Source organism: Schistocerca gregaria, chromosome 7, assembly GCF_023897955.1.
Source record: "Schistocerca gregaria isolate iqSchGreg1 chromosome 7, iqSchGreg1.2, whole genome shotgun sequence".
In the NCBI taxonomy this organism is placed as follows: domain Eukaryota; kingdom Metazoa; phylum Arthropoda; class Insecta; order Orthoptera; family Acrididae; genus Schistocerca; species Schistocerca gregaria.
The window spans coordinates 554474743-554618921 of record NC_064926.1 but is presented as its reverse complement, the minus strand read 5'-3'; the positions used below and the strand labels follow the sequence as shown (position 1 = coordinate 554618921).

The 144179-nt window shown below is 44.3% G+C and overlaps 1 protein-coding gene across 1 annotated transcript; it reads right to left on the bottom strand.

The window, feature by feature from the left end:
- Positions 1-33588: 33588 nt before the first annotated feature.
- On the bottom strand, positions 33589-139632 carry LOC126282101 (cytochrome P450 6a2-like). Its single transcript, XM_049981561.1, has 6 exons — positions 138886-139632; positions 97107-97434; positions 81341-81578; positions 65409-65639; positions 45999-46286; positions 33589-34603 (listed from the first exon to the last, which is right to left on the bottom strand). Exons 1-6 carry the CDS (start codon positions 139206-139208, stop codon positions 34437-34439), a joined length of 1575 nt encoding a protein of 524 aa, XP_049837518.1. The 5' UTR covers positions 139209-139632; the 3' UTR covers positions 33589-34436.
- Between the last annotated feature and the right edge of the window lie 4547 nt (positions 139633-144179).

Below are 144179 nucleotides of genomic sequence, written 5' to 3'. Positions count from 1 at the left end.
AATTTGTTATTAATGTACTACACAGTAATGGCCTACTACTTCAGCCTCTTAACAATCAACATGAGGCATTTCACAAGAGCTAAGACTTTCATTCATTGTAGAATTTATGGAAGATGAAATGTTTTCTATTGAATAAAGACATAAACAGATTTGTCGTTAAAGTATTGGAAGATATGTCACTGCTAATAGATTACTACTTATCTACGAGGGCTATTTGGAAAGTAAGGAACGATAGGTCGCGAAATGGAAGCCACAGTGAAAATCAAAACAATTTTTTGGAACGGTTAGCTACACCTTCCAGCTACTTCTCTACAAAGTCGCTGCTCAGACTTAGACATGTGTCGTAGCGTTGTACCAACATTTCAATTCCCTCGTTATAGAAGAAAGCGCGTATGCTTTTTGACAATTTTGTACTGTGGATTGCCGCTCGTTGTCTGTGTCAGAATATTGTTTACATAGCCAGCGGTTCATTTGAGCAGAGGTGAACCTCAGGGGTAGCCAATCACGGGCTGTATTGTGGGTGATCAAACTCTTCCCACCGAAAAGGCTGCAGGAGCTTCTTCATTGCCTCTGCAGAGTGCTGCCGAGAATTGTCGTGTGGAACGAAACGCATGACAGATATGTTATGAGGATTGCTTAGCTTCAGGCTAAATCTTTCGCCAGGCCCTCATACTTCGCGGGAGACGCTTATTTCTATCCATCTTTACGTTCCCACTGTGAGCTCAGAACTGAAAGGAGCGTCATGATGCGATCGACGGGCATGTTACACACAGTGCCCAACACATCTGTGCAAAGCTTCATCAGATTTTCACTGTATTTTCCATTTCGCGACCGATCGTTCCTTACTTTCCGAATAACCCTTGTTCACAATGCTCTCTGCATGGCCTACAAAAGGGTTAAGAATTAGAATCGTTCTGTTTGCGCTCTGTAACGTCAATAAATTGTTAGCAGGACATTAATCCCACTTCAGAAATTGCTGATGCTTCCGTCAATAGATTGAAGCTTCCTGACTTAATTTTTACAGTTGAGCCAAAATATTTGGTGTTGTGGGCATGGGACGCAGTAAGGAAAGCCTAGAGATGGGCCGTTATTTTGGAAATCCGCTGATATAAGTGGTGTTACGTCAGATGGCCACTTGTTACGACTTCAGTACCGGTTACGGCCGTTTGCTAGTTGTTAGCAGCAGACACAGTGGCTGCTGCAAAGACAGAGACGGCGTGGAATTTTACGATTATTTATTGAACTTCCTTTACAATTTCTCCCTCGCCGTCGCTGCCCAGCCCTTCGGATGCCTCCGCCTGGCTGCTGCTGTGTAGATTCTAGGACAAAGCGAGCCACGAGCGCAGCCCATCGCACTCGGAGCCTCAGGCCACCAGTGCTCCGCTGAAACCAGGATGCCCTGTGGTTGGGGTGAACTCGTCGCCGCTCGGCGCCCCAGTACGGGCACTCCCACGGAGCCGCGTCGCCGCGAGATCAGCTGCCGACGCCTGCTGCACCGGCGGCTGGGAAGCCGTCAGTCGCCATGTCCGCCAACTCCCGTCACGCACGGACCACGCGCCGTGGGCCGGGTTGCCGTGAAGTCCGGGCGTCAGTCTCCGGCGGCGCCTGTGACCGAGACCGTGCTGCGGCCGGTCCTGCTGGAAGTTCTCGTTGTAGTTAGTTAGTCATGGTGCTGACCTAGCTCGGCACACTTCCAGAGCTGAAGTTGACAACTGGCAGCGAAAGGATGACCCCTGTGAGCTGGAACAGACTTCCGGAATCTTCACCTACGAAGATTGAACATTCGGACACGGACCACGTCCGTTCTCAGATCCGAACTGCTTCCTAACGGCTTCTGTCTGCTGCTGCCTGCGCCCCACATCCGGCAGGAGGACGTTTGTTATCCTGAGTGGCAGCTTCTTCAGTGTATTGCAGCGTACCTTAGCGTGCTGTCCTCACTTCCCTCGCTCGGAGCTCAGTCTGTGTGCGTCCTTGCGTCAGCCGGTTGGTAGTCTGCAACTGTCAGCAAGGCTATCTGTGCTGTGCTTACTTCGCAATGTCGCGATCGCCAGCTGCCTCAGTTTTGCCATTCTCCACTGCGTGTAGCAACGCTTACTACATGTGGCGCAACAGCTGTTTTGACAAAGGGCGCATTGTTGTGGCGCTGCTGCTGGAAACGAGAATCTGTGAAACGGTGAAGCTGGTCGCGTGTTGGTGTACTACTGCCGTGAGAACCTATAAAAAGTGGTTAAAGGGTTGTGAAACAACGAGTAAACCGTATAGTATTGGACGGTCACGTCTCATCATCAAATGTAGAGATCGGAGGATCCCCTGCTGTGTGATCCACGATAGGCAGAGATCTGTGGTAGACCTGGCGGCGACGGATTACGAAGCTGCTGCAGGCACAACTGTTTAGGAACACACCATCCAAAAGCCACTGTTGAACACTGAGCTCCACGTCACAAGATGCCCACGTCTTCCTGTGTTGACCCAACGAAATCGTCAGTTATGGTTGTAGTGGGCACAGCGTCACTGAGTTTTCACCGGGGATCAATAGAAACGTGTCGACTGTTGACTGAATCGCATTTCTTATTGCACCATATCGATGGTAGCAATCCCGCACACCACACCTAGGTGAATGTTTGCACTAAACGTGGACTGCGCCACAGCTGCCGACTGATAAGGGTAGCAATGCGCTATGGGGTACATTGTGTTGGGCTTCCGTGAGACCTGTGGCGGTGAAGTACTTGAGCCTTATTGCGCAACACCTGCAACATTTCGTGCATGAAGTCTTCCCCTGCGGCGATGACGTCTTCCTATTGGATGACTGTCCGTGTAGCAGGGTTAGAATTGGTTGAAGGGGGATTATAGTGAACTCACATTTATGGATTGGCCGGCAAATGTGCTTGATCTGCAGCCATTGGAACACATATCAGGCGCCAACTTAGTGCTCGTAAACCACAGTCCCGTAATTTGCAGGAATTGGTTGACTTGTGCGTAGACGTTGTAACACGCCCGGGCGTGCAAATGGGTGGGGCCCTTTTTTAACTGGTTGTCACTTCTGATTTTCTTAACCGTGCGCCCTGTCCACACCACGTACCTGGTAACCTCGTGGCGGCCCTACTGTTCTGCTCCACACTGCTGCTGGCTTGCCTGAAATTATCTACCAAAATATGCAAGCGGGTGTAGGGAAGCCAATCAATGTTAAGCACAGCACTGTCCTACGTCTGGTATGAACGTCTATATTCTGAGACGATAAGGAATCCACAGGTTGCACTGTTTACACTCTAAATCGTAAATGTTTATCCCAATTAACAATCTTGATGATTAACAGTCCAAAATATCATTCCGACGGGCGTACACGTAACCGATACCACGCGGGTGATTGTTGCTGATGCGGAAGCCGAATGATCGCACGTAAGCTCTTACTCTCATCACGCATACAAAGATATTTGGTACCAGTTCTCCTTGACACTGGTAATGATATTTTAGCACTGCTCACAAGTTAAATTTACAGTCCACAGTTCTCTGTTGTACGAGCGTGCGCGTAACCGTCGCGGCGCGGCTGATTGTTGATAATGCGGAAACGCGGTGATAGAACGCACGTCCCCTCACGCTCGCTACAACACAATGGCACTTGATTGTGCACTTTTGTGGTAACTAATTTTTGCTGATTCACATCAGTTAATTCTGAGGGACCGAACACGGCGCGGATGATTGATACTGTACGGTACGACACGCAACGAGAAGATACACAAATACGTTATCAGCACACTGCTCATTTTTAAATTACTTCTTGACGCACTTTCGTCTGAATCACTTACATTATTTGTCACTTTTCTCTAATAACGCTTGTAGCAAAACTTAAACTTTCATGCTAACAATGCCTCTCACATGCAGACCTAAACACTACACAACATAACAGTTCCGTGCCCGCGCTCGACTCTCTAGACGCGGCTGACCGCAAAGATACTCCACTACTAAGCCAGCCATATGACAATACGCTTACAACATCAGGTGCTACACATTTCTGGAATCCTCTCAAGGGTTTGTAGAATCCATACCGAACAGAATCTCTGTTGTACTGTGTTTCAAAAGTGGAATAATACGCTATTAAATAGGAGGTCATAATGTTAAGGCTCATCGGTGTATGTAGTCCGTTGAAACTTAATACTTCTATGATTTTTAGGTGCTTTGGAATTGAGGCGCAGTTTAAATTTGAATGTAGTTTGTGCGTTTAACGTGTAGGAGAGGTCTAATATTACAATGTAGGCTGTCGCCTCTTCCATCTGCCACAGGCTGTCAGCCCACGGTCTGCACTGGTTAGGGCCAAAGTTCTTCGCTAATGGGCTGGCACTGGCGATCTCCCTAAGCAGATTAACATTAGCCGGTCGGATGGGTCAGACGCTCGGTCCACTGCCCGACGGTCCGCACCCAGGGACAGCAGAGCACCCAGTCGTCACCGTCCAGGGCTGGCAACAGTAAGGCTGCCACTCGCATTGTGCATCCTCTCCTCTCCGGTTATCACTACATGCCTAAAATTAAGCAAAATCAAGAAACGGAAGTGCTTTTCCAAAACAGTAAGCCAACACAAATAGAGGACGCGGCAAAACACAACTATAACTCTACAGACGCTAGAAGTGTCGTAAAAGCCCTATTAAATACGCTCATTTTTCCTCACCGAAAGCCAGTGTCGAATTAAGTTAACCACAAGTAGAGAATTATATAGTGACACTGCGTCTAATCATACCAAAACGTTTAACTCAACTGCTATTATTAAAACGAGGTTAAAGGAAACTTATTTGAATCAAATGGTATGTTCAAATCATAAAGCCAATACGTTTTCCTGCTATATTTATGGCTTTATAGTTTAACACCTATCGTTTCATTCACAAATGTTTCTTTGAATTTCGTTTCAATAATCACGTCTTAAACGATTTACTATGATTAGCCAAATTTTCACTGTAGAATTCTGTGGCACATCGGTGTTATGGAAGCCGTTTAGTGACAGTATTCACGTTTATCGAGAAACCTGAGCATAGACCAATATTCTTTTGCTGTAGATCATGATATGTTTTCAATATCTCCGTTAGTACACTACTGGCCATAAAATTGCTACACCATGAAGATGACGTGCTACAGTCGCGAAATTTAACCGACAGGAAGAAGATGCTCTGATATTCAAATGATTAGCTTTTCAGAGCATTCACACAAGGTTGGCGCCGGAGGCGACACCTACAACGTGCTTACATGAGGAAAGTTTCCAAACGATTTCTCATACACAAACAGCAATCGCCGGCGTTGCTTGTTGAAACGTTGTTGTGATGCCTCGTGTGAGGAGGAGAAATGTGTACCACCACGTTTTCGACTTTGATAAAGGTCGGATTGTAGCCTATCGCGATTGCGGTTTATCGTATCGCGACATTACTGCTCGCGTTGGTCGAGATTCAATGACTGTTAGCAAAGATTGTATCGGTGGGTTCAGGAGGGTAATACGGAAAGCCGTGCTGGATCCCAACGGCCTCGTATCACTAGCAGTCGAGATGACAGGCATCGTATCTGCATGACTGTAACGGATCGTGCACCCACATCTCGATCCCTGAGTCAACAGATAAGGATGTTTCTAAGACAACAACCATCTGCACGAACAGGTCGACGACGTTTGCAGCAGCATGGACTATCAACTCGGAGATCATGGCTGGGGTTACTCGCCGGCCAAGGGGGTCCGAGCGGTTGTAGGCGCTACAATCTGGAACCGCGCGACCGCTGCGATCGCAGGTTCGAATCCTGCCTTGGGCATGGATGCATATTTTGTCCTTAGGTTAATTAGGTTTAAGTAGTTCGAAGTTCTAGGGGACTGATGACCTCAGATTTTAAGTTCCATAATGCTCAGAGCCATTTGAACCATTTTTTTGGGGTTACCCTTTACGCTGCATCACAGACAGGAGCTTATGCGATGGTGTACTCAACGACGATCCTGGGTGCACAAATGGCTAAACGTAATTTTTTCGGATGAATCTAGGCTCTGTTTACAGCACCATGATGGTCGCATCCGTGTTTGGCGACATCGTCGTGAACGCACATTGGAAGCGTGTATTCGTCATCGGCATACTGGTGTATCACCCGGCGTGATGGTATAGGATGCCATTGGTTACACGTCTCGGTCACCTCTTGTTCACATTGACGGCACTTTGAACAGTGGACGGTACATTTAGATGTGTTACGACCCGTGGATCTACTCTTCATTCGATCCCTGCGAAACCCTATTTTGCAGGAGGATAATGCACGGCAATGTTGCAGGTCCGGTACGGGCCTTTCTGGATACAGAAAATGTTCGACTGCTGCACTGGACAGCACATTCTCCAGATCTCTCTCCAATTGGAAACGTCTGGTCAATGGTGGCCGAGTAACTGGCTCGTCACAATACGCCAGTCACTACTCTCGATGAACTATGGTATCGTGTTGAAGCTGCATCGGCAGCTGTACCTGTACACGCCATCCAATGTCTGTTTGACTCAATGGCCAGGCGTTTCAAGGCCATTATTACGGCCAGAGGTAGTTGCTCTCGGTACTGATTCCTCAGGATCTATGCACCCAAATTGCGTTAAAATATAATCACATGTGAGCTCTAGTGTAATATATTTGTCCAATGAATACCCGTTTATTATCTGCATTTCTTCCTGGTGCAGCAATTTTAATGGCCAGTAGTGTATGATCTTTCACACTTTCTTTGAAATGTATACCTCCGTAAGTCTAAAAGTATTTCTATAGAACAACTAAGAGTGGTTCAGTATACACTATCATATTTATGATTCACGCTGTTTTGAAAGTTAGGAGCAAGGTTGTACAGGACGCACAGCTTTATACTGTTTGAATGTAATGTATTTTTGCTTCTTCGATTTATAGCTTTCCAGACGATCGTTTTTACGCATATGTTTCCTTATCCCTAACAGCTTGCCTGTCTATAATGTATATATTTTCTGTTTATTTTATAGCGCTCCGTGACGGCACTTGCTAAAACTAAAACTGAACGAGAGTAAAAGTGTTTTCGTGGAGCTGCTGGCTCAAAACCCTTTCTCAAATACTTCTCAGCCGTAACTAGTTGCCCACGAAATTTTCTAACAAATGAAGAGGCTCAATAGATTATCCAGTGACAGTATTTCATTTTACCTATCATGACAGGTTTGCCAACATTCACAACTAGCAACTGGAATTTACAAATTTTCTAATAGTTGTAACAGATAGTTTACACAGAGTGAGACGTCTATCATTTTCGCCTCCATTGTGGAGTGTAAAAACTGTTAATAACTAATGTTCATAACTGTATATCGCCACAGGGCACTCGTAAAGAGTAGTATGTTTCCGTATCGTCCCTAATTACAGCGATGAAGGTACCACTTGACAGAAAGCTCTCAACACTGCACTACATTGTAGACTGTTAACAAACAACATTGCACACAGTCCAAACAGCACAAGCATATGTGAATGACTTGAAACCATTTTGAATAAAAAGGCTATGTTCGTTTTCCTGGACGACTATTTATGTTTTGTGAGACTAACCAAAGCTTGCTTTAACTGCGAGTAAATCTAAGTTAATGCGAATGAGTAGGAGAAACATATGTGTAAGATCCTTCTGAAATAGTAATGGAATGCTACTTCGCTCAGTAACGTTGATTAAATACGTTGGTTTGTCGTTAGAATACGAGATTAAATAGTACAAATACAAGAGGTTGTAGAGAGAGTTAATAGCTACCATCGGTTTAATGTGAGTCCTGGAGAGGGACAGAAAACCTTGAAAGTAGGCCGCACACAGAACACTTGGGCCATTTATTCCTGAGTACTGTTAGAGTGTTTTAGATCTGCACCTTGTCGGATGAAAGAAAGACATCGTCGGGACGAAATGCATTTGGGCTGCACATAGAACACAAACTATGTAGTGGCCGATTTTGCTCTGGATCCCCGTCGTATGCCAGTTCTGCAGTAATAAAACTCAGGCGCCCATTACTGAAGCAGTTTAATTAATGGCCATTGCATTTATTAACTATGAGACAGTAATACCTGAGTACAATTGCAGGAATATGAAAACAATTTGTCACAATCAACTTAATGAACTTATATTTATATGAAGATTTTTATGTGGACCATGTCTATTATATTTCAGCTACCTTTGATCATGGGAGCAAGAATTAAGAAAAATTAAGACACATTCATAGGATTTGTCGAATTGGAAGTAAGGTTTAACAACGTAAAATGGAATAAGATGTTCGAAATTCTGAGAAAAATTAGGGTAAGCTATAGGGAGAGATGGGTAATATCCAATATGTGCAATAACCAAGAGGGAATAATAAGAGTGGACGACCAAGAACGAAGTGCTCTGGTTAAGAAGGGTGTGAGACAGGGATGTAGTCTTTCGCCCCTTCTGTTCAACCTGCATATCGAAGAAGCAATAATGGAAATAAAATAAAGGTTAAGGAGTGGGATTAATTTTCAAGGTGAAAGGATATCAATGATACAATACGCTGATGACATTGTTATCCTGAGTGGAAATGAAGGAGAATTACATGAACTCCTGAATGGAATGGGCAGTGTAATAATCTCAGAATATGGACTGAGACTAAATCAAAGAAAGACGAAGGTAATGAAAAGTAGCAGAAATGAGAACGGCGAGAAACTCAACATCATGATTGACGGTCATGAAGTAGATGACGTTAAGGGATACCTAGACAGCAAAATAACCAATTATGCGACAAGGATGACGTTAGAAGCAGACTAGTTTTGGAAAAAAGGCAATTCCTGGCCAAGAGAAGTTTGCTAGTGTGAAACATACGCCTTAATTTGAGGAAAACGTTTCTGAGAATGTATGTTTGGAGCACAGCATTGTATTATGGACTGTGGGAAAACCGGGACAGACGAGCATCGAAGCATTTCAGATGTCCTGCTAGAGACGTATTAGGTGGACTGATAAGGTAAGGGATGAGGAGTCCTGGACGGAATCGGAGAGGAAAGGAATATGTGGAAAACAAGGATAAGTGACAGGATGCTAGAGCATCAGCTAAGACATCAGGGAATAACTTCCATGATGCTAGAGGGAGCTGTAGACGGCAAGTACTGTAGATGAAGGCAGAAACTGGAATACCTCTGCAGATAATCGAGGACGTAGAGATGAAGGCGTCCTCCTGGGTAAAATATTCCGGAGGTAAAATAGTCCCCCATTCGGATCTCCGGGCGGGGATTACTCAGAAGGACGTCGTTATCAGGAGAAAGATAAATGGCGTTCTACGGATCGGAGCGTGGAATGTCAGATCTCTTAATCAGGCAGGCAGGTTATAAAATTTAAAAAGGGAAAGTTAGATATAGTGGGAGTTAGTGAAGTACGGCGGCAGGAGGAACAAGATTTTTGGTCAGGCGAATACAGGGTTATAAATACAAAGTCAAATAGGGGTAATGCAGGAGTAGGTTTAATAATGAATAAAAAAAAGTAGGAATGCGAGTAAGCTACTACAAACAGCATAGTGAACGCATTATTGTGGCCAAGATAGACACGAAGCCCACGACTACTACAGTAGTACAAGTTTATATGCCAACTAGCTCTGCAGATGACGAAGAAATTGAAGAAATGTATGATGAGATAAAAGAAATTTTTCAGGTAGTGAAGGGAGACGAAAATTTAATAGTCATGGGTGACTGGAATACGGTAATAGGAAAAGGGAGAGAAGGAAACACAGTAGATGAATATGCATTGGGGGTAAGAAATAAAAGAAGAAGCCGTCTCGTAGAATTTTGCACAGAGCACAACTTAAACATAGCTAACACTTGGTTAAAGAATCATAAAAGAAAGTTGTATACATGGAAGAAGCCTGGAGATACTGACAGGTTTCAGATTATATAATGTAACGACAGTGATTTAGGAACCAGGTTTTAAATTGTAAGACATTTCCAGGAGGCAGATGTGGACTCTGACCACACTCTGTTGGTTATGAACTGTAGATTGTAACTGAAGAAACTGCAAAAAGGTGGGAATTTAAGGAGATGGGACCTGAATAAACTGAAAGAAGCAGAGGTTGTACAGAGTTTCATGGAGAGCATAAGGGAGCTATTGACAGGAATAGGGGAAAGAAGTACAGTAGCAGAAGAATGGGTAGATTTGAGGGATGAAGTAGTGAAGGCAGCACAGGGTCAAGTGGGTAAAAAGACGAGGGCAAGTAGAAATCCTTGGATAACAGAAGAAATATTGAATTCAATTGATGAAAGAAGAAAATATAAAAATGCAGTAAATGAAGCAGGCAAAAAGGAATACAAACTTCTCAAAAATGAGATCGACAGGAAGTGCAAAATGGCTAAGCAGGGATGGCTAGAGGACTAATGTAAGAATGTAGAGGCTTATCTCACTAGGTGTAAAATAGACATTGCCTACAGGAAAATTAAAGACACCTTTGGAGAAAAGAGAACCACTTTTATGAATATCAAGAGCTCAGATGGAAACCCATTTCTAAGCAAAGAAAGGAAAGCAGAAAGGTGGAAGGAGTATATAGAGGGTCTATACAAGTGTGATGTACTTGAAGACAACATTATGGAAATGGAAGAGGATGTAGATGAAGATGAAATGGCAGATACGATACTGCGTGAAGAGCTTGACAGAGCACTGAAAGACCTGAGTCGAAACAAGTCCCCGGGAGTAGATAATAAGTACTGACAGCCTTGGGAGAGCCAGTCCTGCCACAACTCTACCATCTGGTGAGCAAGATGTATGAGACAGGCGAAATACCCTCAGACTTCAAGAAGAATGTAATAATTCCTATCCCAAAGAAATCAGATGTTGGCAGATGTGAAAATTACTGAACTATCAGTTTAATAAGTAACAGCTTCAAAATACTAAAGCGAATTCTTTACAGACAAATCAAAAAACTAGTAGAACGCCACCTCGGGGAAGATCAGTTGGGATTCCGTAGAAATATTGGAACACGTGAGGCAGAACTGACCCTACGAGTTATCTTTGAAGCTGGATTAAGGAAAGGCAAACCTACGTTTCTAGCATTTGTAGACTTAGAGAAAGCTTTCGACAATGTTGACTGGAATACTCTCTTTCAGATTCTGAAGGTGGCAGGGGTAAAATACAGGGAGCGAAAGGCTATTTACAATTTGTACAGAAACCAGATGGATGTTATAAGAGTCGAGTGCCAGGAAAGGGAAGCAATGGTGGGGAAGGGAGTGAGACAGGGTTGTAGCCTCTCCCCTATGTTATTCAATCTGTATATTGAGCAAGCAGTGAAGGAAACAAAAGAAAAATTCGGAGTATGTATTAAAATCCATGGAGAAGAAATAAATACTTTGAGGTTTGCCGATGACATTGTAATTCTGTCAGAGACAGCACAGGACTTTGAGGAGCAGTTGAACGGAGTGGGTAGCGTCTTGAAAGGAGGATATAAGATGAACATCAACAAAAGCAAAACGAGGGTAATGGGATGTAATCGAATTTAGTCGGAAGATGCTGAGAGTATTAGATTAGGAAATGAGACACTTAAAATAGTAAAGGAATTTTGCTATTTGGGGAGCAAAATAACTGATGATGGTCGAAATAAAGAGGATATAAAATGTAGACTGGCAATGGCAATGAAAGCGTTTCTGAAGAAGAGAAATTTGTTACCATCGCGTATAGATTTAAGTGCCAGGAAGTCATGGAGTGTAGCCAAGTATGGAAGTGAAACATGGACGATAAATAGTTTGGACAAGAAGAGAATGGAAGCTTTCGAAATGTGGTGGTACAGAAGAATGTTGAAGGTTAGATGTGTAGATAACATAGCTAACGAGGAGGTATTGAATAAGATTGGGGAGAAGAGAAGTTTGTGGCACAACTTGACTAGAAGAAGGGATCAATTGGTAGGACATGTCCTAAGGCTTCAAGGGATCACCAATTTAGCATTGGAGGGCAGCGTGGAGGGTAAAAATCGTAGAGGGAGACCAAGAGATGAATACACGAAACAGATTCAGAGGAATGTAGGTTGCAGTAGGTACTGGGAGATGAAGAAAGTTGCACAGAATAGAGTAGAATGGAGAGCTGCATCAAACCAGTCTAAGGACTGAAGACCACAACAACAACAACACAGATTAAGAGGTTGGCTTGGGAGAGGAACTGAAACGTTCCCTTACAAAAATTATTGAATTATTGTGTTGATAAACCTCTTACATTATTTGATTTTCAAATAGCTGAGCAAAACCGAACGTACTCAGACATTACTCTCTTTACTTTTTCTGATCAACACTAAACTGACACACAATATTTTTAGCGCAACGCAATCTGACTTTCAAAAATCTCTACAAAAGAATGGCCCTGACTAACATTAACCTATACCTTTCACAAATCACTTACCTTACAAAAATCTTCTTTACTCGAACTACTGCAATACAGCGAGCGCCACTACTGCCAGCTAAATAAAAGATTCTATCTGCTGAACAGACTCACTACTGATACGCATATAGTTAGTAAATGAAAGATTTTAATAGAGAACTAACAATGTATTTAACTCAATACTGTTCAAAAGTGATAATATATATATATCAGTCCATGATATCCAATATTACAAATTTACTCTTTCTGACGGACACACTTCCTTACCATCCGGCCTCAAAACTCCGCCATCTCTCTCCCCACATCCATCGCTGCTGGCGGCTCACCTCGAACTGCGCAACGCTACGCGCTGGTAACAGCCAACTGCCCAACACTACAGTGGCGTGTATTGCAACAATGCCAACTAGCCACAGACTGCACACAGCACAGCCAGTGATTTTCATACAGAGCGCTACGTGACGTTACCAATGGAAAAACCTAAACAGCCTTACAGAATTCATGGCGGGCGGCATCAAACCAGCTCTACCGCCTGATGTATTTTTCGTTGAATCAGTAATTAATTATACAGACAATATGGAATGAAATTTCACCTTACAGCGGAGTGTGCGCTGATATGAAACTTCCTGGCAGGTTAAAATTATGTGGCGGACGAGACTCGAACTCGGGACCTTTGTCTTCACTCTAGAAACATCCCCCAGGATGTGGCTAAGCCATGTCTCAGTAATGTCCTTTCTTCCAGGAGTGCCAGCTCTGCAAGTTTCTCAGGAGAGCTTCTATGAAGTTTGGATGGTAGGAGACGAGGTACTGGCGCAATTAAAGGTGCGAGGACGGGGCGTAAGTCGTGCGTGGGTGGCTCAGTTGGTGAAGCACTTGCCCGCGAAAGGGAAAGGCCCCGAGTTCGAATCTCGGTCCGGCACAAAGTTTCAGTGTGCCAGGAAGTTTCATACACACAATATCTCCTCGTGAATCAGTTATTAGCGAAAACCGTATCAAATTTTCTGTGGTGGTTCCTGACATAAGCGATTAAATTAGAATATGTTTCTGTATTTTCGTCACTATAATTAAAATAAGGAATCGGTACACGCCGACTGTAACGATAAGAATTCTTGAGTTTGATGCCTGGGTTTGTGTTATTGTTTCTCTGAGAGAAACGGGACGCTGGCAGGTGTGCTGTGACCATGACTTCCTAGTGCATGACGGGCCATGATCGGACTGTCGGTTGTACTCGTGTTGTAATTGTTGTCGTTCAGGCTCCTGAGTGCTGATGCTTCAGGTAGGGTCAGAGCTATGACCAATGGATCTACAGTGATTTACGCACACCATAAAAATATTGCTCGCCCTTTATGTCAACAAACTGCCTCCCATACGGCGTTACAGTATTGTGTCTCTCATGAATTCTAACCTTAAATCCTCCACCTGGAAAATCTGTTCCTTAGCGTTCTGGAAAGTTTGCTATTGTCGTGAACTGGCCAAAGTGGGTTCTTCAATACGTCAATCTAATCATTTAAATGAAATATTAGTAGGTGCTGTATAACTCTCTGTATGCCTGTGCTAAAAGGCCCAAACACGCTCTTAGAAAGAACGTCCCTTCCCAAAAGCTGAGCTGCCTCGTATTTTTTTCCTGTTTCACTAAATATGACAACAAGCCACTTTGTTATGGATTTTTATTTAAGCTAATATGCGTTTCGGGCTTTCAACCATCTTCAATCAGCGTAATAAATATTTGCTTCAGTCAGTAGATCGTTACAGCATCGACGGCAATTTGGATGCTACAGCTGCCTTTCTACTGTGTTAGCTGTTATTTCGCTTTCCGCGTTTATGGATGTGGCACAAACGCTTTTTTTAGTTCTATTTTCCACAAAAAAGACCTGAGTCCGTCACGTTGCTGGTCGTTTCCCTTTACAATACTTGTGTGTTAAAATTGCACAGTTCGTCAGCTGTGTTGGAGAAGTGGCCTTTTTTTTCAAGAAATATTGCTTTTGGTGCAGCCAATAACGTTTGTTGAGTACACTTCTGGCGCGTCTGTGTTCAGACACACAACAGAGCGTGATGAAGAAGATGAGGGGAGGAGGGTGTAATGATGCTATGAAGCGACAATCGCACAGTCCAGAACCAGCGGACAGATGGTTATGCACCGTTCCTTGTCCAGAAGATTACAATATTGGAACAGTTCAAAGCATCTGCCGTCGAATTTGGTAACCATCAGTTTGAGCATTCGTCTTAGATTGTTTGCAGGTGATACTGTCGTTCTGTCATTTACCGTCTTGTGAAGTCATCAGACGGCCAAAACCAATTACAAAATTATTTAGATAAGATATCTGTGTGGTGCGAAAAGTGGCAATTGACCCTGAATAAAGAAAAGTGTGAAGTTATTCACATGAGTACTAAAAGAAATCCGCTAAATATCGATTACGCGATACGTCACACAAATCTGAAGGCTGCAAATTCAACTAAATACTTAGGGATTACAATTACAAATAATCTAAGTTGGAACGATCACATAGATAATGTGGGTAGAGCCAACCAAAGATAGCGATTCATTGGCAGAACACTTAAAAAGTGCAACAGGTCTACCAAAGAGACTGCTTACACCACGCTTGTCGGCCCTATTCTGGAGTATTGGTGTGCGGTGAGGGACTGGCATCATATTGAACTGACGGATGGCATCCGAAGAGTACAAAGGAGTGCCGCTCGTTTTGTACTATCGCGAAGTAGGGGAGATAGTGCCACAGACATTATACGTAAGTTGGAGTAGCTATCATTAAAACAAAGGCGTTTTTCGTTTCTACGGGATCTTCTCATGAAATTTCAATCACCAATTTTCTCCTCCGATTGCGAAAATATTCTGTTGGCAGCCACCTACATTGGGAGATATGATCATCACGATAAAATAAGAGAAATCAGGGCTCTCACAGAAAACTTTAAGTGCTCGTTTTTCTCTCGCACCTTAGAGGTGTTTCATTGAACTCTCGGCCAGGCACTTAATTGTGAATAGCGGAGTAATCACATACACATAGACGAAAGTGTATTGGAAGTGATGTACACTTTCCTCCCGTTAAACGCTGTTGAATCGGTTTACACATGCAGCAGTTAGTTTAGACATGTATCATGCCCGACAGATGGCATTTTAAACTGTTGCAAATAATGAACTGTAAAGAATCCTCCTGTGATGGATCAGAGAGCAGCCCAAAACAACAGTGGCTATAGTACTAGATGGTGTACATCGGTTAGTTGAGTTGTCTTCTTACGTTGTTTTGAGATGAAGTGAACTGCGAGTATTTATTTACGTGGCTATACTAGACATAATAAATTTTTCCTAAGACTTTGCGGATTTTGCTGCGGTTAAGTTGTGAACCGACGTGGCAGTGTGGCAGTAATGCAGTAGTAATACGTAGTTTGTGTCCACGGACTGCTTGGGTTAGGAGCTTCTTTCTTATTCGATCTTAGAACGTAGGTAAACATGGATACGGGAGGTTGTAGTGGAAACTGTCACATTGGCCTTGGTCGATCGGCTTGAGGTTGCTGTCCCGCTCTGAGTTAAGTTTGAAGGAACCACAACGAAAGATGTGTGGCCCTTGTTGTCACTAGCGTCGCTTGATATCCCCGGAGCCATGGTGCCTTCAGATACGACGGCTCAGATCGATTGACACTCGCACCAGGGCAAATGGCGGACAGCCAGCGCTGGACACCTCGTCCGTTACGGCTGCGGCCAATCTCCATAAAATATTGGGACAGAGTATAAAGGGAGAAGTGTAGGTGGGACACTGGGAAGCCATTGTCACGTCCACTCATAAAGTTCGCTGTGGAGTAGAAGGACGAATACTCGGAGGAGACGTGGGTGATTCATTGCTGGCGTCTGATTAACTAACTCAGAGCAGCAAGCTGCGAATCACGCCTCAGTTTGGCACGAACGACAGCTGCCAACTGGTCGCAGAGGCCATCCTCGGTTCCAACAGGTGGCTGGAGGGATTTGCAAGATGTAAAATGTTGAATGGCTGTAGCAAGGGCGTCACTTCTGAACGGGCGACATTTGTTAACAGCGGATATAAATTGAAATGTTAGGTAGTGTTTTCTGAAGCCATTTGTTTTTACTGCAGTCTTGCACGGAAGTGAAACATGGATGATAGGCACTTCAAACAGGAGGAGAATAGAAGTCTTTGTAAGGTGGTGCTGCAGAAAAATTCTGACGATTGCTTTGGTAGATAGCAGAACAGATGAAGAGGTACTGAGTAGGATTGAGGGGAAACGAAATTTGCAGTACAATTGACTAAAAGAGGCAATTGGTTGATAAGACAGCTTCTGAGACATGACACCAGTTATTTATTGAACTAAATATTGTAGATGGCTGCAACAACCTAAATAGGCAGCATATATCCGGGATAATATGGCGACAACGGGCCGTGGCCTGAGACGCAAGTCGACATCTCAAGTTGATCTAAGGCCTCACCAAAGTAGGAGAAACGCGACCATCGCAGCTGATTATTCCCTACCATTTCTCTCCATTTAAACACACAATACTTTCTACAGCATTGCCTTCTTCTTTGTTTTAATATTTAAAAAATTCCCCATATTACATTTTTTATTTATACGATCTACCCATCTAATCTTCAGCATTCTTCTGTAGCACCATATTTCGAAAGCTTCTATTCTCTTCTTGTCCAAACTATCTATCGTCCATATTTCACTTCCATACATGGCTACACTCCATACGAATACTTTCAGAAACGACTTCCTCACACTTAAATCTATACTCTATATTAACAAATTTATCTTCTTGAGAAACGCTTTCCTTGCCATTGCCAGTCTACATTTTATATCTTCTCTACTTCGACCATCATCAGTTATTTTGCTCCCCAAACAGCAAACCCCCTTTAGTACTGTAAGTGTCTCATTTCCTAATATAATTCCCTCAGCGTCACCCGACTTACTTCGACTACATTCCACTATCCTCGTATTGCTTTTGTTGATATTCATCTTATATCCTCCTTTCAAGACACTGTCCTTTGCGTTCAACTGCTCTTCCAAGTCCTTTGCTGTCTCTGAAAGAATTTCAATGTCATCGCTGAACCTTAAAGGTTTTACTTCTTCTCCATGGATTGTAGTACCTACTCCGAATTTTTCTTTTGTTTCCTTCACTGCTTGCTCAATATACAGATTGAATAACATCGGGGAGAGGCTACAACCCTGTCTTACTCCCTCCCCAACCATTGCTGCCCTTTCATGCCCTTCGACTCTTTTAAATGATATCTGGTTTCTGTACAACTTTTAAATAACCTTTCGCTCCCTTTATTTGGCTGCTGCCACCTTCAGAATTTGAGAGTATTCCAATCAACATTGTCAAAAGGTTTCTCTAAATCTACAAATGACAGAAGCGTAGTTTTGCGTTTCCTAAATCTATCTTCTAAGATTAGCCTTAGGATCAGTATTTTTTCACGTGTTCAATCATTTCTACGGAATCCAAACTGATCTCCCCCGAGGTCGCCTTCTACAAGTTTTTCCATTCGTCTGTTAAGAATTCGTGTTAGTATTTTGCAGCCATGGCTTATTAAACTGATAGTTCGGTAATTTTCACATCTGTCAACACTTGCTTTCTTTGGGATAGGATTTATTATATTCTTCTTGAAGTCTGAGGGTATTTCGCCTGTCTCATACATCTTGCTCACCAGATTGCAGAGTTATGTCAGGGCTGGTTCTCCCAAGGCTATCAGTAGTCCTAATGGAATGTTGTCTGCTCTGTGGGCCTTGTTTCGACTTACGACTTTCAGTACTCTGTGAAACTCTTCACGCAGTATCATATCTGGCATTTCATCTTCACTTACATTCTCTTCCATTTCTATAATATCCTCAAAAACATCGTCTTTGTATACACCCTCCATATACTTCTTCCACCTTCCTGCTTTTCCTTCTTTGCTTAGAACTGGGTTTCCATCTGACCTCTTGATAGTCATACAAGTGGTTCTCTTTTTTCCAAAGGTCTCTTTGATTTCCCTGTAGCCAGTATTTATCCCATACGCTCATATGCTTAACCATATCTCACTGTAACTTGGCACTGGCCTTTGAACAGAATTTGCGCGCTGTATACATGCACTGGTAACTTTTGAAATGAAAACTCATCTGTTTGACAGATAACAATAGCTGTGCATGGATTCTGCTGAAAATGCCCTAACTGTCAGTGATGACATATTGCGTGAATGGATACAGGTGGTCTGAAATTATTTTGACATCGTGGTGCGATCCATTAGAACGGTAAGTCCCATACAAGCTCAGGAGAATGTCACTCATAGGTCAATGCTGTTCCCTGTTGCAAGCATCTATGCAGTGATGCTTGGTTCCAGCAACTGTTTGCCTGGATGATGGAGTATCCGGACACAACGATCGATCTGACGTAACAAGAAATGTGAAGTATTTTACGGGCTACAAGTTTCCACTGACTGATATTCCAGTCTTTGTGATCTGGTGTACACTGCGGTGGTAACAAACAGTGTCGCCGGGTCAACATAGAAACACGCAAGGATGGTCTGCTGCACACCCCCTGTTCAACAATTTCTGCTCAGTAGTGTGCTTCAAAATACTTGCTCCTGTGCTAGCATAGTATGGTTCATCGTCCTCTGTCCAGCCTTACAACTCGTGTATGCCTGCGACATCCTCACTGTGTGGCGGGCGATCGACGTTCCATAGATCCTCACAACAGCAGCACGCGAATAGCTCACTAGCTTTCCGCGATTCTGCTGTGCTCCTTCCCACGCATTACGGCAGCTGACCTCCACACATTAGACTCCTAGACAGCTCACCTCGAACGGTTTAATGTCTTCGCCATTCCAGTGTTCTTTAGGCATTCTTTGTGTAAAACTTCCATGCATTTCTTCTTTCTGGGTGTTAATTCATGAGTTTTCACCATGACAATAAATGCCCACATGTACAATAGGAAGAAATTTTTGTAGAAATTCACTAACACTATCAGACCAGAGCTAGCTAAGACCGAACACAGAGCACTTTCTGCAACAATAATAAGCAGTCTGAGCTCACACTGATGCTGGGCATTGTCACAAGGCTGCCACCCCCTCCCCCCCAACCCCCGTCCAATATATATATATATATACTGTCCATTAAAAGCTCTACACCAAGAAGAAATGAAGATGATAAACGGGTATCCATTGGACAAATCTATTATACTAGAACTGACATGTGATTACATTTTCACCAATTTCGGTGCATTGATCCTGAGAAATCAGTACCCAGAACAACCACCTCTAGCCGTAATAACGGCCTTGATAGGCCTGGGCATTGAGTCAACAGAGCTTGGATGGCGTGTACAGGAACAGCTGCCCATGCAGCTTCACCACAGTACCACAGTTTGTAAGTAGGCTATTTAGGTTTTTTTAATTGGTAACGCCACATAGCGCTCTGTATGAAAATCACTGGCTGTGCCGTGTGCAGCCTGTGGCTGGTTGGCATTGTTGTAATACTCGCCTATTGTAGCGTTGGGCAGTTAGCTGTTAGCAGCGCGTAGTGTTGCGCAGTTGGAGGTGAGATGCCAGCAGTGGTGGACGTGGGGAGAGAGATGGCGGAGTTTTGAAATTTGTAAGACTGGATGTCATGAACTGATATATATATTATGACTCTTGAAATTTGTAAGACTGGATGTCATGAACTGATTTATATATTATGACTCTTAAGGTAAATACATTGTTTGTTCTGTATTAAAATCTTTCATTCCCTAACTATGCCTATCAGTTGTTAGTGCCTTCCGTAGTTTGAATCTTTTATTTAGCTGGCAGTAGTGGCGCTAGCTGTATTGCAGTATTTTGAGTAACGAAGATTTTTGTGAGGTAAGTGATTTGTGAAACGTATAGGTTAATTTAGTCAGGGCCATTCTCTTGTAGGGATTATTGAAGTCAGATTGCGTTGCGCCAAAAATATTGTGTGTCAGTTTAAGCACAGACTTGTATAATTGTTCAAAGGGGACGTTTTAAGTTCATCAAGGGTAGTGACTGGCGTATTGTGATGAGCCAGTGGCTTGGTCACCATTGCCCAGACGTTTTCAGTTGGTGAGAGATCTGGAGAATGTGCTGGCCAGGCGAGCGGTCGAACATTTCCTGTATCCAGAAAGGCCCGTACATGACCTGCAACATGAGGTCGTGCATTATCCTGTTGAAATGTAGGTTTTCGCAGACATCGAATGAAGTGTAGAGCCACGGGTATTAGCAAATCTTAAATGTAACGTCCACTTTTCAAAGTGCCGTCAATGCGAACAAGAGGTGACCGAGACCAGTAACCAGTGGCACCCCATATCATCACGACGGATGATACGCCAGTATGTCGATGACGAATACATGCTTCCAATGTGCGTTCACGGCGATGTCGCCAAACGCGGATGCGACCATCATGATGCTGTAAACAGAACCTGGATTCATCCGAAAAAATGACGTTTTGGCATTCGTGCACCCAGGTTCGTGGTTGAGTACACCATCGCTGGTGCTCCTATCTGTGATGCAGCGTCAAGCGTAACCGCAGCCGTGGTCTCCGAGCTGATAGTCCACACTGCTGCAAACGTCGTCGAACTGTTCATGCAGATAGTTGTTGTCTTGCAAACGTCCCCATCTGTTGACTCAGGAATCGACACGTGGGTGCACGATACGTTACAGCCATGCAGATAAGATACCTGTCATCTCGACTGCTAGTAATACGAGGGCGTTGGGATCCAGTATGGCGTTCCGTATTACCCTCCTGAACCCAACGATTCCATATTCTGCTAACAGTCATTGGATCTTGACCAACGCGAGCAGAAATGTCGCGAGACGATAAACTGCAATCACGATGGGCTACAATCCGACCTTTACTAAAGTCAGAAACGTGATGGTACGCATTTCTCCTCTTTACACGAGGCAACACAACTACTTTTAACTGCTGTTTGTGTATGAGAAATCGCCTGGAACTTTTCTAATGTCAGCACGTTGCAGGTGTCGCCACCGGCGCCAACTTTGTGTCAATGCTCTGAAAATCTAATCATTTGCATATCACAACATCTTCTTCCTGTCGGTTAGATTTCGCATCTGTAGCACGTCATCTTCATGGTGTAGCAATTTTAATGGCCATTAGTGTACATTTCTGTGCTTAGATGCGTAACGGACAAAAAAAGTTACTGCAGTCAATGACGTGCAGTACTTTAGAACAGAACTGTAGTCACCGAGAGAGGTGGCGCACTGATTACCGCACTGCACTCGCTTTCTGGAGGACAGCGGTTCAAACTCACGAGCAGTGGACGTTACATTTCAGATGTGTTAGAACCCTTGGCTCAGCCTTGATTCAGTCCGTGAGAAACCCTACATTTCAGCAGGATAACACACGACCGTAAGTTGCTGGTCCTGTACGGGCCTTTCTGGATACAGAAAATGTGCGACTGCTGCCCTGGCCAGATCTCTCACCAACTGAGATCGTGTGGTCAATGGTGGCCGAGCAACTGGTTCGTCAAACTCACGTCAGGCCAACCTGATTTAGGATTTCCTTGATTTCACTAAATCGCTTGAGGTAAATGTTGGGATGGTTTCTTTTAAATGGCACGGTCGTCTTTCTTCCCCGCCCTTCCCTAATCTTTGGGACCGATATCCTATGTGTTTGGTGCCATCCCCCGAATCAACCAACCAGCCAGCCTATAGTCGGGCGCAGTCTGCCTTCCTGGACTACTACCTTGTACCTACTGGAAAGAAACGGACGAAAACCTTAAAAATAACATTCGTAGTGACTTATTTGCTAATACATACTCGTTTCTTAAGTGGAAGAAAATTGTACGTGAGATGGCGTGGGCGATACGCACTCCTAGTTAGTCCGCCTGTCAGACTGTTGATCCTGAAGACGGGAATGACCTTTGCCAGCCCCGTGGGCGGACGTTAGCGCCTCACGCGAGGAACGGGGGCCTCCAGGGCGACTCGCCGGTAAATCAGGCTTAGGCCGCTAATCTGGCGCCGCTAACCCCCAACCCCTCTATAACGCCTCACCCCTCTGCTGACCCCTCACGGCGTCGCCCACACGTAAACAGCTCAGCGGCGTGCGCCGTGGTACTGCCCAACCTGTTTATTGTCGTCATATTTCGTACCTAGCGGCCACGCTACTTGCGTGGTGGCGGATAGGCAGCGGCGTCGCCCCAAAGTGGTCTTATCTATTCGGCGCTGCGGTTGCTATTGCGGGACAGCGAGGCGTGTCTGTCGAACCGAGTTCTTTCTTTCGGCAGCCGCGACATGCTCGACGGGATCGGTCAGCTGCGTCGTGCCTGCATCAGATTAGCGGTTAAACAATGTTTGTTGATGTGGCCTTTGAAGTACCGACGTCGAAATCATGGTTTCGTAACGAATCCAGAAGCACCGTCAATAACACTTCCCTCTCCCAGACTCCCAAATTTTCCGCTAATGATCAGTTCCTAACCAAGTTCATCTCCAGTACAATGAAAACAATAAACTCCGACCCTCTTTCCGCATATCACTTACTGACTCTACATGAGGCAAGAGCCTTATCGATCATCCGCTTGCTTTATTTTTTTACTTATTTACACAAGTTCCGTAGGACCAAACTGAGTAGCTAATCTCCAAGGTCATGGAACGTATCACTACATGAAATTACAACATGAAAGTAATAACAGACAAAAATAAAATGTTATGAACCCGAAAAAACTCAGTCCATGAGTTTAAGTAACCGTTATCAACGATTCCAAAAGGATTAGCTTGATTTTGCTAGGAACTGCTCGACAGAATAGAAGGAGTGACCCACGAGGAAACTCTTCCAGTTTCGATTTGAAAGCACGCGGATTAGTGCTAAGATTCTTGAATTCGAGCGGTAGATTATTGAAAATGGATGCAGCAGTATACTGCACACCTTTCTGCACAAGATTTAAGGAAGTCAGATCCAAATGCAAGTTCGATTTCTGCCCAGCATTAACTGAGTGAAAGCTGCTTATTCTTGGGAACAAGCTAATATTGTTAACAAGAAATGACAGAAAGGAATATATATATATATATACTGAAAGGCCAATGTAAAAGTACACAGAAACGTGAACAGGGGACGACAAGAGGTTCGTGAACTTACACCACTTATTGCCCGAACCGCCCGTTTCTGACCCAAAAATATCCTTTTAGAATGGGAAGAGTTACCCCAAAATACAGTAACATACGGCATAAACGAATGAAAATAAGCAAAGTGTCGAACCATCACTCACTTCAGATACCGTTCGAATAGTAAAAATGGCAGCAATAAATCTTTGAACAAGATCATAAATGTTGGCTTTCCCGACAGATTACTATCTATCTGAACACATAAATTTGAATTGTTCAGTTTCTCTAACCATATGTCCATTCTGTGAAATTAAAACGTCAGGTTTTGTTGAATTGTGTGTTAGAAACTGTAAAAACGCAGCCTTGCTATGATTTAGCGTTAGTTTATTTTCTACAAGCCATGAACTTAGGTCATGAACTACACTATTTGAAACCGTGCCAATGTTGTACACGTCCTGTACTACCAAGCTAGTGTCATCAGCAAACAGAAATATCTTAAAGTTATCCATTTCATTAGAGGGCATGGCATTTATATAAATAAGGAACAGGAGCGGCCCCAACACTGGTCCTTGGGGCACTTCCCATTTGACTGTACCCCACTCAGACCCCACATCACAAACATTTTCAACATTGTGAATAATGACTTTTTCCTGTCTGTTGCTAAAGTAAAAGGGGAACCAATTCTGAACTACTTCCCATATTCCCGTATTCCGTAAAATATATTTAGTGATCAACACAATCAAATGCCTTAGTTAAATCAAAAAAACATTCCTAGCGTTCGAAACTTTTTGTTTAACTCATCCAGTACCTCACAGAGAAAAGGGAATATAGCATTTTCAACTGTTAAACGACTTCTAACGCCGAACTGTACATTTGACTGCAAATCTTGTGATATAAAATGATCAATTATCCATACATACACAACCTTTTCAATAACTTTAGCAAACACTGAGGGAATAGAAATAGGTCTAAAATTGTCTACATTATACTTTTCTTCTGTTTATAAAGCGGCTTTACTACTGAGTACTTTAATCGTTCAGAAAACTGAACATTCTTAAAGGAAAATTTACAAATATAGCTAAGTACAGGGCTAACATATGTAGCACAGTACTTCAGTATACTAATAGGCACTCCATCATATCCCTGAGAGTCCTCTGTCTTCAGTGATTTAATTATTGACTCGATCTCCCCTTGACTGTAATCACAGTTGAGTATTTTGGACATCAATGTCGGAGAGACATCTGCCAAGAAAATATCTGATTCCCTGTACAAGTTAAATTTTTATATAATTTACTATCAACGCTCAAAAATTGATTGATAAATTATATGATTTGTAAGTAACAGAAAATTTTTACTACGAACGGACTTGGTATATCATCGAACTTGCGCTGCTGACTGGATACTTCCTTCACACTTGACCATATGGTTTTAATTTTATCCTGTGAATTAGGTATTCTATTTGCATACCACATACTGTTTGCTTTCCTAACAACGCTTTAAGCGCCTTACAATAGTGTTTGTAATGGGTTGCTGTAACTTGATTTTGACTACATCTAACATTTTGACATAATTCCCGTTTTGTTCTACTGGATATCCTTATCCCACTAGTCAGCCACTCGTGCTGCCTGTTACTGCTAGCACTCCGTTTAGAACGTTCTAATGGAAAGCAACTGTCAAAGAGCACGACAAATGTGTTAAGGAAAGCATTATATGTATCATCTATGTTGTGGGCACTATAAACATCCTGCCACTCTTGTAAGGTTTAAAAAACTCTCTATTGCTGTTGGATTAACTTTCCTACATATTTTGGAATTAAATATGACATTGGTTTGAGCACAAAACCCTTTTAGTGGGCTGAAAGGCCATTCACTCTTTTACTAACAGCATGCCCACCTAGTAATGAAGAATGAATAAAAATATTGTCTATGGCTGTGCTACTGTTCCCATGCACCGTAGGAAACAAACCACATTCTGCATCAGATCGTATTATTTCAGAAAATCTATCAACATCCTTTTTCTTGCACCATCATACACAAAATTTATATTAAGCTCACCACATATAACTAATTTCTGGTACTTCCTACTAACTGAATCAAGAACCCCCTCTAGCTTGAGCAGAAGTGCTGTGAAGTCAGAGTTAGGGGACCTATAAACAACAACAATTACAAATTTAGTTTCAATAAATTCAACTGTCCCTACACAACATTCAAATATCTGTTCAATGCAGTGCCCTGATACGTCTATGTACTCAAATTGAATACTGTTTTTTAAGTACATCACCCACTCCCGCAAGGAACTCCTTGAAAAACAGCCAACTAATCTGTATCCTGGTAAAGCAAGCCTCTGAATTATCAAACTATTTATATTTAAGTGGTGCTCCGATACACTAATAATTTCAGAGTCAACACCTATAAGCTGTTCATGATCTCCAATACATCTTATATTTGGATGAAATATGCTAATTCCTTCTCTACTTGGAAACATGACGTCCTCTGAAGGTGAGCCCTTAGTTAGAGGGACTTCCTTTAAGCAGGTATAACTATCAGCTGACTTCAATCTGAATATGGGGCAGCTCTAACACCAACAACTCTACGAGCGTCTTCCATTCCTTTGTGTCGAGTGCACTACTTGTGAATTAAGTGTTGATGTTCACTCCACCTGTGTCCCCTCGGACTTATCTCACCACCTAGTTCCGGTTTTTCCTTTTCCTCTCGTTCCATCTATAGTTTTGCATAGTGCTCTTCTAGGCAGTCTGTTCTCCATCACCTATATGGCCTACCTAGTTCAACCTTCTATTCTTAAGCATTTCGTTCATATTCTGGTGTTTGTACATTTCTCTTAATTGCATTCCATAGAATTTTCATTATGTACTAGTCAAAAACTTTTCCTTAATATTTTTCTGTCGAACATTAACACTTTTCTTCGTTTTTCTCTCCAAATATTAATGTTTCACATCCATGTAATGCTACTAGTATGATAGACAATTGATACAAACGGATTTAAAAGTTAGTACTAAGTGATTTCTTATTTAGAGTTTTTATGAAAGGAAAAACTGTTTGTTTGCTATTGCTAGACGAATATCTGTGGAGACTCTTTCAGTGCTTGAACCAGTCAATAGTCTTGAAAGCTAATCTATCTGTACCCAAAGGTGCATGACTTCTGATTTTCTTACTGATGACAAGACACCGTGCGTTTTATTCACTGGCACGTAATCATGTATTCTCAGTGATATTGCATCATCATGTTGCATCATTTTGCCTAATTCTGTTTTAGAACTACTTTTTAACGCTACACCATCTTCGTAGACAAGATTTATCATGATATTTGTTTTTTTTTCAGACAGAGACTGCAGAACAGCAACATAGCCAGCGCTAACCCATCATTTACTGCAGAGTCTAAGTACTAGATAAATAAGAACCACAGCAAAATTTTTATGGAGACGTTATGCTGTCACTATACTGTGGCAGTTGCAGCGTGAAAACGGAAGAGCCACAATTACATGATAGCTGTCGCCTTGAGTCTGTCGTACAGAATGTCATCAAGGAAAAAAGTGCGAGGAGAGGCTTCACTCCCTGTACTGAATTGGGAATAGACTTTAACTCGTGGAAAGATGGGTGCTGTATCCAATTAATCATGTATAATGTTTGGACAAACAGAGGCACAAACATTGGACTTGAATCACTAGGGAAAATGTTATGCAACGTCTTTTTTTCTTCTTGTTTACTCTAACTAGGCACTGTAGGAGAAATACTAAACATAAAAAACAGAAAAAAATCGATTAATCTCTCACATTTTCTCGGCGAAAATGATTAATAATGTCCTTCCGCGTGTTTCGCCGAGTTTATGTTTCTTCTCTACGTGTAAATTGGAAACAAGAATCAGCACAACACACGAATGGACACTATTAAAGATCGCTGAATTTCAAGTAGGAGTGGACTGTTCTTTTTCCTCACGAAATTGCGGAAAGAGGGTCACAGTAGGATAAATGAATTGGAAAGGGTAACATTAAATTAAAAGTGTTATTACTAGCATCAAAATGTTTCACAAAGATTTAAATAATCAAGTGTTTATTCCGAATCTGTTATATAATGAGTATTGTCCACCGCAATAAAAAAAAGGAAAGAGAAAGAGAGAGAGAGAGAGAGAGAGAGAGAAATGGAAGCGAACACGGAAATTTTTAAGAATGGACGGCACACGGTTTGATGTGATGTCCTGAATCCCCTGTCTAGAGCTTAAATGGTAGTCTCACACACACACACACACACACACACACACACACACACACACACATATATATATATATATATATATTGTGTGTACTTTATAACGGAGCCAAATCTGAGGTATTTCCAGAGTAGGTTATTCAGATTATAGAGAAGGATCGTCGGTCGGATGCAAGTAGTTGTAGAACAAACCCTTTGAAGAGTATCTATGTAGTTTTCTATACACAGCCTGTGGCTTACCATATCTCCGCAATATTCTAAGTGCCAATCCTGAAGTTTCGCAGGACAACTTCTGTGAAGTTTGAAGGGTAGGAGACGAGGTACAGGCGGAAGCAAAACTGTAATGACGAGTCGTGAGTCGTGCTTGGGTAGCTCATTCGGCAGAGCACTTGCCCACAAAAAGCAAATTTCCCGCGTTCGAGTCTCAATCCGGTACTCAGTTTTAATATACCAGGGAGTTTCAGCTTTGGATATATTTGGTGAGGGAGATGTGGGATGTTACCCTGATAGCTTTGTCGTTCGCCATCGGGCTGTCAGACCACTATCAGATGGAATCATCTTGTTACAACGGAACGGCCGCACCCAGACAGCCAATCGGACGAAGACAATGCTTCAGTGATTTCGTTGGGAAACACTGCTACATCCTCCGTACGCCCGGATCGTTAACCACGCGATTTTCATACCTTTGGTGAACTGAAGAAACACATGCGTGGATGTCTGTTCCAGTAGGACAAGGAAGTTCAAGAGTGGATGAGGCTGTGGCTCCATCAGTGGCCGACGGCATTCCGTGGATCACGAATTGTGAAATATTTCCTTCAAAACAGCAAGAATCTTTAGCAGTTTTCAGGTGAAAGCGATTTTTCGTCCGCCATCTGTTTTCGAAGTTGCTGGAATCGGTGAAGGGTAACTTGTTATTGCGGAAGGGGGCAATCTAAATATTCCCTGCCAGTGTGTATGGCCTGTACAGGACAAAAAACACGCACAGTGGAAGAACGTTGAACGGAACATAAGCTTTGCACTCGCCTTCCACAGTCCACTGAGTCTGCAACTCTATCTCCAACGGACATTGAGTGGAGTGTGACAAAATATTAGTTTTGGCCAGAGCGACACCTTGTTGGTACTTCATTATAAAGGAATTGCTTGAAATACGCTTCGCGGAGAATCCAATGAACTGCGACAGCGGCTACCAGTTGGATAATGAGGGGAATTCCGTCACCACCGGGATTTTCTCCAGACGAAGACGCCAGAATAATTCGATGACTGCAAGGAGCTGCAACGCCGACGACAGTTGATCCTTGCAGTTCCATCAGCGAGGACGCTGCCGCCGGAAAATGTCCTTCTGTCACCGTGACTCTGGCGCATGCGCGGCAAGACTATGTAAGATGGAGCGGAGAATGTCTTCGTCAGTACGCTAACCCTCCGTACAGACGAGCTCTGGTTTTGCTCGTCATGATCGTGACCAATGAACAGTGACCAGTGTTCGTCAGTCTTTGATGGCTGGCCTGAAGATGAATGGCAGGCGTCTAGTAGAAATATTATGGAGTGATGTTTGCGACGACTGGCTGCAATCCGGAAATCTCTTCGCACGAAGCAGGAGCTGATGGTGTCGTCTGGCAGTGAAATAAATATATGTGGTAACTACCAACGAACCGAGCAATTCCATGATCCCTTTGTAGCAGGTGTTTGGGTTTCATTTCACTCCCCCTCATAGCAAGTGGTAATCGTAGAATGAATGAACTAGTACAGCAAAAGGCAATATATTGCATAGAGCGACAGTATAATTGCTGCAAAGTACAGGTCTCGGTAATGCAGTTAGACAATAAATACACTACCAATGAAAACAAAATCATAAAATGTTTATGTACGACTGCACATAAATTGCTTGTTAAAACAAATGAACAGAATAATACGTGTAATAACAAATACAATAATAAAGACCACAAACAGCACGTGTTACGTAAATGCAATTGCATAATCATCATACAAACGAAATTTAGCCTCACGGTACGAATAATTTAATACGCTTAAACTAAAGATAAGAATTGCCGAGTTGGCTGTAATACTTTCAGAAATGATGAAAGTCGTATTCTGTACGAATCCTAGACCCAATGGATTAGCAAAGGCATGTGATACTTAACTCCAGGATTTCATAACGTGAATAAGTGAAAATTTAACCACCGAATGTATGCATCTCAAGCATGGTTAACGGAACAACTCTGCAGACAGGCAATGCCTACTGATGACCCCAAGAAGTTGAAGAATCTCAACAGACAACAGCTCAGTGAATAGCCACATTCGACTATAAACATCCTCGCCTCATTGCTGTCGACACCAGACCAGCTAACAGAGCAGCAACCAACAAAATTTGTTTGAACCCCTGCCCCTTGACCTGTACTACTGTAAGCACTGCAAAGCGTGCTTCCAAAATCCTCGCAGACTAAACCTATAACGACACCGTGTTTGTAGCCGATACTGGGTACTGAATCATCTTTGCACTAATGCTGCGACAACTATTTCGCGAAGTAAAAAAAAATAATGAAACTGAATATTGAAAGTGGCTATTTAACAGGCATCTTTCAAATTTGATAACCTTTTGTACACAGTCCGTCCACTGTCTATCCTACAACAGTTGGTGAAACTGTAGTACAGGTACAGGCTAGTCTATTGTTCTCGTCTCTGCACAAGAATGCGGGCGGCCATAAATAGTAAAAGTGCCCCCGCAATGTTCGTTGGTATCAAAGTTAGTTATTTTTATCACATGTTTCTATTGTTTCAATAACTTCTAGACCGTGTCATAACTATTTTTTCCCTTTCACAGAGCCAAGAATTGCGACTGATTAACTCTATGAACCTCCCTCCCTTTCGTTCAGCCGTCTTTCCTTAACGTTTACAAGTGTGTTAGTCCAAAAGGTCGCCCTATCGCTATCACGTACCCTGTACTCCTTTTGCAGCTAACTACCGTACGGTTACGAGTGAAACAATTTTCGCGTTTTTAGTATGAACATTATTTGGCCCCGGAGGCTTTTCGGTTTTCAGTTTCTATATTAGGGCTTCTTTTCCATCACGGGGACGGTGCTCCTATTGAAGTATTGACGCATTCACTAGAGCCAAACTGCCATTGTTGTTGGTATCAGCCCCTGTGTACACTGGAAGAGCCTCGCCCAAAGACTTCTGCGATCTCGGAACGGTTGTGGTTCTCATACTCAGAGGAATGGTTCGCCGCACATCAGTATTTGATTTATTTCCACTTTTCTTTTTCCGTCGAAGGTCAACGTGAGTTTACCTTATGTCTCCGCAGTTCTAACATTATTTCCTGACTTTCCATTTATTTTAAGGGGTCACCTAGGCGTTCAAACGAACCACAGTAAAAAAAGTATCGATACCTGTAACACGTAAGAATAGAATAAATGATCGAGCTTTCGACGATAGTATCCGCAGAAGTCGTCAGGATAAAAAGGCTATCGTCATGCCGCAAGACATGACGAGGTCTGTGAAGGTAGTGGCGGCCGATGGATCGGAAACAACTGGGCTGCTTTCTTTTATCTCTCCCACTGTCGAGAGCCCACTTCCATGAACTAAGAAGATTTTGGCTGATGTCTCGGGTAAAGGCAATACCGTACATTGTCCCTTATGAAACAGCACCGCAGATTGTTTGTTTTGGCAAGATGTTTGGTGAAAAATTTAATTTGATGGTTATTCGTGAGGTTGTGTTCAGGATATGCTGATGATTTAAGACACAACGTTTTACTGGGCCGTTGGTGTTCTGCACGTCGCTTGGAAATTGTGTGTACTGGTTCCCCGATATAGTAACTCCTGAGTGGCAACAGGTGTTGTACATTAGAGGTGCCCTAAAGCCGAAACTGTTCCCAAACAGACGTAACGACTCCCGTCTTTTTTGGTTAACCGAAAGATAGAGCTTACGTCTTGTGTACCTATGACCCTACCAACTTTCCTACGTGCATTCCCAATAGAAATGTAGGAACAAAATTGGCTGATAGTTTTACTTTTATAAAAATAGTATTTATTATTTTTATGTATTTTACAGATTCCATTACATTATGATGTAATTTGTAGTTAACACAGAGTGTCATTACAGAACAATTCATTTCATTTTGTTACGCGAAGAGTCTTACTGTACAAATACAACAACAGAGTTCGTTCAGAGTTAACAATTTACTGAGGAAAGGAGTCTTCTTCACGAATAAATAATTTCACCAACATGTTTATAATTTAAAAGTGCATTGAAATACTGTACATGCACTTTTCTGATAAGATGCAGCTCAGTAAATGCGTCAATGATTATAAAAATAAATGATTAGGAAACAGTTTCTCTTATCGAATCTATCCAGGACTTTTAAGCTATGGGAGAAGAGGTACTTAAAACCGGTGAACGGTAGCATGTGTCTGAGAATGGTAACGAAATCGTGAAATGATTGAGGCACATTTTGGCGTTTCTGTTTCCCTGAGACAGCTAAACTCATTATGCTGAGTCGCAGACTGTTATTTCAGAACTTCAGGACGCTTTATCTTAGAATCCAAGTGATCCTTGTGAGAAACAGTCAGTTATGTGCATCAACGTATTCAAGAGACCGTTCTCCTCTGACGGGGTGCTGTCAGTTCTGCCCTCCTAGATGCGTGCGTGTGTGTGCGTGCGTGCGTCCATGCGTGTGCGTGCGTGTGCGTGTGCGTGCGTGCGTGTGCGTACGTGTGCGTGGGTGTGTGTGAGTGCACTGACTTGCTGTAAGGACACTGACCGATATCATTTCGCGATTGTTTTTACTCTCATAGATTTGTTCCGGCAACTCGTTGCGAGGAATGGTTGCTTAATTGCCACATATCTCAGCAAACGTTTCCTGTGGACAGTACAGACCTGCTGACCAGCAGCTGAGAACGAGGAATGCAGGTGGTTTATCGTAGATCAAGCAGTCCATGAGAAAGCTCACCCACATTTGTAAGACTACGAACTAAAAATACAGCAGCCAGACCCCATGTTGCGGTGTCACTAGCGACCCAAGACTTTCTGGGCGTCAACGCTGTGACAGTCAGTGTTACAGACAACGGGTTTTGGATACTTCGCCCGTGCTCGGGTGATAATACTGGGCAGTCATGTTGAAAATTTAGACTCAAGGCAGGAACGTCGTGATAGAGTACATTGAAGCTAGAAACAGTTTTATTGACTTTGTGAAATCGTCACTGTGACGAGTATACGCTGCGGCACAAACTCCTAACCACGACCACCATTATGTTAATAGCGAGAAACTTTTCTTTAAGAGGTGGCCGCATATTTTATTTGTACAAGAGGAAACTAAACTGCGTAGCATGAAACTGTAATGAGTGAAAATCTGGGAATGCTGGCTTTGTGTCAGATGATTTGATAAGTTTGACTCCGTCATACACGAAACTTTATTAGGCAGTATGCGAAAGATTGCTTCAAGTAAATTTGATCTTACCAAATTGTTATTACGTTTGGTTAGAAACGTCGATGATTTAGTCTTGTTTCATGAAGCTGAGTTAATTTACATCCATTGCTCAGTAAATATAATGCCAGAATTAAATTTTCACTTTACAACGGAGTGTGCGCTGATACGAAATTTCCTGGTAGATTAAAACTGTGTGCTGGACCGAGACTCGAACTCGGGACCTTCGCCTTTCGCGGGCAAGTGCTCTACCATCTGAGCTACCGAAGCACGACTCACGCCCGCTACTCACAGCTTTACTTCTGCCAGTATCCGTCTCCTACCTTCCAAACTTTACAGAAGCTCTTCTGCGAACCTTGCAGTACTAGGACTCCTGGAAGAAAGGATATTGCGGAGACATGACTTAGCCACAGCCTGGGGGATGTTTCTAGAACGAAATTTTCACTCTACAGTGGAGTGTGCGCTGATATGAAACTTCCTGTTAGATTAAAACTGTGTGCTGCACCGAGACTCGAACTCGGGACCTTTGCCTACCGAGCAAGTGCTCTACCGGTAGAGCACTTGCTCGCGAATGCCAGGAATTTTCAAATAAAATGCCGCTAGGTGGCTTAGATTTTTATGCCACTTATGATAATGATTTAACCTCCTGCTCATTGGCGTGATCACCATATGTTGTTGAGGGAATTTATTTTGAGCTCATAAGAAACTCACACTTTTTAAGTTGGTGCCTGCAGGAAATACACGGACTTTTCTAAGGGAAGATGATCAGCTGCACGTACTGCAGTGCAGACTGTCTTCCTATTAGATTTCATCAATTGTAGCGCTCTTACTCTACCCCGAAGTATTCAAGTGGCACTGTTAAAATAATAGTAACTGTCAAAGGTCTGTCAGCAACTAATGTGAATGTGATTTAAAGGTGAGGTCCTCTCAAATCTATGTTCAGGATAACCTCGTTACAATTAGTGTGTCAGACACAAGCGGTAATATGTCCTCTACGCGCTACTGCGGGGATGATACTAAAGAATCGAAGAACACTGCATGTCATTGAGAAATGAGTGTTTTCGCCGTTAGGCCAAGGTAGATTTCTGGTGACAGCAATAGTTCTGCAGTGGTCAAATGACGTCATCATCGGTGTGGCTCCTCAAGTGTACTCAGGTGTACCAAGGTCGTCGCCACTAAAACTGGCTGGCCTGGACATAATCTTTTGAAGTACCAGGTGCAGTACACGACCAGCACCAGGAGGTCGCTGTCATCGTTCTCAGAGCTGGAAGCGGTCGATGTACCATTATCCCTGGCTTGAGTGGCACCCACAACTCGTGGCTTGGTCCCTTGAGGGCGTCAGGTATGGCTTCATCCATCGGTGTCCCATCTGGGCGTGACTCACACCCAGAGGTCTGGTCTGCACTCGCAGAGTTGGCAGACCTGCACGTCAGTCGTCACTGTACCAGATCCTCGGTGTGACGCGCACCCACAGGTCGCGGCCGGCGCCCTCAGGGTTGGCAGGCCTGCGGCCGGAGCGCAGACTCGGGTACAGCTCGAAGCGCGAGAGCAGGGCTGCCAACACCGCCTTCATCTCCACCAAAGCGAAGTGTTTCCCTGCAGCAAAGACATAAGGCGGAGCTGTAGCGATTGCTGTTGTGTCATGCCTGTGGGTCCATTTACTGCAGTGTGTTCAAAAAGTGATGCAACCTTATACAAAATAATTTAATTTTTACCACATGTACGATACTGTCGAAGAAATAAGTTACGCTTTTGGAGGAGAGTATTCATTGTCATCCAGGACGGTAGGTGTGCCACTTAGACGGAGAGCTCCTTCGCAGATAATTATGGTAAGAATGTCCCAGTCACGTTCACCGTCAATATATTCAAAAGACAAGATGTATGAGGGGCTCATACCAAAGTGGTAGTCAAAAGTGCAGATACTACATATAATCCCAAAACTCTGAGTGTGCGCTAATTCGAAACTTCCTGGCAGACAAACTGTGTGGCGGTATGGGCAAAGCCCCAGCACATAATTGTGATCTGTGAGAAAGTTTCAAACCAGCTAAGAAATGGTTCAAATCGCTCTGAGCACGGTGGGACTTAACATCTGAAGTCATCAGTCCCCTAGACTTAGAACTACTTAAACCTAACTAACCTAAGGACAGCACACACATCCATGTCCGAGGCAGGATTCGAACCTGCGACCGCAGCAGCAGCGCGGCTCCATACCGAAGAGCCTAGAACCGCTCGGTCACGGCGGCTGGCCCTAACCAGAAAAGCTGAGCAATTAAAGCACTGCGTATTCCTTGAGTTTTACGAAATGTGTGTCATGCATGAACTACTTCTGTCTGTACATAGATATGTGCATTGCACTAGCATCTAAAGACGTACCTGAGCAGAAATGGAAATATTGATGCCGGGCGGTGCGGCCGTGCGGTTCTAGGCGCGTCAGTCTGGAACCGCGAGACCGCTATGGTCGCAGGCTCGAATCCTGCCTCGGGCTTGGTTGTGTGTGATGTCCTTAGGTTAGTTAGGTTAAATTAGTTCTAAGTTCTATGCAACTGCTGACCTCAGAAGTTAAGTCGTATAGTGCTCAGAGCCATTTGATATCTTGATGTTCTCTTAACTATGACAAATGAAAAAGTGTAGCTTTCTGTCACTGGTACACATAGTCTATAACCTTACATTTGGAAGAACTTGCTACCACTTCGATGGATACTTATATGCACAGAATTTACAAATCTGGACTGCTGACAAGCCACACCAGTTTTACGAGTCCCCTCTGAGCAAAAGAGTATATGTTTGATGTTCAGTGACACACCGCCCAACATTCATGGAGCTGTCTCTTCGCACGGTGAACAATACGTACTACATACAGCTGATGCAATAATTTGTATGCATCATACATGAAGACTAAGTTACTGCGTGGTGGAATAGGTTTCATCAGGACATCGAGGCCCATGTATCCGAATACACCATAACAGTTTCCGCTGTTGATTTCGTGCAGGAGTGATCTAGAAATCATGCGTTAATGGTGCTTCTTTGAAAAAGCACGCTTATACTATTGTCAAATATCAGTGAGCAATTGCTACCACGTGTATGTAACAACGTACATTGTTATATTCAGTTACATGAATCGCTAACGCAACTCTCTCTTATCTACTTTTGGGCTTAGTCTTTGTTCATAAGGTAGTGTTCCTTTTTAAATACCCTGCACAACTATCTCAATAAGAATTTCTCATAATCTGTATCAAATACAATTGGCAGTGCACGCTAGTTACACACAAATTCAGATAATCATCTGCAACGATTCAAAGTGCAAATGTGGCTGAAAGAAGTTGTTTCAGGACGTCCCAAAACGTACTGCTACCATTTAAAATTCTCATCAACATGGATAAATAAAAATTAGAAGTAATTTCACATTTCATCCTTTCCCTCTCACAAACTAGAACACGAACCAATTCATTCAGTCGAGGAGCCTGTTATTTAGTCAACTGCTTTCATTTTTATCTCTTTAGTTTCCACAACACTGTATAGATTTATATTATACGGTATAAATATCTCACACGGTTAACAGAATTTCTCATTGGCTACTATTATTACATATAATTTTTTTACACAGTACCTTGCTCGAATAGGTTTCGTATTGACAATGATATTGGTTGGAATTTAATTACGGTAAGCACTGTAACAATTCCAATCGAAAGAGAGGAATATTAGTATCGTTTCAGTGCTTGCACCTTCCGCTCTGCGTGATGTTTTGGACTGACTTAATTTTGTTCGTTATTGGCAGTGTTGTCGCTGTGACTGTATTAAAAATGGTTCAAATGGCTCTAAGCACTAGGGGACATAACATGTGAGGTCATCAGCCTTCTTTACTTACATCTACTTAAACTAACTTAAGGCCATTACTCACATCCATGCCCGAGGCAGGATTCGAACCTGCGACCGCAGGAGGCGCGCGGTTCCGAACTGAAGCGCCTAGAACCGCTCGGTCACAGCGGCCGGCGACTGTATTAGTTTCGTAAAGTAGTGAGAAACAAACCACCTTCAGCCATTGATGGCACATACACTATACCATTACAGAATATTTCTTGTTTTGTACCTGTACCAGATGTAGTCATTGCAATTCGGATTTTCTATATACACTGATGGGAAAAAATCCGTCACCAAATTTCGGGAATACATTAGTCTAGGTAAGATACTTAAGTGATTAACATAGCAAGGTCACAGCTTAATATAAGTACAAGATAAGCCATTGCAAATGTGAAGTCCTGAAACATTGGTAACCGGTGTAACCTGCAGAATGTTGAGTGCAGTCATACAAACGTGCATGCATTGTATTATTCAGATGCCGGAGGTCAGTTTGTGGGATTGAGTACATGCCTGCTGCACTTCTTAGGTCAATACATTGACGGTTAATCGTATTTATGGATGACACTGGAGATGTCGTCCTATGGTGTCCCACATATTCTGGACTGGAGACAATTTTTGTGATGGAGGAGGCCAAGTCAACATGTGGACATTCTGTAGAGCATGTTTGGGAATTACTATCTTTGTACAATAGACGTTCTTTCTGAAGATGTGTGGACTGTCATTAACTCATAAGTTCGCTGATGATAGCCTAGAAAACCGGGAACCTGTTCACAGCTAATATAAGCTGTATATTAGTGTGGGATATCAAAACTGTGTCTTTCTCATTTTAACAGTTGTAAAAATGAGCAAAAACGGTGACTTTCTGAGAGTGAATTTGGTCCTTCTGGTAAAAAGCATCCTAAATCAGAAGTGTGTAACTTTCCCTGAAATCATTTCGACACAGATTTGATAAAAACAATATGCAACATTCTTATTTTGTGAGGAAGGGAGCCCTACTGAGATGGAAGTCCTAATAGCAATCAGGAAGTCTACACTACTTCAATGAACTGTCGAAAAATTGAAATTTTTGTTATATGGGAATGGATTTACGTATAAGAAATGCGCTACCAACATGAAATTTTCAGCGAGCGTCGAAATACTATCGGTTCGTGAGCATCTTATTTCAGCATCTCCGAAACAGGAACATTGCTTATTCGGCTGACAATGTTTTATTAGAGAGTTTCGAGGTGTGAATTGAGTGGAACTGATTTTAGAGGTAAAAAAGTCAGTGGAGTTTATCGGCAAAAGAGAATATTAAATGCTCAGAAAATTGTTTCCCAATCTGCCGAAGTGTGGTACTGTAAATAATGATGACGCTGTTAATGACAGTGATAAAAAACACAAGTACTACACTCCGTGAAGTCTCTGGTGTCTGAATAACGGTGACGTGATTCAAAGGCCAAAAATCTTGGAAAGAGGTACCGTTTTCATTAAATGATGTAAAGCAATCGGTGTTCAGTTCTCCGCCAATTTCCAGCACATGACAGTCAGTAAGTGCATTCGTAAAAATATTTTTAGAAATGTCTGTACATTTCAGCTCCAGAATAGCCTACATTAAAATCAATACCGCATCCCATTCTTGTTTTTTCTTCGCAACAATTGAGAGTGTAGTTTGGTTGAAGGTCGATATTGGTAATGGTTATTTACGCAAGCACGGAAACAGATGTTGAAAAAGTCAAGATGATTGTATGGTTCATGCTTGGGAAAGGGATATCTCCTCCGTCGGCTTGAATCAGCGTGTTGTGTGGGCGATCTCTGGTTCGTATTTTCATGTTTGAGTAAAGTTTTTGAGCAGTTGCAGGATACTTGTGTAACCGGTTGTGAAAGCTAGTGGATCCTGAAAATTAAGGTCTGTCATAATGTAGCTCCAAGAAGAATGCCGATTGTCGGTCGGGGAGCGGGGAATGCAGGGTGTCTCCAATTGGAATGTGTAAAACATTCTCGGTTGCCTTGCCTGTCAATACGTGATAAAATCTCTACCTTCCGACGATAGCCTCCATCGTCATCGTCAGTAGCCACATACTGTCCTTACTGCCACTGTAGTGGCCTTATACAGCCCGTGGAGTGCTTCTGGTTGGTTGGCTTGTGATTGGCCGGCGATTGCGTACCGCTGTCGAAAACGGAGTCATTGTCTGCGCTGGTGGCGCTACCGCTTCCGTGGGAACGTAAACACAGCCAGTAATGTCTCTGCTGCTTCTCTGCATCGAGCGCTCGTTTGCATGCATCGCCCAGATGATATCTGCTACGACGGTTAAAGTTGTTCTCGCTCATTCTTATTTCCCCAGAATGTGGAGGCGTGGTACAAAATCTTTGCTTCATGAAACAGCATTTTATGTTTGTTAGTGAGGCCGTGTTCCGCAACGGCCGATTTATCTAGTTGTCTATTTTTAATTAGCCGTTGGTGTTCCGCACAGCGGTCGGAAATGGCACGAACGGTCTGCCTATACAACTGCTTCCACACTCATACGGGGTATTATAAATTCCAGGGGCCCTGAGGCAGAGAAGCAGCAGAGACATTCCTTGCAGTGTTTACGTTCCTAGGGAGGCGGTGGCGCCTCCGGCGCAGACACTGACACCATCTGCTACCGTCGCCGACCAATCACAAGCCGTCCACGGGCTGCATAAGACCACCACAGCAACAGTGAAGACAGTCAGTTGTTACTGACGATGTCGATAGAGGCTAACGACGAAAGCTTCAGAGTTTGTCTCGCACTCCGCGGCAAGAAAAAGGAGAATGTTTTACATTTGATTGCCGTCGCGAAATACTTTGTTTACAGAGTGAAAATCTCCGTTAATTAGCGCGAAAGGTTCAACGGTAGTGAAAATTTGCAGAGTTTTACGAGGCACAAGACTTCGACATCTGACTGCGTGCACGGTGAGTGGTTTCGCAACACAGTATGCTATAGTCAAAGCAAAATTGTGTCTCTTTTCCATCTAGAATATATCGATAGGTGGATACCCATAATACGCACGTATTATTTCTGTTATACAGAAATTGTATGCTCCTAATCATCAGCTTCTATTTCAAATAACATCTATTTAATCAGCACAGTCAACGTGCAACAGTGTCGAGGTAACTGAGAGTGCCCCAAATCAATACCGATGATATAAGGTACTGAAGAAATTCAAGGTGACACTCTCAAACCTAAAGCAAAAACAGAACATATGCAGATTAAAGAAAAATTTCTGTAAAACACACATATACCTAAGTCACTGTTGAGGAGGAGGAGATTAGAGTTTAACGTCGACAACGAGGTCATTAGTGACGGAGCGCAAGCTCGGCTGAGGGAAGGATGGGGAAGGAAATCGGCCGTGCCCTTTCAAAGGAACCATCCCGGAATTTGCCTGAGGCGATTTAGGGAAATCACGGAAAACCTGAATCAGGATGGCCGGAGACGGGATTGAACCGTCCTCCTCCCGAATGCGATCGCTGTTGAGGAAAAAATTGATTTTTGTTTCCTTTTCCAAATTTAACCGTAACTGTTTAAAAACATGTAATAATTTTGTTAAGATAAGTTATTCGTAATATAGATTCTTCTGGAATTAATTAAAACGCCTAAATCCTAGTGGTAGTTCCGGAAGTGCTGAGAGTAATTGATGTATGTAAACTAGGCAAGAAATGAAGACGTTCAGTGCAAAATCAGCGAGGGAACAGAATAGAAGAAGAGAGGCCTGAAAAACATTTCTGTGGTGTTAGTGGGAGCCATAGTGAGCAGAAATTGTGGGGGAGTACATAGACTACAATATACACAACCGAATTAATGACATTTCTTTGCAAGTGCTAGTAGATTGGTACAAGACAGGAAATGTGGCATTTGGTATTCGACCAGTAGGTTACAACACGGATATCGCCTATTGCGCCGCCCCCCTCCTGATCTCGTTAATCACTCAATCTTTCTTTCTGTCTCTCTCTCTCTCTCGCGCGCGCGCGCGCGTCAGCTAAGTATATATGTGTGCAAGGAACATGGCTAAGACCACAACCTTGTAGTGATGAACAACGGTCTGAAATTTTTGAATATAACTAAGAAGTACTACGTAATGAAATCCAATACTGGGAACTTACAGGGTGTTTCAAAAACGACCGGTATATTTGAAACGGCAATACAAACTAAACGAGCACCGATAGAAATACACCGTTTGTTGCAACATGCTTGGGACAACAGTACATTTTCAGGCAGACAAACTTTCGAAATTAGAGTAGTTACAATTGTCAACAACAGATGGCGCTGCGGTCTGGGAAACTCTATAGTACGATATTTTCCACATATCCACCATGCGTAGCAATAATATGGCGTAGTCTCTAAATGAAATTACCTGAAACCTTTGACAACGTGTCTGGCGGAATGGCTTCACATGCAGATGAGATGTACTGCTTCAGCTGTTCAATTTTTTCTGGATTCTGGCGGTACACCTGGTCTTTCAAGTGTCCCCACAGAAAGAAGTCACAGGGGTTCATGTGTGGCGAATAGGAAGGCCAATCCAGGCCGCCTCCTGTACGTTTCGGATAGCCCAAAGCAATCACAAGATCATAGAAATATTCATTCAGGAAATTAAAGACGTCGGCAGTGCGATGTGGCCGGGCACCATCTTGCATAAACCACGAGGTGTTCGCAGTGTCGTCTAAGGCAGTTTGTACCGCCACAAAATCACGAAGAATGTCCAGATAGCGTGATGCAGTAATCGTTTCGGATCTGAAAAATGGGCCAATGATTCCTTTGGAAGAAATGGCGGCCCAGGCCAGTACTTATTGAGGATGCAGGGACTATGGGACTGCAACATGGGGCTCTTCGGTTCCCCATATGCGCAAGTTCTGTTTATTGACGAAGCTGTACAGGTAAAAATATGCTTCGTCAGTAAACCAAATGCGGCCCACATGCATATCACCGTCATCAATCCTGTGCACTATATCGTTAGCGAATGTCTCTCGTGCAGCAATGGTAGCAGCGCTGAGGGGCTGCTGCGTTTGAATTTTGTATGGATAGAGGTGTAAACTCTGGCGCATGAGACGATACGTGGACGTTGGCGTCATTTGGACCGCAGCTGCAACACGGCGAACGGAAACCCGAGGCCGCTGTTGGATCACCTGCTGCACTAGCTGTGCGTTGTCCTCTGTGGTTGCCGTACGCGGTCGCCCTACCTTCCAGCACGTTCATCCATCACATTCCCAGTCCGTTGAAATTTTTCAAACAGATCCTTTATTGCATCGCTTTTCGGTCCTTTGGTTACATTAAACCTCCATTGAAAACTTCGTCTTGTTGCAACAACACTGTGTTCTAGGCGGTGGAATTCCAACACCAGAAAATCCTCTGTTCTAAGGAATAAACCATGTTGTCCACAGCACACTTGCACGTTGTGAACAGCACACGCTTGCAGCAGAAAGACGACGTACAGAATGGCACACCCACAGACTGCGTTGTCTTCTATATCTTTCACATCACTTGCAGCGCCATCTGTTGTTGAAAATTGTAACTACTGTAATTTCGAAAGTTTGTCCGCTTGAAAATGTACTGTTGTCCCAAGCATATTGCAACAAACGGTGTATTTCTATCGCTGCTCGTTTAGTTTTTATTGCCGTTCCAAATATACGGGTCATTTTTGAAACACCCTGTAAGATGAAGTAGAACGAATTGAAGATTCTGTTGATGGATTGAGCAGCAGTCCAGGTAACAGCGTCGACAGTAGCTCAGAACAAGAGGAATACAATTTAATTTGAATGGCAGTAATAAAATCAGATAATACGGTACAGGGGCAGTTAAAATGGAGGTGAAGAAACAATGGGTGACTCAGGAAGTGCTCGAGGTTATGTACAAAACAAGAAGACATAGGGTTCTCACGAATGAGTTAGGAGAGTCCAAACATACGTTCATTACTAATGAAACAATCGGTACTGTAAACATTCTAAATGAAAATCTATGTGAGAAACATCTGCTGATGTTGAAAAAGAAAAAAAAATCAGCAGAGCGTACAGAAAGGTGTTACACAACTCTGAAGAAGTAAAATATATAAATATTAAACAATGAGATGCAAATGGAAAATCTGTATTACATCCGGATGAAAGACTATAACGATGGGAATATTACATCGAAGGTCTTAACGGTGGAAAATAACGAGCCCGATGCATGGAATAAAGTGAAGAGTAAATTAAGAAGCAGAAATATATGATCGAGAAGAGCGGTCTGAATGTGACAGAGCACTAGGTCAAGCACAAACAAACCATCTTGATTCGATGATATATTGTCATAGTTACTGAAATCTGCGAGAGATGCAGAAACTTGAAGTTTAATTTCGTTGGAGTGAAATGTCAATGACCGAGCGAGGTGGCACAGTGGTTAGACACTGGACTCGCATTTGGGAGGACGACGGTTCAATCCCGCGTCCGACTATCCTGATTTAGGTTTTCCATGATTTGCCTAAATCTCTCCAGGAAAATGCTGGGATGATACCTTTGAGAGCGCAGGCCGACTTCCTTCACCATCCTTCCCTAATCCGATGAGACCGATGACTTCGCTGTTTGGTCTCTTCCCCCAAAACAACCCAATCCCTCAAATGTCACTAGGATGAATGATTTCTCATTAAGTATTCTGAAGTGTGTTACCATTCCATTACCCAGAACCAATACGAAAATTATTAGACAGTTAGATTGAGAAGTCATGCTTGTAAATAATTGATTTCAATAACATGGGAAGATGGCAAAGAAACGCAAATACCAGAATGACATTTTCACTCTGGAGCGGAGTGTGCGCTGATATGAAACTTCCTGGCAGATTAAAGCTGTGTGCCGGACCGAGACTCGAACTCGGGACCTTTGCCTTTCACGGGCATGTGCTCTACCAACTGAGCTACCCAACCGCGACTGGAATGTAGGAGGCGAGATGATAGCAGAAGTAAAGCTGTGAGGACGGGGCGTGAGTCGTGCTTTGGTAGCTCAGTTGCTAGAACAATTCCCTGCAAAAGGCAAAGGTCCCGAGTTCCAGCCTCGGTCCGCCACACAGTTTTAATCTGCCAGGAAGTTTCAAACGTAAATATTTTAGTACTAGAGAAAGTACTCGACTGTGGAAGGCAAAAGAAGAGAAATCTGGATACAATGTTGGAATTTGTTAACCTTGAGAAATCGATGGATACTATAAGTTCGAACAAAAATGAGCACATTCATATAAAATTTAGATACAGATGAAGGATCCAGTACACCTACGGTCATGTATCTTAAAACATTTGCAAAACACAGCAGGGGATAATAAAAATGTAAAAAATGGAAGGTAATTTCATGTTAAGAAGGATATAAACCAGAATTGGGACTTATCACCATTGTCGTTCAACTTTTACTTCGAAGAACAAATAATGGAGGTTGAAGAAACTTAGGAAAATAGCAGGAAGTTAAGAGAAACAGATACTAAGTCATGATCCAGACATTTGATAGGCTATCAGAGCAGCCCTAAGAAAGACTTAAATGTTGACACTATGGACGACGTACTTAGCAACAAAGAACACCGCATATAGATAAACAGAGAAAAGAGCATTATGGAGGTTCAGTGCTCTACGATGGCACTTCTAGTCGTCTGGCAATAAATTATCTATTTCTAGATGTCTTGGTAAATCTCCACTAAACTCTCCCTTGTTTTCGTAAGGTCCTCGAGAGACTTCTTTCCTCATCTAATCTTCTTTCGTACTTCTTCATTTCGTATGTCATCCTCCCTGTGAATTTTTTAACGGCAGCACGAAATTTAAAATTATAGCTGTTTTTCTTCTCTGGATTTCCATTGCTCTATGTCCCACTTATGTACCATGCTGGGCTAAAGATGTGAAGTCAGTTCGCCCTCTCTCTAACGAAACTGCAACCAAACGGAGATCAAATCGATCTTACACGCATCTGCAGTACCCTAGCATGGAGCAAAATTTGTACTTGCAAATTAGATTATAGAAGATGTTGGACATGTGAGCCCTGAGTTTCTCCTGGCGTATACAACTTTCTAATAACTTCCGGGAATTCAGTCAGGTAACACTTTGAGCGACCGCGTACCTTGGTACACAGGACACATGTCGTTTCTAACGCTGAGACTTTACCAGCTGAGCTGTCCCATCTTGAAGTTACATTTCGTCAAAATGGTTATAGTGATAGACAGATTGAACGTGCGTTGCGCTATCGACCAACTGTAAATCGGGTGATTGGGGATAATTCGGAGTCAACACCTAATTCTACTGCCTTTTTGCCTTATGTAGGAAACACGTCCAACAATATCGGTCGTATTTTATGGAAATACGATGTGGAATGTTTTCCGACCTCCATCTAAAATTAGAGCACTTTTGAGTTCCGTTAAGGATGATCTTGGACTGCATAAAGTGAGTGTATACCGTATTCCTTGTAGCTGCGGCATGGCATATATTGGTCTATCAGGGCCGTGGAGGACCCATGTACTGAGCATAAACGGCACACACGATTACAGCAGCCAAATAGATCTGCTATTGCCGAACATTGCTTGGATACTGGTCACCCCATATTATATAATAACACCGAGACTTTGGCATGCACGTCCAACTATTGGTACAGTGTTATTAGGGAGGTAGTTGAGATTAAATTAGCGAGTAACCTCGTTAACAGGGATGGAGGTTTCTGTTTAAACTCTGTTTAGAATCTGGCTGCCTCTCTTGTCAAAAAACAGAGGGAACAGAGACAATGATACTTCACCTGTGAAATAATAGTCTCGCTATCGATAGCTTTGACTTTGATCATCTTTGGTGGCACTAGTGTTCAGTGTGTGTATTATCTTTCCTGCTTCAGTCCGAGAACCGAGGTTTTAAATTTGCATGTACGCTCCCTGTCCGTTGCAGTTTGCCTTGAAAATGGAGGGGGTGTTCTTCCGCCGAAATGTCGGCGGTCGCTGAAAGTGTTCCCTTGCTGAATTCCAGGAAGTTATTTGGATGATGGACATGTTACTCCGAGATATAGTGTTAGCTCTACGTAGGGGAAGATGATGAAAAGATTGATACAATAAACTTAAAATGATAGTTTTGGACTCAAAACTGAGACGTAGGGGACCCGGTGAGATGGGAACTGGGGAAGCGCTGCAGAGTTCGCTTAGCGTCGGGGGGCACTCACCCACGCAAGGCCTGGCGCCCCAGCCGAGCGCCAGGTAGCAGCCGTCGTTGCCGCCGCCGCAGCTTCCTCCGGACTGGTGCGCCGCTGCCTGCTGTCGGCAGCACAAGAAGCGCTCCGGCCGGAAGGCGAGCGGCTGCGGGAAGTGGGCGGCGTCCCTCTGCAGCTGCGCCACCGACACGCACACGCAGTCGCCCGGCCGCAGGCGCGCCGCCGCCACCCCCGGCACCTCGTACGGCGCCGCCACCTGCCGGCACGCCACGCCCATCGGCGGGTACAGCCGCAGCGTCTCTGTGTGGGCACAGCAAACACCACCGGGACGCTCTAATTTATTACCTCCCACGCTAATTAGATATTTACCTAGGGCAAGGGCGGCCCATGAAGCCATTCTTACATTTAGCTAGACACGTCTTCCACTAGATCTACATCTGTATCCACTCTCTACAAACTACTATAAAGTACATGGCTGAGGGTGCTTGCACTTTATTTTATTTAATTACATATTCATTTCACCTGATCTGATTAGGGTCAGCAGGCACTGACTCTCTTATAAGAAAAAAGGGTTTCATATATACAGCACCTGTTCTGCATTTTGTTACCTATGACACAACAGCTTCAATACGGCAAGTTAAAAAACATGGCTTTAAGCAATATAGCACTTAACATCTGAGGTCATCAGTCCCCTAGACTTAGAACAACTTAAACCTAACTAACCTATGGAAATCATACACATCGATTCCCGAGACAGGATTCGAACCTGCGACCGTACTAGCAGCGCGGTTCCGCAATCAAGCGCCTGGAGCCGCTCGGCCACAGCGGCCGGCTACGGCAAGTTCAGTGGCTCTTCGATTATTAAGGTCCGATTGTTAACTCCGGTTAAAATCTAATTTTTTATTTTTTATTTCCAGCAGTCAGCTTCACCTTCCATATACTTATACACGCCGTGTCACTATAATAGTATTTGTTTATAGTTCATCTAAATTTTTCATAATTTTTGCTTTTCCCTTAACATTTTCGCATACCGGTAATATATTTTCTGTAAATGTGTAGTAAGTAGGCTTTATATTGGTAACGCCACGTAGCGCCCTGTATGAAAATCCCTGGCTGTGCTGTGTGCAGTCTGTGGCTAGTTGGCATTGTTGTAATACTCACCATTGTAGTGTTGCGCAGCGGCAGCTGGATGCGAACAGCGAGTAGCGTTGCGCAGTTGGAGGTGAGCCGCCAGCAGTGGTGGACGTGGGGAGAGAGATGGCGGAGTTTTGTAATTTGTAAGACTGGATGTCATGAACTGCTTTATACATTATGACTTTTGGACCCTATTGAGGTAAATACATAGTTGGCTCTCTATCAAAATCTTTCATTTGCTAACTATGCCTATCAGTAGTTAGTACCTTCAGTAGTTTGAATCTTTTATTTAGCTGGCAGTAGCGGCGCTCGCTGTATAGCAGTAGTTTGAGTAACGAAGATTTTAGTGAGGTAAGTGATTTGTGAAAGGTATATGGCCATTCTTTTGTAGGGATTATTGAAAGTCAGATTGCGTTGCGCTAAAAATATTGTGTATCAGTTTAAGCACAGTCTTGCACAATTTTTCTAAGTTGATGTTTCAAATGTAAAGTGTGCTACCCTACTGGCCATTAAAATTGCTACATGAAGAAATGCTACATGAAGAAATGCACACGATAAACAGGTATTCATTGGGCAAATATATTATACTAGAACTAACACGTGATTACAAGTACAGCTGTCCATGTAGCTTCAACACGATACCACAATTCATCAAGAGTAGTGACTGGCGTATTGTGACGAGCCAGTTGCTCGGCCACCATTGACCAGAGATTTTCAGTTGGTGAGAGATCTGGAGAATGTGCTGGCCAGGGCAGCTGTTCTACATTTTATGTATCCAGAAAGGGCCGTAGAGAACCTGCGACATGTAGTAGTGCATTATCCTGCTGAAATGTAGGGCTCCGCAGGGATCGAATGAAGGGTAGAGCCAGGGGTCGTAACACATCTGAAATGTAACGTCCACTGTTCGAAGTGCCGTCAGTGCGAACAAGACGTGACCGAGGCATGTAACCAGTGGCACCCCATACCATCACGCCCGGTGATACGCCAGTATCGCGATGACGAATACACGCTTCTAATGTGCGTTCACCGCGATGTCGCCAAACACGGATGCGACCATCATGATGCTGTAAACAGAACCTGGATTCGACCGAAAAAGTGACGTTATGCCATTCGTGCACCCAGGTTCGTCGTTGAGTACACCATCGCAGGCACTACTGTCTGTGATGCAGCGTCAAGGGTAACCGCATCCATGGTCTCCGATTTGATAGTCCATGCTGCTGCAAACGTCTTCGAACTGTTGGTGCAGTTCATTATTGTCTTTTTTGCAAACGTTGTTGACTAAGGGATCGAGACTTGGCTGCACGATCCGTTACATCCATGCGGATAACATTCCTGTCATCTCGACTGCTAGTGTTACGAGGCCGTTGGAATCCAGCATGGCGTTGTGTATTACCTTCCTGTACCCACCGATTCCATATTCTGCTAACAGTCATTGGATATCGACCTACGCGAGCAGCAATGTCGCGATACGATAAACCGCAACCCCGATAGGCTACAATACGTTCTTTACCCAAGTCGGAAATGAGATGTTATGCATATCTACTCCTTACACGAGGAATCGCCACAACGTATCACCAGTCAACGCCGGTCAACTGCTATTTGTGTATGAGGAATCGGTTGGATACTTTCCTCATGTCATCACGTTGTAGGTGTCGCCACCGGTGCCAACCTTGTGTGAATGCTCTGAAAAGCTAATCATTGGCATATCACAGCATATTTTCCTGTCGGTTAAATTCCGCGTATGTAGCACGTCATCTTTGCGATGTAGCAATTTTAATGAACACTAGTGTATAATGGAGTTTGAAGTTCTTTGCGTTGTATGTGAGTAATGTGTGTAAAATACTACGTAAATTATTTATTACGTTAAATAATTTTCCTATAACATTTTCAATTTTAAATATTTATGTGTATAAATTGTTAATGGGTCACGCTTAGGGACAATGTAAGAAATATATGTTATGTAGAAGCCTTTGTGCTTTTGTTTAAAACGAAAGTGGCTCTGGCGAGTGGAATAGGCGAACTGGCGCGCTACCCAAAGCAAGCGCGGGTAGTAAGTCACACAGTCTGTAGGCAGCAGTGATTGAGGCAACACCTTTCTGGAGCAGGAGAAGCTTTGCCTGCTAATTGGCACCAAATCCTGGGATGGAGACTGCAAACGGCTTACGGCATAGCTGCGAGTGTTTTGGCTACTGTATGCAAAAGTCAACACCGCCAAGAAGAGAAATGTAGCCCACTCAGTAAGGTACCTGCAGGACATACTGTGGATAGTGTAGCTGTCATAACTGTTCACTTACACCCAAGCCCACGACAACCATATAAGATTTTGTTTTTTTACTTTTGAACTGCGTGAAGCATTAATTTAAACTGTGTTCAGTAACCATACTTGAACATTAAAGAAACTGGTTCACCCCGTTATCTCATCCTAATCATGCACCTATTATAGGTTTCTTTCCTGGTGTTTGATTAATCCGAGTATCGTGTTTTACAGACTTGTTAAGTGGCAAGTTAATATAAAGAGGCACCATTTACGGAGTTTTTTGCGTCCAAACAATGAAAAAATTTCCTTAACTAGTGCAAAATGTTAAAGTAAAAGTTAGCTTACGTAAAATTCAATCAGAGTATAGCCTAGTTAGTACAATCTCTGAAATGACTATACAGAGTCAGTTCAAAGAATAATAGCTTTTGAAAGTAATTCCAGTAAGAAAGAGGTTTACTTGAAGTGATATGTTCAGCATAAAAATTGTGTGCTTTGGTATCTAGGTGTTTTAGTATTTTAGTTTGCGTATTGTGGAAAGTGCTTTTCTAAAGGTCCCCCCTGGCCAAATTTGTTAGCTTCCTTCACGCTTTTCTCTTTCAAAAATGTAATATACAAAGGTGTAGTCCAACATTGTTTACGTGGTGTAATATGTATTTGAAGAAGCAACTTAAATAGTAGCAAGAATGTAGGCAAAATTCGTATATCTGCTTTTCCAATACTTCCCTGTTTCATTGCCCAGATAGGCTTGCGACCATTAGTACATGTTCGAAACCACAAAATGAACTTGGAACTAAATTGTCCTAGCTTCAATATAATATTATTCATACGGTGTTTCTAGGTAATCACTTGGTAAGGTCTTAGGAAAGGAAGTGAATAGTCTGATTTACTTATCAATTAGGCACAGCACATGGTCAAATGCTGTAAAACGCGCAACTCTGTCGATTAGCTTTTCCTATTAACCGGACTATCCTCCCATTGTGTACTTTACTTGGAAAATAAACAAAATTTAGTAAGAGGGTCATACGTGGCAACGTAGAGACAGGATTTTCTGTTATTTAGGTAGAAGCATACTAAATTACAATCCTAGTGGAAGGGTAATATCTCAACTACTTAGATATTTGAGGTAGCATTATACCAACTTTCCAATACCTTCGTCACAGTACTTTACACCAATTCTCTGTGCTGCTCTACAGCCTCTATGTCTGTGACAAAATATCTTGATGGCCATTGGCTCATGTGAGCAGAGGTGAAACGCAGAGGATGCCGAGCCCGGGCTCTATGGCGGTTGATGAAACTCTCCCCATCGGAAACGCCGCGGCAGCGTTCTCTTGCCCTTGCAGTGTACCGGAGAATTGTCACGATGGAGAAAATGCACGACAGTTCAGTTGTGTGGCCTACATAAGGAAAAATTAGTCAGCATGCACTCATACTTAGAGGGAGACACTATTTTGTAAGCATCTTTACTCTCTCCCTCTGCGTTTAGAATCTGAAAAGTGCGACGTGATGCTATCGGGAAGCACACTAGAGGCACAGCTGACACATGAAGCTTCATCGGATTTCCATTATGGTTGCAGCTTCACGACCAATCGGACCTAAACAAACGAGTCGCCCTCGTAGTATTAAAATCATTTCAGTGTCTATAGTGACAATATGAATACTGGCAGCACTTGTACCACTGCCGATACTGTCACTAATAATAATAATAATAATAATAATAATAATAATAATAATAATAATAATAATAATAATAATACCGCCAGATAGGAAAAGGATTTACACGAGTAGGAATACGAAATATATGTTTTGTGATATAAGGAGTTCCGGAGAGATGGATTTTAAGGTGACTTGGAGACTGCACTAGGTAAGAACACTAGGAAATGAGTAAGATCTGGTTGGAAAAAAGGATGTACAAGGATAAGGATTGTACACAGGGACAGTGGTAATCATTTTGCTGCTTTACTAGATACATCATTTACTGTTGTCTGAATTTGGAAATGTTATTTAGTTCTGTAACATAACGAGGGATGTTACTCCAGAAACGGATACCTGCTACCAAAAAAACTTGGAGAAAGTGGCTAAACAATGGAGAGGGATAGAAACGATTTGGCTCTGATGGTAACGAGTGTTTCTGAAATGTTGTTCAGGCAAGAGCACTAAGGTCGAGGAGACATATAAGGGGTTGTGTGCATTGATAATAAGCCAGTACAGAAGACAGAGTCCATGGATATCTTTACACTTGTCTGTTCGCAGTCAGGATAGCAGTGCATATTAAGGTTAAATTTGATCAAAGAGTCCCACATCACGGATGTAATAAACACAGGCATTAACAAACAGTTCCTGGAGTCATGATCTCTCCAGATAAAGGCCTTATTAACTGTATGCATAAGTGTTTATGAAGTTTCTTTTTCAGGTAAAATAAGTGGAGCCTTTTATAGTTTTGGTTCTCATTGAAAGATGCTGATCCCTTCTTGCACAATGCTGTTACATGGTCAGTCTAATATAGGTTTTCATCTGTTATTCCTCCTAAGCGTTTGGCTGAAGGAGAGTTGATATTTGTCCCATTTAGGGTTAAATATGGTACAAATTCCCGATATTTCGGGCTTATAAGCCTAGATTGACAAAACCAGTACCGCCTTGGTTCGGACGGTCTGAGCTGCAACACTCTATCCTGAGCCCGTTCTGATAGTACGTCCAGGTCGGTATTGTGATTCTCCATAACTTTTTCGAGTTTATCGGATTTGCACACAGATACAACTGGAGGTCACTGGCGAACATGCAGTATTTGCAGCAGCACCAAATGTACAGTGAAAAGAGTACAGGACCTAATACTGAGCCCTGTGGGATGCCTGATGCCACCTGTCTCCATTCTGACTTCAAGGTTCCTGAGATGACGCATTGCTAGAGGGACGCCAGGTATGAGCGAAACCATTCCACATCACTTGGCCAAAAGTTTAGCCTGCTAAGTTTGGAAAGTAAAATGTTGAATTCGGCAGTGTCAAAGGCTTAGCTTAAGTCTAAGAAGCACATGATAACCGACTCTTGTGGATCGATGGCAGACTTAAGGACAACTTTCAGCTTAATTAAAGCAGAAGTTGTGCTGCGATTTTTACGGAAATATGATTGGTACTCGTCTAGTAGTTTATTTGTGGTTAGGTAGTTTGTTAGCTGGTCGTGGTCTATATATTCTGAGGCACTGGGCAGTGCAGAGAGAATGCAGATAGGTTGCTGGTCAGAATGTACTGTTGTAAGATAGCTTCAGCTTATCTGTTACCTTTATAAAGGTAACTTTGTACGATGTTATGAGTGAAACCAGAAACCTTACTGCTCCTTTTTAAACCTAAACACAGTAAATATTTCTTACAACTTCGGTGTTAATTCCCTGGAGATATTCGCATTTGTATACAAAAGTTATAGAGAAAACGCGTGGAACACGGATACAGTCTCATTGTTGTATAAACTGCGACCTAGTCACAAGGAGCATTAATCACAATAGACACTCTCAACATATTCGGGATCAGCACGTTCCCTGAAGTTCTCGGCAGTTCTGACTTACGTTACACTTGTTGAAATATACACCAAAGTATACCTCCAAAGTACCGCTTACAGAACTGCTTTCGGTATGCAGCCAATGACTGTAAGTCTCTTAGGACATGAAAAGAGTACAGAGACATCTGTGTAGTTTGCCAGCGATTTCCCACTCGCATAAGATAACCGATATGAAAGGTATTTCCAAGTAGACGACTTTCGGTTCTCCTGGCAGATTAAAGTTGTGTACCTCACAGGTGCTATAACACAGAGCTTTCTCTTGCCCTACCGGGTTCGAGTCCTTGCCTGGCTTACATTTTTACCTCATCATGAAGTTTCAGAATGCTCACATGCCACTACGCAGTCAAATCATTATTCAGAAAATCATCCCCTGGGGTGTGGCTAAGCCATTGATCCGCAATATCCTGCTTCCAGCTTCCAGTACTTTTGGTCCTACACGGTACGGGGGAGTAGTTCTGAGCATACGTGAGAGGTATCGGAGGAATTAAAATTTTGAGGACGGGCCGTGGGTCGATAGCTGAGACAATGGCCTGGGTTTTACCCCGATGCATTACGTAGGTCCAGTTGACTAATAAGTCTCAAAACTGCATAAGAACCATGGCAGACTAAGACATTCCTTTGGTACATACTAGGGTTTGATCCCATTACATTCGCATGCGAAAGTGCCCGATAAATTACAGTTTAAAGCATGCAAGTTCATGAAACTGATCGGAAGCGCCAATTTTCAATTTCTTTAATTATTAGTAGAACTCATTGACAATACATTCCCAAAGTTTGAAAGATGAAATCTCATGTGACGCGCCTGAAACATAATAAAATATGTTATTTTATCAATGATGGATCTTATGAACTCTACGTCCGTTGATAATAGTTGGTTAATGACACTACCAGCCACAAACACTTTATAAATGTTTTATTTTAGTGCCACGTCTGGTTTCGGGCCACCATGCCCATCTTCTGATGGCTAATATTTTTAGTTAAGCAACTGCCTAACGAAAAATATTACCGACCTGGAGACAGACATTATAGCCTGAAACCGGTTATGTCACTAAAATAACATTTAACAAGCATTTTTGGCTGGTTACAACAAAACTGCGACACCACCTTGCCACGCCCACGTTTTGAAATAACACTTCTATACTAGCTTGATGTGCCATCATTCCATAGATAGTTTCAAGCAAACTTGCTAGGGATACATTTAGATGTCTGTGATACATAATTTTAGGTTTCACAGATCATCTGTGGCGTTTGCCACTGATATGAAGAGTATAAAGGTGTAAGATAGAAAGGCCATTGTCCGACACTACAGACTCACAAAAAAGATAAACACTCTTGAAGTGTCTTATGGCAAGGCCATCACAGAGAACCTACCCAACGTAAATAACACGAAAAGTGCACTATGTGCTACGTATTTCCACATGGTATGAACTGATGAACGTCCCCTATATCATCTGTGCCACATTAGCTTGAGGATTAGAGTATTCTAATTTCTATCCTGAATGTTCTCAAGACTGCTTAAAGGTTTCTGGCCGACCCTGAACTTCTAAAAAAGTGCGTTCATTCCAAAAACCAAAATCAAAATGAGTCTCTACATTTACTTACATGGAAACGATGTCCTAAAACCACATTTCATCTGCTACATGTGTCAGAATTTCAACTTATGATGCAGTTCTGCTGTTTAGTAATTGGAACATAGGTAGGATGGAGGTATTATAGAGAGTGGGTTTTGAGGTAGGAAATTTCATGCAAGATATCTTGGGAAAAATAGATGTACAGCACCTCTCTGCAGGTGAAAAGTCAGTTGAAGACCAGGTAAGGAAATTAAGGCAGAAAACAAAAAAAAAAAAAAAACAAAAAAAACAGAAGGTAAAGCTTGAGGGGAAAGAGGACTGAGTACAAATCTCGGGCATCCTGCAGCGGTGACATAAGAAAAACGTTAGGTTGAACTTTTATTTCCTGACAATCATGTTTTTAAAATTTAACTACCTTTTTCTCATAACCTTTGAAGGCTAGGATTATGAAATTTTGAGCACTTTTCTCTAAATGTATATTTTGAATTTCTGAGTATTTTTGCATGAATTTTATTTTACGATTACCTAATTATAATCAAAACGTTGTTAAAATTTAGTTATTCGATATATTGAAAAAACTTTGAGAGAAGCTTACTGTACGCAAAGGTATTAAATGCATAAAATTTTGTCGAAATATCTTTTACAGTTTCTGATAGAAAGGTAGATATCTTATTTTATTTAGTAAAATTTTTAATTTAGTAGTAAAAGTTTATACATAAACCCATTTAACAGAAAAGTGTTAATTTCATGTAAAGAATGGTGCAAAATATCATTTCCTTATCTTCAAAGTTGTGGATTTGGTGCACTTTTAAGTAGTGTATTTTTTTTCATTGAATTTTTGAAGGACGTGATATCCGCCATTGTTGTTGTTGTTGTTGTTGTCTTCAGTCCTGAGACTGGTTTGATGCAGCTCTCCATGCTACTCTATCCTGTGCAAGCTGCTTCATCTCCCAGTACCTACTACAACCTACATCCTTCTGAATCTGCTTAGTGTACTCATCTCTCGGTCTCCCTCTACGATTTTTACCCTCCACACTGCCCTCCAATGCTAAATTTGTGATCCCTTGATGCCTCAAAACATGTCCTACCAACCGATCACTTCTTCTAGTCAAGTTGTGCCACAAACTTCTCTTCTCCCCAATCCTATTCAATACCTCCTCATTAGTTACGTGATCTATCCACCTTATCTTCAGTATTCTTCTGTAGCACCACATTTCGAAAGCTTCTATTCTCTTCTTGTCCATACTAGTTATCGTCCATGTTTCACTTCCATACATGGCTACACTCCAAACAAATATTTTCAGAAATGACTTCCTGACACTTAAATCTATATTCGATGTTAACAAATTTCTCTTCTTCAGAAACGCTTTCCTTGCCATTGCCAGTCTACATTTTATATCCTCTCTACTTCGACCATCATCAGTTATTTTACTTCCTAAATAGCAAAACTCCTTTACTACTTTAAGTGTCTCATTTCCTAATCTAATTCCCTCAGCATCACGCGATTTAATTTGAATACATTCCATTATCCTCGTTTTTCTTTTGTTGATGTTCATCTTATATCCTCCTTTCAAGACACTGTCCATTCCGTTCAACTGCTCTTCCAAGTCCTTTGCCGTCTCTGACAGAATTACAATGTCATCGGCGAACCTCAAAGTTTTTACTTCGTCTCCATGAATTTTAATACCTACTCCAAATTTTTCTTTTGTTTCCTTTACTGCTTGCTCAATATACAGATTGAATAACATCGGGGAGAGGCTACAACCCTGTCTCATTCCTTTCCCAACCACTGCTTCCCTTTCATGCCCCTCGACTCTTATGACTGCCATCTGGTTTCTGAACAAATTGTAAATAGCCTTTCGCTCCCTGTATTTTACTCCTGCCACCTTTAGAATTTGAAAAAGAGTATTCCAGTCAACATTGTCAAAAGCTTTCTCTAAGTCTACAAATGCTAGAAACGTAGGCTTGCCTTTTCTCAATCTTTCTTCTAAGATAAGTCGTAAGGTCAGTATTACCTCACGTGTTCCAACATTTCGACGGAATCCAAACTGATCCTCCCCGAGGTCCGCATCTACCAGTTTTTCCATTCGTCTGTAAAGAATTCGCGTTAGTATTTTGCAGCTGTGACTTATTAAACTGATAGTTCGGGAATTTTCACATCTGTCAGCACCTGCTTTCTTTGGGATTTGAATTAGCCGTAGAAATTATTTAAGAGCTGCTATTTCGGCTTCTGGGCCATTTTCAAGAGGTACTGTAAAAAATTATGCTTTAGCACACGTCAGACTTCAGAATCCTCGGTCTTGTTTACATGTCATTGTCAAAACAAATATAGTTTGGAGTTATTTAAATGAGTGGTGTTAACAATGGTAACATTTCACGTAATTGACATGAGTTTTACAATTTACAGAACTTCGCACTTGATAATGTTACCGTATTTCTACTGTAAAAAGGCCTGTTTTTGACTGCGACATATATACAAGTCTGACGGACGTGTGCTGAAGCAAAATCTTTTGCAGTATCATTTGAAAACTGCCCAAAGGCCGGAACAGCAGTTGCGAAATAAATTTTTTCAGCCGCTATGGGACTTATATGAAGGGCTCTAGTATACTTCTAGATTCCTCAGATTTGATGTTTGAATCAACGTAAATTTTCTTTTTTAGTATAGTTGTCCTCCATCTTCAAGCGTCTAACATTTCAGGTTTTCAGCACTTCCAAGCTGCTCTCCAAGGAGTCAGACAAAACTGTGACCATTGGTGTTACTTTTCTGTCAGGTGTTATGTCTCTAGCCACTCTTGCCTGGTGTGGGTCTCACATAACTGAACAGTACTACAGGTTGGTATGTGGAGGTGTCTTGTGAACAGTCTCCTGTGAAGACCTCGATTTCCCAGTATCCTACCAACGAACAGAAGTCTGCCTGCCGCTTTAACTAGGACTGAACGTAGACAATCAGCCAGAATATTATGACCAACGACCTACTATCGATATATAACACTAGGCTACAAACAGTAATTTCGGAAATGATTTCCTAGCAATTGAGTTTGTGAGCTTCCAGTTTTTATTGAGATCATCACTTTTGATGACACCCCTCTTAGGAGCTAAAGTAGTAGGAAAAGAAACAGAAAAGCGTAACAGGGGGAAAAGTTTACTTTGATGTAGCTATATAGTTCCATAGCTTTTAGTATTAAGTTCAGTTCGACAATGCATTAACATTTGTTAAGCAGTTGCCGCTCATGACCAAGAGCTATGAACGACAGATATCGTTAGTATACACGAATAAACTGACAAGCAGATATAAGTCTAAAATAATGGTTTTAGTTTTAAATTTTCATTATTATTATTATTATTATTTCATTCCGGGTTTATTTTTTATTCTTTACCTTTTGCCCAATGTAGCTTCTGAATATGGGCATTGTGGGTCCAAATCATAAAAGTGATTGTATCAGTCAAAATCAGAAGTACCGTTGTCCTTAAATAAAACCTCTCTTTTTTCTAAAATTAAATTTACATTAGCTGCAATAATGATATTCTGTTAAGAAAAGCTTTATCGCTATTGCCAGTCCGTGGTTCCTATGATCCTTGCTTCAAACATAATTACTTACTTTCATGGCCAAATAGCATTATCCAGCCTTATTTCTTCAACATCGCCAGATTTAACTCAAGTATTCCTTTTTATCCTTGATTCACTTCTATTTATAATAACCATCAGCGTTTAACTGAGTTTCTAAGTACCCTGCTGTCTCTGATAGAATTGCTACGATAGTGCAAAATTTCAAAGTTCTTATTTTCTCTCTCTGAGCTTTAATTCGCTTTTCCAATAAAACTTCTCGCGGTTGGGGCTTACAATCACCTTCAACTTTTTAGAAGAGTGTAAAACTGATTTATTTGCACGGATGCTATTTCGGCCTTATGGCCATTACGAAGTGGAACATTGAATAAAAAACTGTGCAAATGTAAGAATGAAGCGACGAGTATATATATCATAGCCTTATTTGCACACTGATGTGACAGGTTATGCGATAACTGTTAATACCGTGTCGGATCTCGTCTTTTTTCGGCGTAGTGCAGCAACTCGACAAGGTGTGGACTCAAAAAAGTCGTTCGAAGTCCCCTGCACAAATACTGAGCCATGCTGTTTCCACAGTCGTTCATAATGGTGAAAGTTTTTCTGGTGCAGTAGTTTGTACACGAACTGAACTCGATTATATTTCATCAGTTTTCGATGAGATTCATGTTGGGCAACATGGGTGAGCACGTCATTCGCTCGAATTGTCCACAACGTTGTTCAAACCAAACGCGAACAACTATGAACTGTTGACGTAACACATTGTCATCCATAAACATTCCACAGTTTTTTGGGTACAAGAAGTCTATTACTGGCTCAAAATGGTTTCCATGTAGCCTAACATAGCCACGATCGAGTCAATGAAGGGGTTACGTTGGACCAGAGGATAGTCCATTCCATGTATACGCAGCCCACGTCATTATGGAGCTACCAACAGCTTACACAGTGGTTTGTTGACAGCTTGGTTCCTCGGCTTAGTTGGGTCTGGACCTCACTCTAACCCCACCATCAGCTCTTAGTAACTGAAATCGGGACTCATTTGACCAGGTGACGGCTTTCCGTTCGTCTAAGGGGCAAACCGATACGCTCTAGAGCCAGCAGAGGCAATGCCGAACTGTTAGTAAATGCCCTCGCGTCAGTCGTCCGCTACCACAATCCATTAACGCCAAATTTTTCCGGGCTGTACTAATGGATACGCTCGTCGCACGCCCAACATTTACGATGGTTGGAACTTAAATAGTGGCAACTATTTATTCGCAACCGATACAAAAGAGTCACATGTTTGTACCTGTTACTGTCCTTCAAAGTTGTCACCAGCGTTGTGCAGAAATCGTTGCCAGCGATGCGAAAGGCGTAGTATATCGTTAGCAGAGCCTGTTCTGTTGATAGTGCGAAGGGAGCGGTCTACTGCCTGTGGAATCTCTGGAACAGTTCTGAAGTGAATGCCACGAAGTGATTCCTTCATCTTCGGAATCAAATCAAAGTAACAAAGACTTAAGTCCGCGGAGTGTGGTGGACGGTACAGTACTTCCCAGTCCCATCTACCGAACGTGTCAGCCATAGCTTACGCTGTTTGCGCCCGTGCATTGTCGTGCAAAATGATGGGTGGGTTGCGCAGAAAGTGTCGCCACTTCTCTCTCAAAAGCTGGTCGCAGGTGATGCTCCAAAACCGAACAGTAATACTTTGAATTGACGGTCTGCCGATCTGCCGTGGAGGAACGTTTTGCGTTAGGGTAACACTATCACAGTCGTACACGAGAATCACCATAAAATTCACCATACTGGGGCTCTGACGCACTTTCGACTTTTGTGGCGACCCATAATGACGCCATTCGTTGGATTGATGTTTTAGTTTTGGTTCGTACGATGCGGTCCATGTTTCATGTATTTGTTACGAAGCCTCTCCTTCGCGCTCATGGAGCTCCAAGTGCGTCCTAACGCATCCATTTCTGCATTTCCTCCAAGTCATGCGGAACCCAGCGTGATGCAATTTTTCTCATGCCCAGGCGTTCCATCAGGACGCGAAGCACAGCCGTATGCGCTAATCCGGTTTCATGGGCGAGCTCACGAATCGTATGGCGTCGATCACTGTCCGCTAATGCGGCAACAGCGTGCACTTCTTCTTCAGAGACGCTACGACGACCTGCCCGATGCATGTCTGCCACAGTTTGCAGACCTTCGTCGAATGCTTTTACCCAACGTGCCACTGTTCTGTAAGGCAATGCCGGTTCGCCGCCCGCCTCTTCATGACTCTGTCGTGCTGTACGACCTCTGGCACATTCAATCTTGACTACACTTCGTTGAGCTGACAAGGGTGTCCGAGCGGTTCTAGGCGCTACAGTCTGGAACCGCTCGAATGCTACGGTCGCACGTTCGAATCCTGCACCGGGCATGGATGTGTGTGATGTCCTTAGGTTACTTAGGTTTAAGTCGTTTTCAGTTCTAGGGGACTGATGACCTTAGAAGTTATGTCCCATAGTGCTCAGCGCCATTTGAAACATTTGAGTCCACTTCGTTGTTCCAGTTTGGAAAACATAGTGACACCGTCCCATCAGATCTCTCAGTCACAAGTGAATGTGTTTCCCTCGATTGTGCGCAAGCCGGTGACGTTGGACGGGCTCGTCCATTTGCTCGGAGGTAATGTAGGTACGTCCACAACGTGTGTTGTCTGCGGCAATAGTAGATTCCATTGTATAGGGTCTCCACTGCAGTGTTGCCACTATTTAAGTTCCAACCTACGTATTTCTGCGGTTATTGCACACAGATTTGTTTGTCTGTTAACACTGACAACTCTACTCAAACGCCGCTGCTTTCAGTCAGTAATTGGAGGCCGTCGCCCACTGCGTTGTCCATGGTGAGAGGAAATGCGTGAAATTTGGTATTCTCGGCACAGTCTTGACACTTCGGAGCCCGGAATATTGCATTCCCTAACGATTTCCGAAATAGAACGCCCCATTGCGTCCAGTTCCAACTACCACTGCGTGTTGAGCGTCTACTAATCCCCGTCGTGCGGTCAAAATCACGTCGGACGTCTTTTCACGAGAATCATGTGAGTACGAACGACATCACCACCAGTGCTTTGTCGTTTTTTCCTCGTGTGGTACTACCGCCATCCGTATATGTGGATATCGCTATTTCGTTACTTCTGTCATCTCACTGTGAGCTGTGCGTCTCAAATGGTAGAATTTGTAAATATTAAAAGGTAGCCCGACAACGTACATCGTGAAAATGACATGTATTGCCTATACTGTTACCTGATGGTTCTATTCTATTCTGTCGCTTGCTCCTTGTCCCACGGTTACGCAAGGTCGGCTATGGTTAATCGGATGTGGCATGTTAATTGTATGGCGTGGCCGGATGCCCTTCTCACCGCCACCCTTTACACCAAAGGACGAAATTAGTGTACCCCAACTGTCTGTGTCTAGTGGAATCTATGAAATAGTGTCAATGTGTTCAGATGTCTGCGAGCTGTGTAACTGAGGCGGAACGTAGGGACCAGCACGGTATTCACCTAGCGGGATGTGGAAAACCACCTAAAAACCACATCCAGGCTGGCCAGTACACCGGCCCTCGTCGACAAACAGCCGGGCGGATTCGATCTGGGGCCAGCGCACCTTCCCGAGTCCAGGAAGCAGCGCGTTAGCGCTCTCCGCTATACTGCCGGGTATACTGTTACCTGGTGGTGACATCTTAAAAAGACAGAATGTTCACATGGATTACAGTATATGCAATAAACACTCTCTTCATCGGTAACGGTGTGAATAACATATGTCCTTGTCATGATGGACTTAGCTTCATGCTGAAATAGCCTCAGACACCAAGAAGAATATAATAATTCCAATCCCAAAGAAAGCAGGTGCTGAAACATGTGAAAATTACCGAGCTATCAGTTTAATAAGTCACAGATGCAAAATACTGACACGGATTCTTTACAGACGAATGGAAAAATTGGTAGAAGCCGACCGCGGTGAAGATCAGTTTGGAATCCATAGGAATGTTGGAACACGTGAGGCAATACTGACCTTACAACTTATCTTAGAAGAAAGATTAACGAAAGGCAAAGCTACATTTCTAGCATTTCTGGACTTAGATAAAGCATTTGACAATGTTGACTGGAATCGTCTCTTTCAAATTCTAAAGGAGGCAGGGGTAAAATACCGGGAGCGAAAGGCTATTTACAATTTGTACAGAAACCAGATGGCAGTTATAAGAGTCGAGGGACATGAAAGGGAAGCTGTGGTTGGGAAGGGAGTACGACAGGGTTCTAGCCTCTCTCCGATGTTATTCAATGTGTATATTGAGCAAGCAGTAAAGGAAACAAAAGAAAAATTCGGAGTAGGTATTAAAATACATGGAGAAGAAATAAAAACTTTGAGGTTCGCCGATGACACTCTAATTCTGTCACAGACAGCAAAGGACTGGGAGGAGCAGTTGAATGAAATGAGGATATAAGATGAACATCAACAAAAGCAAAACGTGGATAACGGAATGTAGTCAAATTAAGTCGGGCGATCGTGAGGAAATTAGATTAGCAAATGAGACACTTAAAGTAGTAAAGGAATTTTGCTATTTGGAGAGCAAAATAACTGATGATGCTCGAAGTAGAGAGGATATAAAATGTAGAATTGCAATGGCAAGGAAAGCGTTTCTGAAGAAGAGATGTATTCTAACATCGAGTACAGACTTAAGAATCAGGAAGGCATTTCTGAAAGTATTTTTATGGAGTGTAGCCATGTAAGGAAGTGAAACATGGACGATACATATTCTGGACAAGAATAGAATAGAAGCTTTCGAAATGTGGTGCTACAGAACAATGCTGAAGATTAAATGGCTAGATCACATAACTAATGAGGAGGTATTGAATAGAATTGGGGAGAAGAGGAGTTTGTGGCACAACTTGACAAGAAGAAGGGACCGGTTGGTAGGACATGTTCTGAGGCATCAAGGGATCACAAATTCAGCATTGGAGGGCAGCGTGGAGAGTAAAAATCGTAGAGGGAGACCAAGAAATGAATACACTAAGCAGATTCAGAAGGATGTAGGTTGCAGTAAATACTGGGAGATAAACAAGCTTGCACAGGGTAGAGTAGCATGGAGAGCTGCATCAAACCAGTCTCAGGACTGAAGACCACAACAACAACATTGTTGGAGCACACAATGTCAACGTACAAATACCATAATGACATTGATTTTCATGTTGGTGTGTGATAAGACACAGTCTTTTTCAATATACAGATGGATAATGACAATGAGACTGAATGTACACCATTGCAATTAAATAATTTTTACAGTCTATTGGTACTAGTCGGCTCCCTTCCATGCTTCCAAAATGTACAATCTGTAAATCATGCGACCCAGGCGACGACACAGTGCAATAACTTCAGGACGAGGTACTGTTCTGTCGGGTGAAAGTCAAAATTGTGCTGAACCCAATAAGAAGTACTGGTTGACGGTAGTCTACATTCTGGCAAAGCCAGGCAGAAGGTACAGGATGACAGGATGTGCGCTAAGACATTAGAGAATAACTGCCATGTCACTAGAGAGAGCTGTACAGATGATAACTGTAGGCGATGACAGTTATTGGAATACACGCAATAAATAATTGAAGACAATGTGTGCAGGAGTTACTCAGAGATGGGAAGGCTGGCACAGGAGAGAAATTTACGTGGGCCGCATCAATCCAGTTAGAGGACTAAACTTGTTGTAGCTGGGATTAACAGTAACAAAAAATATTGTTAATGATATCTTCTTTCGCTCAGTGACTGTTATGTTATAAAGCAATAATATCAGTACTCGATAATGGCCTATGGCCCAAATTGCAATAGTGTAATAAAAAATTATGGGCAACGGCGTTGGCTACACCGGTTCCCGTGAGATCACCGAAGTTAAGCGCTGTCGGGCGTGACCGGCACTTGGATGGGCCACCATCCTGGCCGCCATGTGCTGTTGCCATTATTCGGGGTGCACGTAGCCTTGTGATGCCAATTGAGGAGCCACTCGAGCAAATAGCAGAGGGTTCGGTCAAGAATACCATCATAACGACCGGGAGAGCGGTGTGCTGACCACACGCCCCTCCTATCCGCTTCATCTATCGAGGATGACACGGCGGTCGAATGGTCCCGGTAGGCCACTCGTGGCCTGACGACGGAGTGCGTGGCTAGTTCAGTGTCCTTTAAAAGCTTTCCCAATTTAGATTGAAACCTTTCACTGCTTCCAAAATATTCACACTGTAAATCATGTGACCCAGGCGATGACACAGTGCAAAAGCTTCAGAACGAGATGCTTTTCTGTCGGGTGAAAGACAAAATTTTGCTAAACCATCAAGAAGCACTGGTTGACGGTAGTCTACATTCTGGCTAAGCCAGGCAGAATGGGCAAGATGGGATTATGTGCTCTAAGACATTAGAGAATAACTGCCATGACACTAGAAAGAGCTGTACAGATGATAACTGTAGGCGATGAAATTGGAATACATGCAATACATAATTGAAGACACTGGGTGCAGGAGCTACTCCGTGATGGGAAGGTTGGCACAGGAGAGAAATTTACCAGGGTCGAATCAATACAGAGGACCAAACTTCTTGTAGTTTGGATTCACAATCATAAAATATATATTTAAGGATATCATCTTTCCGCCAGCGACTGTTATAAGTTTTAAAGCCATAAGATCAGTACTGGATAATGGCCTAAAGCAGAAATTGCGATAGTGTAATAAAAACATATGACCAACGGCCCTGCCACATTGGCTATACCGGTTCCCGTGAGCCGCGCGTGATTAGCCGAGCGGTCTTAGGCGCTGCAGTCATGGACTGGGCGGCTGGTCACGGCGGAGGTTCGGTTCCTCCCTCGGCCATGGGTGTGTGTGTGTGTTTGTCCTTAGGTGTGTTTAGGTTAAGTAGTGTGTAAGATTAGGGACTGATGACCTTAGCAGTTAAATCCCATATGATTTCACACACATCTGAACATTTCTTGGTTCCCCTGAGATCACCGAAGTTAGGCGCTGTCGGGCGTGGCTGGCACTTGGATGGGCCACCATCCGGGCCGCCATGCGATGTTGCCATTTTTCGGGGTGCACTCAGCCTCGTGGTGCCAATTGAGGAGCTACTCGACCAAATAGTAGCGGCATCGGTCAAGAATACCATCTTACGACCGGGAGAGCGGTGTGCGGACCCCACGACCCTCCTATCCGCATCCTCCATGAGGATGACACGGCGGTCGGACGGTCCCGGTAGGCCACTCGTGGCCTGAAGACGGGGTGAGTGAGTAATAAAAACTTATAACAGTCACTGGCGGAAAGATGATGTCCTTCAGAAGGAAATAAAAGGGAGCGCTGCAGCGGAGGCCGCACTGACCGGTGATGACGGCGTCCAGGTAGGGCATCCGCTGCAGGGCGTCGTAGGAGAGGCGGCCCGAGTGGCGGCGCAGCGCCGCGTCCACCTCGAGGCGGGCCCTCGTCTGCACGGCCTGGTCGGCGGCCAGCTCGAACGCGCAGAAGCTCAGCACCGACGACGTCATCTCGAAGCCCACCAGGAACAGCCCGAACAGCTTGTAGGCCAGCGCCTCGTCCACAGTCGCGTCGGGTACTGCGGCAAGCGTGCAACACATCAATAACAGTCTCCTGCAGCTTGTTATAACTAAAATCCAATCCATTAAAATTGACGTTTTGACCGCATTTGCAGTGGTCCTTTTTAGGTCCACTAAAGCGCTGGTCCCTCGGTCCAAACTGCCTATCTGACATGATGATTCTGAACCGAGCCACGACGTTCCATTGGTCAGGATGTTTGAGAACTCTACGGAATAAAATCAGGGATGGACTCCTACACTATTGGGACAGCTGGTGGCCCTATGAGATGATGGTCTAGCGCGGAAGCAGGTACCGCAGGGGCAGCAACTGGGGGCGGAGGCAGGGCAGCAGAGGGTTCCAGCGAGAGGGCTGCGACTCCTGGCGAATAGCGGCGAGGTCAGGAGAGGCGGGGAAGAAACACAGACATTAATGTACAGTAAAGGCTTCCAAAGTAGAAGGTCTACTGCCCAGACCGCATTTCATACACAAAAAATGGCTCTGAGTAGTATGGAACTTAACATCTGAGGTCATCAGTCCCCTGGAACACAGAACTACTTAAAGCTAACTAACCTAAGGACATCAGACACATCCATGCTTGAAGCAGGAATCGAACCTGAGACCGTAGCAGTCGCGCAGTTCCGGACTGAAGCGCCTAGAACCGCTCGGCCACTGCGGCAGGCTTTCATACACATCCTGATACCTACACTATTGGCCATTAAAACTGCTACACCACGAAGATGACGTACTACAGACGCTGATTAGCTTTTTAGAGCATTCACACAAGGTTGGCACCGGGGGCGATACTTACTACGTACTGAGGGAAGTTTCCAGCCTCTTTCTCATACACAGACAGCAGTTGACCGGCGTTGCCTGGTCAAACGTTGTTGTGATGCCTCGTGTAAGGAGGAGAAATGCGTACCCTCACGTTTCCGACATTGATAAAGGTCGGAATGTAGCCTATCGCGATTGCGGTTTATCGTATCGCGACATTGCTGCTCGCGTTGGTCGAGATCCAATGACTGTTAGCAGAATATGGAATCTATGGGTTCGGGAGGGTAATACGGAATGCCGTACTGGATCCCAACGGCCTCGTATCACTAGCAGTTGAGATGATAGCCATCTTATCCGCATGGCTGTAACGGATCGTGCAGCCACGTCGCGATCCTGAGTCAACAGATGGGGACGTTTTCAAGACAACAACCATCTGCACGAACAGTTCGACGACGTTTGCAGCATTATGGACTATCAGCTCGGAGACCAAGTCTGCGGTTACCCTTGACACTGCATCACAGACAGGTGCGCCTGCAATGGTGTACTCAACGACGAACCTGGGTGCACGAATGGCAAAACATGGGTTCGGGAGGGTAATACGGAATGCCGTACTGGATCCGAACGGCCTCGTATCACTATCAGTTGAGATGATAGCCATCTTATCCGCATGGCTGTAAGGGATCGTGCAGCCACATCGCGATCCTGAGTCAACAGATGGGGACGTTTTCAAGACAACAACCATCTGCACGAACAGTTCGACGACGTTTGCAGCATTATGGACTATCAGCTCGGAGACCAAGTCTGCGGTTACCCTTGACACTGCATCACAGACAGGTGCGCCTGCGATGGTGTACTCAACGACGAACCTGGGTACACGAATGGCAAAACATAATTTTTTCGGATGAATCCAGGTTCTGTTTAAGGAATCATGATGGTCACATCCGTGTTTGGTGGCATCGCGGTGAACGCACATTGAAAGCGTGTTTTCGTCATCGCCATACTGGCATTTCACCCGGCGTGATGGTATGGGTTGCCATTGGTTACACGTATCAGTCATATCTTGTTCGCACTGACGGCACTTTGAACAGTGGACGCTACATTTCAGATGTGTTAGGACCTGTGGCTCTACCCTTCATTCGATCGCTGCGAAACCCTACATTTCAGCAGAATACTGCACGACCGCATGTTGCTGGTCCTGTACGGGCCTTTCTGGATACAGAAAATGTTCGACTGCTGCCCTTGCCAGCACATTCTCCAGTTCTTTATCCAATTGAAAACGTCTTGTCAATGGTGGCCTAGCAACTGGCTCGTCGCAATACGCCAGTCACTACTGTTGATGAACTGTGGTATCGTGTTGAAGCTGCTTGGGCAGCTGTACCTGTACACGCCATCCAAGCTCTGTTTGACTCGATGCCCAGGCGTATGATGGCCGCTATTACGGTCAGAGGTGGTTGTTCTAGGTACAGATTTCTCAGGATATATGCACCAAAATTGCGTCAAAATGAAATTACTTGTCAGTTCTAGTGTAATATATTTGTCCAATGAATGCCCGTTTATCATCTGCATTTCTTGTTGGTGTAGCAATTTTAATGGCCAGTAGTGTATAAGTGCGCTTTTCGGAAACTAAGTTTCAAGAGATCGCGAAATGCAAACGACAGTAAAAATCCAATGAAGCTTTCTTACCATAGATGTGTTGGGCAGTGTCCCTAGAATGTGTACACTACGCTTGCCCGTCCTCTTTTAGAATAGTGCTTTGCAATGTGGAATTCTTACCATATATGATTGATGGAGTACATTGAAAAAGTTCAACGAAGGGCACCATGTTCTCTATTATTGCGAAATAGGGGAGAAGTGATACAGAAATTCGGTTGGACATCATTAAAACAAAGGCGTTTTTCGTTACAGAGGAATGTTCTCAAGAAATTCCAACCACCAACTTTCTCCTCCGAATTCGAATATATGTTGTTGACACCGGCGTACCTAGGAAGAAACGATCACCATGATAAACTAAGGGAAATCAGAGTGCGTACGGTGGTCGTTCTTTCTGCACGTTATACGAGATTAGAATAATACAGAATTGTGAAGGTGGTTCGATTAACCCTCTGCCAGGCACTTAAATGTGATTTGCAGATAATCGATGTTGGTGAAGATGTAGTGTGCCTGTCGATCGTAACACGTCGCTCTTTCCTGACCAAACACTCAGAATGTAGATATGCGTAGGACAATAATGTCTCCGCAAAGTATAGGTGCCTACTGCGAGTTTTCGCCTGATTTCATGCAACCATACATAACGTACCTGTCATAAATGTACTGCTTCATGACAGTTCTTGGCTGTACATCGTAGGGGCAACGAGGACTTACGTGCAGCGTTTTCGATGTAAAGTGTTTGATCAGCCACCATATATCTTAGACTTGGCTCCCATGAACGACTGACTATGAAGAAAACATCTCCCCATACACAACAAACTACAGGCACGCGAAGAGAAATTGCTGGAAGCACAGGCGGCTGCCTTCTACGACGAGGGTATTGGAGAGTTGGTACAACACTGCGACAGATGTCAAAGTCGGAGAGGCGACTTATGTAGACAAGTAGTTAGAAGATGTATCAAACTCGTGGAAATAAAACTTCTTTGCGGTTTCCGTTTCGCGATCTATCGGACTTTACTTTCCAAATAGCCTTTGTGAAAATAAGAAAAAGAGGCTACATCAACATGGGGCCGAAAATGTATCTTAAAGAGTTATTCAACCTTCAGTTCCTACCAGCTGCGCTGAACGTCTGTAACGTCAACTGGTACACTCTGATTACGTATTAGAGGAAATGTTGAAAGCGACCCCCTCGTTCCTGAATACAGGTTACTGAATTCCGCGCATCAGGAAAAATGCCTGTTGTATTCCGTACTGTCTCAGAGACTGCCGGAATGTGTGCAGGAGAGTAGGATCATCTACTACTGCAGTCTAACACAATGACAGATTTTATGTGTCCCACTAGGTGAAAGTCCAGGTGGTTAAATCAGGCGAATGGGGTGACCAAGGAATCGATCCACACGCACCTACCCAAGGCTCAACGAAAATGAGCATTCAGGTGCCTCCAGGTAATAGACTGAAAAGTGCAAGAGCTCTATCATGCTTGAAGTACAACTGTGGACAAGTTGCACTAATCTGACAATACAGTACGCATTAAATCTGTGTAGTTTTGTACACTAAGTCTCCCTGGCACGATGTACGGTCCCAACAAGCATTCGCCCACAATGGCTGCCCAGATGTTAATGGAGAATCTCTGCTGCTGAGACGATTGCATACTTGCAGGGCTATTTGTATCCGCCCACACGTGCTGCTTATGCAAACTATTGTTTACGTCCTCGTGAATAGATGAAACAACATCTGCAAAGTTGGGTAACATAACACTTTGCCACAGAAACCACTGCCAGGACGTTGCTCTTGGAGGATATCCCTTGGAGACCGAGGCTTTTACCAGCTGCAGATTGTATGGATGCAGCACGTTTTCACATAAACGTCTAAAGATCGTCACGTGCGGCGCATTCCTCTGTATACCTAATCACCTTGTGCTGATTCCAGCAATTTATTCCACAGCGCTGAATAAGAACTTCCTCATCATCTCGGTTTTACGTTCTGGTCGACCCCGCTGCATGGTGGGTTTGTGAAACTGCTGAACTCAGAGGGGCGGCGATGAATTCATTCAAATGTAGTTCGGTCCTGTAATCGGACCATTGGGCAGCGTTCCTCACACAAGTGCACTGCCATCCACCAAACCGTACATGTTAGGTATTGCCTCAAGATCTTGGTTCGTGTACGTTTCCAGACTGCAGACTACGGCACAGGCAATCACAAACAACGCCATACACACCTTTGCTAACGGGTACAGATACATTTAACGTTCCTCGTACTTACGGGTCACTTCAGAGTAGACTGCCCACTGATGTCAAGACAGCTACGTGTTATACAGGGGTCACTGTACTTCGTCTGCACTAGCTGAAGGCTATTCAGGGTTTGTTTACTTGTGTAATACTTGTTACCGAACTCGCAGATTTTCCTCCGGCCTAAGGCAATTGTCAGCGTGCAATGCGTAACAGTAAAATGCTCGAAAAACTCAGTAACAATGCATTTCCATAGTTATGTTGACATAGCCATCATCTTGTTGTGTGAGGAAAGCATTCACGAAGCTTTGCCGTCGAGTTTTTAAATTCCCTATAGTAACATCGGTTATTACTTAGCAAGCTCAATACGTAGGTGTATAGGAATGACTATTACTAGAAATATCAGCACAGATACCTGAAGAGGACGGTCGAAACGTCGGTTTTAATAATAATTTTCGAGATGCGGCCTAATGGTCAAAGGATTTTATTTTATTTGCCACCGACTGTAAAAGTCTACACACACATTAACAATACTTCTTGTTTGAAATCGTTGGTCTAGACTGATATTGAAATAAACATTTGTACACCAGTTGTTGTTACCAGCGGTGAATAATGCGAGCCTGAGCCTGCATATGTGCGATGTATCCACCGAAAAAGAGGCAAATACCTTAATTAATTGCGACATTAGCAGAAAATATTGTGTGTAAATTTTATATTTCAAACTAACAAACAGGAAAAACTGTAAATAAAATTATTTTGTGAAATTTCATAGGAAAACCACATGTGACTTATCTCCTGATTTGTTGAGAAGAATAACTTTTTTCAATTTTGCAGCTTATAGGATAATTTACAAGACATAGCACCGCAAAATTTCCACATACTCTATTATCAGTTTTCATGACGGTGTCATCAAGTGTGAATGTGCGGTAAACGCGTTTATTTATATTGGCATGTAGGTGGGAAGAGGCGAAACAAGTGGATACTTGAATTACGGTATGGGAATATGTTGAAACTTAAAAGTTCCAGGTTGTACACAGGTAATATAAACAAAGATGAGAAGGAAGCACTTGGTGAAATTTCCACTGTAAAAACGAGCTTTAACATAAATATTACCTCAACATGAGAGCTGGAGATAGCTATATATCTGCCTCCCCAAGGGAGTTTCTTTTTTTTAAGCTAGAACCGGTATTATTTTGATCTACGACTGCTATGGTCTAGCTTGTGAGTAGAGTCACACTAGAAAGCCTTCTCAGTGTTACTGTAACTGAAGGTTAAACATATTTCTACAACTGAATGTATCTACAGTACAGCCCAACCTTTCAGTTGGTGTGACGTGGACAGAACAGAAGTTGAGATTTATGTACGAACATTTAGAAACGTAATGTAAATGTGCAGCTAAAGGTAAAGCGGTGATGGGGGAGGGGGGAGAGCGCAGTCTTCAGTTCATTAGTAAGACACTCGAAGAAACCAATAAGTATCTTACTAAACACTCGTGCGATAGACTATAATATATTACTGAAGTATGTCAGACCTATACCAAATAGGATGAAGAAGAAACGTAGTACGCACAGAAAGAAGGAATGTGCGATTTTTCTTAGTCTTGTTGGGACTGATGGGACGTTGTGACTGTTGGTGCACGGTACACTGAGGTGACAAAGCCCGTATGATACCTCCTAATTCCACGTCGGACCTCGTTTTGCCCGTAGTAGTGCAGCTACTCGACCTGGCGTGGACTCAACAAGTCGGTGGAAGCCCCTACGGAAATATTGAGCCATGATGTCCGTATAGCCGACCACAACTACGAAAGTGTTCCCGGTGCAGGATTGTCTGCTCGAACTGACGTGTCGGTTACTCCCCACATTGGGATTCATATCCGACTATTTGGGTCGCCACATCATTCACTCGAATTATCCACACACTGAATGCACACCAATGACTTGTGTTTCTTCTTCTTGTTCTCTTGGTGCAGTCTGTCTGAGTGCGTGTCTTATTTGCTTCAGGTTGTACCCATTTCTTCCGAAATTTTGTCTCGAGGTGCTGCAGTTCTGCTGGAAGGCTGTACTGATCGCAGATCTATCGTGCCCTGTGAACAAGTGTGCGCCAAACGCCTTCACACTGGGAGTTGCGGTGGCAACTGGAGGCATTTAGGTACAAATCTGTTTGTGTAGGTTTTCTGTATACACCGTGTCCCAGTCGGAAACACATCAAGAAAAATCGGTGAAATCCTGGGGAAAAACAATGTGAAATGTGCCTTCCGACCCCCTGTAAAAACCTTGACTCTACTGGGTTCAGTGAATGATGACCTAGGCCTCCGAAAACCATGCGTTTATCAAATTCACTGTCAGTGTAGAAAATCATACATTGGGGAGATAGTCCACACTGTAGAAGAGAGGTGCCGCGAACACAAGCGCCACACCGAATTACGCCAGGCCATTAAGTCAGCCGTGGCTGACTTATAAAGACTGGCCATACTATGGACTATGAAAAAACAAAAATACTCTGTCAATCCTCCTACTTCTGGGACTGCGTTACTAAAGAGGCCACCGAAATCCGACTACAGGACAATCTAATTAATAAAGACAGCGGCCTTCAACTTAGTCAGGCTTGGAACCCTGCACTCAGCCTGGAGAGAAAGATGCGGTCCTGAAGATCGAGGACCGCCCCCGACTGCAGACTCCAGTTCAGACCCAGACGCCGATTCCCCCACCACCTCCAGTAGCCGCCGCGTCGGAGGAGAGGGACCGTGGAGGGGATAACGGTTAGTACATATACGGCGCCGAGAGCAACAGCACAGCATTCGTCAGGAACAACCTGAAGATGGCAGCGTGTACGTCTGCCGAAATATTGTGGAGAAATTACGAAGCTACCCGGTCGGATACCCGACAGCTGTTCAGACTGTAAATACGCCGGGAAAACTTCAGATCTCATATCCACAATGTTCTTCAAACGAATCAAATGTGGCCGCTGACATGACGTCGTTATTTGGGAACATGAATGGCTGGAAATGGTAGCCGAACATATTTGAAGTAAACGATCGGTTCAGTTGGATCAAGGACTTCATCCATTCCATGTAAACGCAGCCCACGCCATTATGGAGCCACCACCAATTTGCTCAGTGCCTTTTTCACAACTTAGGTCCATATCCTAGTGCGGTCTGCGCCACACTCGATCCCTACCATCACCTCTTACCAATTGAAATAGAGGCTCATCTGAACAGGTCACTGTTTTCCAGTCGTCTACCTTCCAACCAATAAGGGCACGCACTAACCCAAGAGATTAGCTCCACGTAATGTCGTGCTGTTAGCAACGACACTCGCGTCGGTCTTCTGCTGCCATAGCACATTCGCACCAAATTCCACCTCACTGTGCTAATGGATACGTTTGTCCTACGTCTCACAAGGATTTCTGCGGTTAGTCTATGTAATGTTGCTTGTCTTTTAGCACCGACAAGTCCGCGCTCTCGGTCGTTGAGTTAAGGCCGTCGGCCACGGCGTTGTCCGTTACGATACATAATTCCTGAAAATGTGGTAGTCTCCGCACAGTCTTGACACTGTGGACCTCGGAATATTAACTTCCGTAACGATTACAGAAACGGAATGTATCATGTGTCTAGCTTCAGTTATCATTCAGCATTCAACGTCTTTAATTCCCGTCGTGCGTCCATAATCACGTTTGAAACCTTTTGATATCTGAGAGCGAATGCACTGCCGTTTTGTAGCAAGTGTATCGCTACTACCGCCATTTCTACATGTGCAAGTCGCTAACCTATGGCTTTTGTCATCTTAGTGTATGATGCTAGGAAGGAACCATACAAGCTGTTGTAGCAGCTGGAGAGAGGGAACACAGTTCTTGTACTACCTCTGGAGAGTTGGTACCGACCAGTAGCTTATTGCTGCCTGCACGGTCACTGATGTTAGTACAGAATGTAAATAAAGCCTGGGAACACATTCAGTCATTGGTTGCACATGAACTGAAAATTGTACAGATGCAATACGTATTGTATTTTGAACAGAAACTCTGAAAGTCTTTTTTTTTACAAACATTCCATATGCAATCCATGTGTCACCCGGCAGACGTCAATGCCGTAGTCGAATTCTTCCTATACACGTCGCAGCATGTCATCCTCGACTGTGGCAATCGCTTCCCGTATTCTCTCCCGGGGCTCTGCTACATCCCGTGGTAGAGGCGGTACATACCCCAGATCTTTAATGTGTCCACACACAGCCGGCCGGAGTGGCCGTGCGGTTCAAGGCGCTACAGTCTGATGCCGAGCGACCGCTGCGGTCGCAGGTTCGAATCCTGCCTCGGGCATGGATGTGTGTGATGTCCTTAGGTTACTTAGGTTTAATTAGTTCTAAGTTCTAGGCGACTGATGCCCACACAAGTTAAGTCGCAATGTGTTCAGAGCCATTTGAACCATTTCTTTGTCCCCAGAGAAAAAAGTCACACGGAGTGAAATGGCTCTGAGCACTATGGGACTTAACATCTGTGGTCATCAGTCCCCTAGAACTTAGAACTACTTAAACCTAACTATCTTAAGGACATCACACACATCCAAGCCCGAGACACGATTTGAGCCTGCGACCGTAGCAGTCACGCAGTTCCGGACTGAGCGCCTTAACCGCGGGACCACAGCGGCCGGCACACGGAGTGAGATCTGGTAATTGGGGAGGTCATTTTATGAAACAGCTGTCCCCTTCTGTAGTACGGTAGATCCATCGATGCGGCAGCTCAGTGTTCAGGTACCCACGAACTTCACGATGGAAATGGGGTGGAGCCCCATCTTCCCGAAGATGAACGGAGAATCCGATTCCGTTTGAGGCATTAGCCATTTCTGCAACATGTCCAAGTGGGAATAACCAGTGACAGTGCTCTCGGAGAAGAAGAATGGCCCCTGGAGTTTTCGAAGTGACAAGGCACAAAAAATATTAACCTTTGGGGAATCACTATCAGATTCAATGCACGCGTGTGGATACTTTGTAGCCCAGATTCGACAGTTACGCCTGTTTTCTTTCCCACTAGTGTGAAAAGTGGCTTCGTTGCTAAAAATTAATGTATAAACGCTGAGACGTCCGCTTCTCTTTGCCGGACACAAGCAAATCGTCGTAAAGAAATGGTAAACGGCCTTCCTTGTTCGTGGCTTCTTACGGTACTTGGTTCTAAATATCCGTTGAACAGCTGTAGAACACTTGTTTTTGTCTAACTCCAATACAAATGGTTCAAATGGCACTGAGCAGTACGGGACTTAACTTCTGAGGTCATCAGTCCCGTAGAACGTAGAACTACTTAAGCCTCACTAACTGAACGACATGACACACATCCATGCCCGAGGCAGGATTCGAACAAACGACCGTAGGTTTCTCTTCAAATTGACATACACTCCTGGAAATTGAAATAAGAACACCGTGAATTCATTGTCCCAGGAAGAGGAAACTTTATTGACACATTCCTGGGGTCAGATACATCACATGATCACACTGACAGAACCACAGGCACATAGACACAGGCAACAGAGCATGCACAATGTCGGAAATAGTACAATGTATATACACCTTTCGCAGCAATGCAGGCTGCTATTGTCCCATGAAGACGATCGTAGAGATGCTGAATGTAGTCCTATGGAACGGCATGCCATGCCATTTCCACCTGGCTCCTCAGTTGGACCAGCGTTCGTGCTGGACGTGCAGACCGCGTGAGACGACGCTTCATCCAGTCCCAAACATGCTCAATGGGGGACAGATCCGGAGATCTTGCTGGCCAGGGTAGTTGACTTACAACTTCTAGAGCACGTTGGGTGGCACGAGATACATGCGGACGTGCATTGTCCTGTTGGAACAGCAAGTTCCCTTGCCGGTCTAGGAATGGTAGAACGATGGGTTCGATGACGGTTTGGATGTACCGTGCACTATTCAGAGTCCCCTCGACGATCACCAGAGGTGTACGGCCAGTGTAGGAGATCGCTCCCCACACCATGATGCTGGGTGTTGGCCCTGTGTGCCTCGGTCGTATGCAGTCCTGATTGTGGCGCTCACCTGCACGGCGCCAAACACGCATACGACCATCATTGGCACCAAGGCAGAAGCGACTCTCATCGTTGAAGACGACACGTCTCCATTCGTCCCTCCATTCACGCCTGTCGCGACACCACTGGAGGCGGGCTGCACGATGTTGGGGCGTGAGCGGAAGACGGCCTAACGGTGTGCGGGACCGTAGCCCAGCTTCACGGAGACGGTTGCGAATGATCCTCGCCGATACCCCAGGAGCAACAGTGTCCCTAATTTGCTGGGAAGTCGCGGTGCGGTCCCCTAAGGCACTGCGTAGGATCCTACGGTCTTGGCGTGCATCCGTGCATCGCTGCGGTCCGGTCCCAGGTCGACGGGCACGTGCACCTTCCGCCGACCACTGGCGACAACATCGATGTACTGTGGAGACCTCACGCCCTACGTGTTGAGCAATTCGGCGGTACGTCCACCCGGCCTCCCGCATGCCCACTATACGCCGTCGCTCAAAGTCCGTCAACTGCACATACGGTTCACGTCCACGCTGTCGCAGCATGCTACCAGTGTTAAAGACTGCGATGGAGCTCCGTATGCCACTGCAAACTGGCTGACACTGACGGCGGCGGTGCACAAATGCTGCGCAGGTAGCACCATTCGACGGCCAACACCGCGGTTCCTGATGTGTCCGCTGTGCCCTGCGTGTGATCATTGCTTGTACAGCCCTCTCGCAGTGTAAGGAGCAAGTATGGTGGGTCTGACACACCGGTGCCAATGTGTTCTTTTTTCCATTTTCAGGAGTGTATGTATGATATCTGTAAAACGTTTGGTTCTTGTGCAATAAATAATTGAAAGTGTTCCCGGACTTAATGTACGCCCTGTATAACATAGGAGGTGACCGAAGGTACCTTGTAAAATGTATAGTTCTGTTGCTTTTGGAATTTACAGATATTGGTAAAGTAAACGTTGGCAAAGAGCACACAGGAATGCTTTTTGTGCGCCCTACATAATTTGTCATAGAAAAGTTGCTATCAAGTAATGTGATTGTTGATAATAAATATTAGAACTAACCAGTTAGCTGAAGGACATGTCGAGTGGAATTTTTTCATAACCGGTTAGCTGAAGAATATGCCGAGACGAATTTTTTCATAACGCTAAGAAGAGCGTTACTTGAGATGGGGGAGCTTTTCCTGCGAGAACTTCAGTTCCTGGAAGAACATGGCATTATGTGATGCCCATCAGCTACTGTCATCGCTGGCAGTACAAGAGCCCTTTCTGGACACCACGCACAGACTCACATCTTACTGCTAAGAGAAGATTCTATGTATGGACATGTACCACGGATATCAGCATTCTCAAACCATAGCCTCTTTCTTGTTTGTCAATACTAGTCCCCTTTCCTAATGTCTCCATAATTCAAATTTCTGCAAGAGCAAGCTATAGACTGAATAAGACGGGGAACAGGGTACAGACCTAATTCACTCCTTTTTTAATTACTGGTATCCTTTCTTGTATTAAAATTCTTAGAAGACCATTGTAAATGGTTAGTAAATAACAATGTGGCGTTAACAAAACAAGTATCCAGTACAGGAAGACCGCCTTGCATACGGATAACGAAACTGGGCGAGACATTAATGTCTCGAAATATCGATCTTAGCTAAATAAATGTGGTAAACGTGGGGCCTGTTGACACATTTGTGCCCTCATAGCAGGTTACTTAGTGATGAAAGGTGAATGCGTGAACTAGTATTCAAGCTATGACAAGAGTAAATTTTTGGGTAGGTGTTAGGCCTAATGGCGTATTTTTGTTTTCACTTCATTGTTATTACGTCGGCGTCATTCCAATCGACATGGGGAGGGGTGGGGGGAGGAGTCGATCTACTCATATAAGTGTTAACCATCTTTACTACCAGAGAAATCGAAGTTATTAATAATAGTTACATAAGAAAGCATAATTACTTGAAGTTTAAAGGTGAGGTAAAAGCCCGTAGGAACATGGGTACATCTTCAGGGACGTTTCGTGACCCGGTTGGGGTAGGCGGATAAACTTTCGTTGAATTAGGATGTGGAGTGACGGTATACGTAAATCCGGAAAGATATCGTGGTGCAGGTATGGGAGAAAACGAATGTTAGGGACGAAAGAATTCGGTGGTAGGCGTCAAGATTGCGAATAAAGTAAGAAATCGGTAAGTGTTCGGTGTAGTAGAGGTTATAAGGGCGGGGGGAGGGGGGGGGGGGCGATTCGCAGACTGCCACGGAACGCGAACGACAGTTAGCATAATGTGACTGAGCTACGTTTTGGAATCATTGTCATAAGAGACGATACACGCCTTCAGAATGACGGAGGTTTGCAAACACTATGTATTGCAGGTGTTGCAAGTGTTCATTTTAGTAGTTTTCAGTCCTTTATTTATTTTAGGATTATTATAGGATTAGCCCTACCTGCGAGAGCGTGCTGAAAAATGATGACTCCGAATATCTTACGTGAAAACTCTTAAAGATTTTTATATAAAACAGCCTTTATTAACATTTTATTCTTCAGGCTTTTACTTCTCAACATAGTCACCGTGGCGATGAACACATTTCTCCCAATGAGAGGCTAGTTTGCTGGTAGCGTCAATGTAGAACATTTCACATTTTTGAGCGAACAACAACCTGACCTCTATTTGCACTGCTGCATCACTGTCAGAGTGAAGTCCTCGAAGGTGTTCTTAAGGTTTCGGAAACAGAGCTCTGTTATACATGATGCGACTAGCACCTCCATCTCCTTCATTACGAGCATATTACTCATGTCGATACAGTCATCAGCATACACAGCTTTTATTCACTTAAAATTTCAGCCGGTCGGAGTGGCCGAGCGGTTCTAGGCGCTACAGTCTGGTCCCGCCCGACCGCTACGATGCAGGTTCGAATCCTGCCTCGGACATGGATGTGTGTGATGTCGTTAGGTTAGTTAGGTTTAAGTAGTTCTAAGTTCTAGGGGACTGATGACCTCAGAAGTTAAGTCCCGTAGTGCTCAGAACCATTTGAACCATTTTTAAAATTTCTATTGGAGGCACGTTTGCTGGAGCTAAGAACTCGATTACAGCAGGCAGTTTCTCACACACCGTCGTCGTTTCTTGATAAACCGCCTTGTTACGCTCTACAATTCGGAGCCCTCTAGCGGCAGAAAGTTGCAACTCGTGTCAGTGAAAGGGAAAGGCTAGTGAATAATGTGCGTGATATGTAATATATAAATTGATTTAGAGAACTTAAAACGTAAACTCCGTCCACAAACCCTGTCAGACCCAGCGCTACCGACCGGCCGCCGAGTCGTCCTCAGCCCACAGGCGTCACCTGATGCGGCCCCGGGGGAGGGGGGGGGGGGGGCATGTGGCGAGCACACCGCTCTCCCGCCCGTATGTCGCTTTCCGATACCGGAGCCGCTACTTCTCTATCAAGTAGCTCCTCAGTTTGCCTCAGAAGGACTGAGTGCACTCCACTTACCTACAGCGCACGGCAGGTCGGATGGTCACCCAACCAAGTGCTAGCCCAGCCAGACAGCGCTTGACAGGGAATTTGGGAACAGAAAAGAAATTTTAGAACAGAAAAAAATTTAGAGTCACAACTTTTCAGCAGTCCTCTCAAAATAGTCGCGTTAAAAAGCTTCTGACACAGCGAAGGAAGCATCAAACAGACTTAAGCGAAGTCAAAGCAATGCTGATAAGTAAACGACAAACTAAGACAAAATAGGCTAATGGGATAGTGAGAGAAGCATTCACTAAATTCTAAAGTAAAATTTTACCGACTAATTTGACGAAAGTAACTAAGAAGTAACGATTTCTCCCTATTCAGTAAAAGAATCAGAATTATCTGTCGGTCGCTCAGTTACCATAATGCTACCGAACCGGAAAATGGAACAGGGAGGACAAAAATACTAAATTCAGACGTTCGAAATTAGTACACAGCAGAAGATTCTAGTTTCCTTCGTCAATTCAATCACTGCACGAACACCGAAATGGCAGTAATTGAGATACGTGACCATGGAATAGAAAACCAATTAAAATCGCTCAAAAGACGAAAGCCATCTAAGGCTAAACAGAAGTTCTTAAGGGTATGAGAAAGACCTGTCTTCCCTTCCACCAGTAGCTGGTGACTGGAGGAACGAAAGGTTGCAAGCCAGTGGAAAGTGACGTTGATCATTCCTGAATTCAAGAAAAGAAGCAAGTAATATAATTACATTTTTGTATCACTGAAATAAAGCTGTTGTGGAATTATGAAATACTGTTTTCGCTTGTGTGCTACGACATTTCGGAAAACTAAAATTTACTACATAAGAATCAAGACGGAATCCGCAAATGTGGAATCTCTTAGCAGTAGTCTGCGATTTTCAGAAGTTTATTGACTGAACAGCAGCGACGAATATTTTAGCACACGTTTTATATTTATTATTAAGAACACATGATTGAGATCTGCAGCACATTTCGACATCTGCAAATCTGGAGACGAACAATTTATATCCCGATGTAGTGTATCCTGTTGTGTTTTACGATCCACGCTACGGCAACCCTACTAATTTATTAAGCATTCTGCTATATAAATATTCATGGAAATATTAATGTTAATGAGCATGTAGAAAGTGGAATTGTATTGAGAGTCTTAGCGAATTCCACATCTTTGATGACCATTACTGAGTAAATCTTAGGACTATTTCAATCTGGATATTCGGATATAAAATCTACATATGCAAATTTTCCTGTAAATATGCATTCTCTTTTTTTCCGTAACATATTTCCCACACACTAGGATCTCGTAATTTTTAGGTGTATCAAATTTAATGACGTGACGTATCTCAGACGTTCCATTCCATTTCTGGATATCTGAATTCCTCAACAGAATACAAAGCATGACATCTATGTCTTAACCGATAGTGAAAACAGAATAAAAAACATGGAGCTATTCCTTTTCAGCTGGCCTGCGTATTTTTGTGTGTCAGTTGTACGAACGAGACGGTGATAAATGATTGTGTGGAAATCATGTGTGTGTGGGGGGGGGGGGGCGGTGGCTTAGCGCTGGAGGACTCGGCACGAACGACTTACGGGCAGGGCTGCTGCACGGCGTGACGAGTCCGCCATTCTTAATCTGCAGCAGCAGCTGGATGACGTCATCGCACTGGATGCCGTGCCGCTCGCGGTGCTCCACGGTCTCGCGGAAGAGCCGCTGGAACAGCTGGTGGCCCTCCGAGACAATTGTGCATCGCGGAAGCAGGTACCGCAGGGGCCGCAGCAAGGGGCTCAGGAAGGGCAGCAGCGGGTCCCAGCGGGTGGGCTGCGATACCTGGCGAATAGCAGCGAGTGTAAGGATATGCGGGGAAGAAACACAGACATTAATGTACAGTAAAGGCTTCCAAAGTAGAAGGTCTACTGCCCAGATCGCATTTCATACACATCCTGATAACTACACTAGTGGCCATTACAACTGGTACACCACGAAGATGACGTGCTACTGACGCTGTGATTATGCAAATGATTAGCTTTTCAGACCATTCACACCAGGTTGGCGCCGGTGGAAAAATCGACAACGTGCTGACATGTGGAAAGTTTCCAACCGATTTCTGATACACAAACAGCAGTTGACCGGCGTAGCCTGGTCAAACGTCATTGGGATGCCTCGTGTAAGGAGGAGAAACGCATAGCATCACGTTTCCGACTTTGATAAAGGTAGGATTGTAGCCTACTGCGATTGCGGTTTATCGTATGCCGACATTGCTGCTCCCGTTGGTCGAGATCCAATAACTGTTAGCACAATATGGAATTGATGGGTTCAAGAGGGTAATACGGAACGCCGTGCTGTAACGGATCGTGCAGCCACGTCTCGATCCATGAGTCAACAGATGGGGACGTTTGCAAGACGACAACCATCTGCACGAACAGTTCGACGAGGTTTGATTCAGCATGGACTATCAGCTCGGAGACCATGGCTGCGGTTACCCCTGACGCTGCATCACACACAGGAGCGCATGCGACGGTGTACTCAACGACGAACCTGGGTGCACGAATGTCAAAACGTCATTTCTTCGGATGAATCCAGGATCTGTTTACAGCGTCATGATGGTCGCATGCGTGTTTGGCGACATCGCGGTGAGTGCACAGGGGATGTGTGTATTCGACATCGCCATACTGGCGTAACGCATGGCGTGATGATATGGGGTGCAATTGGTTACACGTCTCTATCACTTCTTGTTCGCATTGACGGCACTTTGAACAGTGGACATAATATTTCAGATGTGTTACGACCTGTGGCTCTACCCTTCATTCGATCCCCGCGAAACCGTACATTTCAGTAGGATAATGCACGACCGCGTGATGCAGGTCCTGTACGGGCATTTCTGCATACAGAAAATGTTCGACTGCTGCCCTGACCAGCACATTCTCCATATCGCTCACCAACTGAAAACGTCTGGTCAATGGCGGCCGAGCAAATCGCTCGTCACAATACGCCAGACACTACTCTTGATGAACTGTGGTACCGTATTGATGCTGCATGGGCAGCTGTACTTGTACACGCAATCCAGGCTCTGTGTCACTCAGTGCCTAGTCGTATCAAAGCCGTTATTACGGCCAGAAGTGGTTGTTCTGGGAACTGATTTCTCAGGATCTATGCACCCAATTTGCGTGAAAATGTAATCACATGTCAGTTCTAGTATAATGTATTTGTCCAATGAATACCCGGTTATCATCCTCATTTTAATGGCCAGTAGTGTAGTTTCAGCAAAGTTATAGTGATATCTTCATATCATCAGTGTGTCACACTGCCATCCGGCAACTGAAAACATGTATCTAAACTCACAGAAGAGACACTCCGATGCAATACTATTTACACTAAAATTTAAGCGATAATTGTATCACAGAGATGTTAAGTACACCAAATAATACTATTTTCAGCAAAGTTAGATTGCCATCTTCATATTTGTAAGTGCTACAAATCTGTCACAAGGTTTATACACTGAAGAGTCAAAGAAACTGGTATAGGCACATGTATTTAAATAAAGAGATATGTAAAAAAGAAAAAAACGGCGTTGTGATCGCTAACGTCTGTATAACACAAAAAGAATCTGGTGAAATTGTTAGGTCGACTACTGCTGCTACATCAAGGTTTAAGTGAGTTTGAACGAGGTGTTACAGTCGGCGAACGAGCGATGGGACACATCATATCCGAGGTAGCGATTAAGTGGAGATTTTCCCGCGTGTGTCGTGAATATAGGGAATCAGATAAAACATCAAATCTCATACATTGTTCCGCCCAGAAAAAGATGCGGCAAGGACGGGACCAACGACTACTGAAGCGAATCGCTCAAACTGACGGAAGTTCAACCGTTCCCCTAATTGTTGCAAATTTCAATGCTAGGGCGTCAACAAGTGTCAGCATGCGGAACATTCAACGAAACATCATTGATATGGGCTTTCGGAGCCGAAAGCCCACCCCTGTGCCCTAGATGAGTACACGACACAACGCTTTACGCCTCGTCTGGGCACTTCAACAGCGACATTGGGCTGTTGATGACTGGAACCATGTTGGCTGGTCGGGTGAGCCCCGATTCAAATTGTACGAAGCTGATGGATGTGTACGGCTATGGCGACAACCTCATGAGACCGAGGGCCCTGTATGTCTGGTTGGGGCACTTTAAACTGGTGGAGGCTATGTAATGGTGTGGCCGTGTGGAGTTGGAGGGGTATGGGACCTCTGATACGTCAAGTTTTGTCTCAAGTGCAGATAGTGTTGAGGATCAGTGGACAAAGTTCAAAACCATGGTACAATATGCGTTAGATGAGTATGTGCCAAGCAAGATCGTAAGAGATGGAAAAGAGCCACCGTGGTACAACAACCGAGTTAGAAAACTGCTGCGGAAGCAAAGGGAACTTCACAGCAAACATAAACATAGCCAAAGCCTTGCAGACAAACAAAAATTACGCGAAGCGAAATGTAGTGTGAGGAGGGCTATGCGAGAGGCTTTCAATGAATTCGAAAGTAACGTTCTATGTACTGACTTGGCAGAAAATCCTAAGAAATTTTGGTCCTATGTCAAAGCGGTAGGTGGATCAAAACAAAATGTCCAGACACTCTGTGACCAAAATGGTACTGAAACAGAGGATGACAGACTAAAGGCCGAATTACTAAATGTCTTCTTCCAAAGCTGTTTCACAGAGGAAGACTGCACTGTGCTTCCTTCTCTAGATTGTCGCACAGTTGACAAAATGGTAGATATCGAAGTAGACGACACAGGGATAGAGAAACAATTAAAATCGCTCAAAAGAGGAAAGGCCGCTGGTCCTGATGGGATACCAGTTCGATTTTACACAGAGTACGCGAAGGAACTTGCCCCCCTTCTTGCAGCGGTGTACCGTAGGTCTCTAGAAGAGCGAAGCGTTCCAAAGGATTGGAAAAGGGCACAGGTCATCCCCGTTCTCAAGAAGGGACGTCGAACAGATGTGCAGAACTATAGACCTATGTCTCTAACGTCGATCAGTTGTAGAATTTTGGAACACGTATTATGTTCGAGTATAATGTCTTTTCTGGAGACTAGAAATCTACTCTGTAGGAATCAGCATGGGTTTCGAAAAAGACGATCGTGTGAAACCCAGCTCGCGCTATTCGTCCACGAGACTCAGAGGGCCTTAGACACGGGTTCACAGGTAGATGCCGTGTTTCTTGACTTCCGCAAGGCGTTTGACACAGTTCCCCATAGTCGTTTAATGAACAAAGTAAGAGCATACGGACTATCAGATCAATTGTGTGATTGGATTGAGGAGTTCCTAGATAACAGAACGCAGCACGTCATTCTCAATGGAGAGAAGTCTTCCGAAGTAAGAGTGATTTCAGGTGTGCCGCAGGGGAGTGTCATAGGACCGTTGCTATTCACAATATACATAAATGACCTGGTGGATGACATCGGAAGTTCACTGAGGCTTTTTGCAGATGATGCTGTGGTGTATCGAGAGGTTGCAACAATGGAAAATTGTACTGAAATGCAGGAGGATCTGCAGCGAATTGACGCATGGTGCACGGAATGGCAATTGAATCTCAATGTAGCGAAGTGTAATGTGATGCGAATACATAGAAAGATAGGTCCCTTATCATTTAGCTACAAAATAGCAGGTCAGCAACTGGAAGCAGTTAATTCCATAAATTATCTGGGAGTACGCATTAGGAGTGATTTAAAATGGAATGATCATATAAAGTTGATCGTCGGTAAAGCAGATGCCAGACTGAGATTCATTGGAAGAATCCTAAGGAAATGCAATCCGACAACAAAGGAAGTAGGTTACAGTACGCTTGTTCGCCCAATGCTTGAATACTGCTCAGCAGTGTGGGATCCGCACCAGGTAGGGTTGATAGAAGAGATAGAGAAGATCCAACGGAGAGCAGCGCGCTTCGTTACAGGATCATTTAGTAATTGCGAAAGCGTTACGGAGATGATAGATAAACTCCAGTGGAAGACTCTGCAGGAGAGACGCTCAGTAGCTCGGTACGGGCTTTTGTTGAAGTTTCGAGAACATACCTTCACCGAAGAGTCAAGCAGTATATTGCTCCCTCCTACGTATATCTCGCGAAGAGACCATGAGGATAAAATCAGAGAGATTAGAGCCCACACAGAAGCATACCGACAATCCTTCTTTCCACGTACAATACGAGACTGGAATAGAAGGGAGAACCGATAGAGGTACTCAGGGTACCCTCCGCCACACACCGTCAGGTGGCTTGCGGAGTACGGATGTAGATGTAGATGTAGAATATACGACTCTGACAGATAACACGTGTGAAACGTCCCCTTGAACCATTATACATGACTGTGCTTAAACTGACACACAATATTTTTAGCGCAACGCAATCTGACTTTCAATAATCCCTACAAAAGAATGGCCCTGAGTAACTTAGTTCCTCAAGCTACTGCAATACAGTGAGCGCCACTACTGCCAGAGAAATAGAAGATTCGAATTACTGAAGGCACTAACTACTGATAGGCATAGTTAGCAAATGAAAGATTTTGATAGAGAACAAACAATGTATTTACCTCAATAGTGTTCAAAAGTCATATGGTATATAGCAATTCATGACATCCAGTCTTACAAATTTCAAAACTCCGCCATGTCTCTCCCCACATCCACCACTGCTGGCGGCTCACCTCCAACTGCGCAACGCTACGCGCTGTTAACAGCCAACATCCCAACACTACAATGGCAGACAACAATGCAAACTAGCCACAGACTCCACACAGCACAGTGAGTGATTTTCATATAGAGCTCTACGTGTCGTTAGCAATATAAAACCTAAACAGCCTACTTACATAGCTCCCTTGCTCCCCACAAAATATTTTACAAATTGTTTTGGGCACTGGCCAATACAGATTTGAAAAAAAAATTCATAATTACAATAACAAAGATATCAAATACGCACACTTATTGATACAATGTTGGTGAAAAGCAAAAAGTTTCTCACAGTCCATAAAGACAGTCCTGATCATTCATCACAGTAAAATTGCAGTATTTTTTTTTTCAAAGTCTGAGCAGTAAAAGAAAATGCACACAGAAGTAGTGCATTTCCATGCAGTGTTGAAGAAGTAGTGTTGTCCTTCCAACGGAAAGACAGTGCTGACTCTCGACATGCAGACAGGTAATGGGCCACAACAGAGCAAACCTACAGCAGAGTCAGTCGACGTTTTGAAGAGTATTGGTAGGTAGGTCATCGCAGAACAGACCCACTGTAGTCCTGGTAGAGATTACGGTATTGGTGGGCCACCAGAGGTGCAGACCCACTGCAGTCCTTGTACAAATAATAGTATTAGTGGATCATCAAAGATGCAGACCCACTGTAGTCCTTGTAGAGATGGCCAGCAACCATCTGTTGCGACTGTGCAGGTGCACAATCACCATTGAACAGTCTTGCGGACAATATAGCAAATCCATAAACCACCACTTCTGCACTCACAAAGTTGTTTTTTTTATATTTTTTTAATTGTGCTTAGAACCAGCAATGCTAATCGAAATGTCAAAAAATCTGTAATGACGTAAAAACACAAATTTGTGAGCATTTTCAACCTATTTTTTCGGGGCATGAAAATGCATTACAGAATCACGAAGCAGCCATAAAAGAACTGCAAACTATTGTTCGTGAAAATCACGACACCTTGCAAGCTAAAATGGACTCATTTGCATCCACCGATTCCGTTACGCAACTTGCAAGAACTCAGGAAAACTTAAAGGACACAGTAGATTCGATTTCAACACAAATGGACACTGAAACTTTGTTCAGAAAAACACACTGAGGAAATGTGTTCACTATCGGAGAAAGTGGCCGAACTTTCGGATCAGTTCACTAACTTATCTACAAAGGTAGATGATGATCTGAATGATACAAGGCCTGTAACCTTCACTGACACAGAAGAGTATGAACAAATTAGAAAATTCAAACAAAATCAAATCAATACACAGTGCAAAAGAGAAATCCGGGAAGTAAAAGATCAGTTGACGCAGGTAATACAAAAATTGCATATTTCAGAGGACACTCGCTCTCCAACACGGGAAGAGGGACTTAGAAATACGGAAAATCCACAAAATAATAACACAGGGTATTTCGGAAAGTATGAAAGAAATTGGCAAGGTGCACCGAATTTTGAGATGGAACCGCCGACACGACGTAACAATGACAGATATGCGACTCGCCGACACGATGATTTTAGCTATAAGCTGTTCATTACTACACGTAAATTCAAAACATTTAAGAATTCGGACAACGACATTCATCCACAAGCATGGCTTCATCAATTCTGTCATTGTTTTCCTCCCAACTGGTCATTGGAGCAAAGGTTAGAATTTATGTTTGGCTATTTATAGAGTGAACCAGCTGTAAGAATGCGATCGGTCATTCACAATTGCCACAGTGAAGGAGAATTTTACCATGCCTTCCTCTCAGCATATTGGTCTCAAGCCACACGAGACCGAGTAAAACATAGCATCATAATGATGAAACATTTCGAACAAAATCAATTTTCTAGTCTTGTGACATATTTTGAAGACATGTTGCACAAGAATCAGTACCTGTCAAACCCATACAGCCCCTCAGAACTCATCCGCATTTGATTAATCAAATAATTGAACATTTGCGACATATTATTTTGGCAGGACGTTGCAAAGACGACATTGAAGCTTTTCAGGGACTGTTACAAGAACTGGAAATTGACACTGACAATCGTAGAACGCGAAAACAGGAGCACAGCAATTACAGGTCACATCTGTCACAATTTCGCGATGACCGAAGTAATACACTACAAGGCTATTCTTACAACGTAAATCAACGTAAATCGTAACAAAACAGACACCACCTGTATGACAACCGTTGGCAGTGTAGTAATAATTACAGGGATAGGTCGCCTCTCCGCGGTAATGACTATCACAGAGACAATCAGAGAAACAGACAATATGGAAACCTAAATAGTTATTATCAAGGGAGAGAGAATAACTTCAGACGCAACGGTCCAGCACGCAGTTAGGATTCAGGGAGAAATTCTCCACCACGTGACCGACAAGAAACAAACTACGGAATCTACCGACATGACGACAGACGATATGATCGTAACGACAGACCTGAATTGCAGCAGAACTGGCGGGATTCAAACAGAGCAGGGCCCTCTCGACAAGGTGAATTTGTAGAAGTTAGGTCTCCTAATCCCAATAACGACGCGCGCCAACAAAGAGACAATAGGCAATGACTCATACCGCTGGCAGCCACAAAACGTACATATGAAACTGACGACGCAGCTGCCGTAGCTAGTAATTACGTAAAAATGGAAGACATTAGGGATATCTTAATCCAGGAACATGATGTAAAACATAACAACATTGCATATCATGTGATTCACATTACTGTAAATGACGTAAAGTTTACGGCAGTACTTGACTCTGGCAGTCTCATTTCAGTAATTAGTGAAACAGCTTTTAGCAAATGCAACAAATTGAACGATTGCCCCACACTTCCGTTACGTAAGATTAAATTACAAGCTGCAATCGTTGGAAAAAGTGTAGATATACGCCAACAAACCAACTTAGAATTCTTTTGTCAAAGCCACAGCTTCTCTATGAACTTTATTATTGTCCCATTATTGTCGACGGAAATTATACTGGGAGTAGACTTTTTGAATGAATACAAATCAATCTTAAACTCTCACGATGCTGAAATAAGTTTCGAGAAAGAAGGTAAGTTAATAACTTTGAAATTGGAAGATTGGCTCTCAAACCATGACGAGGAAATTAATCGGCTTTACCTTCTGTTAGACAACAGTTCGGAATTTTCTACGGAACTAGACACTAAATACCACTCTGCAAGTACTGACAGGGATGACATCGACGGCATATTTGAAACTAATGAGTTAATTCAGAATAAAATTCAAACAATTGAGAATTGTAGTGACACTGATAGGCAGGACCTTTTTGAGATTTTACAAGCACATTCCACAGTTTTTACTCACAAAACAGTAACAATCAAGGGATTTCAATACTAATTTCGTGTTCGTGAGCATACAAAATTTTGTGTTAGACCATACGTAATTCCGGCGCATTATAGGGACCGTGTTAGAACAGAAATATATATATATATATATATATATATATATATATATATATATATATATATATATATATATATGTGTGTGTGTGTGTGTGTGTGTGTGTGTGTGTGTGTGTGTGTGTGTGTGTGCGTGTGTGTGTGTGTGTGAGAGAGAGAGAGAGAGAGAGAGAGAGAGAGAGAGAGAGAGAGAGAGAGAGAGACAGAGAGAGATTGATTCTACGTCCTTAGTTCAGTGTCATCAAAAACTGTTGCAGGTGTAAGTGGAATACTGTACGTGACTTCAGAAATTTTAATATTTGTACCACCAATTTCTTCACGTGCTCCAAGTCTGAAAACTTATCACAAAGGGCTTCTTGGTGTACAGAGCAGTAAGTCCCCCCTAACAATCGCAGTTTTTTATTCTTTCATTGTAAACTAAATCATTAAAATCTTTGTTCATGGTACTGTAATGTCGTTTCTCAGCTAATCTGCAGCACCTGTTGTTAATGTGACTGCATAACAGACATCGAGAATTCTCTTCCTGCTCTACTACTTTTCAGTTTTAAAGGGTTCTGACGCTAGACTCCTAGAATGCATCTTTTTGGGCATCTGGACACTGGACCTGTGAGTGTCCTTCATACCACGAACAAATAACGATGGGTAAACACCGCTGACACCACGAATCTATCGAAGGGAGTTGGGCTGTTCGAAAACTGCCACACCACAATACTAATTAAAATGTCGTTCTGTACCGGGTACTTCCGAGAGTGACCGAGGAAAGCTGAGACTCAACCTGCAGGCAGCCCAGACACTGGCTCGCGTGCTGCTTGTCACGCTGTGACTGGTCCTGTGCAGGAGAGACTACAGAACTCGATGAGAGACTGAACGAGGTGGCAAGGGAGGTGGGTGATGTGATATCTTACTACATGGTTGCACTGTCAACTCTGGGCTGAAGTGTGACGTAGTCCTGCATTCTGGGTAAGAACAAGTGCAGTTGCGCGTGAGTGATATGAGGTTCTGCTCAGTGTAGTGGCCAGGAAAACTGTGGCTCTCTGTTAGGGAGAAAACACTTGGAGCCATACGTGTTTGCACTGGCGTACTGGGGGCGGTACTGAGTCCAAATCGAAGCTAAAGAGAATGGCGTGGTATGGCTCCACTTTTATTGTGTTGGAATTACTATTGTGTAGGCAGCTTCCGACACCAAAGATTGGGAGCGGCAGGAACCCAGGACTTCTGGTTGTTGAAACCAATACTCAACCCGTCCTCTGTTACCATACTCTGTCTCAGTTCAAACCGTCGAAGAGTGTTTATCATTGTCACCATACGCCTGTCTGAGAAATAAGAAGAAGAGACCTTGTAAAATCTGGAGAGTCTCGAAAGACTGCATCCATTAACAGCAATGTAATAACTTGTCCCAGTTTGGCTGTAGCTGCAGTCCGGTTTCAGATTACTGTCCCTCACTGCTACAAGCGAGAGTTAAATGCATTCTCCTCGGATTTTTGTTAATGATCTGAATTGCCATTATAATTCAATAAAGCTCTAGATAAAATTGGTAGCTCAAAGGTGAATTCACTACGGGTTGCTCATTAGGAAAGGGTCCAGAATCTCTAGAGGGACTTATTATTAATTATAAAATGTCTCTCTCACTCACTGAAAGATAGGTTTGGTGCACACGTATGAATCTCAATATGAGGTGGGCCTAGGGAATGTTGTATTAAAAATACTACCATTACTACTGGTTACTTAGGGTAAGTAATGGTGACTACAGATGAACCTCCATCATGATGTACAGGAGCTATCAAAACCACTAGTAGTTCTGCTGAATAATGAGGGTGGGTAGACTTGTGTGTAGCTCCATCCTAATGTACAAGAATTCGAAAAGTTAATACTACTGTTACTGGTTAATCGGGACAAGTAGCCTCTGGATGTTCCTCCATTAGGGTGATATCCAGGACTACTATTACACTTGCTACTACTTAGTGAGGGGAGTTAGCCTTAGCGAATAATTATGTCCATGTGTGGTGACCACAATTGGCGCCTCAAAGGTGAATTCACCTATGGGTTGCTCATTAGGGAAGGGTTCAGAATCACTAGATTGACTTATTATTAATTATAAAGTGTCTCTCTCACTCTCTGAGAGATACGCTTGGTGCACACGTATGTGTCTCAATATTTGCTGGGCCTAGAGAATAGTAATTCTAAAAGAGGCGCTTCAGATGGAGATAGCCGTAAACGAGCGTGTACCTTGTAATATTTCTGGCTTAGTCAGCCATCATATTAGGCTCCAAGAAGCTGTTCCTAGAGCAGTGGAGATGCAAGAAGTATATAGATGACGAAATGTGGCGTGAGGTACATGTGACAGATGTTACATTCGGTACCATTCCGGTGAGAAATTCCACCTGCATAATGATACTGCCATGTGACTGGCTGCTGTGTTCGGAGCAAGGGCGCGAAAACGTTTAAGTGTATTTATTATTATTAGTAAAACTACTCATTTGAATTACTCCACTTTGTAATATAAATATCTCTCAACAGCTGACTATCAATCAGCCAATTTAGATTTATGAAAAACAATTTAATTAAAAAACAAAAGACTGACGAAATTGCAGACGAAGCACTTCGGAAGCGTTAGGGTCACGCCGTTTCTGGTATGGCACGCGAAGTGTTTCGGGCTGTTCGTTACTCTAGAATAGGCAGTCGAAATGTACAGTCATGTTGTCTGTGGCAGGATGTGTTTGCCAGTATTTAGTATTACATGATTCACTCCGGTAGTCATGAGGCACAGACACGTGCCACAAATAGTGTAAAGATACATTTCTGTAAACATTGTGTTTGATCATGTACTTTGCTGTATCAGAAGGTGTTGTATTAAGATCACGTAGTCTTCTCGTATGGCTATATTAAAATATGCAAGTGGCATCCCAAAGAAGTGATACCTTATTTCAGAACAGAACCTCGCTAAAGGTCAGTTTCAGCCTCAAGATACAGTACTTACTACTTGCGTGCTGTTTTCTGCGCTGAGGACATCAGCTTGAAGACAGCAGGTTAGTGAACTATAACAGAAACTTCGTATTCCACACAGTGCAGTGGAAACAACTAGGGCCTCAGGTGAACTGCATACACAGAACAAATGTGCTCAGTGACACGTCATCTGCAGTAGTGCAAAGGAGGTAAAGGCGGACGATCGTTATTAAAACTAATAATCAATTCATTCTTCCTTTCTTGCCGTAACCTCCCTTCCAGTATCCTGTAAGTGCCATAACTACTGATACTAGTTAACGAGGCCAAGTAACGCTGCGTCCACACTATGCTGCCTCCACAGCGTGTTCGGGTAGTACTGCCAACACTGCTATCACTTCATGAAAGCAAGTAGTGGTGCATCCAGGTGTACGTTTATCCCAATGTGCTACGACTTCCGTAGATGCTACTACTACTGCTACTACTCGTTATGTCAGTCTGGTGATTCGGCCTGTTGAGCTTCCATTCAAGAACAGCTTTCCAGAGTTTTTACCAACACGATAACGCTCGCCCACACGCCACTGTTGTAACTCAACGACCTCTACAGAGAATCGATACGTTGCCTTCTACATCTATATCCATATTCCACAAGCCACCTGACGGTGTGTGGCGGAGGGTACCTTGAGTACCTCTATCGGTTCTCCCTTCTATTCCAGTCACGTATATTGTTCGTGGAAAGAAGGATTGTCGGTATGCCTCTGTGTGGGCTCTAATCTCTCTGATTTTATCCTCATGTTCCTTCGCGAGATGTATGTAGGAGGGAGAAATATACTGCTTGACTCCTCGGTGAAGGTATCTACTCGAAACTTCAACTAAAGCCCATACCGAGCTACTGAGCGTCTCTCCTGCAGTCTTCCACTGGAGTTTATGAATCATCTCCGCAACGCTATCGTGATTACTAAATGATCCTGTAACGATGCGCGCAGCTCTCCACTGGATATTCTGTATCTCTTCTATCAACCCCATCTGGTACGGATCCCACACTGCTGAGCAGTATTCAAACAGTGGACGAACAAGCGTACTGTAACCTATTTCCTTTGTTTTCGGATTGCGTTTCCTTAGGATTCTTCTAACAAATCTCAGTCTGGCATCTGCTTTACCGACGATCAAATTTATATGATCATTCCATTTTAAATCACTCCTAATGCCTACTCCCAGACAACTTATGGAATTAGCTGCTCCCAGTTGCTCACCTGCTATATTTCTTTCTATGTATTTTCAGCACATTACACTTGTCTACATTGAGATTCAATTGCCATTCCTTGCACCATGACTCAATTCACTGCAGATCCTCCTGCATTTCAGTACAATTTTTCATTGTTACAACATTTCGATATACAACAGCATCATTCACAAAAAGCCTCAGTGAATTTCCGATGTCATCCACAATGTCATTTATGTATATTGTGAATAGCAACGGCCATAAGACACTCCCCTGTGGCCCACCTGAAATCATTCTTACTTCGGAAGACTTCTCTCCATTGAGAATGACATGCTTCGTTCTGTTATCTAGGAACTGTTCAATCCAATCACACAACTGGTCTGATCATTTGCTCTTACTTTGTTCATTAAACGACTGTGGGGAACTGTATCGAACGCCTTGCGAAAGTCAAGAAGCACGGCATCTACCTGGGAACCCGTGTCTATAGCTCTCTGAGTCTCGTGGACGAATAGCGCGAGCTGGGTTTCACACGATTGTCTTTTTCGAATCCCATGCTGATTCCTACAGAGTAGATTTCTAGTTTCCAGAGCAGTCATTATACTGTAACATTATACGTGTTCCAAAATTCTACAACTGATCGACGTTAGAGATATAGGTCTATATTTCTACACATCTGTTCGACGTCCCTTCCTGAAAACGGGGATGACCTGTGCACTTTTCGAATCCTTTGGAACGCTACGCTCTTCTAGAGACCTACGGTACTCCGCTGCAAGAAGGGGGGGGGGCATGTTCCTTCACGTACTCTATGTAAAATCGAAGTGGTAGTCCATCAGGTCCAGCAGCCTTTCCTCTTTTGAGCGATTTTAATTGTTTCTCTATCCCTCTGTCGTCTATTTCGATACCTAACATTTTGTCATCTGTGTGACAATCTAGAGAAGGAACTACTGTGTAGTCTTCCTCTGTGAAACAGCTTTGGAAGAAGACATTTAGTAATTCGGCCTTTAGTCTGTCTTCCTCTGTTTCAGTACCATTTTAGTCACAGAGTGTCTGGACATTTTGTTTTGATCCACCTACGGCTTTGACATAAGACCAAAATTTATTAGGATATTCTGCCAAGTCAGTACAAAGAACTTTACTTTCGAATTCATTGAATGACTCTCGCATAGCCCTCCTCACACTACATTTCGCTTCGCGTAATTTTTGTTTATCTGCAAACTTTTGGCTATGTTTATGTGGGCTGTGAAGTTCCCTTTGCTTCCGCAGCAGCTTTCTAACTCGGTTGTTGTACGACAGTGGCTCTTTTCTATATCTTACGATCTTCCTAGGCACATACTCATCTACCGCATATTGTACGATGGTTTTGTACTTTGTGCACTGATCCTCAACACAATCCTTGGCATGTCAGTTACCACAACTGTCTCCAATCTAGCACATATGGCACATCAATGATAACTTCATTGTCATCCACAACCAGCATTAACCGTCCCTGTATTGACTGACCATGCGCAACAGGAATGGATCTCTCTCCCACAAACTGACATCTGTCACCTGTACAGCACATTGCATGTACGTTGGCATGGTTGCGTTCAACAATCTGGCGTTTACACCGATTACCATTGTACCAACGTTCCACATTTTCAGTGGCTTATCTAACGCTGGAGTGGTGCGTATAGGTATCCCCCATCCTGCTGTGCTGAGACTTCACAAATAACAACTGCTGCTGGACAGTGAGGGAGAGTAGTTATGGTTAAAGGCATACCTCCATCCCAGTGCGCTGAGACAGCAATAAGTGCTTCTACAGCTACAGGCAATAACGGAAAGTAGTAGCGCCTAGAGACATACTTTATCCCGACATGCTGAGACTTCCAGAGATACTACTATTGCTACTGAATTATGAGGGCAGGTTGTGGTGCAACTAGGTAAATCTATTTCAAATATGCTGAGACATCCGTAAATTGTACTACTGCTATTGATTAATGATGGCAAGTAGCGGTGTATCCAGGCTTAACTCACCCCAGTATGCTGACACTTCCGTAAGAACTATTTCTGCTTCTGGTCAATGAGGGCAAGAAATGGTGTTCAGGTTTACCTCATCCCGGCATGCTGTGACTTTTGTTAATGATACTACTGCTATTGGTAGAGAAGGGGAAGTAAAGGGGCTTCCAGGTGTGCCTCCTTACCAATGTCCTGAGACAGCCATAAATACTACTACTGCTACTGGTCAATGAGTCAGGTAGAAATATTGACAGGCATACGTCATCTCGATGTGCCAGCGGATGTGGCCGTGCGGTTCTAGGCGCTTCAGTCTGAAACCGCGTGACCACTACAGTCGCAGGTTCGAACCCTGCCTCAGGCATGGATGTGTGTGCAGTCCTTAGGCTAGATAAGTTTAAGTATTTCTAAGTTCTAAGGGACTGATGACCACAGATGTTAAGTCCCATACTGCTCAGAACCATTTGAGCCCATCTCGACATGCTGAGGCTTCTGTAAATGCTATTACTGCTATTGGTAGATATGGGGAAGTAGTGGAGCTTATAGGCATGCCTCCTTACCAGTATCCTGAGACATCTGTAAATACTACTTCTGTTAATGGTCAATGAGTCAAGTAGTAATGTGTTCAAGCCTGTATCATCTTATCGTGCTGGGTATTCAGTTAATGGTATTACTGCTATTGGTCGATAAGGGCAAGTAATGACGCCTCCAGGCTTACTTTCTTCCCATTTTGCTGGGACTTCCGTGATTGCTACTTTTGTTACATTGTAGGTGTGTGTCCAGGCATATCTCATCCCAAAAAAAATGGGACAAATGTCTCTGAGCACTAGGGGTCTTCTGTGGTCATCAGTCTCCTAGAAGTTGGAACTACTTAAACCTAACTAACCTAAGGACAATACACACATCCATGCCCGAGGCAGGATTCGAACCTGCGACCGTTGCGGTCATGCGGTTCCATACTATAGGCCATAGGACCGCTCGGCCACCTCGGCCGGCTATCTCATCCCAGCGTGTCGATGAGAGACTTTCGTACCCGTGTACTGCAACGACTGCCACTGGTTAACGGGAGCAAGTAGCGTTGGCGCTGCTCGTACCTCCATGCCGATGCGTAGGAATTGCGAGCTCGGGTCGTCGATGGCACCGCACTCGACACCGAAGGCGCAGCGGCCGATGACGTCAGTTGCGTAGCCGGCGAAGACGCGGTGCGGGCTCAGCTCGACGGGCCCCGGCGCGTCGCGGCAGGCCGCCTGCAGATGCTGCAGCACGCACGACACGCACCCCTCCAGCAGCCAGAAGACGCGCCGCGTGCGCTCCGGCCCGAAGACGAGCCCGATACGCCGGCGCACCTCGGTGTGGACCGCCGTGTCTCGCAGGACCTCGTGCGACGCCGGCCGGAAGCCGCAGTAGCGCACCTGCGCCGAGCTGTCGCACCGACAAAGACAATTGCAGCGGTTGTTTCAAGGACACAACCTATCCAATACCTAGTCCTTTTGTCGCACTTCGTGCTACAAGAGATTTGCAAGTAAAGTCGGAAATGGCAACAAAAGTACTCTACACTACTGGCCATTAAAATTGCTACATCAAGAAGAAATGCAGATGATAAACGGGTATTCATTGGACAAATATATTACACTAGCACTGACATGTAATTTCATTTTGACGCAATTTTGGGGCAATTTTTTTTTTTTTGGTCATCTGTCTACTGACTGGTTTGATGCGGCCGGCCACGAATCCCTTTCCTGTGCTCACCTATTCATCTCAGAGTAGCACTTGCAACCTACGTCCTCAATTATTTGCTTGACGTATTCCAATCTCTGTCTTCCTCTACAGTTTTTGCCCTCTACAGCTCCCTCTAGTACCATGGAAGTCATTCCCTCATGTCTCAGCAGATGTCCTATCATCCAGTCCCTTCTCCTTATCAGTGTTTTCCACATATTCTTTTCCTCTCCGATTCTGCGTAGAACCTCCTCATTCCTTACCTTATCAGTCCACCTAATTTTCAACATTCTGTCTATAGCACCACATCACAAATGCTTCGATTCTCTTCTGTTCCGGTTTTCCCACAGTCCATGTTTCACTACCATACAATTCTGTACTCCAAACGTACATCCTCAGAAATTTCTTCCTCAAATTAAGGCCGGTATTTGATATTAGTAGACATCTCTTGGCCAGAAATGCCTATTTTGCCATAGCGAGTCTGCTTTTGATGTCTTCCTTGCTCCTTCCGTCATTGGTTATTTTGCTGCCTAGGTAGCAGAATTCCTTAACTTCATTGACTTCGTGACCATCAATCCTGATGTTAAGTTTCTCGCTGTTCTCATTCCTACTACTTCTCATTACCTTCGTCTTTCTCCGATTTACTCTCAAACCATACCGTGTACTCATTAGACTGTTCATTCCGTTCAGCAGATCATTTAATTCTTCTTCACTTTCACTCAGGATAGCAATGCCATTAGCGAATCGTATCATTGATATCCTTTCACCTTGTATTTTAATTCCACTCCTGAACCTTTCTTTTATTTCCATCATTGCTTCCTCGATGTACAGATTGAAGAGTAGGGGCGAAAGGCTACAGCCTTGTCTTACTCCCTTCTTAATACGAGCACTTCGTTCTTGATCGTCCACTCTTATTATTCCCTCTTGTTTGTTGTACATATTGTATATGACCCGTCTCTCCCTATAGCTTACCCCTACTTTTTACAGTACCTCAAACAGCTTGCACCATTTTATATTGTCGAACGCTTTTTCCAGGTCGACAAATCCTATGAACGTGTCTTGATTTTTCTTTAGCCTTGCTTCCATTATTAGCCGTCACGTCAGAATTGCCTCTCTCGTGCCTTTACTTTGCCTAAAGCCAAACTGATCGTCACCTAGCGCATTCTCAATTTTCTTTTCCATTCTTCTGTATATTATTCTTGTAAGCAGCTTCGATGCATGAGCTGTTAAGCTGATTGTGCGATAATTCTCGCACTTGTCAGCTCTTGCCGTCTTCGGAATTGTATGGATGATGCTTTTCCGAAAGTCGGAAGGTATGTCGCCAGACTCATATGTATTACACACCAACGTGAATAGTCGTTTTGTTGCCACTTCCCCTAATGATTTTAGAAATTCTAATGGAATGTTATCTATCCCTTCTGCCATATTTGACCCTAAGTCCTCCAAAGCTCTTTTACATTCCGATTCTAATAATGGATCCCCTACCTCTTCTAAATCGACTCCTGTTTCTTCTTCTATCACATCAGACAAATCTTCACCCTCTTAGAGGCTTTCAATGTATTCTTTCCACCCATCTGCTCTCTCCTCTGCATTTAACAGTGGAATTCCCGTTGCACCCTTAATGTTACCATCGTTGTTTTAATGTCACCAAAGGTTGTTTTGACTTTCCTGTATGCTGAGTCTGTCCTTCCGACAATCATACCTTTTTCGATGTCTTCACATTTTTCCTGCAGCCATTTCGTCTTGACTTCCCTGCGCTTCCTATTTATTTCATTCCTCAGCGACTTGTATTTCTGTGTTCTTGATTTTCCAGGAACATGTTTGTACTTCCCCCTTTCATCAATCAACTAAAGTATTTCTTCTGATACCCATGGTTTCTTCGCAGCTACCTTCTTTGTACCTATGTTTTCCTTCCCAACTTCTCTGATGGCCCTTTTTAGCGATTTCCATTCGTCTTCAACTGTACTGCCTACTGCGCTATTATTTATTGCTGTATCTACACTCCTGGAAATTGAAATAAGAACACCGTGAATTCATTGTCCCAGGAAGCGGAAACTTTATTGACACATTCCTGGGGTCAGATACATCACATCATCACACTGACAGAACCACAGGCATATAGACACAGGCAACAGAGCATGCACAATGTTGGCACTAGTACAGTGTATATCCACCTTTCGCCGCAATGCAGGCTGCTATTCTCCCATGGAGACGATCGTAGAGATGCTGGATGAAGTCCTGTGGAACGGCTTGCCATGCCATTTCCACCTGGCGCCTCAGTTGGAATAGCGTTCGTGCTGGACGTGCAGACCGCGTGAGACGACGCTTCATCCAGTCCCAAACATGCTCAATGGGGGACCGATCCGGAGATCTTGCTGGCAAGGGTAGTTGACTTACACCTTCTAGAGCACGTTGGGTGGCACGGGTTACATGCGGAATTGCATTGTCCTGCTGGAACAGCAAGTTCCTTTATCGGTCTAGGAATGGTGGAACGATGGGTTCGATGACGGTTTGGATGTACCGTGCACTATTCAGTGCCCCTCGACGATCACCAGAGGTGTACGGCCAGTGTAGGAGATCGCTCCCCACACCATAATGCCGGGAGTTGGCCCTGTGTGCCTCGGTCGTATGCAGTCCTGATTGTGGCGCTCACCTGCACGGCGCCAAACACGCATACGACCATCATTGGCACCAAGGCAGAAGCGACTCTCATCGCTGAAGACGACACGTCTCCATTCGTCCCTCCATTCACGCCTGTCGCGACACCACTGGAGGCGGGCTGCACTATGTTGGGGCGTGAGCGGAAGACGGCATAACGGTGTGCGGGACCGTAGCCCAGCTTCATGGAGACGGTTGCGAATGGTCCTCCCCGATACCCCAGGAGCAACAGTGTCCCTAATTTGCTGGGAAGTGGCGGTGCGGTCCCCTACGGTACTGCGTAGGATCCTATGGTCTTGGCGTGCATCCGTGCATCGCTGCGGTCCGGTCCCAGGTCGACGGGCACGTGCACCTTCCGCCGACCAATAGCGACAACATCGATGTTCTGTGGAGACTTCACGCCCTACGTGTTGAGGAATTCGGCGGTACGTCCACCCGGCCTCCCGCATGCCCACTATACGACCTCGCTCAAAGTCCGTCAACTGCACATACGGTTCACGTCCACGCTGTCGCGGCATGCTACCAGTGTTAAAGACTGCGATGGAGCTCCGTATGCCACGGCAAACTGGCTGACACTGACGGCGGCGGTGCACAAATGCTGCGCAGCTAGCGCCATTCGACGGCCAACACCGCGGTTCCTGGTGTGTCCGCTGTGCCGTGCGTGTGATCATTGCTTGTACAGCCCTCTCGCAGTGTCCGGAGCAAGTATGGTGGGTCTGACACACCGGTGTCAATGTGTTCTTTTTTCCATTTCCAGGAGTGTATAAAGTTAGAGTTCAAACGTATCTCGTCATTCCTTAGAACTTCCGTATCCCACTTCTTTGCGTATTGATTCTTCGTGACTAATGTCTTGAACTGCTGCCTACTCTTCATCACTACTATATTATGATCTGAGTGTATATCTGCTCCTGGGTACGCCTTACAATGCCATATCTGATTCTGGAATCTCTGTCTGACCATGATGTAATCTAATTGAAATCTTCCCGTATCTCCCGGCCTTTTCCAAGTATACCTCCTCCTCTTGTGATTCTTGAACAGGGTATTCGCTATTACTAGCTGAAACTTGTTACAGAACTCAATTGGTCTTTCTCCTCTTTCATTCCTTTCCCCAAGCCCATATTCTCCTGTAACGTTTTCTTCTACTCCTTTCCCTACAACTGCAATCCAGTCGCCCATGACTATTAGATTTTCGTCCCCCTTTACATACTGCATTACCCTTTCAATATCCTCATACACTTTATCTATCTGTTCATCTTCAGCTTGCGACGTCGCCATGTATACCTGAACTACCGTTGTCGGTGTTGGTCTGCTGTCGATTCTGATTAGAACAACCCGGTCACTGAACTGTTCACAGTAACACACCCTCTGCCCTACCTTCCTATTTATATGGGGGGCATAGATCCCGAGAAATCAGTACCCCGAAGAACCACCTCTGGCCGTAATAACAGCCTTGATACGCCTGGGCATTGAGTCAAACAGAGCTTGGATGGCGTCTACAGGTACAACTGCCCATGCAGCTTCAACACGATACCGCAGTTCATCAAGAGTAGCGACTGGCGTAATGTGACGAGCCAGTTGCTCGGTCACTATTGACCAGAACTTTTCAATTGGTGAGAGATCTCAATGTGCTGGCCAGGGCAGCATTCGAACATTTCCTGTATCCAGAAAGGCCCCTACAGGACCTGCAATACGGGGTCGTGCATTATCCTGCTGAAATGTAGGGTTTCGGAAGGATCAAATGAAGGGCAGAGCCACGGGTCGTAACACATCTCAGATGTAACGTCCACTGTTCAAAGTTCCGTCAGTGCGAACAAGAGGTGAGCTAGACGTGTAACCAATGCCATCCCATACCACTATGCAGCGTGACACGCCATTATGCCGATGACGAATACACGCTTCCAATGTGCGTTCACCGCGATGTCGCCAAACACGGATGCGACCATCATGATGCTGTAAACTGAATCAGGATTCTTCCGAAAAGTAACGTTTTGCCATTCGTGCAACCAGGTTCGTCGTTGATTACACCATCGCAGGCGTTGCTGTCTGTGACGCAGCGTCAGGGGTAACCGCAGCCACGGTCTCCGAGCTGATAGTCCGTGCTGCTGCAAACGTCGTCGAACTGTTAGTGCAGATGGTTGTTGTCTTGCAAAAATCCCCATCTGTTCGCTCAGTGACTGAGACGTGGCTGCACGATCCGTTACAGCCATTCGGATAAGATGCCTGTCATCACAAATGCTAGTGATACGAAACCGTTGGGATCCAGCACAGGGGTTCCGAATTAACCTCCTGAACCAACCGATTGCATATTCTGCTAACAGTCATTGGATCTCGACCAACGCGAGCAGTAATGTCACGATACGATAAACTGCAATCGCGATAGGCTACAATCCGACCTATGTCAAAGTCGAAAACGTGATGGTATGTATTTCCCCTCTTTACACGAGGCATCACAACAACGTGTCACCAGGCAACGCCGGTCAACTGCTGTTTGTGTATGAGAAATCGGCTGGAATCTTTCCTATTGTCAGCACGTTGCCGGCGCCAACCTTGTGTGAATGCTCTGACAAGCTAATCATTTCCATATCACAGCATCTTCTTCCTGTCGGTTAAATTTCGCGTCTGTAGCGCGTCATCTTCGTGGTGTAGCAATTTGAATGACTAGTAGCGTAAGTAGCAAAATAGTTTATAACTTCGGAAGTAAAACTGTCGATATACATTGGCGGAAAAAACTCGCAACACAAACAGTAGAGTAAGGAAATTACGGGAATACATTTGTCTAGCTAAGATATTTAAGTGATTAAACTGCAAGAATACAGGTTAATGTAAGCGCTGTATAAGCCAACGGAAGTGTGAAATGCCTGTATATTAATGAGCCGTGTATACGTTGCAAACGTGCATGCATTGTGCCGTACCGGTGAGAAATGGCAGTTGTGGGATAGATCCATGCCTATTGCCCTTGGTCGATCAATACAGGATCAGTTAATGCTGGTTGTGGATGACGGCAGAGTGGTCGACCGATGATATCCCACACGTTCTCAATTGGAAACTGATCTGGTGGCAGAGCCAAAGCACCGTTTCGACGTAGAGCATGTTGGGTTACAACAGCGGTATGTGGGCGACCGTTATCCTGTTGGAAAACACCCTCTGGGAAGCTGTTCTTGAATAACTCCACATCAGGTCGAATCACGAGACTGAACTGCTATTTTGCAATCATTATGCATGTGCACTGCTGTCACAGTAAATCACAGCCCTGACCATAACTTTAGGTCCAGTGTGTGTGTAGCTCTCAAGTGGTCTCCATCATGGCCATCACTGGCACTGAGACAGGACCAGCTTTCAAAACAAAACACAAGAGATCTCCACCCTGGCCTCTAATGAACCCTCGCTTCACACCACTGAAGTCGCAAGTGGCGGTGGTTTTGGATCAGTGGAATGCAGCATACAGGGCTTCTGGCTCGGAGGTGTCATTGTGGTAATTCTGTTACAGATGATGATGACGTCCCATACTCCTTCACAGAGCATAGTGGGCGATGAGGGACACCACATTGCTGTACTACGCAAGGTCCTTGTGTAGGTGGTTTGCCGTTGCCTTACTGCGACCATAATGGAAATGAATGAATATGACACAACTACACCCAATTATCTTGCGAGGCAGGTGAAAGTCCTTGACCCCACCGGGAATCGAAACCGGGACCCTGTGCTCCTGCAACGAGAACGCTACCGTGAGACCACAAGCAGCGGACCTTTTACAGAACAATTCGTTATATCACTGTGGTCACAACGGCTGCAGACCAGATGCTGTACGATGTGCCAGGGGTAAATGCTGTACACGATGGTCTACCCTCTTGGTAGTGTTACGTGGCCATCCGGATAACGGTGTTCTTGCAGTCGTACCTCCCCGTGACCATCGCGGGCAACTATTATGTATAGTGGCTGCGTTTCTACCTACTCCTCCTGCAAAATCGCACAAGGAACATTCAGCTGATTATAGCCCTATTACAGGACCTTGTTCTGTTCCAGCGCAATGTGTGGTGTCACCGCCAGACACCACACTTGCTATGTGGTAGCCTTTAAATCGGCCGCGGCCCGGTAATATACGTCGGACCCACGTGTCGCAACTATCAGTGATTGCAGACTGAGCGCCGCCACACGGCAGGACTAGAGAGACTTCCTAACACTGCCCCAGTTGTACAGCCGACGTTGCTAGCGATTGTTCACTGACAAATTGCGCTCTCATTTGCCGAGACGATAGTTAGCAAAGCCTTCAGCTACGTTATTTGCTACGACCTAGCAAGGCGACATGATCAGTTTCTATTGACATTGTAAATAATGTATCGAGAAAAGCGACGTTCATCATTAATGGATTAAAGATAAGTATTCCACCAGCTACGTCCGTTTTTCTCAATTCTAATTCCCTTGTCATGTTCCAGACCTCACGCCAGCCTGCGTGAGCTAAAACGCGTGCATTTCGGTCTCATTTAGTAACACGGTGTTGGCTCTCCAGCCAACCACAACATAATGAAATGTGCCAGCATGAAGATACAGACCGATACAGCAGGGAGAGCTGTGCCAGCATTTCGGTCTCATTTAGTAACACGGTGTTGGCTCTCCAGCCAACCACAACATAATGAAATGTGCCAACATGAAGATACAGACCGATACAGCAGAGAGAGCTGTGAGATGACGTCAGTCAATAGCACGCTGGTTAGAACGTCACCACGGCAGGAGTGGCCACTACACGAAGAGAATAAATGCGACGCGCCGCTTAGCCTCGACCGCATTAGAAGAGCATCATTAGAAGAGCCGACTGCACTAGGAGAGGCCCACTAGAAGAGCCGCACCCGAAGGCGACCTGTGACTTGTGAACAGTACCACATATTTGCATGAAAATTAAATGCATTGAAGGACATTGATTACTTGCATGTCATCATTTGCTTTCGACCAGTCTTTGTAAAGACACCACGTTTTGTTAATCTACTTTATTGTAATAAAAACAATTAACATGGTTTGCTTGAATTGTTGTATAGCTCTCCCAGAAAGCAGCATCATAGGCACCCTATATTACACGTGTGGGCAGAAGACCACATTGGAAATGAGGATTTACAAACAAATGCCAGCCTCTTTGCCACGGAATATTTTTTTGGAGTCAACCCAAGGCATCAGTCTGGCCGGTGCGAGTTGCGACACCGTGAGACGGGAGATCGGCGCGCCTTCCTGCGTCAGTAGAAGCGGCAGGCAGCGGACGGTTAGGGAGAGCTATTTGGGGGTGCTGCGCCAGGCCTTCTCGAGAAATCGCAGTTTATTTGAAGTTAGGTGATTGGTGATATGTTGTTTGATTTACTCTTATTAAATTCTACTAGTTTTCTTGGTGAGGTCACCAGCCGTTTTGCTTTGAGGCCATCCCACCACCCTTCTCCGTTTGCCCACCCGCGGGAAAGTGATTGTTTGTAAATTGGGTGGTCTGTTTTTCCCTTGTGGAGTAGGGGTGGGTTAGAGCAACTTGAGGTTCGGGTTGTTCTGTAATCTCCATATAAATGCCTATAAATGTACCGTACGTTAGTAGCTACCTCTGTCATGTTTACCGGATTTGGTGTGTTAATGACTTTATTGCCTGTAGTGTAACGACCAAATACCTGAAATATGTTTTGGTCTTTGGAAACTTTGATATTATTGCCTGTGATCTTGAGACGCGGTATATGTGTACTGTAGAACATCTTAACTATTGTTTGGCCAATCTTGTAGAATTTTATATAAGATTGTATTTCATGGGCCTTCATTCAAATGATCATTTTAGAATTTAAGGTTGCCACCCTTTCACCGTAAGACTTTTCTTAGAAGTTAAAAATCAAATTGCATCTTCGGTGGCCAGGTTAATATTTTCATTGCTAGTGTTTTGTACCTTTTCCATCTCACCTACGGGGGTGAATAGTTTCGGTGCTTGTGTAATTTGTTGTAAGTCTTAGTTTAAAGTTATCTGGTGTGTTGCAGATTTGCACCAGTGTAGTCTTTCAGAGGCTGTTGTGAGTGTCAGAAAGGAGCGGGAAGGTTCTCTGCCCGAAAGCTCATACAGTCAAAACTTGTTTCTTCCTGCCTCTGAATAAATTGTAACTTTGATATTTATAGGGTGCTTTCTGATTATAATTTTAAATCTGTTTAAAAAATGCTTGTAGGCAATATTAAAGTGAATAAAATTCCCATTTGTTAAAAGGAATTTCATTATGATTTCATCAGTTACTCCCCGGCAACTACTTCCATGCTTACATAGTGTGATTAAATGTGTTAATGTTCTTGATGAATCGCTTGTAAAAAAAATAATTCTTAACAATATTCTTTGAAAATAATTCACGGTTCAAGTCTCTTTTTGATAATCAGTGTTTTCAGGTGGGCGTTGCAGAAATAATCTTTGCTTTTGTACTTATTTTTCTTGCTTGTCTTGTCTGTTTCTTGCATGTGTCTCTTCTAAAATGCTCACCCTCACCTATCGCACCCCTGCTAAGGTGCCACTACCACCTGCGTGCCTGACGGAACAAGCACGACCTACAGATGCTATACCACATTTTCGCCAGTTTGGTGAAGAGGAATGACTCAATATTTTGCAACAATTTCAAGCTCAACGTACCAGGTTCTGTGAATCTTTTCTATCTATTATCCACAGTAGATAGTCCAGTGTTCCGATTACCTCAGAAGCTATTTTCTAACTCCACTCAGAGTGAACTTTGGCATGAATAGGTCTTGGATTCGCTAACTGCCGGGCAGTGTGGGCGAGCGGTTCTAGGCTCTTCAGTCTGGAACCGCGCATCAGCTACGGTGGCAGGTTCGAATCATGCCTCGGGCATGGATGTGTGTGACGTCCTTAGGTTAGTTAGGTTTAAGTAGTTCTAAGTTCTAGGGGACTAATGAACTCAGATGTTCAGTCTCATAGTGCTAAGAACCATTTGAACCATTTAATTTGATTCACCAACTAACTATTGTGACCAACAAGTGAATGTAGAGGCAGCTAGGTATCAATTCTTTAATTGCAAAAAACGGTCAGAACAAATTTATCTTGCGTGGGTAACAGATTCGCAGGGTATGATGAGGAAACAGAAATCCAAGTGCACTTGTACTGCTTTATATTCAGAGGTTATGTAGCGTGATGCGATCGTGTACAAGTACCTGATGTCAGACGACAAATTTTGTAACCATCAAGTCCATCATTTCAGCAGGTAGTGCAAATACTAGATCAGTACGATTCAGGTGCCCTGCCAGCCGATAAATTTGAGCAGCCAGCAATGTGCCGGATTGAGTCCTTTGTTTGCGATCGGTACTTTCAACAGCAGCTTGCGCTCGCTACGCCGAGTAAACAACGCTCCACGCCGCGTAGGCAGCTCGCTAAACAGGCAGCTACACAGGAGAATGAATTAAGTCATGCCCTCAGTGTTATTCACAGCGCAAACACTACGACTGCCCCTCTCGACAAGTCAAGTGTTACACTTGTGGCAGGAAAGGACATGTACAATCTGTATGTAATGTAAGAATTGGACCCACTCACAAAAGTTAAGTCAAAGGTGCTTGTCATTAATGCAGTATATTCAAAGTCTGCAACAGGCATTATCAAAACTAGCAAGTGAGCAGTTTCATCAGTGATACACTAGTCCAACAAACTTTTTGCACTTTTGCTTCTTTGTGGGAAATGTGGGAAATTTCAGTTGGACACGGGTGCCTCTGTCACATTGCTAAATATTCACATATATGAACTGGTAGGTTCCCCAAGCCTGTCTAAATCCTGCTGACGAGGGCTTATAATGGGCAAGACATTCCTGTTCTCAGAAAGCGTACTTTCCCCGCCATGTACCTCTTGCATACGTGAACAGTGACTCTTATAGTGAGTGCTACAATCGCGCGATTGTGAGAAAATATTTGGTCTTGATTATTTGATTACTTTGGTCTTAACATTCAGGACAATGTGTCATCAGTGTCCGCTTTACATGCAAAAGACAGTGTAGCTTGCTTCCTAAAAGATATCCCAGAGCTCTTTTGAAAAAGATTAGGCAAGGCTAACAATTTTGTTGCACATATTACTCGCAAAGACAATGCTCAGCCGAAATTTTTCCGAGACCGAACTGTTCCCATTGCGTGACAACGTCGCTGCTGACCTTACAGAATTGCAGGATAGCGGAGCTATTGCGCCCATATAAGCTAGACAATGGGCAAATCCACTACTTTTGCTCCCTAAACCTTCAGGTCGCATTAGCCTCTGTCTTGACTGTACGTTTACAGCCAACACTCAAACTGTGATTGATACTTATCCACTGCCACGCCCAGAGGATCTCATGGACAGATTACTCGCCTGGACGCTATTTCTCAAAATCTGATTTGTGCGACGCATATCTTCAGAAACTCAAATAGTGTGTATAGTAAATACTCATTTGGACTTGTTTAAATATTTGCGTTTTTCCAACGGTATTTGGAACAGCTGACTGTCCAAGCGTCGTAGCAGGTCGTAAACCTGAAGACCTTATTGCAAATTTGTGTGTTTTGTTTCGTGTGTTATCTGGTGTAGGACTGAAGTGTTCACATGACACGTTTGACCTTTTTAAACCTGAGTTACAGTATCTTTGTCATGCCATAAATAGTCAATGTGTACATCCTCTTCAGTCGCATTTGTTAGCCGTACGAGATTTTCCAGTTCCTCGAAATGCCACAGAATTGCAGTCAGTCTTAGGGAATATGAACTATTATATTCGGTTCATACCGAATGATGCACAAATAGCAGCTCCATAGCATCGCTTACATCGAGAGAATGACCCCATTTTATTGGACAAATGATTGACAAGTAGCTTTTCAAAAACTTAAAGATGCATTGCTCAGTGATCGATGCTCAGTTCATATTGATCCTGACAAACCTGTTTATTGCAAGTTGACGTTTCCTCTTACGGGATCGGTGTAGTGCTTTCACACAGAATAGGTGATAAACAGAGACCTAATGCTTTCACATCACATGCGTTGTCCAAAGCACAGTGTAACTATTCCCAGATTTAAGATTGACTTTTGCTGTTGTGTATGGTGTCTTCAAATTCCACAACAATTTATACGGCAGAAAATTCTACTCAGTAACGGATCACAAGCTTTTGCAGTCCTTGTTTCTTCCGACGAAGCCAGTTCCTGTACGAACTGCCCAAAAGTTACAGAGATGGACATTGTTGTTGTCTCAGTACCTGTACAAGATTGCGTATTGTCCGACACTTCAGCATGGTAATGCGGACTCACTTTTACATCTTCCATTTGGCCATGATACCGACTTTGACACATCTGATGCATCTTGTCACATCGATGCTGAGGACTCTAAATTGCTTAAATCTTTTCTGCTGAAGTATAGGAAAATTGCACAGCCCAAGGAAGCTGATTCATATTTGAACATTATGCTAACTTACATTCGCACATCATGGCCTGGTTCCTTGTATAGCATCAAGGTCTCTGTAGTGCGGTATGCAGAAATATGTGATTCTGATTCTAAATGACAGTGGACAGCCACATGTGTTGATCCCTAAAGCTTTGTAAAAATAAGTGTTGCAGTTACTTCACCAAGTATTTTGGGGGATTCTTGGCACGAAATAATTAGCGCGTCGACACTGTACTTGGCAAGATATAGGTACCCAAAGGAACAAATGACGTCACAGTGTCACACAAGTGCAGAAAATCAGTCCGCTTCGTCACAACAATTCTCTGCTTGGCCTAAGTCGCAGTCAGCATGGCAACGTGTGCACATAGACTTTGCATGACCTTTTGGAACACTCGTTAGTTGATTGTGGTTGCCTCGTATAGGAAGTTCCCTTTTTCTGTGCCAATGAACTCGTCAACGTCACGTAGCACAATTCAGGTGTGGTCCTCTATTTTTTGACTGTAAGGTTTACCTGACGTCATCAGACAACGGCCCTCAGTTCACGTCAGATGAATCTGAAACATTCTACGGAGGCAACTGCATATGGCTTCGAACCAGTGTGTTGTTCCATTCACAGTCAAACGGCGAAGCGGAATATTTTGTCAGAACCTTCAAGCAGCAGATGGCCAAACGTAGCTCCGGACACACCAGGGGTCAAGCATTGTAACTGTTTATCGCCTGCAATCGTTTACACCCACGAGATGGACCATCACCGGCGGAATTACTTCACGGCCGCAGCCATCGAACACTGCTCCACCTGCTCCACCCTCCACGGCATCCGGCGCTAAAGGAAGGTCGCAAGTATCGCTTCTGTCTTTTACAGGGTTTTTAGCGACAGCAGTCGGTGGTGGGATTGGGGGGGGGGGGGGGGAAGGCTAGACCGTCTGTCGACTTGGCGCTTGCATGTATTTAATATCTCGTCTCGATAGCTTGCAGCGCCGCCGCCACAATCAACTTCGTCACTGTCATTGCACCGTGAGCCCTCTGTGTCTTCTCCCAGAGGACAGCGCGGCAATAGCAGCCGCCAGAAGGCGTCATCAAGTCACCGCTGGACGACACTAGGGAGAGGGAGCCTTCGTCTACTCTCGCTGGAGCTGGACCCACCTACACTACCTTCTTCATCTGGTTTATGGCATCAGGAGGTTTACGCGTACCCATCTGGCCGTTTTCCGGGGGACGTTTCCGCCAGAGCGAAGGGTGAATGCCGGAGTACCACCGGAAGCTTAACGTCCCCTGTAGGCACAGCTTCCTGTCCAGCACTGCGCCCACAGTCCTGCCTCCCAAGCCCTTGTAGAGGGCGGGGGGGGGGGGGGGGGGGGGCTCTGGCATAATGACAAGCGCCGACACTAACGATACAGCAGAGAGTTCTGTGAGACGTCAGCCAATAGCAAGCTGACTAGGACGTCACCACGACAGGAGCAGCCTCTACACAAAGAGAATAAAAGCGACGCGACGTCTACCCTCAGCCGCACATACACACGCAGTGCTGTTCGAGATGTCGATGAGAGAGGATGCTTTACTTGCGAAGCGTGTGGCGGATCGCGGTCCGTCGGGGCCAGCTCGGGCGTCTAAGCTGAGTCCGGTGGCGGCCTCATCCGGCCCCCCACTTATGACGAACCGGCTTACGACAACTGACGATGACAGGATTCACTCTTCGGATTCTGACGCGCACTCTCGTGATCGAGTGTTCATTCTCATGAACAAACTCGCCCATGGGGGCCCCCACCCTGGTGGAAATTCAGAATGCTGCCACTCTACCGTACACGAGGCAGCAAGTGCCGGGTGTGCCATCGAGAGCCCCGCCGGTCGCATCGCACGGGTTTGCGGTCCCGGCGGTGGCGGCCTCGGCGGCTGTTGCGCCGCTGGCCTCGACCACTGAAGAGGTCGATGTGCCCCCGTTTGCCCCCCTGGCCCCAGAGACACTGGAAGAGCCCGTGGGTACGCTAGCTGCGGCCACCGAGATGGAGGACATCGACCTGCCCGACGCAAGTAGGCTGAGGCGATTGCCGAGTCAGAGCGCCGTGACACCCACCTTGACGCTGCCTGTGCGCCCAGAAAGCGCCGGGCTGTGACGCATGACGATTCTGACACTCCCTCTCAGACATCTGAAACAGCGAGGCGCGGAAGGAGGCCTCCAGGGCCTCCCGCCCCTTCACCACAGAGTCTGGGATGACTATCGAGGGCTCCTCCCAGAGCACCGCCTCGCAGAGATCGACGAAGACGTGGCGGCCCACTCTTTCACCTGCCACCTCCCGGCAGCCGGACGAGGATGGTTTTGTCCCCCCACCAAGGCGGCACACCGCCAGGGCTGCTGCGCTGCAGCAACCGACCCCGCTGCCGACCGCCAACACGTTAGCGGGCACCAGCGTAGATGCGATGGAGGATGGCGCCGCGCCTCTGGTGCCGGCCCAAAAGAAGCCGCCGCCTATCGTCATCCAATGGGTGTTTCAGCAAAAACTGGACAGGGTGGCCACGTCCGCCACTGTCAAGAACGCTGGCCGTGACCTCTACAAGGTCACGGTGTCCTCCAACGAGGAGTACCGCTCGGTGATGAACACCATCTGCAAAGATGGCCTCCCGTGCTACACGCACCAATCTGAGCCACTCAAACTTCTGAAGGTGCTGTTCCGCCACCTTCCTCTCAAGTTTGGTGCGGACTACCTTCGAGAGGAACTAGAGGACATGGGCTTCGGCGTCCGGTTCACCGGACTGATGAAGTCTCTGCGCACGCACCGCGACATGCCGCTGTACCAGGTTGTCCTCGTTGACAACCTGGAAAACCGGAAGATTTTCCAAGTGCAGCGGGTCGGCCGGGTCAAGGTCGCGGTGGAACCTCTCCGGACCAAAGGCAACAGGGCCCAGTGCTCTTCCTGCCAGGGGCTCGAGCACGTCTCCCGCTACTGCTCGATGTTGCCCCGCTGCGTCAAGTGCGCGGGACAGCACGACAGCAAGTCTTGCGGGCTTGCTAAGGAAGAAAAGCCGACCTGCTGCAACTGTGGCGGCGCGCGCGTTGCCAGCTACACAGGCTGTTCGGCCTTTAAAAGGGGCCGAAACCAACGGAGCGGAGGGGCTGCTCCTTCTCGTAAGGTGCACCCGTCCACCAGCTTTGCTGCCGGCACCAAGGGCGGACCATCAGCCGTCACCACCCGACGTTCGGAACCGGTGGCGGGCGACACGCAGCAACCGATCGCGCCGTCCGCGGCTTCGCCCGGGGGGAGGCAACCCCCGCGCCCATGCACAGCACGCGGGTTGCCGCCCCGCGCAGGCGTCGCCGGCGCGCGGGCCGGCCCCCCCTTCCGCTGCACATCGGATTGCCGATGACACTCTGCCGCAGCTCGTTCTGCGCCGCAACCGCGACCAGCTCCCGATGCTCCACGGCAGTCGTCTACTACGGAACGGCAGCAGCCGGCCACCCCAGTGGCGGAGGCCGCCCCAGAGGCCACCACCGCCCCCTCGGCCACCGACGCAGCCGAGCTCCGTTCGCTCTTGCGGTCGTTGAGCCAGCTGCTCGAGCAACTTCCGGTGCCCGTCAACGAGGTCACGTCGGCCCTTCAGGCCGGCGTTGCACCTCCGCCGCGTCATGGATAATCGCCACATCCATGGTCTCACTGTTTGCACTTTCAATGCAAACAGTTTGGTCCCCCACAGAGGGGAATTCAGGGAGTTCTTGCGCAACGAGGCAATTGATATCTGCCTCGTGTGCGAGACCTTTCTGAAGCCAGGAACGCATGTCAAGGTGGCCAACTATCGCACCGACAGGTTGATGACGGCGGCGGGACGGCTATTTATATCAAGGCGTCCCTCAAACACCATGAAATTCAGCTTCCGCCCCTCGCTGCAGTGGAGGCCATTGGGGTGGCTGTCACCACGACGGCGGGGGTCATCACCTTCGTTGCGGCGTACAGGCCGCTGAGGGGACTGCTTCAGGAGGCTGCCGTCGAAGCTCTGCTGGCTCTACGCGGAAAAGTCTTCATTGCGTGTGACTTGAATGCCAAGCACACGCAGTGGAACTCCCACATGACCAATGCCAGCGGCCGCCGCCTCCTTCGCGCCACACAGCGGCATGGCGCGATAGTACTGGGGCCTTACGATCACACCGTCTTCCCCCATCGCGGCTAGTCAGATGTGCTCGACATCGCCGTGCTCAAAGGTGTTGGGGGGCACTTCACCTCAGCCACCGTTAGGTGTGCCATGTCGCCCGATCACCTCCCGGGGGTCTTTGACATGGATGTCATCGGTGCATCTCTGCCGTCCAACCGCCGCAACTTCCGTGGCATCGACGAGGCGCGCTTTCGTGACGAGGTCCTTGACCGCCTCGAGGGCGCGCCAGATCCCGCTGTGCATGCGGCTGAAGAAGCGTTAGCCTTCTTCACGCGGCACACACTAGCTGCAGCGGAGGCGGACACCCCCAGGCGGCCGGAATGGCCGCGAGAAATGTCCCGCCAACTCCCGACGCATATCCTAGAGGCGATAACAAACAAGAATCGCCTCTTCCGGGAGTGGCAGCTCACACGGCAGCCAGAGACGAAGCGCCGCCTCAACAGGGCGCGACGCGAGATTCGGGCCGCCATCGATGAACATCGGCATCGGGACTGAGCGAGCTTGGTGGCCACCCTAACTACCTTAGATGGTAGTGCTTGGCGGACCGCAAGCGTTTCCCTCCTCTCCATACGGGTGCGAACGTTGTCTGCGAGCCAGATGCTAAAGCCAGCATCCTCGCGGACACGTCCGCGGAACATTTTCAACCCGCTGATGGTGTGATCGATCCCGACCACGTTCGCCTGGTGGAGGACCGCCTGCCGGTTTTCCTCGCTGCAAGGGAGGAAGACGATTCGATCGAGGAGATCACAGCTGAGGAAGTGGAACTGCAGCTGCGTCGACTCAACCCAAAGAAGGCGGGTGGCACAGATGGTATCACCAACCGCCTGTTGAGGATGATATCGCCGGAGTTAGACCAAACTCTGGCGGACAACTTTAACAGCATCCTCCGCTCTGGGACCTTCCCTTCCGCGTGGAAACATGCGGAAGTGGTGGCCATCCCCAAGAGCGGCAAGGATCCACGCCAGGCAGCGAACTATCGGCCGATCAGTCTGCACCCGTCCCTCTCAAAAGTGTCTGAGAGATTGTACGTGGAGCGGCTGCTGAGCCTCGTGACGGAGCAGCAACTCCTTCCCGAGGAGCAGTTTGGTTTCCGGAGGGGCCACTCTACCACGCAGCAGCTGTTGCGCCTCGTGGAGCAGGCGATGCGAGCGCTGGAGACGCGCGAGTACCTGGGGGCGGTGCTTCTCGCCGTCTCCAAGGCCTTTGACTGCTTCTGGCACGACGGCCTCGTGTGCAAACTTTTTGTGCACGGGGTACCGACGTCGCACGTGGTCCTGCTGCGCTCGTATCTCTCGGGACGCACATTCCACGTCCGCGCAGCTGAGGGCACTTCAACCGACCGGCAGATTCGAGCGGGAGTGCCGCAGGGGTCGGTCCTCGGTCCCCTGCTGTACTCCCTGTACACCGCCGACGCCCCGCGGGTGGCACGCGTGGAGTTGGCGCTTTATGCTGACGACACGGCGTTGTTCACCAGCAGCATCAAAGCGGCCGAGATGCGCCGCCGCCTCCAGCTCGGATGTGACGTCTTGGACGCTTGGTCCACGAAATGGCGCCTAAAGTTCAACGCTGCAAAGAGCCAGGGTGTCATCTTTAGCAGAAGGAGGCTGCCGCCGGACCTACCGCCGGTCAAGATCATGGGGGGGGGGGGGGGGGGAGGGGCATCCCGTGGTTGCGGACCGGCAAATACCTCGGGGTAAAGTTGGACAGACACCTGACTTGGCTGCCACACGTCCGAGACGTCAGAGGGCGGGCAGTGGGGCGCCTTCGTGCGCTTTACCCACTGCTCAACCCTTCATCGACACTTCCTCCACGCCACGGCCTCACCATGTATCTGTCCCTCGTCCGACCGGTACTGGAATATGTGGCCGTGGTGTGGGGTAACGCGGCAGCAATGCAGAACACTCTGGCAGCCGCCTGATTCGTGGTCTGGGCCTCCAGGTCCCCCACAGGCCAACGACACGCTCGCCAGACCTACTGCGAGAGTAATTTTCTCTCTCAGCCCGATGTAGGAACAAATGGCGTCACAATAAATGACGCCCAGTGAGGACAGCTCAACCCGTTAGGTCAAACTGCACCCCGAAGAGGTCACCGCAGGAACACCAGCTCCGCTGCTTAACCTGCCCCTACACCTGGCATATGTAGCCAGAGCTTTACAGCGAGCGAGCCCTCGGCCGCATAACAAGAGCAGCACTCGAAGAGCCGCACTGGAAGACGAGCCGTGACTTGTGATCTAGAGTCCTGCATGACCGAGTAAGCGAGCACAGAATACCAGATGGGACGAGCACGCCCTAACTGGACAGTCTGCCCGGACTAGTTTTAGTGACCGAGCATGTAAGCCGTGACCGAATACGTAGCACGTAACTTCAAACACGTTACACGCCTCATTATTCGTATGGCACTGCAGCCAGTACGGGCTTCTCATTTGTGGTGTTTCTCTCTCTGTAATCATGCAGCGCGAGGAAGCCAGTGCAGTAAGATGTAAGACTGAAACCAACATCTACTCATTGAAGAAACGGGAACGTCTAAAAAGCCAAGTGTGGAGTACATTCCTGTTGGTTGTAGACGAAAGCAGTGCGTCTACTGGCTACGTATCGTGCATAAACTGCTCAACATTACTGTATTTCCAGTCGGGAACCACTCATTTAAAGAAACACAGTTCCAAGAAACCTAACAAAAATACAGATCGTTCAGAGATATCGGCAGTAATAAAAAATAGTATTACAGCTAAGTGTGTTGTAATGTGTGATAAAGATGTCAGACCTTTTAATGCTGTTTCCGGTGAAAGTTACAGAGAACTAGGCCAGGAGTTAAAACATCTAGGTTCACATTATGGAATAGTTAACGTAGCAGATGTCATGCCACATCCCTCTACTATACGCAGACATGTCAAAGAACAAGCTGGTGCAAAACGAAACATCTGATAGAGAGCATCATGACTGATACAGGGATTAGTGATCACAAGGTCGTTGTAGCTAGGCTCAATACCTTTTCATCCAAATCCATCAGAAACAAACGCAAAATAATTTTATTTAAAAAAGCGGATAAAGTGTCACTAGAAGCCTTCCTAAAAGACAATTTCCAATCCTTCCGAACTGACTATGCGAATGTAGACGAGATGTGGCTCAAATTCAAAGATATAGTAGCAACAGCAATTGAGATATTCATACCTCATAAATTGGTAAGAGATGGAACGGATCCCCCTTGGTACACAAAAAAGGTCTGAACGCTGTTGCAGAGGCAACGGAAAAAGCATGAGAAGTTCAGAAGTACGCGAAATCCCGAAGATGGGCTAAAATTTATAGACGCGCGAAATTTGGCACGTACTTCGATGCGAGATGCCTTTAATAGGTTCCACAACGAAACATTGTCTCGAAATTTGGTAGAAAATCCGAAGAAATTCTGGTCGTATGTAAAGTACACAAGCGGCAAGACGCAGTCAATACCTTCGCTGCGCAGTGCCGATGGTACTGTTATCGACGACTGTGCCGCTAAAGCGGAGTTATTGAACGCAGTTTTCCGAAATTCCTTCACCAGGGAAGACGAATGGAATATTCCAGAATTTGAAACACGAACATCTGCTAGCATGAGTTTCTTAGAAGTAGATACCTTAGGGGTTGCGAAGCAACTCAAATCGCTTGATACGGGCAAGTCTTCAGGTCCAGATTGTATACCGATTAGGTTCCTTAGAGATTACGCTGATACTATAGCTCCCTACTTAGCACTCATATACAACCGCTCGCTCACCGATAGATCTGCACCTACAGATTGGAAAATTGCGCAGGTCGCACCAGTGTTCAAGAAGGGTAGTAGGAGTAATCCATTTAACTATAGACCTATATCATTGACATCGGTTTGCAGTAGGGTTTTGGAGCATATACTGTATTCAAACATTATGAATCACCTCGAAGGGAACGATCTATTGACACGTAATCAGCATGGCTTCAGAAAACATCGCTCTTGTGCAACGCAGCTAGCTCTTTATTCGCACGAAGTAATGGCCGCTATCGACAGGGGATCTCAAGTTGATTCCGTATTTCTAGATTTCCGGAAAGCTTTTGACACCGTTCCTCACAAGCGACTTCTAATCAAGCTGTGGAGCTATGGGGTATCGTCTCAATTGTGCGACTGGATTCGTGATTTACTGTCAGGAAGGTCGCAGTTCGTAGTAATAGACGGCAAATCATCGAGTAAAACTGAAGTGATATCAGGTGTTCCCCAGGAAAGCGTCCTGGGACCTCTGCTGTTCCTGGTCTATATAAATGACCTGGGTGACAATCTGAGCAGTTCTCTTAAATTGTTCGTAGATGATGCTGTAATTTACCGTCTAGTAAGGTCATCCGAAGATCAGTATCAGTTCCAAAGCGATTTAAAAAAGATTGCTGTATGGTGTGTCAGGTGGCAGTTGACGCTAAATAACGAAAAGTGTGAGATGATCCACATGAGTTCCAAAAGAAATCCGTTGGAATTCGATTATTTGATAAATAGTACAATTCTCAAGGCTGTCAATTCAACTAAGTACCTGGGTGTTAAAATTACGAACAACTTCAGTTGGAAGGACCACATAAATAATATTGTCGGGAAGGCGAGCCAAAGGTTGCGTTTCATCTGCAGGACACTTGGAAGATGCAACAAGTCCACTAAAGAGACAGCTTACACTACACTCGTTCGTCCTCTGTTAGAATATTGCTGCGCGGTGTGGGATCCTTACCAGGTGGGATTGACGGAGGACATCGAAAGGGTGCAAAAAAGGGCAGCTCGTTTTGTATTATCACGTTATAGGGGAGAGAGTGTGGCAGATATGATACACGAGTTGGGATGGAAGTCATTACAACATAGACGTTTTTCGTCGCGGCGAGACCTTTTTACGAAATTTCAGTCACCAACTTTCTCTTCCAAATAAGAAAATATTTTGTTGAGCCCAACCTACATAGGTAGGAATGATCATCAAAATAAAATAAGAGAAATCAGAGCTCTAACAGAAAGGTTTAGGTGTTCGTTTTTCCCGCTCGCTGTTCGGGAGTGGAATAGTAGAGAGATAGTATGAATGTGGTTCGATGAACCCTCTGCCAAGCACTTAAATGTGATTTGCAGAGTAGTCATGTAGATGTAGATGTAGATGCCTTCTTTTATTGCGGAAGTTATTAATAAAACATGTGCTGCGACAGTTGAAAAATGTTTAAATGTGTGTGACTCCTTATGGGACTTAACTGCTAAGGTCATCAGTCCCTAAGCTTACACACTACTTAACATAAATTATCCTAAGGACAAACACACAGACCCATGCCCGAGGGAGGACACGAACCACTGCCGGAACCAGCCGCACAGGCGACAGTTCATATGTGGACTGATTCGCTTAATCAGGTGCGCTATTTGACGCTTACAACACATTACATTAACGTAGATCGGTCTCTTGTGAACAATGTTTTATTTACAACAAAATTCCCGGACGTTAAGAAGACGGGAGTAAATATCATGAAAGAAATTGTAGACAGGATGGCTGTTTGGGGCATTTCGCCGATCATGTTGCACAGTGTTTTTGTCTCTGAGCAGGGTGCCAATGTAATAAAGGCCTTACAAAATCACGAAGGGATTCCTTGTGCTGCTCATTGTATAAACACAGCACTTAGCCATACTTTTGATGGAGATAACCTCTTCAACAATACATACTGCCAAATACATTGTAAGGTACATTAAGAAAAGTGGTCTCTGCTCTTCTTTGAAATCATCATTGAAACAAGAGGGCTGCACACGCTGGATCAGCTTGTACACTAGGCTGGACTTCTTGCACACTCATTATAACGAAGCTGCTGCTTTGCTGACGGAAAAGGACCCCGCTTGTAGATTGCAAGGATATGATAAAGAACTTTCAGGACAAATTGCGCATTTTCTGAGACCATTTAAAGAGGCCTCAGATGAATTAGAAGGCGAAAAAGAACCGACAATACAGTTACTTCTTCTTTGCTTTCACAAACTGCAACAAATTTGCAGTGTCAATGACACTGACTGGCGGGTGAATAATTACTGCAGTTAAAAGTACGGTTTCATTATGATACGCGATAAGTTTATAATTAACTAGAGTAATTGATGTGTACTAACAGATATGTATTGTTTAACAGGAGGAACAAAGGATAAAAGTTAAGTCTTGATTTTCGTTTGTATGAAGATTGTGATGACTTCCAGACATAAAATTCCTCCATTTCTTTGGCCGTCTTTCCGTGATCTTAATATGCTTGAAATAAATGAAAAGCAGGAAATTCTTAGCTATGTGCGACAAATGTGTGCTGCTTACAGGTACAACATGCAGTCATTAACATAATCGTCTTTGCATAGTTAGTGGATAGTGTGTTATAGAGAAACGGGAACGGTATAATTCGTATAATATTTTATTAACATAAAACACCTCGTTTTCACGCGAACGTTTCAATAATTTCCAAATCAGTTCTGTATTATTTGCCTCTTTTGTTTATTATCATAGGTTCTTCAAGTACTGTGTCTTCACCAACCAGAAAGAGAGATCCTTTCAAGGAATAGAGGAACAACAGATCATTCGTAGCACATGAAGTAGATCTCTACATTTTAATGCACCCCGGAGGTGATGATGACATTTTACAGTGGTGGAGCAGACATGCAACAGATCTGCCACACCTGGCTGCAGTTGCAAAACGTATTTTATGTATTCCAGGAACAAGTGCACCTAGTGAAAGATGCTTTAATAAAGCCGGTATATTACTAAAAAAATCGCCGGAGCCAATTAAATCCGGAACGCATTGGTGATTTACTGCTGATCAACAATAACTACAATTTAGTTTCTGTTGCAAACAAGATAAAAGTATGACAAGTTACGTCTGTAAATGTTCAATGTTATTTGTATGCATTCTTTATGAAGATGGTTGTCTTCTAGATTACTGAAACAGCACTTACTTACTGTTTCCTATGAATGAAAGGAAAAATATATCTTCTATTTGGAAATGAGACTAATTTTCTATCCGCGATTGTATGGAAATATTTTACTTTCCAAGGGCTTTACGAATTTAGCTGTGTCATCTACCCGTTGTTGGAAACGTTACTTTTGTATGAAAAGAGAGAGACAGAGACAGACAAATACATTGAATGTGTGTGTGTGTGTGTGTGTGTGTGTGTGAGAGAGAGAGAGAGAGAGAGAGAGAGAGAGAGAGAGAGAGAGAGAGAGAGAGAGGCTTGGATTTGTACAGTACAGTGCAGCGAGCCGGGGCGAGGGGAGGTGAAACGTCAGTGCTGACCGGTCATGCTCGGTTATCCGGGTGTCCGGATTCCAGACAACAGACATGGGGCGAGTACGTGGCCCCCCTGTCAACAGGCGAGCTGTGATCAGTCAGACATTGAGCATTGCCGCATTCTATTGTGAACAATACGTTTTACTTGCATGGAAATTTTATACATTGAAGGACATTGATTTTTTGAATGTCGCCAATTGCTTGCGACCAATCTTTGTAAAGAGTGCAAGTTAAGTATTCTCAACCTACATTATTGTAATAAAAAATCATTAATGTGACTTACTTCAATTGTTGCTTAGCTATCTGAGAAACCAGTATCATAGGCGCACTATGATACACGAGTGGGCAGGATACCACAGGTTCAAGCTTACTGGCGCCACTGTCACGTGACTGGCGCGAAATTTGAATAGACACCTTTCAGAATATAGAAACACGCCTACCAACCTTCGTTGATGTATTTTCTTCGTCTTGCGATTCTTTTCGTTAATTGTATTTATCACACTTTGCGATAAGACGGTCAATGCATTCATGGAAAAATATTTTCAGTTGCGTATGAAACGATGATTCAACCAGACATGCACCTCTCCGTGGCAAGCAAGTGTACGGTCACGAATATCTTCTGCAGAGCTTCAGGATTATGCAGATCGCATGGGTAGAGATCTGTGACTGTACGGAGGATGTGTAAGGACTTCCTAGTAGAAATTCTGCAGTGTTGTCCAACATATTTTGTTCTGAAGCGTTATTTTTTAACTCATTTTCTACCATCCTCTCCCTTCTTGTCAGTCTTTTTCATTTATCCCTTCTTTCACCGATTCTGTGGAGAACCTCTGCATATCCCACCTTTCAGTCCATCCAGTTTTCAACATCATTCTGTGGAGTTACGTCTCAGTCGCTCCGATTCTCTTCTGTTCCAGTTTTCCCACTATCCATGATTTAGTACCAACCGTACAATGCTGAGCTCCAAATGTACATTCTGAATAGTTTCTTCTTAAGGCCTATTTCTGGGACCATTAACGAAGAATGCCCTCTTTCTCTGTGCTATGCTGCTATTTATGTCTTTATTGTTTCGCCCTTCATGAGTAATTTTGCTTCCCAGGCAGCAGAATATGCTAACGTCGCCTAATTCGCGGTCCCCAATTTTCATTTTCGGTTTCTCGCCATTCTCGTTTCTACCACATTTCATTTCTTTCTCGTATTCCATTTTAGTTTCAGTTCTTATTCGGTACTAATTAGACTGTACATTCCATTCAACAGATCATGTTACTCGTTTTCAGATTCACTGAGGACAGCAATGTTATCAGCGAATCTTATTATTGGCACTCCCCCCCTCCCCCCAACGTTTAATCGCACTACTGAACCTTTCTATTACTATCGTTATTGCTTCTTCGATGTAAAGATAGAACAGTAGTTGGGAAAGATTGAATTCGTCTCTTACAGCGTCTTCAGCCCCATAACTTCGTTCTTTGTCTCCCAGTATTATTGTTCTCTCTTGATTCTTGTAAATATTGTACTGGGTCCGCTATGTTATTCCTATCGGCTCTTATTTCTTCTTCTAACACTTCCTCCTCCTTATAGACGTCATCAGTGTACTCTTTACACCAATCTGATGACACTTCTGCGTTTAAAAATTAAGTAATGAACAGTTTCGTAACAATTCTTGCTTCAAACGAGTTTAGAAATTTGTCGTTATCCTTCGAGTCTTCGTGGTGTGACTAAACACATCGCTGAGGTACAATCTGGAAGTGTGATGGTTACGGTTCGCTGCTTATGACGAGCATGTCGGTATCAGCGAAGCTAATCAGACGTTCGAGTGCTATTCTCGAAAGCATCTACGGAAAGTGGTTGAAGGACAGTGAAATCTGGTACTGAAGCAAGTCGCTGGGCGTCAACTTCGTCACAGAACATAGAGGCTCGGGGATCGCCTGCTCTCGAAATCCAGATAGGCAACAATCTGAGGCAGAAATGTCACTGTAGTAAAATGCTGGTGCTCGCAAAAGTTTTTCGGAGCGCACCGTTAACCGCAGATTGTTGAACATCCGTGTACCCACGTAATCCCAAAGATACCGACAGTAACGATGTCAGCGGGCAGGGGATTGCCGGGATTTGGCCTAGGGTGAATGGAAATATGTCGTCTGATAGAGTGAGTCACGTTTCTTGCTATAACATCCTCGAGTCAAGACGCTCCGTAACCTAGGGGAACAGGTGCTCGAAACATGCACCGCTACACGGATCCAAGGTCGGTCAAGGCGGTATTATGCTATGGGGAACGTTTACCTAACCTGACCTGATCTGTGGTAGTAATCGAAGGTGCCACGAGACCTGTGAACTTAGCGAACGTTACTGATTTCTTTAAGACCAGAGTGTCAGAGAATCCGTTAAGTACATCCGATAAAACAACATCGAAAATTATTGGGTGCTCCTCAGGTACGGTCTTAGTAACTATGGCATTACAAGGGCAAGTTTGCTTCTTTCAATTTCTATTGGACGTCTTCTGCAAGTACCATCAAGGTGAACAATAGGTTGCATAAACGTCTGCACCCCCATAATTCTAAGATTAATTCCATTCGGCCTATTGAATTTGTGACAATTACACGAAGGCAAGCAGTAATTTCGACAAATCTGTTACAGTAATGAAAGGAAGTTCGCTTTGAATGAGCAATTAAAGGTTTGAAAACCACGAAGAAGAGGACGCGTCTACTCGTCAACGCCGTTTTCGTCAAAATTTGTGGTATATTCAGGGTTTGGACACAAATGAAAGTGATAACAGAGGGAGATCCAGGTTGCCATGGGTTTAAAAATTAAATGCATGGCATGCGCCATTTACACTGATGTCACAAGTTATGGGATACTGATGCGCACATATAAAGATGGCGAAAGTATCGGGTGCACAAGCAATGAATGAACAGTGCAATGGTGGAGCTGTTGCTTGTACTCAGGTGGTTCATGTGAAAAGGTTTCGGACGTGGATATGGCCACACGACCGGAAATAAGAGACCTTGAACGGGGAATGATGGTTGGGGACAGACGCATACGACGTTCTACAGGGTGAAAAGTATTTAAACCGACAGACTCTGGGAGTTTGTAAGGGACATCAAAACAAATGTTTTTCCCTAATGTCATTTTTTCCTATGAGGAGTATTTAAACAGGTGGAGGCCGTATTATGCTCTTCAGTTGTAGGTAACTGCTGTCCACCAGTGTAGCAGTGCATTGTCTCTGTTAACAAATGCAGCGATAAACCTGGAGTGAATACACTGACATGCATGGTGCGTACTATGTAGCGCACAACAACGGACAATCTGTACAACTGGTTTATCAAGAACAATATTCTAATAGCCATATCCCGCATCATGCGATCTTTGCTGCTGTGTACCAACGTCTGCGTGAGATCGGGTCATTTAGCAGATTACCTGGTCAGGGACTCCGTCGCACGGTAAGATTGTTGCAGTTTGAGGAAGCTACCTTGCAGCATGTGCGTCAATCAGTACTCGTGCAATTGCATGTAACATGGGGACTAATCAGGCGAATGTAAGAACAGTCCTTCCAGAGCAATTGTTACGTCCATTTCACTTACAGCGTGTCCACAACCTGGAACCAGTTGATTATCCACCCATAGCACAGTTTTCGAAGTGGTACCTGGGACACTGTGAAATGCATCCTACATTTCCATCCTCTGTGTTGTTTACCGATGAAGCAACGTTCGGGCGTGATGGAGTCTTCAACATGCACAATTCGCATGTTTGGAGTGAGGATAACCCACATGCCGCAGTTACTAGCGTTCATCAAGAGCGGTTCTTCGTTAATGTGTGGGTCGGTGTTGTTGAGGACTGTTTAACTGGGCCCTATCTGCTACCTAGGCCATTAAATGGCAGGCACTATTACAATTTTCTGAGCGTTACCAGAATTGCTGGAAAACGTCCCGCTCCCTACAAGACAACGCATGTGGTTCCAACATGACGGGGCGCCGGCACATTTCAGTCGTGTGCGTCGATTCCTGGACAGACGGTTTCCAGAAACGTGGATTGGCAGAGGTGGTCCTGTAACACGGCCTGCTCGATCCCCACGTATGTGCCCTCTGGACTTTTTTGTTGGTTTAATTAATTTGTCGCCAGCGAAATCTTCCTCTACCGGCTTAAATACTCCTCATAGGAAAAAATGACATTAGGGAAGAATATTTGTTTTGATGTCCCGTACAACCTCCCAGAGTTAGTCGGTTTAAATACTTTTCACCCTGTATTTCGGAAATCATTAAGGAATTCAGTTTTCCGAGATCCACAGGGCGAAGAGTGAACCGAGAACACCACATTTCAGGCACTAATTCTCAGCACGGACCAGGCAGTGGCCGACAGCCATCACTTAAATACAGAGAGCAGCGGTGTTAACGTACAGATGTCAGTGCTAACAGATAAACAACACTGCGTGAAATAACAGCAGAAAAATTTGTTGGACGTACGACGAACGCATTCGCTAGGGCAGTGCGGCGAAATTTGGCGTTAATGGTCTATAGCAACAGACGACCAACAGGAATGCCTTTGCTACAGGCACGACACCGTCTGCAGCGTCTCTCGTGGACTTTTAACCGCAACAGTTGAACCTTAGACGACGGGAACACCGGTGCCCGGTCAGATGAACCTCAACTGCACTTGATAAGAGCTGACTGTAGGGTTCGAGTGTGGAGCAGAAACCCGTGAAGCCAAGGATGCAAGTTGTCAACAAGACACTGTGCAAGCTGCTGGTGGCTCTGTGTTTACATGGAATGGGCTGAATCCTCTGGTCAAGCTGAACCTCTCACTCACTGGAAATGGTTGTGCTCCGCTACTTGGAAATCATTTGCTGGCATGCACGGCTCTCATGTTCCCAAACAACGATAGAATGATAATGGATGACCATGCGCCATGTCACCGGGTCACAACTGTTCGTGATTGGTTTGAAGAACAATCTGGATAGCTCGAGCGAATTATTTGTCCACTCATCGGCCACTTATGGGTCATCATCGAGAGGTCATTTCGTGTACAAAGCGCCGCGCTGGCAACACTTTCACAGTACAGGCAGCATGGCTCAATACATCTTCAGAATAATTCCAACGACTTGTTGAGTCCATGCCACGTCGAGTTGCAGCACTAAGCAGGGCAAAAGCCAGTTCGACCCGATATTACGAGGTATCCCATGACTTGTCACCTCAGTATATTTGAGCGTAGGTACCAAGCGGTTCACGTTACAGAAAGGGTACAGAAAGCTATTCCAAGGTTAGTTGTGTAGAACCCCTGTGCTGATTGCTTTTTAATTTTTTATTTTTATGTTACTTACGAAGCCCATACCAAGCACAGCAGTACAAGTTTACATGCCCACTAGCTCCGCAGATGACGAATAGATTGATGAACTGTGTGATGAGATAAAAGAAATTATTCAGACAGTGAAGGGAGACGAAAATTTAATTGTCATCGCTGGCTGGAATTCGATAGTACGAAAAGGAAGAGAAGGAAACATAGTAGGTGAATATGGAATGGGAATAAGGAATGAAAGAGGAAGCAGCATGGTGAATTTTGCACAGAGCATAACTTATTCACAGCTAACACTTGGTTCAAGAATCATGAAAGAAGTTTGTATACATGGAGATACTGGAAGGTTTCAGATAGAGTATATAACGGTAAGACAGAGATTTACGAACCGGGTTTTAAATTGTAAGACATTTCCAGGGGCAGATGTGGACTGACCACAATCCATTGGTAATGAACTGTAGATCAAAACTTAAGATACTGTAAAAAGCTGGGAATTTAAGTAGATGGGACCTAGATAAACTGACACAACCAGAGGTGGTAGACAGTTTCAGGGTGAGCCTTGTGGAACGATTGACAAGACTGGGTGAAAGAAATACAGTAGAAGAAGAATAGGTAGCTTTGAGAGATGAAATAGTGAAGGCAGCAGAGGACCAAGTAGGTAAAAAAGTCGAGGGCTAATAGAAATCCTAGGGTAACAGAAGAAATATTGAATTTAATTGATGAAAGAAGAAAATACAAAAATACAGTAAATGAAGCAAACAAAAAGGAATACAATCGTCTCAAAAATGAGATCGACAGGAAGTGCAAAATGGCTAAGCAGGGATGGCTAGAGGACAAATGTAAGGATGTAGAGGCGTATATCACTTGTGGTAAAATGGATACTGCCTACAGGAAAATAACAGACATTTGGAGAAAAGAGAACCACTTGTATGAGTGTCAAGAGCTCAGAGGGAAACCCTGCTCTACGCAAAGAAGGGAAACCAGAAAGGTGGAAGGAGTATATAGAGGGTCTATACAAGTGTGATGTACTTGAGGACAATATTATGGAAATGGAAGAGGATGTAGATGTAAATGGAATGGGAGATATGATACTTCGTGAAGAGTTTGACAGAGCACTGAAAGACGTTAAGTCGAAACAAAGTTCCAGGAGTAGACAACATTACATTGGAACTACTGATAGCCTTGGGAGAGCCAACCCTGACAAAACTCTGCCATCTGGTGAGAAAGATGTATGAGACAGGCAAAATACTTTCAGACTTCAAGACGAATATAATAGTTTCAGTCTCAAAGAAAGCAGGTGTTGACAGATGTGAAAATTACCGAACTATCAGTTTAATAAGCCACGGCTGCAAAATACTAACACGAATTCTTCACAGACGAATGGAACAACTTGTAGCAGCCTACCTCAACGAAAATCAGTTTGGATTCCGTAGAAATGTTGGAACATCTGAGGCAATATTTTAGAAAATAAATTAAGTAAAGGCAAACCTACGTTTCTAGCATTTGTAGACTTAGAGAAAGCTTTTGCCAATGTTGACTGGAATACTTACTTTCACATACTGACGGTGGCAGAGGTCAAATACAGGAAGCGAAAGGCTATGTACAATTTGTACAAGAACCAGATGGCAGTTGTAAGAGCCGTGGGGCATGAAATGGAATCAGTGGTTAGGAAGAGAGTCAGACACGGTTGTAGCCTGTCCCCGACGTTATTCAATCTGCATATTGAGCAAGCAGAAAAGGAAACAAATGAAAAGTTCGGAGTAGGAATTAAAATTCATGGAGAAGAAATAAAAACTTTGAGGTTCGCCGATGACATTGTAATTCTGTCAGAGACAGCAAAAGACTTGGAAGAGCAGCTGTATGGAATGGACAGTGTCTTGAAAGGAGGATATAAGACGAACATCAACCAAAGCAAAACGAGGATAATGGAATGCAACTGAATTAAGTCGGGTGTTGCTGAGGGAATTAGATTAGGAAATGATACACCTAAAGTAGGAAATGAGTTTTGCTATTTGGGGAGCAAAATAACTGATGATGGTCGAAGTAGAAAGGATATAAAATGTAGATTGGCAATGGCAAGGAGAGCGTTTCTGAAGAAGAGAAATTTGTTAACATCGAGTACAGATTTAAAGTGTGAGGAAATCTTTTATGAAAGTATTTGAATGGTGTGTAGCCATGTATGGAAGTGAGACGTGGATGACAGTTTAGACCAGAAGGGAATAGAAGCTTTCGAAATGTGGTGCTACAGAAGAATGCTGAAAATCAGATGGGTAGGTCACATAACTAATGAGGAGGTATTGAATAGAATTGGGGAGAAGAGAAATTTGTGGCACAACTTAACTGGAAGAAGGGATCGGTTGGTAGGACATATTCTGAGGCATCAAGGGATCACCAATTTAGTATTGGAATGCAGCGTGGAGGGTATAGGGAGATTAAGAGATGAATACACTAAAAAGATACAGAAGAATGTAGGTTGCAGTAGGAACTGGGAGGTGAAGAAGCTTGAACAGGATAGCGTAGCATGGAGAGCTGCATCAAACGAGTCGCTGGACGAAGACCACAACAACATGTTACTTATACTGCAAATACATCGAAATAATGTTCAGTCTGTTGCATTTACTAACATTTTCTTAAAAGGTGCGAAAAAAAAGGCAAATAAAAACCTGGGATTGCAAATTAATTTCGAGGAAGGCATTGTATGGTGTACACGATGACTTCGTGTGTAAAATTCCATACTTTATTTTTTTGCAGTTGATGATATACGCTTGGCGTGGTGATACTTATCTTAAATAAGTGGAAGCAGTGGGTGTCTTGGGATTTTGCATACCTTATAAACGCTGTATTTTTACAATTAGTTTACAAATTTCTATGGAAAACAAACTTGTTATACATACATCCCGTATTCATCTCACGCACAGTTTGGCAGAAAACAACGCGTGACGCATAATTCGGGCAAATAATGGCGAGGGAAAGTGGTGATGTACAATGGACTGCACTTTGAAGCAGTCTTCTCGGGATGTAATATTTTTTGCTCGGTCGATGGGAGTATTTTTCCTGCATTTGGAACCTATTGTATGTGTGCAACTGCCGAGGACTGCTCGAATGTCACAATCAAACGAACGGATTGCGGTAACCCATACACTTTAGTCACAATACCTAATTAGAAAGTCGTTCCAGAGTTCTCGAGGACGCTATAAGTACAAATCTTTCTTGGAAAATTTGTTGTTGTTAGCAAGAAGTTATTAATAATTCTTTATGTGCGCACATATCCCCTTCAGTTGCACCGAGATGATAATGGTGTGGTGACAGTGGATTCAGACATTTCTTGCCTGTGCTTTTCAGCAGTCTCGTCAGTTACGTATATTGAAAACTGGTTTCTTTTATGCTTCAACTTCGAACAATTCAGACTTCCTCAAATCTGCTTTACGATGCACTTCTCAATCACAAAATAATGTTGTTCCTGAAGTTGGTGTTTTACCGTGAACAGCGGAATGACATGTGCCACTTGACATAACAGTTACCGATGCCTTGTCAGATCTGTCATGAGCAATCTCTTGATCCACTTCTGAGGATCTATTTAGTTCATCTCTTCATAACAATTACCAGTGTTTTTTAAACGTAACGTTAGCATCGCTTCATGTCGGCACTTATCGACAGTCACATCGAGGGACAATGACCTGTCTCCGGGCTGAGGAACTCTGGGAGTCTCTCCGGCGCGGTGACTGGGTGGAGTGGGGCAAGCCGGAAGCGTGGTGGACGTGGCGTGGATGGCGAGTCGAGCTAACTGCCGGCAACAGGTGCTGCGCGGGGACCCCTGCTCAAACAGTGTCGCTGCAGAAGTATTAATGCTTCGTCGGAAAACGTGATAGCTGCATTTTGTGGCGAAGTAAGCACGTAGGAAGCTGACGTTTGAATTAAGGAATAACTGTAATGTGCCTCTGCAGTTAGTTTACTGAAGAAGGCTCTTGGAACTGTTCGCCACTACTTCTCACGCTCGATCTCTTCTAAAATAGCAAGTACGGTTTGTGGTTCAGAGACCAGGTGCCCAATTTCATAGCGGTCCGTCCTTTGTAACGTGTCAGGGGTGTTTTCAATGGAACGCTAAAGATATCCTTATAAGGGCCAAAGTAGCAGGCTGGTGTTTCTCTAATAGCTTATGTAGCACTCTGACGCCACTGACATCATTACGTGTGTTTGCGTATTATTTGTTCAGCTGATTAAATGTGGTTGTTTCCAGTGATAACATACGCCCATTACAGGTTTATGAAACCAGTGTCTAAATCCTGTGTATATGGGGGCATGGTCTTTGTCAATAAACTTCACAGTAAGAGAAAACACGCTATGTGCATTTTCTGGGCCGCGGAATTAATGGACAGGATGGTGGCAGCGGTTTTGGCGTGCCACAACAGAAGGGAAGCTTCAATTTCTATTCCTTACAGATTTCTGTATTTTTGTTAACGGTGTTCAGCTGCGGAGTTCTGACCTGGATCGATAGAGCAGTGGGTTCCATTAATAAGGTTCGTTGTGTAAGGAGGAGAAATGAAGATGATTGTGCTATGATTGTACTACTGTTTTATGAAAGTAATCATTTTGGATTTTGGATTTCTTGTTTTTAAAGATTCTTGTCTTAATATCCTGTCGTCTTCGATTATCAGAAACTATACTGTGTCTTTTAAAGGTTGTAAGCTGTCTTTTGATAAGATTTTGCTGCAGAAATTCAGTTTTTAGTAGCTTCATCCTGTTAGTCATTCTTACATTAACTTGCAGTCATTACGTGACACTAAGTATGCTATTTGTACTTGGGATCACTATTGTGAAACTTGAAAAATAAGTTTGACCTTGTACTCTATACTCAATCAATCGACTCAACGCGTAATTATTTCGAGCTTCTTCTCCCTGCTTCCATAAGGTCAGGCAGTTTGGTACGAAACCGATCGTGTACCTCCATATAAATCAATAATCCGCCCTCCTTATCCAATAGGCTTTACCATTGTCCATTCAGGCGTTCCATCACACCAGCACCGACGAATGCCACAGCCATGACTCTCCGCAATCTGCAAAACCATGCCGCAACATCTGACCTTTCCACTAATGCTTTCCCTCCGTTAAACAATGAATAGCTGAAGCTTATGTCTTTCAGCGCTGTAACCAATAAGAATTTGCTGCCCTTAAAATAAATATCTCTCGGAAACGATACGAGCGATTTAGACAGTTGGGCTGTTCCGTTCTATAGAACAGCCATATACACTGCAGCGCCAAAAAAGCCATGCATATTTCAATACAGAGATATGTAAACAGGCAGAATACGACGCTGCGGTCGGCAACTCCTATATAAGACAACAAGGTTCTGGCGCAGTTGTCAGATGGTTTACCGCAGCTACAATGGCAGGTTATCAAGATTTAAGTGAGCTTGAACGTGGTGTTAATAGTCGGCGGACGAGCGATGGGACACAGCATCTCCCAGGTAGCGATGAAGTGGGGATTTTCCCGTTCGGCCATTTCACGAATGTACCATGAATATCAGGAATCCTATAAAACATCAAATCTCCGACATCGCTGCGGCCGCAAAAAAAATCCTGGAAAAACGGGACCAACGACTACTGAAGAGAATCGTTCAACGTGACAGAAGTGCAACCCTACCGCCAATAGCTACAGATGTTGATGATGGGCCATCAATAAGTGTCAGCGGCGAACCATTCAACGAAACATGATCGATATGGGCTTTCGGAGCCAAAGGCTCACTTGTCAGAGTCCAGTAACACCGCCACTGGGCTGTTGATGACTGGAAACGTGTTGCCTGGTCGGACGAGTCCCGTTTCAACTTGTATTGAGCGGATTGACGTGTAACAGTATGGAGACAACCTCATGAATACATCGACCCTGCATGGCAGAAGAGGACTGTTCAAGCTGGTGGAGGTTCTGTAATGGTGTGGGGCGTGTGAAGTTGGAATGATGTAGGACCCCTGATACATCCAGAAACGACTCTGACAGGTGACAGGTACGTAAACATCCTGTCTGAACCTGTATCCAAGTCCATTCTGCATTCCGAAAGACTTGGGCAATTCCAGCAGGACAATGCGCCCCCCCCCCCCCCCAGCCCCTAGACACACACACACACACACACACACACACACACACACACACACACACACACACACACACACACACACACACACACACACACACACACACACGTCCAGAATTGCTACTGAGTGGCTCCAGAAATACTGCTCTGAGTGTATACACTTCCGCTGGCCACCAAACTCCCCAGCCATGAACGTTATTGAGCATATGTGTGTGACTTGCTTTATGCTGTTCAGAAAAGATTTCCACCCGCTTATGCTTATACGGTTTTATGGACAGCCCTGCAGGATTCATGGTGTCAATCCCTCCAGCACCACTTCAGACATCAGTCGAGTCCATCCTACGTCCCTTTACGGTACTTCTACGTGCTCGTGGGAGCTCTACACGATGATAAGGTCTACCAGTTTCTTTGGCTCTTTAGTGTATATGACGAAGGTAGTATCTTTCTGGAAATCGCCCAAAGGTGTCGCTTGTTTCTTTCTCGACCATTGTTTTGCCTGGTGCCTGCTGTCTTTTTAAGCCACTCACATCACAGTCAAATGGTACTGTTCTTTCGCTATCTTTACAACAGTGTCTTTGATTACTTCCAGAACTTTCCTTTAGCAAGCTCTTCGACAGCAGATGAAGGCTCCGTTCTTTCCTTTTCTTTCTAAAAGTAATCCGTCAGCGAACTCTCCAGTTTACTGACCTGACAGTGTAGCAAGATTTATTCCTGCGTATCACTTCACGTGATGGGCCTCCACCGTTCGTCTAGGTCGATTTGGTTTCAAATTAAACACAAGCGAATAACACACGAAATCAAAAAAATGGCTCTGAGCACTATGGGACTTAACATCTGTGGTCATCAGTCCCCTAGAACTTAGAACTACTTAAACCTAACTAACCTAAGGACATCACACACATCCATGCCCGAGGCAGGATTCGAACCTGCGACCGTAGCAGTCCCGCGGTTCTGGACTGAGCGCCTGAACCGCTAGACCACCGCGGCCGGCACACACGAAATCACCAACAACCAATGACAGTGAGGTGAACGACGGAACGACAGTACCGGTTACATGTAGACACTCAGAGGTATGTTTCAGACACCTACGCGTCAGATTTAACAGCGTGTCTCGTGCTACATGCTCGTGAGCAGTAGGTCATTGGCCGGCTTCCTGCGGTCGCTAGGCAACGGAACGACGTTACTGAGCTATCAGTGGCGAAGACTGGTCTCCCGGACTACAGCGATGTAGACCTATAATTACGCATGTCTGCCTGACGGCCCTTCTTGGAAACATCGACCGCGTGCGCATTTTTGCAAACGCCATGTGTTGTTTATTGCCCGAACTGCGTACGGTAAAATGCTGCCAGTAGGTACTAGGACCTTTCGGTAATCTCTGTTGAGCGTCATAGGTATATCTTCCGGTGCAACTGCCTTTACACAATCGAGCAGACTCGGTTCAGTATTTTGTTCTGCGACTACATATCTGCAAATTGCGATATCAGTATTCGTGGGATAGTAGGAAAAGGGAGAAATAATACAACATTCTGCGGCGAAACAGTTCCAGAAGAGTGAGTTCAGTATCTCGGCTTACTCCCTGCTACAGTTTTTTTCAGTGCCAGTGTGGTCACTAAAAGACTGAACAGGTGATTTCGATCGTCTTAATATCTTTCCGTACTGCAAAAACTTCTAAGGATATGTACTTACATTGTTTGACATATATTTACTTTCAAATTCGATGAATGCTTCTACCATTGCTTTCCTTACGCTCATTTTCACTTCTTTCAGTTGGTGTTTTCCTACTAGGTGTCCAAATCGGAGAAGAAACTTGCTTTAGTTGCCAAGTAATTTTGTATCACGGCTGTTGAACCGCAGTGTGTCTCTTTCCATCCTCGCCATGGCGCTCGAGATGTACTTGTCAAGGACTACAGTCAATGCCACAATGAAGTGTACGACGTTGTCTGTACGAAGTAAAAGACACTATTACAAATATAAATTTACATGTAAATACATGCACTATTACCTAATACGTTATTCCAATCGCCGCCATCATCGGTTATAGCTTGGCACATTTTTGACATGCTTCTTACGAGATTTTCTGCATATTCTCTCGGTAACGATCTCCTTATTTTATATGGCGGCTGCTTGAAAGTATATATGGGTTTCCTTTTGAGATACAGGGTACTTATCAATGGTGGAAAAATCAAAATTTTTGTGATCGTATTAAACTCTATAGTCTTTCCTAATTAAATTGATATATACGTTGTAGGGTTTCAAATGAAAAATTACGTAAATATGCCACCCCACCCCTTTTATTTCTGTTCCAAAAGTCAGTATTATTTCGAAACGGTGAACATTCTGTTTCCAGCGATTGTGTGGGTAACAGTGCAAGTTTCTATTGTGTAAATGATTATCTTTGCTAGTATTTACTTTTGTTTCGCTGAAGCAGTTTGTTCACGTGTTGCGGAATGTTTGTTGCCCAAGTGCTACACATATTTTTGGAAGTAAATATGCTTTAGTGTGCAATAAAGACGAACTATGCGCCCAACAAGTAATTCAATAAAACGATATTCCGTCGTAACCAGTTCACAAGCAAAGCAAGCGACACTATTGGAAGTAACCTATGTACCACTTCTTCAGGGAAGAAATTCCCACATGGCCCGCATCCTGGCGATTCAAATTTTTGCGTTAAAAATGGCGCTGTTCGTACTGGATTTGTTGTTGTTCATGTGGGCATCTTATCCTCTTTGATAAAGGAAAAGGCGAAATGTAAACAATGTGATGGTCAGGCTGTCTGGAAATAACTAAACAAGGAAATAGCAGAAAGGATTTAGCGTCAAAATTAGTTGTTCTGTGTAGATCCTGCAATAAATCTACCTTGAAAATGACTTCGAACATTGTGCATAATACATATGATGTGAATTTGAAGTCAGAGTATGCAGTCCATGCAATAGGAAAAGGAAAAAAAGGCTGCTCAAACGTTTTGTGGTTTGTTGGACATTCCTCCTCCTCCCAGTAGGTTCAGCAGGTACATAGAAGTACCTTTAAGTGCCTTGACGGTTGTGTCTAAAGCATCTATGAAACGTGTAGTAGAAGTAACTAAATATTAGTGGAACCAGGGACATTGCTGTTGCACTAGATGGGATATGGCAATGTCGAGGCCATCGTTCCTTGAATGCTGTTGTAAGTGCTACTTCTCTGGAGAATGGAAAAGTTGTTAATGTTGAGTGCTTATCTAAGTACTACCACGCCGGCCATGGTAAAACTGAAGCACATATTGAACATCAGTGTTCTAAGAATTACGATGGTTGCAGTGGAGGTATGGAGTGTGATGGAGCTCTAAAAATATTTATAACATTAAATATACGAAGTGCCTAGTCGATGGGAACTAAAACTTTCAATAAAGTGAATGAGTTCAATGTTTATTGTGATACATAACGGGAGTGTTGTGGACATGTGCAAAAGAGGATGGGTGCTATACTGAAGAAGCTACGAAGAGAAATGGAAGGACAGTTGTTGTCTGATGGGAAATATCTGTCTGGTCCAGGTAGATTGGCAGAAACTGAAATACACCTTTTTTAGAGTTATAACGGGCTGGCGATTAGACGAACGGCACCTCTGAATGTTACAGCACTGAGAAAAGCTGTATGGGCCACCTACATTCATAAGGTGTCCACAGATAACCACCCTGTTCACGGACTTTGCCCTAAAGGAGAAGATTATTAGGTTCTTGGTGCGGTTACAAAAAAAAATCCAATTTTGGGAGACCTGAGTGACCTTGTTTTGCTTAGTAAATGTCTTCATAGGGGCACTCAGAATACAAATGAAAGATTCATTCACTGCATAAGGGAAAGATTACCAAAGAATGTTTTTGTAGCGCTAAATACATTAAATGTTTGTGTATTAGATGCAGTTATATGTTTCAATGATGGAGTGATAGCAAGGTTGGGAACCCTGAGAAATTTAGGCATAGTATATGGAAGATCAATTGCTTGAGTGTGACGGACAACAGGTGCATGAAGCCGAAAGATTCGCTCTTCAAGTTATCAAAGAAACAATAAGTGCTAAAAGGAATCCCAAGAGGAAGCTAGAAGATGAGGAAATGCTACTGGATGAAGAGTATAAGACTATGCTTCAGAAATGTCTCAGGCACAGTTTAATTGGACTTATATCTTCATTATCAATTTCCTGCAAGTTGTATTTTCAAAATTCAGGTACATATACTTCCTAACGTTTATAAAGCATTGCTGCAATTTTTTTCTGTAACTTGGAATAGTCCATACTTATGTGCTAGACCTAAGCTTTATTACAGAATCAGATTATAGAAACAATTACATCTTTATTAGGTAAAATTAATCCTTGTAATATACATAATAGGTGGAACTAAATATGTCTATTACCACAGCCATCATGTAATGCGTATCTCGTAAAAATTTACTCTCTTCCTAATGTTTAAGATTGGATTAAATGATACCTCAATTTGAGGAAGCATTTTGGAAAAAACTTCTTCAATTTCTTTGTAATTTTTTAACAACTCTCAGCAGGTTCAAAAATATTCAGAATTCTTCTAATTCGTTTATAAAGTGTGCTGTATTACCTGATATCAACAAGAAGTCTGTAAAAAATATATTATAAACAGTTCCCGAAAGAAATAGATGTTACTTTTTACATAATATTGAGCAGGAAAGTACCCTGTATCCTTAAGCTTCATCTTAACATACGACTAAACATTTCCGATCAGATTTGCATCTGGAGACATTTCAGACCAATCCATTGTGGACACCACATTGTGTTGTTTCCATACGCACATACATACATAATACTTGTTCCATATATCATGAATACTACATTTTGTAATGATGTGGAACGTGTCACTTTAACATAAGTTGTCACTTTAACATATTGTACAGAGACGGCTGTGCGTTTCGGATCATTACTTTCTTGACACACCTAGTTTGCCTCGTTCAAATCAAACAGCTTCTTAACGGACCTGGTGTGGTATTTTTGATAATGCTGAATATTTTTTCCAGCATTTAAACTGGCTGTAAATAAGTGCAAATTGTCAAAGCTGCAAGTGACAAAACAAAGCATTCAGCTCTCACACTGTTTGTCTATACACTATGGAAAACCGCATTGAGTACAGATTCGAGACCAGTACCAGATATGTCCCTGCGCACGTTAGATTTTAAATTATGGCGTACACCTGGTTGTGGAACTGATTGAATTTTATCCGTTTTTGGTCCACGTATTCGCCCAAAGAGCTGAATATTCTATACTAAGGTAAGGAATAATAGGGAAATATCAGCTAGCTGCATTTAACAAGACACTATAGAAGTAGGACACTAAATCAACATAGAGTTCTACGACCTTACTGGTGTGCTAACACATGGCAGTGGAAACTGGGTAAGACAACAATCAATCAAGAGGAGATGAGAAGCTGTGCGAGTGAGATTTTTATGATATGTGGCAGGCGATACGCAGCTGTAGAAAAAGTTATACAAAAATAATAATAATAATAATAAGTGTTAGTGACAAACAGAAGAAACTGGAAGTATTAAATATAAACGAAAGAACGCAGTACCCTTTCCGACCCGAAATTTTTCTGGAGGAAGAAAAATTTTTCTTTGCATGGTAGTTGTCTTAGGCGATATTTTAATGATTTTAGGAGCAAGATTTATAAAAAACTTTGTACCTGTTTCCAAAACGTACTTTGGTCATTTTGCTTCACTTTAAGGACTAAAATAATTAATTATGAAATATTCTCTGTTGTAATAAATAGTAAAATGACCATTCAATAATTTCCATGCAAAGTAACAACCATATTCAATTATACACTGGAATATAGCGAACCGTGTATTCTGGTCGTCAAGAGTTGCTGCGTACTGCTACATTGACTTGCTGATATTTTTGTAGTGATGCCCTACGGTTGGCACCACTTGCGCGTGATGAAAAGGTTGAACATTACAAGTGTGTAGCTCAGGTCCGCCTAGGGAAGAAATACTTTTGTTGCAGCTAACGGACTGTAAAAACTAATGAACACAATTGTAGCCAGAGGGTCTGAAAGGGTTAAAATGGAAAAAGTATATCATAGGAGTAGACAATAACCGAATGCCAGTGCTTTTGCTAACGTGTTGATCTGTCACGAGAATAAGGTACAATTTACCTTGACGAAGGAGCTAGACCTAGCGGCTAAATCTTTAAGATTATGATGATGGTGGGCAGAGGGAGCTGTAGAGAATACGATTTCTAGGGCAAGCAACTTTTATAATATACATTACAAGTAAACGAGGCTACTGTCTGCTACACAGAGACGAAGGGATGGACACAGGAAATCGCGAAGTCAGTCAAGGGGCAGAGCAAAAAACAAGGCACTTTTGGCTCACCTGGCATGGAAATACCTCTCATCCCACAGGTTCACCTTCTTGATGACTTCAGGGTCTCTGAGCATCAGATACGGTCGGGTCATCAAGTAGAAACCTCCGACAGGGCATCCTTCGAGGCGGCGGTAGACGTTTTCGATCAACGCGGCGAAGCTCTCCCGCCTGAAGAAGAGACCAGCGGCGTTGCCGAAGAGGAGCCTCGGTTCCACGTAGGGGACTCCTAGCTTACGCCAGTAGGCGTTCACTTCCCTCAAGAAGACCAACAACAACAGCAGCGAAAGCCCCAACAGGACGAGCGTCAGGGGCCATCCACTGAGGTGCGCCATTGTTTTCTGCTACTGCGAAGACCGGATTCTGCTATACCAGTTCACCACTGCGCGTATACTCTGGTTCCAAGCGGGTTATCCAAAGCGCGTAACAGCGACTCCTAAAGCTTGAACTTCCTATGAGTCACGGTATAGGTATTCATCACTCTTGACACACACCTTGTGACGTTAATTCGGTTCATAGCAATCTCACTGACTAGCCTTACCTGTTCCGTTCAAATAGTTGCACATTTTTACACTGTCCTGCAGTGGTTAACTTCCGCAGCTTTGCAACTCGTCTGCGATGGGGAGCATTCTATTTCTGCATATTCCGGGGAAAACCGCCGAACCGCCCTTTTTAGGGACGCATCCACGTGAGGCGATGCGTTTGTTTGAGGGAGCGCGGGCCGCCGCGGATGTCGGCTCCGCGCATGCGCCGTACACTGGCCAGCGTCCGCCCAGCTGGCACATTTATAGCGCGTCACGTCTGCGCCAGGCGCGCCTTTTTGCTTGCTTGCTTGCGTTGCGCGTGACGTCACGGTGAGTCGTCATATCTGGCGGTCTCGCGCCCAGTTAGCAAACTGTGATGCAACACCGGCTAGACTGAACGCCACTGTGTCTGTGCCCTTTCCGTTTGCTGCATTCTCTCTCCGTTTCTCTCTCACCTCTATCTACACCCATATCCGTACTCCGCAAGCCACCTGATGGTGTGTGGCGGAGGGTACCTTGAGTACCTCTATCGGTTCTCCCTTCTATTCCAGTCTCGTATCGTTCGTGGAAAGAAGGATTGTCGGTATGCTTCTGTGTAGGCTCTAATCTCTCAGATTTTATCCTCATGGTCTCTTCGCGAGATATACATAGGAGGGAGCAATATACTGCTTGACTCTTCGGTGAAAATATGTTCTCGAAACTTCAACAAAAGCCCGTACCGAGCAACTGAGCGTCTCTCCTGCAGAGTCATCCACTGGAGTTTATCTATCATCCCCGTAACGCTTTCGCGATTACTAAACGATCCTGTAACGAAGCGCGCTGCTCTCCGTAGGATCTTCACCCTGAGTTTTTCCTTTTATTTAGAAGTAAACACTTTGTTTCATTAGACAGCATATAGCTAATTCCGAACCCTTGGGTCCTGTGAAGCTACATCAGGATAAAAATATGAAATGTAGACTGGCAATGGCAAGGAAAGCGTTTCTGAAGAAGAGAAATTTGTTAACATCGGGTATAGCTTCAACTGTCAGGAAGTCGTTTCTGAAAGTACTTGTAAGGAGTGTAGCCATGTATGGAAGTGAAACATGGACGATAAATAGTTTGGAAAAGAAGAGAATAGAAGCTTTTGAAATGTGGGGCTACAGAAGAATGCTGAGGATTAAATGGGTAGCCGACCGGGGTGGTCGAGCGGTTCTAGGCGCTACAGTGTGGAGCCGTGCGACCGCTACGGTCGCAGTTTCGAATCCTGCCTCCGGCATGGATGTAGGTGATGTCCTTAGGCTAGTTAGGTTTACGTAGTTCTAAGTTCTAAGGGACTGATGACCATAGAAGTTGAGTCCCATAGAGCTCAGAGCCATTAAATGGGTAGATCACATAACTAATGAGGAGGTATTGAATAGGATTCCGGAGAAGAGGAGTTTGTGACACAACTTGACCAGAAGAAGGGATCGGTTGGTAGGACACGTTCGGGGGCATCAAGGGATCACCAATTTAGTATTGGAGGGCAGCATGGAGGGTAAAAATCATAGAGGGAGACAAAGAGATTAATATACTAAACAGATTCAGAAGCGTGTAGGCTGCAGTACGTATTGGGGGTTGAAGAAGCTTGCACAGAATAGAGTAACTTGGAGTGCTGCATCAAACCAGTCTCAGGACTGAAGACCACAACAACAACAACAACAACAACAACGTGTTAGATTCTACATTCAAAAGCAGAGAAAAGGAACGAGTAATTCAGTCTCTAATAGGAGTTTCGAACGACGGTAGTAGTTACGGACAGCAGATATCGCAGATGTGAAATCAAAAGGTAAAATACAAAACGTACAACGCAATTGCTGGTTGTATCACTATATCGGCGTGCACCAGCTTTTCCTCGGTCTCCCCTAAACCACTCTTTCTCCAAGCTTTATATTCCATTGCTAGTTTAGGAAGCCTTTCTGACGGCGTACGGAGTGCATGTACTCCATATTTTTCGTTGTATCACATTAGCTTCTGAGTTCTTGGCCACCTCCCTAATTCTTCCCTAGCTAGTACGTTTCTAATTTTGTCGTCCCCAGTACAGCCTTCCAGAGATCTTGGCAATTTCTTTTCTGATACTTTTAGCTCTCGTAAATCGATTTTTCTCAGCGTGGAAGTTTCCGTCCCACATTATTAAGTTGCCACTCCCATGACTCCATAAAATTTCCATCGTGTTTCTTTTCTTACTTTAATCTTAAGTGACCACAGCTGTTAAGTCCCATAGTGCTCAGAGCCATTTGAACCATTTTAATCTTAAGTGTCCTCCTTATTGTGCCCCATACATAGTTGAAAGTATTAGTTCTACATCCTTTTCATACGATACGTCACACCCTAAATATTGGAAAAGTTACCTGTTACATCGGCTTATTATTGAGGACTAGTTTTGTTCTTATTGGAAGGGTACCTACAAGTACCATGTGTTACTTTCATTCAAAGATATATTCGGATTACTTCCTTTACTCTCTGTAAGTCCATTTGTAATTTATTTTCACTGTGTCTTATGGCAACTAGGTAACCCGCATATAATATCGCCCTGATATGTTCATTACCCCCCATATTTGTACCTAGAGACATTCTATCTCTTATGTTTCTTCTGCTCGTGTAACCTACATACATTGAAGCGCCAAGGAAACAAGTATAGCCATGCGTATTAAAATACACAAATACAGAGATATGTAAACAGGCAGAATACGAAGCTGCGATTGGTAAAGCCTATATAAGGCAAGTGTCTGGCGCAGTTGTTAGATCGGTTATTGCTGTTGCAATGGTAGGTTATCAAGATTTAAGTGAGTTTGAACGTGGTGTTATAGTCGCCGCACAGGCGACGGGACACAGCATCTCCAAGATAGCGATGAAGTGGGGATTTTCCCATACGACACAAAGCTTTATGCCTCGCCTGGGCCCGTCAACACCGACATTGGAGAGTTGATGACTGGAAACATGTCGCCTGATCAGATCAGTCTCGTCTCAAATTCAATCGAGCGGATGGATATGTACGGGTAGGGGACAGCCTCAAGAGTCCATTGACCCTACATGTCAGTAGGGGACTGTTCTGGCTGGTGGAGGCTCTGTAACGGTGTGAGGCTTGTGCGGTTGGAGTAATATGGGATCCCTAATACGTCTAGATACGACTGACAGGTGACGTGTCGTATGCATCCTGTCTGATCGCATGCGTCCATTCAAGTCCACTGTGCGTTCCGACGGACTTGGATGTTCCAGCAGGACAATGCGACACCCCACACGTCAACAAAAGGTACTAAGTGGCTCCAGGAACATTCTTCCAAGTTTAAACAATTCCGCTGGCCACCAAACTTCCCAGACAAGAACATTATTCAGCATATCTGGGATGCCTTGCAACTCGCTATTCAGAAAAGTTCTCCAGACCCTCATACTCTTAAGGATTTACGGACGGCCCTACAGGATACACGATGTCAGTTCCTTCCAACACAACTTCAGACATTAGTCAAGTCCATGCCACGTCGTGTTACAGCACCTCTGCGTGCCAACTGGGACCCTACACGATATTAGGAATATTCACCTGTTTCTTTGTCTCTTCAGTGTAGATATTGAATTTGTGTGGGATACAAGGTAACCTTTGTCTTAATACTTCTTTTGGTTGTAATCACGCATGTCAATTCTAATTTGGTATTCATATACAGGCTTTTCGCGCCTTGGGTTTGATGTTAAAGAATTCCTATTTCTTACATTATAGCGTCTGTCTGTGAATTCTGTCAGATGAGTTTTTAATATTCATAAATAGTAGGCGAGTTTCCAGGTTAAATTCTCATCTCTCTTGTGTCATCTGTGCGAAAGTATCGTCTGTGCATGATTTTCCCTTCCAAGTGGAGTAACTGTTGTACTAGAAACGCATGCGCCTCAGTCACCACTAGCAATGCTATGTTTGTCCACTTTCCTAATGTGCTAGACAGAATTCCACACAAAGTGTGGTTGCAACAAACCAAAGAAAGAGGGAAGTATTGACGAGTAACAGGCAGAAAGTAGGGTTTAGTTTACGTGAAAGTTTGAAGCCATATTTTTGATACAGTAAAGGAATTCTTGATAACTTTGAAGCACATTGTTAGAGCATGTCACAATAAAGGAGGAGAAAGTTGCGAACTAACTTAAATAAAACGAGTATTCACGTGCAAACAAATCAGTTACCATCAAACATAGGTCTTAATTTAGTGAAGAAGTTTTAGAGAATGTCTTAAAGGAGGAAGGTGGACACATCCGTCGTAATTATTCACTATTAGGTACCTAGATACTTCTGATCAGATGGCGCCGTTGTGAAGAAGGATATGATAGCTTTATAAATATGTCACGAAATTCAAAGAGACTACCAGGATATCAGTGCCTAATATAAATATCAGCAAATGTTCCTACACTAAAACAGGTGCATTATAGCGCTCGTCTATAGGTAATAACATGCCGCTTAACTTCGCTATTGCCGGTCGGTTATTGCAACCATTCAGAACCTCGAGGTATGTAGAAGGCTTGCTCCTCAGCGATGTAGCATGAAACTACCACGTAGGAATCTGATTATAGGGAAGCATGACGGAAGTCGCTTGTTAAAATTTTGTTCGATCAGTTCTCCTTATTCATCCTCCTGTGACTTGCTACCGGGGATTAGCGGAAGGAGTAGAGAGGATTCGTAGAATAGCTCCAATATACTTCATAATCTCCTTAGTCACCGTGAAAGTATCACTGAAATATTCATTTCACTGCAGTGGAGACGTTACAAGAAAGACGTTACGTAACATGGATAGT

Bases quoted from the DNA above. Each gene is read 5' to 3' on its own strand.
- LOC126282101 (XM_049981561.1), bottom strand. From the start codon at position 139,208: ATGGCGCACCTCAGTGGATGGCCCCTGACGCTCGTCCTGTTGGGGCTT. The intron at 97,435-138,885 runs GTGAGCCAAAAG...TCGGTGCGACAG, and splicing joins GAGAGGTATTTCCATGCCAG to CTCGGCGCAGGTGCGCTACT. The intron at 65,640-81,340 runs GTAAGTCGTTCG...CGCTTGCCGCAG, and splicing joins GCCGTGCAGCAGCCCTGCCC to TACCCGACGCGACTGTGGAC.